Genomic DNA, 144,179 nt, shown 5'->3' with positions numbered 1-144,179 from the left:
TGATCTAAAGGGGCATCGGGCTTTATTGAGGAAAGCGGTTGTTGATTTTCCATTTTATCATTTTTAGCATATCAGACATATCTGAATCTGCTTCTTCTGGTTATTTTTGAGAATGCTTCTTTGGGCTCAAAGTTTTTGTTATTTTAACTGGTCAACGCAAGTTTGTCATCTGTGTCATTAGGATACTTCTGGACTGAATTGACAACTTTGTAGCTACCTTATTTCCCTCCATAATTGGCTTCATTGCGTGTCACCCAATTTCTATGTAGAGAAGTTCTTTGGCTTTTGAAAAAAGTGTTGATAATATATGTAAATGGCAGAAATATTTTGTTTACAAAATGTAGAAAAAAAACCTATAGCTACTTTTCACTGCAAATTCACATTTAACAGCTGAGCAAAACATTAGGCCGTATCAGTGTAGCCAATTCCGGATAACACAACCATGGTTCGGGGTTGAAAAATGTTGATTATTTTTTATACCAAACTGCCAATGTATCTGCAGGTTCAACAGATACCTAAAACTGTAATTTCCTCCTTTTGCAACAAAAATGTTGCAGTTGAATTGCATAGACAGCTCTTGGTTTTTAGGATAGTTTATGAAATCATTGCTTTTTTTGTTCGTATATAGCCTCTATCCCACCAAACTGCAAAAACTGAACTTGCAAAATTTCATTTGCTTAAAAAGTTTACTTTTCATGTAGATATTCTATGGTAGTGTGCTTATTATTCCTTCACCTTTTTTGCTATTACTGCTGTTATTATCTCAAGGTTTTGGTATATCATTTAATATATTGTTTAATCGTCTTCTGTTAGTTTTATCAGTAGAACCTTTTGACCACTTCATAATATTTAATAACCCACAGCTAGAATTGCCAGCTTTGTCTGTAATCAAGTATATTTCAATAACATAGGTTACAGGAATAAGCTATAGTTTGTAGATTATTTAGATCTCATAAGTTGGCTCAAGTAATTCATAGAATTTCATGTGTAAAACAAACTACAGGCATTGACACTTTTTAATGAAAAGCTTTGGTAGCAACATTTGATTTGCTTTGGTTTTATCATTAAATGTTTTTGAAATTATGAAATAAATCAATAACTGATAGTAAATCATAATTTCTAAAGTGAGCGCATATGAAACAGGAAATTTATGCTGAATTTATTTAAAAAGAGAAGTGACCACATTTATTCATGACTTTTGTTTTGTTTAGATCTGATGAGTTGCCTAGGTTATTTCTTTCTTGGTCATGCGTAAAAATAAAATACACGTGTATTGTAACGTGCTCGGAGAGATAGTTGCAAACAACAGTTCTAAAAGGGAGGCTACAGAAGGATATTGAAAACAGAGAAAAATATGATTAGTAAAGGCAGCGTTAAAAGAAAGAATTAGGTCTTACATGTTTCATGACAACTGGCATGGTCATTCTCTAATTCATATTAGTCAGACTCACACTGTAAGAACAAACAGTTTGGCCAAAATCCTTTTTTCATATGTTCTCATTCGTTTGGGCTCTCAGTTCATCTGTGTAAGATAGCTCTTTAAGTAGGTTGTTGACTATATTAGACATTTTGCTTCCATTTTTGGGTAGTCAACTAACACTAGAATGAGTTATGCATTTGTATATCAAACAATGTACAAACCTTTACGATATAATGGCTGAGCTCTAAAGTAACTCTCCGAATTTTTGTTACTTTATGTTTGATTTTGAAATGTTGCCAATTATGACATTGGTAATTAAAGTTGGTAATCATGGCATATTATATTTCAGTGGAAGTTTCAGATTCTGATTACTACCAACAATAACATGAGCATTGTGTTGACTGCAAGGCGACTTAAGAAAAACTTTATAGTTTTTTTAGTTACAGATACACGTATATATGAACTTTTAATGACACTCCTAAAGTTTTCATAGATTGTACACCTGATAGCTTTGAAAAAAACCTGTAATATCTTCTAGAAAATGATGTTGATGATGAATTCTTTATTGATAAAATATGATATACAACAATGAAACAAAAGCCTCATTTTGCAAGCAAAAATGAAATGAAATTGCATGGTCCAAACAAACATAGTACATATTGACCTGAATAAGATTTTATTATATTATATAGCAAAAGATAGATAATATTATATACAATTGAAATGAATGTGTTTATTTTGATGGTTCATGCTTGGCAATGTTGACTATTTGGCCAAATTTTCCATAATCAAGCTTGTATTGAGCGTTTGGCAAGAATTGTTTTGAGTGCTTGGTTTGAGAGTATCTGCAAATATCTGTGACGCTAGTCTCCTCCTGATATCCAACGGCCCTATACGCCATAAAGTGTTAGTGTCAGTCAAGTTAACACCTGACCAGGGTTATAATATTACCATCTGTTGTCATGTGAAAATGAGATGACGGGTGACTTGCAGGAAGTTGATCAGGGAGTCCCAACTATTTTCTGTTGGCTATGTGTGTGGGCAGCAAATGTGTTAGGAAAAAGTTTCATAACTTTATTTTACTAATAGCAAAAATCAGGTGTTTGCTAATTAGTTAGATACTCATCCAATTCAATAATCAAGCAAGAAAACCAGTTTTGCCTCTTGACATAAACAGTGGAACCCTTAAATTTGGCTTGCAAAAAGTTTTCAACGTAAAAAATACGTGCATTTTTTTGAATTGAGTTGTTGGTGATTTGTTCATTTCTATCACTTAATAAATTATCATACATGTAGGTGATATAGTCTCTGTCTGAAGTTGACATACTGCTTATTTGTAAATATGGATTATTTCTACATTCAACACTTTAATACGACTGCTGTACCTGCTTTGATGAGATGCCTCTGTTCTGAATATGATTAATTAAAAAATTGTGGCTGTTACCTTCAAATCTACTATTAGCTTTACTGCAAGTTAGCCAGTTTTCATGCAATAAATTTATTTTTGCCTTTCAATACAGAGAAACTTAAAAAAATAGAAAAAAATTGTTGCAATTTCTCAAGTCAATTTCATGATTAACAATTGAACAATGTACTTGGGCATCAGATTACAAAATTCTTGATAACGGAAACGAGGTTAAAAGATAAATGTTTATTAGCCTGTCTAATGTGCTCCCTCAATTATTAAGCAAACTCACATGTGTTCAAACTAAATACTTCAAATTAATAACTGAGCAACAACATAACAAATAAATCCTAAAATAATATTTTTATAGACGTTAAACTAAACTTAGTAAAATTAGCTTTGATTTGCAACCACAATTTTAAGTACAACTGGATTCTAATTTGTCATAAAATGTGTAGCCTGGTGTTTTAGAAAGTTTTTTACAAGTATTTTCAATTTGAGGTATTATGGCATTTTGATAAAAACAAAACAATGTCTGATTGTTACGGATAAATAACATGACGCTCTGAATCTTCAATTCATGTTTTATTTAAAGCGAGACACAGTCTTTTGAATACTAGTTGGTGTGTTAAATAGTTTGTTCAAACAAAAACTAATCTATTCAACTTTTTCTCAGGGCTCTACTAGGAAGAACCTTGGAAAGTTGCTTAGCAACAAATTTTCCTCAAATTGTTTCATTCATCCTGTTTGCAGGCAAATATCATGTTAATTAGAGACATGAAATCAATCAAATCAATGTAGCTCAATAAAAAAACATTTGAGCATACCGTGCAACAGTTTCATCCCCATCCTCTTCACATTAAGCAAAATATTTTTGCATGCCATATGTTATGACAACCTGCTATTCATTGTCTGACAGACTGGAAGTGAAACCTACTGACAGCTTTAACAGTGAACATCTGTGCATGGTTCTTTTCGTTTTTCGACAGCATTATTCTTTTCTTCTGTAAACTTTTTTTACGAAGTAACTTAATGTTAATGTGTTAACATTAAGTTACTTAATGTTAACACATTAATGTTAACTTAAACTTAATCTTAATGTGTTAATTTTTTGACATCTTAGTTCAATAACTCCTTCAATGTTTTGTTTAATATAATTGTGAAAGATCGTTAAATAAAATAATATTTTTTCTTAAGCATTGCAATAGTCTCCGCTGTAATTATATTAAAACTATTACATAACTCCTGATGCATTTTTTATATTCCTTTCATATATTTATTTTTTATTCAGCCCAATACTGTGGCAATGTTTTTAATGACCTGTTTACAATTAAAGGCAAGGATGAAATTTTTTGCACCTCAGTACAAGTTGCAACCAGCTTTGCAAAAAAGGTGGTTTCATAATTGGCTTTGAATGCAACAATGAAACTTTAATTCCAATACTATGAAAATCTTCTTCTGAAACGAACGCTTGTTGAGTTTAGCAAACTTACTAACCAACACTGATAGGTACTGCAAAAGTTTGTGGGAGCTGTCGTGGCTAAAAATGTGTCAAACTAGCACAATCAATGCTGCATGACTGTACTGCACCACCAGGTATAACATATCTAGTCGCTACTCTACTAAATACCTGTATGTACTAAAACATAAATTGTGGTCGCAGCTGTCGTAAAGTTGTTCAAACGCTGTAAGGTAGAAATTGACAACAAAGTTTACTCTTAAGTATTGCTTTGACTAAAGCTTATTTAAAACCTGTAGTGTCAACATTTTAACTCTATAACTTCAGAAAAAACAGGCAGCAAAAAATATGGCTGATGCAAAATAGCAACATATATTATATCGAGAAATTCAACACAGTCGAAAAACCTTTAATTTTTTGGAATTAAAGGTTTTCCTCTTTTTTATAAGTCTCACAGATTTAGCAAAGACAAATTAAAAAATAAATTGAAATGATCATAAGATGTTTTAAACTGCTTAATTAGCTTCATGCGCATCATTCGAAATTAACAACCTAAATGCAGTATTTTGTTTTAGTAATCTGATAAAAAAAAACTTACCATCATTCAGATTACTGTTAGAAACTACTATAGATCACAGCCTCAACACAGTAGCCCATTTTAGGGAATCCAAACAAAAACCAAGCCTACTAGTAAAATCACGCCAAACAAAACAAAATAGACAAACTCACAGAGAACATCAGCTAGTAATCACATATACAACCAACCTTTGGTGCATAAAGTGGAACAAAAGAATGAAAAGGAAGCTTAAGCTTACATGTCCACCTTCTCTAGTAAATAGTGACTCAGTGCAGTCCTCGGTGTAATAGGTCATCACTATTCACCCTATTTCTATGTTCTGACAGTAATATGTGCTCTGGTTTTCAAGACCTTGCAGATGGATGTCAGAAAAGTGTATCTGAAAAAAATGTCTGCATTTCCCCTTCAAATCCTTCAATAACTAAAACACGGTTCGCGAGAACAGACATTGAGTGTTTAGTTGGTTGTGAAGACCTAGGTAGCTGTGTCTCAGTCTTCAGAAATACGGAAGGTATGTGGAATACACTAAAGTAGTCAACAAGATGCTGTACTAACAACATAAGTTTTAATTGCTTGCTCAACATACTGTAAATTAATTAATCAAACAAGTTTTGAAGATCTGAGAATAAACTTCAATACTCCTTATTAGTTGTGGGTAGCTAGTGTTAATTTTATTTTATTGAATCAATTTGAATTCGCTAAAGTTTCATTCTGATTTTGAAATTTATTTACAGTTTTACTGTAAATAATTTTGCTTAGATTTTAACTGTTTTTTACAGTTTTGTTATATTCTCCTTAGGTCTGTTCTGACAAAAAAGTTATTTTCTTTGTATTTTATACAAATAATTGGCTTTCTTGAGATTTTTTAACGCTTAAAAACTATTTTTTATCAAAATTGTGTGCTTACCTTCTAAAGAATGTTTCTAAAACTCAATAAATGTTATACAATGCCTTGTTCAATTGATTGTAAACTAGAACCTTTTTATTCCACAGCTAACAAGAAAAGCCTTTTTTTGTATGTGAAATTAAAAGACTCTGAATGCGGAAAAAGTGGTGTGTAGCTTTATGAATACATCTGTGGTTTCTTCAGAGCTCATCTCATTAGAGTATATGTTTGACAGGTACCTGCTATGAGCTGTCTTCAAATAATGTCGATCAAGTTGAAAGAGGTATTGGCATCCCGACTGGCAGCCATTTCAAACTTATCCAGACTGGAGATGTAAGAACTTAATTAAAACTTTGAATACAAATGTTTAAAAGTTATTACTTATAAAAATATTTGCCAAAATTGGTCCATTTACAATAATCTTATCTAGTTAGACTGCTATTCACAATTTCTGCAAATAACGTCTCTATTTTTGGCGCATTGCATGATTTGAAAGTTAATGTGATATTTTAAAAAACATCAAAATATTGAAACGTTCCAAATATTTTGCATCAAGTTATAGCTACTTTCATTTAAAATGCTAAGTATTGACAAAAATCTATTACATACCATGCAACTCTGAGACTATTTCACCTGCTACTGATTAATGGTTGTCTTCAAAAATCTTTGTACAAGTCAATTTTTTTAGAGCTTAGATTTTTGAAAAGTTACAAACATTTTTGTCTTTAAATTAGTATTGCAACTTACTAAAAAAAATTATATTGTTATAACACAGCGATAGTTTTAGTTTTACAGCTAAACAATTAGGCCTTTATTGATTTTTCTAGACTAAAAGCTGCGGAAAAAAGATGTACAATTGCTCACAAGATGAGGTCTGCTTTCAAGGCTGTCAAAATATGATGCTGAATGATTCAGTCTGTGTCGGTATGAACTTCACTTCTAGATAATTGATTAGATATCTAAAAGGTTACCAATATTTATCTTCTTGTTTTTTAAACGTGGAATGAAACTTTGATTACCAGACTTTTAAAAATGACTCTACTGCAGTTATCAGAATTTTTGTGTAGTGACCCCACGTCTTGCGTAAAAAAACTGCATGTAATCGTTCTTGCTGATACCACATATCTATAGTTTAAAAAACCTATAAATAGACACTGAAGGGAATCATACCTATCTTGAGTGTGCTGATTCTCTCTAACCACTGTACAGTAAAATTGTTGAGTTACCCATTTTGTTACCCCTGGTAGTTTCACACACCACGGTTGTACAATAAGATAGTACTGTATGATACTGTAATGAATTTCTAATGATTTGGAGCTGATGCAAGAAAGAACTGTCAATTTGGCCAGGAGTATAGCAATGCACGGCACTACTGGGTAGATAAAACAAAGGATACTCAGAACTCTGGTATAACAATGGTGAGTTTTGTAAAACATTGTAAGAACTTGTTATAAAACATAAATAGTACCAAGAATAACACAGAACTATCACAATGTAAAGAATTATAGAAGAAGAACCAATGAATTAATAAAAAAATTATTAAAAGCGGGTTCTTATCTGATCACAAATCATTAGTTCACTATGTACACATAATTGTCCAAACTGTGACGAGAAGCGTTGAAGAGAAGAAAGGTAACTTATATAAGTCAACACATTTCAGCTTTGTGGTTTGGAAGGTGTAAAAGTTTTATGAGTTTACAGTTGCGTAGAATTTATCAAAAGTAGGAATATCACAAAGAAAATATAACATAACATAATTGGGCAAATGCTTTAACCTGATGCATCCCATTACAATTTTTACAAATATCGTTTGCCCTCACAGGTTGTCACTTGCTGCAAAATAGTGCTAAGTTTTACTCCATTTTCTCACAAATTATTTTCTGCACATATTCGAAGCCTTTACTGGCTTCTCTCCAATACCAACATCTAACTTTGGAGTAGAGTGTTTAATATTTGTTAAAATTGAATTTTGTTACTAAACACTAGATGTTCATTATAAAATTGCAACGATCAGGCTCTCATACATTTCCTGAGTATTTTTATTGGCGCAATGATTTGCCTCTGAGTAAAAATAGAGCATAAATTTTTTATTAATTATTTTCATTTTCTTAATATTTTTTTTCTTTGAAAAATAGCATAATAAAGCTATTTACGCTATAATGATTATTAAAGCTATTGAAATTACAAAATTATAAAGAAAACAGTTGCTTTGGCTACTTTACATATTTTAATGTCTACTACTACAGTTTTGATAGAATGAAGGTGCAGTTTGATGAAGGTGAAGTTGTCATACTTCTCATGGGCTACTTTTAGCTTTTTTGAAGCACATACTGGAGTCTTTAAAACTTAAGCTGGTTAATGAATTAAAGCATCGTTTGAAAGACTTTAATCTCAGGTTTAAATTAGTTCTAGAAAGCTTGCTTGCTATTAGCTTGCTCTTACATTTTAGCTTGCTGTCATACAGTCGTAATGTGAAACCATTATAGCTAACAATCTTCCATCTGAACTTTCAATGTTAAACCTTGGTTTTGTAAAGCATAACCAAAAATTATTACAATCCGGCTAAAATTAGTTCATAAATAGATTAAAAATTATTATGCAAGTTTAGCGTAAAACTAATAATTTACAAACAACAGTATAATATGGTAAATAGTGAATCCATGTTAGACTGATTATAACAACAATGAAGTTTAAACCATTAGAAAAAGTCACTTATCATGAACTTCAGCAAACCAATTTTAAACACCCATGTACACAAATAATATTATTCATTTTAACTAGTGTATTGAAATTAGTCACCGTAGCAAACTACTTTCCTTTTCATACTATCACATAAACCATTTTTATTTATTAACCTTAGGGTTCTAGCAATACCACAACTGTCATCTAGCTTATAAACAACATATAAAAGAAAAAGGATTTAAAGTCTCACTCTATTGTAAAGTTTATTTTAGTTAAATGAGATGGTATAAAAGTGGAGACAACTCACAACAAATTTGCTATTCACTACATCGCTAAATGCTATTAAGAATAATTTCTATAGACTTCATGTGAAAGTGGAAAAAATATATTATTTCTATATACTCTTGATGCTAGACAAGAAATATTTAAAAGATAACTAGAAACAGAACACTTTAGACAGATATGAGTTGTTTCATCAATAAATATAAGCGGGGAAAATTAAACTGAATAACAAGACGATACAGAACTATTAAGCTGGGCTTAATTGGCAAACAAGGTTATAAAACTTTGTGAACTTTTTAGACAGTCACCTTCCCCAAACAGAGACCTTCTAGTGGACTGAGGGTGATACTACATTTAGCTGTGAAAGGTCATCATAACGCTTTTGGTGGCTGTCATCACTGGTTCCTAACATTTGATGGTTCAAAATGTTCAAATCCTTACAATATCGAGCAGCTAGCCTACAGCGAAAAGACAGGAGCATACATTAGGGCTATGGACAGTAAGTCTGATGAACCCAAATTGGACAATCTGCATGTTCTTGTTTTACGAAGCATAAACACACTGTTATGATACAAATTATAAAATGAGGTCCCTGAATATATAAAAGCATGGTGAGGTTTGATCTGCAGATGGCACTAACATCTATCTCATCAATAAGAAAACCAATAAATAAGTTTGATCAACTAGTGAATATGTAGTATGTGATATGTAAAACATACTGAAAGTATCATAATGGCTTAAAAAATCGTTAACATCCATATGGGTTTAAAATATCATAATAGTAAAACTTTTACAGTTGATGGAACCTGTTACGGGTTGGACAAAGGAAACCGAGTTATCAACCTGGTTATTGATGCATGTGATGGGTATGAGATAACATATGCTTCTACTGGATGGAGGTCTCCACGCAGTATGATTATCATGGAAGTTGTACCTCAAGATAATACTGGTATGGTACTTGGTTTCACACTATTATTTGTGGTAAAGTGGGGCTGGAAGTAAATGTGAAAATTGATCAATTGTACAACAGTCTGCTGAATGTTAAATAGTAGAGGAATGCTATGTTTCAATTCATGAAAAATACATGTAATTTATTAGTATGGGTGTCGCACGAATAACAATAATAAAATTGATGATCTCGAACATAGACTCGCCACAGTATTTATTGACTAAACTACCAAAGAGTTTCTCATATACTAAAACATTGTTGTCTGTTATTAGGCTTTCTATAATATTTACTATAATAATAGTAATAGCAGTGACCCTATGTTCAGGTAAACAGTGACACAGCTGGATGTTGGAAAAAATTCTGTCATACAAAAATCTAACTGTTAGTGCTATTATGTGGTTATGATTAATTTTAGCTGAGCAACAAAATATTAGCAAAAATATTTTTCGTTTAGATTGTGAAACATCTAAAGATTTTTCTTTAGATGTTTTAGTGTTTAGAGGTGAAAGCAAATTATTTGTATTATACCGGCAAATTTTGCATAATTATACATGAGCTTTGTGTTTAGTATCTGGAAAGGCATCGCCAAAAACCTGCCCTCACTCGGCTGTCTTCAACTACCAGTACTATTCTTGGAATGAGGCAATAGATGTGACTTTTGACACCACTATGACCTCAGAACTAGTCAAGGAAAGTATCATCTTGAACCATAGATTTTGTTGTTACTTCATTGGCGACAATTTAATTTTGAACAGAAACATAAATGATTTTGAGACTATGCTATACAAGAATTATTAAAAGGGCAAGAATCAAGCAATCAATATTTTGAAATATAGCATTTGAAATACTGTTCTCTGTTTAGAAAACAAAAAATAGATTAAAATTAACGGAGCTTGCGATATATTTTTCCAAAAAAACTACTTGAGGTTGTCTGTGTTGTTTCATATAATGCTAACTAAAATTAGTCAAAGATCTGTATTATTTATTTAACAATAACAAAACAAATCATATCAAATCTTAAAATTTATAATTGGTGTAAAATAAACCTTAAAATTATGAAGTCTGAATATGCAAGCATTGGGAAAGATGGTTTGTTGAAATAAGATGTGGAATTGCAGTGGTGGGGAATCTCTTTGTTGTATTGAAGATAAACAATTAGTGACATAATTTGGAGTGAAATTGGAATAAATTTTTATGCCATAAATAATATACTGAAAGCTAAACTGGCAATAAAAGGCAATGGCCAACTCTGAATTAATGTATATTATGCAAAACCAGAGAATACTCAATAATATAGTAAACCTATTACAAATAGTATCAAGATGAATATACCAAAGGAGTCGGCCAGTCATAAGAAAATCTAGTATTTTTTTCACTTTTACATGTCATAGACTGGGTGCTAATTTTAAAAGCAAAACCTTTTGAAGGTGTTCATAAGTTGTGCAAAGAAAATTTTAGAAAAATTTAGAAAAGTGGTGAACTTAGTGGTGTTTGGAAAGTTTAAATTTTGTAAACCGGCTGTCACATGATTTAAAACAATTAACTTGATAATAATTTATACGGTGGAATTAAAACTTAATTCAAAAATTTTAAAATCTTTGCAACAACTAGAAATACAATATAGAAAGCAAATGATACTAAGTACAGAAAGATCAATCCTATAAGCTAGGAACAATACATCAGCAGCAATAAAAAGCGAAGATCCACATTTAGATCAAATTTGCTTTGTTATTCAATAAGAGGCTTTTAAGCTTTTTCTAAAAGTCTGATTGAAGTAATTGCAATGATTTGCTTCCAAAACCAACCAGTTAATTCCATTTCATCAAAGTTCTTTTATAATGAAACCATCAAAAGTTTAATGAAATGCAGAAACAGTAAATGAACATGTTCATCCTTTGTTTTAAGATGTAAACAGTTTAATTCAGTTTATGAACAGCATTGGCACATGGGTGACTTTTTAAAATTACACTGGTGAAATAAGAAATATTGTTGGTGGGCGAGAACAAAAAAATGTGGATATTTTTGTGCTTTTTGGACAAGAAGTCTTTCACTAATTGACTCTAATAATTTCTAGTTAAATTAACTTATCTACTTGGTAATAAAAAAATTAGAAGCAATCAATTAGTGGTTTATATGCAAGTAAGTGACAAAAAACTGCAGTATTGATGTATCTATATATAAATAAATATATATATACAAATAAATATATGTATGTATAGTTATATATATATATATATATATATATATATATATATATATATATATATATATATATATATATATATATATATACATATAAATATAAGCAGCTTAATGCAATTGCTATAAAAAAGCTACCATAAATGACAAAAGCATCAATGCCTTCATACATATATATCTCTCCATGGGACTTATTGTTTAAAAACCGATATTACTGTATTTCATTTTCAGGCAGTTACATACAACAAGTTAGCTGATGATACAAGCTTGAGAATAAAATACAATGCACTACTTGGTGTGAAGGTCCTAAATGATGGATATAGTTACTGCGGTCGATGGTAATTATAAATATTTAGCGGCTTTCAGTTGTGTATAAAAGAGAATTTCTTTGCGACCTATATAGGGAAACGTTATGTGTATATTGAAGCATGCATTTGAAAAATTTGTTTTGATAAAAACTGTTGTTAAATTGACTGTACTTTGCTGCTAACAAAAATAGTTATCTTTAATATGATATTGCTTGTTATAGATTATTTACAGTCGTATATAATTGTATTAGCACTTGATTTTAACAAAAATGGCTATGAGGCGTTAATGACATTCTTATTCTCTGTAATGGACTTCTACACTATCCTACTTTGGTGATGTTATAGTGAAACTGTATTACATTATCTCGCAATGCACTATTTCCTTGAACTGAATTACTATAGTAGATGTGATCTCAGCACGCTTAATGACATGCAAGGTTTTTTTGGGAAAAGCCTATAAAACTGATGCAGTTGTAGCTACTGGAAAATTTGAACCTAAAAAATATGATACCACAGCAAGCAGCCTCTTACATGTTCCATTTAATTTGAAATTATGTAGACAGAATGATTCAATTGAAAATGTTATGATTGTAAGTGCAGTGCCTCATTTTAGAAATCTAAATTATATTGTTTCTTTTAATGTGGAATAGCGAAGAAAGAAACTAAATCTCCCATTGATGATTCTTTTTTATTGCGGTAAAAAAGCTTTTCACCAAGGTCAAATATTTACTTGCTGTGAGTTTGCTTTGTCTTGAAAAAAGGCGATTATTTTTGCCAAAGACTTTTTTAGTTTTGTGTAGAAACGCTTAGCATACTTTAGTTGTTTTGGTCAATGTAGGCAACCTCCCTAAATTTTAATAGTTTATGCTTGTGATAATTCCTTTGGTCAAAAATAGAACTGCATACAAATGATAGCTTTTATGAGATGATGTTTTTTTGTTGTCTGAAAGCACTTATTTTCACCAAGGTTAAATATTTCTTTTCTGTGGGTGCCCTTTGCTTTAGAAAAAAGAGATTATTTTTGCCAGTATTTTTTTCTGTTTATTGTGGAAACTCTTGGCATACTTTGATTAGTTGGTTGCAGTATGCAGTCTTCTTAAATTTTATTTTGCTTGCTATGTAGCTGACCTATGAATTTCATAATGTTTGGCGTTAACACTTTTTTTTCTCTAGCATTAATCAGTCAGTCTATTATCTATCATTGATTACAAGGAACACTTTTTTACGCATAAATCTCATAGCCATTCTTTACCCTGCCTGTGCCCAAATAAATAATATATTTTTAGTTAATTAGATTTTTGAGGTGAATCTGTTGCACAAGATTTTGTACATTCTATATTTACTTTCCACAAACCTAAACTCTAATTTACTGACTTTTAAATCTATTGTGACATATCTTTAAAATTTGACATGCGGTATCATTTATTGTCATTATTTGTTATAAAAATGAGGCACTAAATTTAAAAAGCTTCCGCAATCCTGGCTAATGTGTTATTCATGGGTTATAAAGAAAATAGCCAAAACTTGCTTGATTACTTAGTGATTCGCTTATATTCTTTATCAAGGTATATAGCCATAAATGGAACTGAATGTACGCCCAAAGCTGATGTTATAATCAGCCATGATGATTCTAATGCATATGTCTACTGGTCACACCATGTTAGAGTTTACACACGTAAGTATAGTAAATCGAATAACTGTATTGTTGTTGATACGACTCTGTAGAGAATATAGAGTTTGCTATAAAAATCAACAGATGAACTGGAACTTATCAGCTAGCACAAAGTTGCATTATAACTCAGCTTTTCCCTTTTTCTGTAACAATGCATGATTTTTACCAATGTTGTTTTGACGACTACACTGATATCAATATTTTGCGTTGTATCAATGTCAACATCTACATTTATCGAGAAACTTGATAATTCACAGCTACAGAGATGTTATGATAAAAGCAGAGTAAACAGTAATTGGGAATGTCAACAATGACTTCATCTCAGTCCCTGTTTGTTCAGTCTTATGTCTTACCTGGTAATAAACCTTATCAGTACGAAATTCTTTTTATAGTACTTTAGGGATTTTATTCAAATGGTTATGCCGTGTTATCATTTCATCTGAAATACTAAAATTTTAAAAACCAGTCTACCAGTACCGATACTTTGTACTTGTTTTGGTTAAAAAAAACAATGAATATAAAGTTCCATCACAATGAAACACTGTCCCAAAAAGCTTTAGTAAAAGTTCAATAAAAAGTAGCTTCACAAAATATGTCAAAAGCCATTTGGTAATCTGAGATTAATCAGGACTGGCCTACAGCACTTTGCTAAACTTGGCAAAATAATGACTGCTGTCTATATTAGATAGTTGTCCCAACTTTTTTTGGGTCCAGTGCCTCACTAGCTACAGTGAAACTGCACATTGGACATCATCATACTTTAGTATGCAGGAATTATACTCCCATTAATTTTTTTATTTAATCAATATTTTAACTATATGCCTTTTGCTCAAAGCTGTATATAATTTAAGCAATTGATGAAATAAAACACACACACACACGCACACGCACACACACACGCACACGCACACGTACGCACGCACGCACGCACACACGAACACACGCAGTCTTGTAAACGCATGCAATTGGGGACGCGATATTTTTACCATCACTTTGAGGACAATTTTCATCTATCATTAAGAGCTTTAAAAAATAACATATTAAAACATTTTTTGTTGGGTTTACAAATGCACTGATTTTTGGAGCTGTCATCTTATCCGTTTTTCAGTTATAGCTCATGAGAATTTAACACTAACTTTGGGGACATCACATCACACACGTGTATGAATTTTTTATCTAATAAACGGGGACTTTTGCGTAGAGAAGATAACTCTGGCTTATTTTTGTTCTTTTCAACCATTTTGGAGTTGTCGGTATGTGATACTTTTCCCACACTTTCGTAAATGTGCTTGTAAAAGTTATCCATCACTTAATTTTTCCCCAAATGTCAACTTAGAAGTTTAATAGTTCTTTATTAAACCTATTTAAAGTACTAATTCTACACATGTATGGTGCGCAAAGGGTGAATCGACCTTAGACTTTTATGTTTAGTAATAAATTCAGTGTAATCAATTGCTTCACAGAATTTACGGTGATCTGTTCAAGTTAAGGTTTTGAATTGCAAACAGCCAGGCCTGGGTTGCAGGCTGATGTCTATCTAGATTTAAGACTTTTTAACATTTAACGCGAGTATGTTCAAGGTAAACATTTCAACATAGTTTTCATAGAACTCCTAAGCCCTGAATAGGCAACAAATTTAATTACTATAATCGATAAAGTATGTTGCTACATCTCATTTTATCACTACCAAAAGCAGCAATCAGAAAATTTACATCGCGCGATCACGAGTTAACTTTTTTAAACAAAAGTAAAAATAACCAGGCAAGCAAATGTGAGTAATTTTTTTTAAATCAGGAAGCCAAATAAATTTGGATACAGTTAATTTTAGTCATACTTTTTTGTTTGGTTGCACACAATGATTATCACTTTTAATCTAAACTTTTGTGCAATTCCTTTGTTTGTAAGCCATGCATGAAAAGCCAAGCATAGGCGGAGACATATTAGAATCAAGCTTTGGAAATGAAGCATTGGTATCTCCAATATACCTAATGTAAGCCTAATAACTTTTACCTTATAAAAATATAATTATGTTTAATAAAACGTGCTATCTGTACCAAAAATTTGCCTTCTATTACATTTTCTTAAAAATATATTGAGTTGCCCATCTTTGCAAAAACCATACATTTAATTGTAATCTATTCAAATATTTAATAACAAGATTGACTCAATTTTTAGTGCAGATATGACCAAAAGTATGCAAAATATTTTAACCATTAGCTTCGGAGTGTTAAATAAATACTATCACTGAACACACTGATTTGAGCTGTCTTTGTACTATTGAAATAAATTTTGTTCCATTTGAAGGCGTGTACGTCATCCAAATTATGTATGATACTAAAGTCAATGTTTTTTGAAGTAATTGGCCAGTTATTGTAACTGCAAACCGTCAAAAATAGTCTCAAGTATGTTGTCATACAATTTTTCTGATGTATGATGTAAACATAAAAGAAAAGTGTGTATGTATTAGTATACAGGTATATTAGTTATTTAGGTACAATTGACAAACTATTACAAGTGCACACGATATCATAAATTCGCTCAATTCTAGTCTAATGGGGAGTCGGTACTTTTCACCATCACAAGGGAATGTTTGGTATTTTAATCAGCAAGTTTGTAACCATTAGTTTAACAAATTAGTAGAAATTTTATCATAAAAAGATATCCCAATATTGGTTGTAGAAAAATTATCGCAGGTGTGTATGATATTTTTACCATTGATTTGGGGACACTTACTGATTATTTTATTTGATATCACAGTCAACATCATTCCTAATACCATTGCTGCTCGATGTTTCAAATTTAATGCCAAAATATCAACCTCGATGAATATGCTTCTTAAGCAGTTTCCCGAGCACGTTGAACAATTATAACAAAATAACTCAGTCAGTCATGGAATATGTCAACTCCATTGCAACAATATGTCCCCAATTTGATGGTAAAATTATTCTCACAGATGTGCATGATATTTTAACCATTGATTTGGGGACATTGACTGATTATCTTATTTGAGATCACAGTCATGATTATTCCTAATTCCATTGCTGCAAGATGTTCCCAATTTAATGCCAAAATATCAACCTCGATGAATATGCTTCTTAAGCAGTTTTCTGAGCACATTGATCAATTATAACAAAAGAAAACAGTCAGTCATAGAATATGTCAACACCATTGTAATGATATGCCCCCAATTTGATGGTAAAATTATTCTCACAGGTGTGTATGATATTTTTACCATTGATTTGGGGACATTGACTGATTATTTTATTTGAAATCACAGTCATCATCATTACTAATACCATTGCTGCAAGATGTTCCAAATTTAATGCCAAAATATCAATCCCAATAATTATGCTTCTTAAGCAATTTCCTGAGCACATTGATCAATTATAACAAAATAACACAGTCAGTCATAGAATATGTCAACACCATTGCAACCATATGTCCCCAATTTGATGGTAAAATTATTCTCACAGGTGTGTATGATATTTTAACCATTAATTTGGGGACATTGACTGATTATTTTATTTGAAATCACAGTCATCATCATTGCTAATACCATTGCTGCTCAATGTTCCAAATTTAATGCTAAAATATCAATCCCAATAAATATACTTCTTAAGCAGTTTCCTGAGCACATTGACCAATTATAACAAAAGAAAACAGTCAGTCATAGAATATGTCAACACCATTGTAATGATATGGCCCCAATTTGATGGTAAAATTATTCTCACAGGTGTGTATGATATTTTAACCATTAATTTGGGGACATTGACTGATTATTTTATTTGAAATCACAGTCATCATCATTCCTAATACCATTGCTGCTCGATGTTCCAAATTTAATCCCAAAATATCAACTCCAATGAATGTGCTTTTTAAGAAGTTTTCTGAGCACATTGACCAATTAAAACAGAAGAACACAGTCAGTCATAGACAATGTCAACACCATTGCAACAATATGTCCCCAATTTGATGGTAAAATTATTCTCACAGGTGTGTATGATAATTTAACCATTGATTTGGGGACATTGACTGATTATTTTATTTGAAATCACAGTCATCATCATTGCTAATACCATTGCTGCTCGATGTTCCAAATTTAATGCTAAAATGTCAATCCCAATAAATATGCTTCTTAAACAGTTTCCTGAGCACATTGACCAATTACAACAAAAGAACACAGTCAGTCATAGAATATGTCAACACCATTGCAACCATATGTCCCCAATTTGATGGTAAAATTATTCTCACAGGTGTGTATGATATTTTAACCATTAATTTGGGGACATTGACTGATTATTTTATTTGAAATCACAGTCATCATCACTCCTAATACCATTGCTGCTCGATGTTCCAAATTTAATGCCAAACTAGCAACTCCAATGAATATGCTTTTTAAGCAGTTTTCTGAGCACATTGACCAATTAGAACAGAAGAACACAGTCAGTCATAGACAATGTCAACACCATTGCAACAATATGCCCCCAATTTGATGGTAAAATTATTCTCACAGGTGTGTATGATATTTTAACTATATATTTGGGGACATAGAACAATTATTATGTGTGAAATCACAGTCATGAACAATCTAAAAACCGTTGCTGTAAGATGGCCGTTATTTGAGAGCCAAATATCTCAGACATGTTTACGCTATTTTAAACATTTGTATGGTCGCATTAACCAATTATGATAAAATAATGTGCAGTTTTAAGCCATGTAAATTCATCATGCCAAGATGTCTCAATTTGATCACATAACTATTATCACATATGCATATGACTTTACAATTTTTTGTAAGTTCACGTACAGTCACTAATCATTTCAAAGCATCTGGGCTGTGGAAAAATCTCTCTAATTTAATGGCACAAATATCACAGGAAGTTTTAGTTATATTTGAACCATTAGCTTGAAAAAATTGATCTATAATTGTAAGTGCACACTTATTCGCCAACCATCTTAAAGCGAATGTGTGGGAAAACTTCACCAATTTTGTGCTAAAACTAATATTGCAACTGTGAATGATTTTGCTTCCATTAGTTTGAAACATTGATCAATTATTACCAATCTACACGCAGGGATCAAGCATCTCATAGCTATTGTGACAAGATGTCCCCAAATAGATGCTAAAATACCATCACCAGTGTTTATAATTATGTAACTATTCTGGGAAGTTGGCCAATATGCAACTCCGCTCACAGTCATACAACAGCTCAAAGTATCTGTAATAAAATGTCCCTAATGCTCGCTTCGTTATCTCCACAAAGCTTGTATGATTTTTTAACCATTTGCTCGAGATATTGAGCAATTATTACAAAAGCAGTTTGAGTGATATAGCATCTCAACGCCATTGTGCTATGTTGTTGCTAATTTGAGGCTTCAAATATAACCACGAGTTTGCATGATCTTTTAACCATTGGTTTGAAATAATTGTCAAAATTTACTGGTGCATACCCAGTATTAATTCATATCAAGGATGTTACAAAAAGTTTCCTTCAGTTTGTTGTTACATTTGATGACAAAGAATAAAATATCTCTAATTTGGAAAGATGAATACCACAACAAATACTTATTATATTACAACCATTAGTTTGGAACATTACACAATGATTATAAGAGCACAATTAGTCGCCACCAATCTCAAAAAATTTGTAATAAGATGTTCCCAAATTGATGGTAAAAATATCAGTGCATGAACATTTGCTTGTATGGCCATTGGTTTAAAAACATAAAGCAAATATCCTAACTGTACATACAGTCATAAAATTTCTCAATGCTGTTTCAATAACTACGAATATTATCAAAACCGTTAATTAAAATACAACCATTACTTTTAGAATATTAATGAATAAATTAAGTATACTTTCATTCATAAAAAATTCATGAAACATTGAGAAATTGGAGGTGTGTTTGTTGTTTCAACGATTAATTTTGCAAACATTAGTTTAACCAAATAATAGAAATAGCATTGCAATAATATATCCTCATTTCGGTTTTGGAATTATTATCATGGGTGTGTATGACATTTAACCTATTAGTTTGGGATTTTTACCAATTCCTGTACAAAAATTATTAGGTGTATTAAAAAATATTTATTTTCTTTCAAATATTTGCATGATAGAAACTATTGAGCCTATAGTTGGCACACATACACAAGACAACAACACTAATGCAATACAAATATAATATAATTTGTGTACAACTAAAAGACAATATTGCAACTAAAGGGGATTTGCTGTCTGCTAAGTAGGTATTTGCCAGAATTATTTATCTTCAGAATCTGTGAAACAAAATACAACCTGTCAAACACATTTCACTTGCTATGCCTGTTTGGCTTTTAATTCATTTTGAAGTTTTTAAACATAAAAATAGACAGTAACTATCAAATTCTTTAAGTATTTAATAAATTTTTAAGTATAAAATTTCAATGTGAAACCTTCGACAATATTTTACTAAGTCAGTGTTGTTTATGATAATAATCATCTATGTGAGCAACATCCAATAATATGAAATATTTTGAAAAGGTGATTTGTCTTTACCGTTAACTGTTGTTCACTTTACTTTTTCGATTAAAAACGCATGGCATAACTCTTTGGCAACTGTGCAGTAAGTTGATGGATTGTGAAAGCTGTTTAGATTGGCAAATATGTACGCATGTCTTTAAAAAAATGGGCATAGTGGAAACAATGTAATATAAAATAAAAGTGAGCATGACTATCTGATGTTGCAAATAAAGTTTAAAATCTTGTGCCTAGGTAGATTTTCGACAAATTATTTGCAGTGTCTGTGAGATTTACAAGCTACCATTTCATTAACAACATGTCTCACTCACTGAATCTGCTTGGTTTTTAGCTAACCATAAAGCCGCGCGCAGAATAGATTATTATAGAACTGCGTAGACAGAAAATGCTAAGTTCATTTAATATTTGTAAAGCGTTTATGCTATTGAGCACAAACTTTATAAGAGTTTAGGATCTTCTTTGTCTTTGATTTCGTGTACAAGCAGAAACTGTTATAATCTTGTCATTGTGCATGAGCAGCGCTTAACTTTACTGATTGCAGTATTGAATAAGTCTCTTTGTTCCCTAAGTTTAATTGATCCTTGTTCAATATTACATAATCATAAGCAGAACAAGACATGTTCAATGTATGACAGGCAAAGTTTCAACAGTCATAAACATGTTGGCTCAGAAAACTCTTAAACAGAGCAGAAAGTTTATCAATGCTGTGAGACTTTTTCAAAGCAATTATTAATAAAAAGGGGTGGCAATATACATGTATGAGCTACGCAAAGTAAAGTGAGATGAGTTTTCCAATCTTTAAAACTATAGGTAAGCTTTTCAACAAAGGTAGTGAATGGCCAGCTATAGAATAATTCTAAAAAAAATGTTTAGTTCAAATTAGCAATCACAATAGAACAATAAGTAGGTTATTGCACTATTGCTATTGATATCTAAAATTATTTTGTTACAATGCAATTTCTAAAAAGACTTGTGTAGTTTTTCAAACAAAATTACAAGTTGACAAAACAGGAGTTTTGGCTTGTGACCTTCCTTGAGTAAAAGACCAAAAGTAATAACTTTGTCAGCAGTAATAACAAACAGTTGACAAGGATCTTCAGGCAATTTTGCAAGTGTGCTTTTGCGAATTTTCAACAAGGGATCTACCAGTTGGTAATTATTGGTGCTCAACACAAGTTTTTGTTTAACTTCGTGTCTAAATTATCAGAAATACTTTTGCAAATTGGTATCATTCCTGCAGACTTTTTTATTATTGTGAATTTTATAAGCAATTATCAGCCTCTCTTGCTTCATATAAAATTAGCATTGTAATTAAAACCGTTAAATATTTTTAAGTGTAGTATGTTATGGAGAGCATATCTTTAAAGAAAAAATTTCTTCTCTGGATGAGAGACTGTGTAAAAGTCGCAAACCATATGATCTTATTATTGCCTGCAAGTAACCGTATTGCATAATTTCCTTTGTTCTATTAATAGATCTTGTTGCTGTTTGATGTTGCATCATGATTACCTGGACCCTTGCTGCTTAATGTTTAGCAGAAAATAAGTGGAAAGTAATAATATTTACTTGGTTCAGGAGATTCTCTACCAACACTAAAAGTATACCAAAACGACGGATATTAAACAAAAATTATTACAAAAACAACAACACTAGAAAACAACTTTGCAATAAACACTCACTATTAAAGTTCTTGCTGTGCAAGCCGGTACATCAACCGAACTATCTAATGTGATGCAAAAGAAAAAAACTTTGGAAGTGTGATATTCCAACCATCAACTTTGAGAATCATGCATTTTGGGTTTAAAAGATTTTTTCCAATTGCAAGTTAAATTAAAAACTAAAGCAAATCAGTAAATACATGACTTCAAACCTTCTATAGTTAGGGTGATATAATTCTATTGTCTATCATAATTTTCTTCTGGTATAAGTTGCTCATGGTTAAATTGCATTAAAATTGTCAAAATACTAAATTTCTCTTGAGAAATTGAAAAAGGTTTTATAAGAAATACCCTTCATATTTGTTTTAAAATGTAACTGTTCAACTCTTTGTAAATTCGATAGTCCAATTAAAGAATTAATTTGTGTTCCATATTACGTTTTGTTTTTCATAATGTTATCAAATAAATCATTTGACAATATTGCCCTATGTCAGTATAGCGTATGATAATTATAGTAGTCTATGGGAACAACATCAATTTAGATGAAATATTTTAAAAATATGATTTGTCTTGATTGTTAGCTTTTGTTCATTTTATTTTTTCTATTTAAGATGCATGTGATAACTCTTCAGAAACTATGCAGTGATTTGATGCACTGCGAAAGCTGTTTAGATAGGCAAATATGTACGCATTTCCTTAAAAAATGGGCTTAGTGAAAATCATGTGATCTGAAATGAACGTGAGCACGACTATCATTAATCCAAAACAAATGTAATATTTCCTGTTTGAGGCTAGCTAGGTGATGTTGCAAATAAAGTTTAAAACCTGGCACCTGGGTAGATTCTTAAAAACTATTTGCAGTGTCTGGGGATTTTGAAGCCACCATAGCATTTACAACATGTCTCACTTGCTGAGTCTGCTTGCATTTTAGCTAACCATAAAGCTTTGCGCAGAATAGAATACTGTAGAGCAAAGTAGACAGAAAATACTAAATTCATCAAATATTTGTAAATTGTATATGCTAGCAAGAGCAAACTTTATGAGAGTAAACATTTGATTTGTCTTTGATTGGTGTATAAAGCATCAAACGTTATAATCTTGTTATTGTATATGACCATCAGTACTGAATAAGTTTCTTTGTTCTCCAGATTTAACTCCTGATTCTTCGATATTACATAATCATAAGCAATACACTACAGGCTCAAGGTATGACAGGCAAAGATTGAGAAGCGATAACATGTTGGGTCAGACAAATCGCAAACAGCATCAAATATTCACTAATGCCGTGAGACTTTTTCAAAGTAATTATGGAAAAAAGAGCAACTATCAGTAACACAAAGTACAATTAGATGGGTTTTCCAAGCATTGAAACTGTAGATAAAATTTACAACCAAAGTTGTCAATGACCAGTTATAAAATAATTCTCATAAAACTGATTAGTTCAAATTAGCAATCACAATAACAATAGAACAATAAGTAAATTATTGCACTATTGATATCTAAAATTAGTTTGCTACACTGCAATCTATAAAAAATCTTGCGAATGTCAAATAGGATGTTTCCATTGGAAATATTTGACAACATTGATCTATGTCTGTATAGTTCATGATAACAGTGATCTTTGTGTGCAACATCAATTCATATGTAATATTTTGAAAATATGATCCGGCTTGATTATTACAGGTGGTTCACTTTATTTTCTCTATTTAAAACATATAACATTACTCTTTGGCGCCTGAGCAGTAATTTGATGCATTTTGAAAGCTATTTATATTGGCAAATAAGTACGCATTTTCTTAAAAAGATTGGCATAGTAAAAACAATGCGATTTAAAGTGAATGTGAACATGAGTATCATTAATACAAAACAAATACAATTTGTTCTGTTTGAGGCTAACTGGGTGATATTGCAAATGAAGTTCAAAATCTCGCGCCTAGGTAAATTATTGACAAATTATTTGCAGTGTCTGTGAAATTTACAAGCTACTATTTTATTAAAAACATGTCTCACTCGCTGCATCTGCTTGGTTTTTAATTAACAATAAAGCCTAGTGCCAATAGAATATTATAGAATGGAGTAAATGGAAAATAATAAACTCATTGAATATTTGTAAATTGTATAGCACAAATTTTATGGAAGTAAACATCTTATTTGTCTTTGATTTGGTGTGTAAAGCATCCAATGTTATAATCTTGTTATTACAGATGACCAGCAGTACTGAATAAGTTTCTTTGTTCTCTATATTTAACTTGTGGTTCTGCGATGTTACATAATCATAAGCAAGACACTACAGGCTAAATGTATGACAGGCAAAGGTTGAGAAGCAATAACATGTTGGCTCAAACAAATCTCAAATAGCACGAAAATTTTACCAATGCTGTGAGAGTTTTTTAAAGTAACTATTAGAAAAACAAGCAACTATGACCAACAAAAAGTTAAGTGAGTCGGTTTTTCAAACATTAAAACTGTAGGTAAGCTTTCCAACAGAAGTAGTCAATGGCCCGCTATAGAATAATTCTTATAAAACTGTTTACTTCAAATTAGAAATCACAATAACAACAGCACCATAATTAATTTATTGCCCTATCGCTATTGATATCTAAAATTAGTTTGTTACAATGCAATCTATAAAAAATAATTGCAAAGTTTTTGGAACAAAATTAAAAATAGCAAAATAACAAACGTTTACCTGTAAACTTTTTTAATTAAAACAGCGCAAGTAATAACTTTGTCAAGAATAATTAAAAAAACAGTTAACAAGAAATTGCTAGCAGTTTTGCCAGTGTGATTTTGAAAATCTTTGACCAGGGATCTACTATTTGGTATTTTTTGGTGATCAACAGAAGTTTTACTTTCATTTTGTGTTTTAATTATAAAAAATGTTTTTCTTTATATTGGTCTAACTTCTTTAGATTTTTTATTGTTGTGAATTTTTACAAATAGGTAGCAGCCTCTCTTGCTTTATATAAAACAAGCAGATTGCCCGATTTTGCACGGGTAATAAAAATGACGGTTTCAAATGAAGGTGTTTTCTTTTATTTCTGCGTACTGCATTTATTTCTGTGTACTTTTTATATATTTGTGTAATTTATACTGTGCCTGTTTCAGTTCTACTACAGCTCTCTACTGATTGCAATATTCTTGCTTATCATATCAATCAAGCTTATGAGAGAGTCATGTAAGTTATGCATTGTTATGTTAAAACAAAGCATACTTATTATAAATGAACATACAATAAAAGACAAAAAGACACTGATATTTATATATAGATTTTCAGTATGCATTGCTTATTTGTTGAGACGTTAGCTAAGCGCATTTGGCTTTGTATCGTATAACAAACAAAGTTTCATGCATTCACTGAACCGTATTAGGCTCTTACATATATACACTACTGAAATCCAGCTAAAATTATATATGATGAATACTACAATAAAATTAAAAAAAATTTAATCTGTTGCATTCCCATGAACGAAGTAAAAATAAACATTAAAAAAATCATTCATGTTGACGATTATTTGCGGTCAGTATTTCACACCCATTTAACACCCCAAAAAATCTTTTTATTGTTTGCGAGTATGCAAAAACACTTTGCTTTTTTGTATACTTAATTTTTTGCCAATTTCATGTGCTTGGTGGACAATTTCATGTGCAATCTCATGTGCACACTTTCACAATTATGCTATTAAAAGTTATGCATGACTTCATTTCTACTTCAAACTCAGTTCAACAGTTCTATAGTTGTCTATGAAATCTTTGTTGAGTAATAAATATACATATTATGACACTTTTTTAATTTACTTTTAGGAACTATTAATGATGATACACATGTATGATGTACAAAGGATAACTCAGCGTTAGGCCATTAGCGATTGACATAAACAGACAACAAATTTAATTACGTTACTGAATTAATTTTGTTGCTGTATTTCATTTTATACTGCTAGCAATGCCAGTCATCAACATATTTACATTGCGTCAGCATGAGTTAACTATTATAAAAAAAGTAAAAAGAACAAGTGAGGTGATGACAAGCACTTTTTCAAAAATCCAAAAGCCAAAAAGAATTAAATATATTCATTAAATGTTGACACTGCTGCTTAGTTTTACACATTGATAACCGCAATTGATTAAACTAGAAACGTGTATAATTCCATTGTTTTCAAGCCATACATGAAAAGCAAGCATAGGGACATAAGAGTTAAATTACAATCAAGCTTTAGATAAAAAGATTGGTATTGTTAACATACTAAAAATAAACTTGATGAAATATATATATTTTCTAAAACAACTATAAGTATTTTCAATGAGGAGCAATAAATGTATGGCAGAATTTTCCATCTAGCTGTTTCATTCTCTAAAGATATACTACCTTGTCAAACAGCAACAAAAGTTTTTTAGTGGAGCTGATAAAAGAATACTACATAGTAAAAAAGTTCAATGATGGATCGTTGGTCTGAGAAAGAAAAAACAGAAAATTTCATTGAATTCTAACAACATACAGATCTCAGATTACAAATTTGCAGAGACACTTGAAATTGGTTTAATAATGTTTGTTTTAAATGTTTTGAACCAAAATTATCAGACATTCAAGTTAACTTTTAAAATATATTTTAAACCAGAATTTTGACCATTATTATTCATAGATATAGGAAAAATGTAAGCGAGTTAGAGAAAGCATTGGAGGCTACATGTTTTATTTTAATATTTTATTCAGTTTAAAAATATCAAGGAAGGATGATGTAGTAAAGTTCTTGCAAAGACATACAATGGATCAAGATTTGAAGTCAATAAAGTACATGTACAGAGATCTTATGCTTAAGACTATGTGAAATTAACCTGAGATTTTATGCAGCTATAACTTATGTAAGAAATGTACATAATGAATTCAAACAAATCTTTTGAATAATAAAGCGCAATTTTTTTTAATTGCGTATAAACTACAACCATACTAAAAATAAAAGCTAGTAAGTAAAAAAGGATGCATATGTGAGAATATTTGAAAAAGTACAAGAGCTCTCAAGGATTATTAAAGGCCTGAACTATTGAAGGAAGCTAACGAGACACACTTTCAAATGTCTGCTGAGCGTGTATAACTGCTGACCAAATACATTATATTGTAAAAAAAACTCTGCAAATGCTAAACTACAAAATACATTTGTAATGCAGAAGAGCAAATATAGCCTTTAGCTAAACATAAGTTCAAAAATAGTGTAAACGCTCAATTTGCTTCCGAAGCTACATTTTAAAAAAAACTCACAAATATTGTGACTTTTCACTCACAAATATTGTGAGTTTTCATCTCTTGTAATTTCATTCTTGTAGCAACTCGCAAATATTGTGAGTTTTTACAAGGTAGAAATTAGCTCCCCAATAAAATATAATGTCCCCAATTGTTAGGTAAAAAGTTTCTATGAGAAGAAAACTCCGAAAATATTTGCCTACTCACAAATGGAAACAGGTCAAATGTGTGTAAGAATTTAACAAACTTTATGGGGACTTACATATTTTTTCACACACCCACACTCACAGATGTTCTCGTACAAATGCAGGCATTTGGGGACAGTGCTCAGATTTTGTCGGGAGTTGGATTAAACTATATATTTTTTAGTTTTTTATAAGAAAAAAGGGTTTAAAAGATTGGGGACGTCCCCAATTTCCGAACGTCCCCAATTTGTCTGTTAAATTCTGGTGTGAGTCCCCAATTGCATGCATTTACAAGTTCACCTGCGCATACACATGTGCACGCACATGCGCACACACATGGGCACACACATGTGCACAAATGCGCACACACACGCTCACACACATGCACATATGAACTTGTGCCCACACCCACACATGTACACACACCCACACATGTATACGCACACCCACACAAACTCACCTATCCACCCATTCACCCACCCACAGACACACACACACACGCACGCACGCACGCACGCACGCACACACACACACCCACCCACCCATCCACCCACACACATACCTAAATCTATATATATATACATCATACATACATGTATATATATATATATATATATATATATACATATATATATATATATGTATATATATATATATACGCACAAAGGTGCACACACACTTGTGTACACATGCATGTGCACATGCATACACGCATGCACCCATGCACCCATGTGGACACACCTATACACATGCACACACACACATATATGCGCACACACATGCACATAAAAACTTGCATGCACACACAGGCACACATGTGCACACATGCACAGAAACATGCGTGCACACACACACACACGAACACATATGCGCACACATACCTACACAAACACACCCAAACACATCCACACAAACATGTGCTTGCACACACACATACATGCATGCATGCACACACACATGCACACATATACACGGACACACACACATGCACACAATCGTGTGAGCATACAACAGGCATGCACACACACACACGCACACGCACACGCACACGCACACGCACACGCACACGCACACTCACACACACATGTACTGACTATCTACAAAATAATCAGATCCTGACTGACTTGACAAAATTCTATATTCGCAAAAAGTTCATTGTAAACTACATTATGTTACACTTTCAAATTTGGTTTAAATGGTAAGCTAATTTAGGACTTTTCACAAACAGCAGGTGATATGGAGTCTTTATTTACACAGCGTGAGACACTTAAGCTTGTTTTAGTTGAGGGTATTTGTGACAATGAGTTGGAGGCAGGTGTACACAGCATTGAGATCTACATGGGAAAGTGTTACTGGAACCAAACTGAACCAACTAACTTCATAGTCAACTCTCATAACTCTCCTTCAAGACTTCACATCGAGGAAGTAAGAAAGGAGAAGAAAGTTGATGGAGGTAAATAGTGTGAATCTACAGAAACATTTGAATATCTGGCTGTTAGTGGTTCGATGTAGTTCTATATACAAATACTACTAATAATTATAGCGCAAATAAGTACTTTGAACGTACAAGGGCGTTAACTATGTACGTATACTTCACCAAGTGATATTTTTAAATTGACGAAGTGATTCAAAAAAAAATTTACAATACATAATAATTTCATCGTACATTGCGTAATGAATATGACAAAATAACACAAGTAGACTTTACATTTAGAAATTTCTAATAGTTGAGTGAACTTCCTTCATATAATATAACAGGATTTAGCAATGCAATTTGTTTTGCCATATCAAGGTAGATATTGGCAAATCTTTTATTATGAGCAATTTTGTATTTACTCTGCTTTCTATCAAAGGCAATTTATTCCCTCTTGTTACAGTTTACAGCCAGGAACATTCTGTATATAGAAGTCTCACAGGCTACCTTGCTAGATACCACTACTACAATCTTGATGATGATACTAATAATGGACCCTTTCTTTTCGTGTCTTTCCACAAACAGTTTCATGAGACAACTTTAAGGTTAACAGCAAGTGGGACTCATTCAGCAGACACAATTTCTACCTACGAAGCGTGCAACAAGTGGTAGGAGCACAAATAATCACCAGTTTTTTTAATCATATCTAAATTACATACATTTTGTAAATGGAAACTATTAAATTACATGCCAAATCTACGCTTTTCTTGATTTAGTTAAGTTTTGGTAAACTGTCTGCTTTAGAGAAACAAAGTTCAAAAATGATATTCATGCCTAAAAAAAGCTTTAAGAGGTTTATTGAATTTAACGTACAAATGATGCAACGAAATTTTTACCTAGCAAAATTAATTAGAACATTATTAAAGCCTTTTCTGATAATAGGTTTTTACCAACAAAAGTGGCAATAACAATTCAGTTATGTTTAAACAGTTTAGTTGTTTGCAACAAGCTCTAATCTCATCATAAATGATCATTAATTAAATTTTTCATCAATCAAACCTCTTTAAACTGGAATAAGAAAATAACATTAAACACAGTTCATAAGTTCAATTTGTGCATAAAAAGAACGGCAAACTGAGATTCATACAAGAATTGTACAAGGAAAGTACAATACTAAATTATTTTGAATGAGTTTTTTCTATTTTTTTTTTGAAAAGAGATATTTACAAAAAATATTTCATTAAATTTTTACTATATTTGTCAGTCAAAAGTCCAGAAGCTTGATCATGTCTAGTATTGGTTTGCAATTAAAACCGGCAGTAAGTCAACTTTGTATAAATACTAACTATAATAAGTATTTCAAGATCCGTTGAACTTAACTAAAGGGTTTGGCACTCTGAAGTCATTTAGAAGTTTAGCAAATCTAAAGGCCTAAATTTTTTTCTACTGTTTTGAATAAGAGTGTGCTAAAACTGGCCAATATTTGGCAAATCTTTGCAGGTACTTCTTGATTGACAACTCACCATGCGAGCATCCTGGAAATATAGCAGGTGTCAGTCATTGGGGTGAATTCTCCCGCTCGTATCAGCCAATGCAAGGTATGTTGTTTATTAATTAAGCACTTTAAATGGTGCCACCAGCTTTATATGCTAAGTTTTTTCACGCACATTATATGTTGCAGCTGCTCATGAAAAGTTGGGGCTGTAACTCAATGCCGCCTCTAACATACCTGGTTTTAGTTCCTAGTTCTTGCTTCCTTCCTCTTCTGCTCTTGCAGTTAAGATGCCGCAATCCTCTCCTCGCTGTCGCAAACCGGACATCCTGCTTTCCGCATCACATCTCTCTTTCTCTCCTTTCTCTTTATCTCTTTTCTCTAGCCCTGTCTATTATCCACTCTATTGTTCTCTGCTAACTATTACCTTTTCCTTAAGCCCTGACTATTGTTCCTCTTCGATTTCTTCTACTTCACATACTCCTGAAGAGTAGGTACATCTTGTCGGATGTCTCTGTTTCTTATCTCGGGTTGTTCAGCAAAACAAACTCTCCGCTGCCTGACTGGTGACTTTCTCTCCTTTTTATCTCTATCTATCCTTCTGATTTCTTGTTGTCTCTTTTTGATGCTGGTCTTGATAACAGGCCAGCCAGAAACATCTTATCTCCTATTGTGTGGAAAATATTATACCTGTATCTCACCATCCTCATCTTAAATCTTTGAATCCTTAATGGCAAGTCTGACAGATCTTTATTTCCCAACAGCAGAACCATTGGCTTATGATCAGTCTCAACTTCAAAGTCTCTTCCCACCAAGTAGAAATCGAATTTGTCACATGCCCACACTACGGCCAGTGCCTCCTTTTCTATTTGCCAGTACTTTTGCTCTGCTTCACTTATTTTTCTTGAGGCATAGGCCACTGGTTGCCATCTCCCTTCTCCATTCATCTGCAGCAAAGCTGCTCCCAATATATGTTTACTGGCATCTGCTGTTATCCTGTGTTTACTACTATTATCAAATAAAGTCAAGACTGGTGCTGTAGAGATGTTCTCCTTATTCTTTTCGAAACCCTTCTGCTGTTCCTCATTCCAACACCATGCTGCATTGCTTTTGTCTAATAGTCTCAATGGTCTTTCCACTTCTGCTAACAAGGGGCTAAACCTTCCTAAATAGTTCACCATCGCCAAGAACCTTCTCAAACTCTTTCTGTCTATAGGTGCTGGCATCTCCTCGATTGCTTTTTCTTTCTCTCGATCTATCCGAATTCCTTCTTTGTTTAGGATATGACCTAAAAACTTGACTTCATCAACTCCAAACTGAAATTTATTTCTGTTAAGTGTCAACCCTGCTCTATAAAGCTTGTCTAGCACTTTGTGAAGCCTTGTGTTCTTCTTCGTTCTTTCCTACTACCAGAATGTCATCCATCATACAAACAACTCCTTGTTGTTGTCCTATTATCTTACTTGGCGTTGGAAAAATTCTGGAGCTGCCAAAATACCGAACGGCATTTGCTGAAACATATACCTAACAAATGGTGTAATGAATGTAGTAAGCTCACTTGACTCTTCCGCTAATTCTGTCTGCCAAAAATCTGAATTAGCATCCATTTTGCTAAAAAAGACGCTGTCCTCTAGCTCAGCTATTGTTTTTTCCAATGTAGGCTGTGGGAAATTTTCTCTGAGCACACTCTTGTCTAGTTGCATCGGATCAACACAAATTCGGACCTTTCCATTACTCTTTAGTGCAACTATCATTCCTGAACACCACTTTGTTGGTTTCTCTATTTTCTTTAATACTCCTAATTTTTTCATCCTTGCTATTTCCTGTTTCGTTGCTTCCTTCAGACCTATAGACAACCTCCTTGGCATTTGAAGACACACCGGTGTCAAATTTTCCTTTAAGTTTACCCGGAACAAGTCTGGTAGTGTTCCAAGCTCTTTGAACAAATTTGGGTATTTCTTTGCCATCTTGTCCTCTATCTTAGTCACTTTTTGAGTTGTCTTAATTAGCCCTAACTTTATTATTTGCGGTTTCCCTAACAGATTACTATTGTTTCCCTTCATAACACTGTTTCTCGCTATTATTCTTTGTCCTCTCTTTGATATCAACTCAATTTTCGACTCGCCTACTGTCTCTAACCTTTTACCATCTGCCCCTTTCCGTACTCGTTTAGTTGGTTCAATCTTGCAGTTTATCCTCCTTGCTGTTGCTTCACTCATAACTGTTACATCAGCTCCTGTGTCTATCTCAAAGTTTTTTTATATTTGTAACTAGTTTTCAAGCTGATTAGGAAGTCATTGGCTGCTTTAAATCTTTTTTATTTTTTTCAAGTCATAATGAATCTTCTGAATATTCCGATGCATCATTTTCAACCATGCTTATTTTCTTATCCGTTAGCCGGTTAGGACAGCTTCTTGCCATGTGTCTGGTTACCGAGCAAGCATAGCATGTGATAGGTGACCTTTCATCATTTTTTTAGAGTGCCTGCTTCCCTGGTTAGGTTTTGTCCTCTGTAGCATCTATTATACCCAGTTCCTCTATTTCTGAAGCAATCTTTTGATATGGGTCCGAATCTATTGCGTGTATAGCATTGTACTCCTGATCTCCCTGTACCGATATTACCTTTCTTTCTTGCTCCTCCATCAGCTCTATCTCCTATCCTTTGTATTAACTCATCATCTTCTTATTCTTCTATTACTTGACCTATCGTTTCTTTTTTTCTTGTTGTTATTATCCCCGCTGCTATTGTGGCCGACTCGTACTGACTGCACCTAGCTCTTGCCTTCTCTAGAGTAATATTCTTCTTAAGTAACAACTCTTTTCTCATTTTGTCATCATTCATACCCATTATCAAAACCTTCAGTATTAGATCTTACTCTAACTCCTCTAGTCTGCCTTGTTTTGCTGCCCTTTCTATTCTTTCTATAAACTTGCATAAATCTTCACAATTATCCTGTTTCATAGTAAATAATCTGTGTCTCGTTGCTATTATATTTTCTTTTTCAGAAAAAATAATCGTCAAATTTTTCTTTGATGGCGTCGTATTGCATGGCATCGACCTCTATCTCCCATGTTTCAAAAATATCATACCCTTTCTCTCCCATGCAGTCTAACAGAAACGCTGCCTTCTTTTGTCCTAAATCGTAATCTTCTGATTCTACTTTTCTTGTGACTCTGGTGTATTCCTTTCTTTTCAATCCCGCCAACACAATCGCTATCTCAAATCTCTTAATAAATCTCCTCCATCCTTCCAATTTGGCTCCTGTTTCTAGTCTCAGTTCGGGTGTCTTAACCCCCTTTTCAAAAATAATATTATTGTGCCTGTCACTCATTTTCCAGGTTATTATCCTCAATCATTCACTATTGTATAACTTATAATTTTTATTTCTTTCTTCAACTATTATCCTTGCAAATTCTCTCTATTATCATTAATTATTTGCTATTGCCTAATATTTTGATTATTATCGCTACTATTATCATTGACTTTCTGATTCTCCTTGCAGTCGCCACTTTTGGCCCCATCTAACGTACCTGGTTTTAGTTCTTAGTTCTTGCTTCCTTCCTTTTCCGTTCTCGCAGTTAAAATGCCGCAATCCTCTCTTTGCTGTCGCAAACCGGACATCCGGTTTTTCGCATCACAGTGCCAGGTGTCAAAATAATACTGCCTTGATTGGCTGTTTTAGGGAAAAGAAAAAACGCCAATTATTAAAAGCTCTTTAGGAATTTCATTGGTTCCAAAACATTTTTGCTGATATACAGCCCTTTTATGTGATTTTCAACCCTACTATTTGAACAGCTAATGATATTAGCAGCTGTTGTATTAACACTTACAACATTTTAGTTTGATTTTTATCTGAAACAAAATTGTCATTGATAAATGTGCTATCCTGCAGTAGATCTTCACTCAATAAATAATCCATACTAGATATACATGTACTTATCTAAGCACAAATGGCTTTGTTGGAAATCAGCAAACATGATCAATTTATGGTTTTGCTGCAAATTTAGCACGTTATTGGTGTGTTTGCTGTTATTTCCTTACATCAATAGTACAATACATTTGTACAAGAATAAACTTATATATATATATATATATATATATTGCATCAGAAATTTGGGTATTAACATCATCTGCTTAGCCTTTTTAGAATGCACTTTTGCAGACAGCTAAAAGTTGTAGGTAAAGTTTTTTACATCTGAATATTTTTTGAATCATTTTAGTTTTTATTTTTAATTTCATTTTAGCTTTCAGTTTAGTTTTCAGTTTGGTTTTTCAAGTTCTAATTTGTAGAAAAGCACACTTCTTTTTGTTCTTAAACTTAATTTGCGATCTTTCTAATGCAAAAAATAATTTCTACATATATTAGTATCACAAGTTTTACTTTAAAAGGAATTTGCCGTGTATTTGAACTGTTTGCTTTCTTTAGAAATCTTACTTTATGTTATATTTTTAGGTACATATTTTTGCTAAGTGATACAAAGAATACTGCTTGTGAATGTTTGTTACAGAATAGTTTTGATAAATACTAATACAACCTGTAGATTTTCACCTTACCATATTACATTTTAATAATATAATTATGTTAATTGATATGACATCTATATCAGAGCTTCAATAGTCTCTACTTGCTGTTCTCAAACTTAGTAATGTAATTAACTAATCTGTGTGTTGACTGTTTTAAAGCCATCAAACAGTAGTACAAGGTTAAAATTGTGAAGTATTAGTTTGTCAATATAAAGATGTGACCTTAATTAAAAATTATTGCCAAATGTTGGTGAATTCATACCTCAAAAGGGTTTGGACAAAACCCCTTTGAGACGCAGGTCTACCTGCTAGTACTATGAGTTCTGTAGCTAACTTTAAGACAATCCAAAAAAGACCTGGCTGGTGATCGTGAACATTGAATGAGTAATTTATCTCATTTCTGTCTCTTGTGGTAGTAACTTCAATTATAGCCATTTCCTTACAAACGACTGGTATTTAAGGTAAATCGAATAATATTTAGTCAATTACGCATGAGTTAATGTAAGTGAGCATCTAAATTTCTGTTTTAGGTTGATCAGTTTTTTAAAAACTGTTTATTACTTTGCCATTGGTAGATTTAGCAATTTAAATAATCAGAATGTTTTTTTATGTTAAAACTGCTAATAAACAACCAAAACAACCATATAAAATCATTAGTAACATTTCCTTTGAAGCAAGAATATTGATATACACCTAGTCACAAAGTGTGATAATGAAATATATGTTAATTCCAGATTCTGTTATATGATAAATGGCTGACTAGATGCAAAAAGTGACACATATATTATAGTTTAAGTTTGAAAATAAAGGATTTTTTAATTTAGGAAAGTTTTATTATTAGGATGAACATTGTGGTAGCCAATAATTGGGTGCATAGCTGAGTAGAAAAAGACGAAGGAAAACTCTGGGCTAATGCCAGTATCGAGCCGAGCATCAACTCGGCGGATGACACGACTGTCGCAAAAAGCTACCGGTTGGTCAAATGCTCTGTTACTGAGTCCACCCTATGACCAAGAAGCAAGGCTTGCTAGTAATCGAAGGCAAAAGTGGTGCCGACTAGTATTGGCACAGCGTCTCCCAACCAACCAAGTTTCAACAAAAAACATTAAGACCAGCCATTCAGGAGTATTCTGCTAAGTCTGACTCTAGCCCAAAAAAGCTCTAGAGAGTGAAGGAGGAAAAGTGATATGAAAGAGTTCTGTTCCATGACCCTCCAGTCATAGCCATTCAGAACTATTATGAGGCTTTAGTTTAGCTGGAACCCTGATAGCTTGAAACTAGTTTGGTCGCGAAAACATGACCTAGGCTCGAGTGAGTCACACCGGGTGGCGCTGCCAAGTGTGCACTCAAAAACAAGTCTGAATGGCCCCAGCCGATGCATAGCCAAATCTTGCTTTAAAATTGGCAAGGCTAATTTACCTCACACCCATTTTTTTAGACTCAAGCAACATACAATAAATCTGTTTCAGTAGATTCTAGAGATCTCAGCAACAAGAATGTTTACTCTTGAGGCAAGGGTGGTACCAAACCGATCAATGCACACGATCTGGACCAATCTTATTTCACCAGCCACTTCTTCCCTGGGAATCTAACTTGGTGATTCATCCAATTCCTGATCAATACCGAATGCACTTTCAAAATGCTGAGTAAGCAAGTGTCTGACAAGCTCAATCAAAGTGTGATGGACTTACTCAAGTAGAGTGAGAGACACCGTTGTATAGTGGATAGAACTATCATAAAGCCAGTATTTGTCAGAGTAGTAAGGTTATGTTTACTGTCAACTGAATGCGTAGGATGCCTGTAAGAGACTGATACAACATAGCTAGCGCAAAAATACCTAGCATAAGTAATCTCATAATATGAGGATTAACTGACTCAGCTACTGTAGGGCTGGTAAAGTCCTCAGCACTCAGTAGGAGCAAACACTGTGACATCTTCCTCCTTTAGTTGTTGTTACAAATCAAACTGCTTTAAAAATATCACAAGTCAGACACTCATAGGAAAATACCATATCTGCAAAACACTTTAAAATAACTGAAGTTGATTGTAACAAACGCAATTGTACAAAAACTGATTATTGGTAACAATTGAATCTTTTTACCAAACCACACAAAACACAGCACAACTTTTGTAAGTATAAAATCACAAAAATTTGGTAGTTGTTGCTTACAATAATTTGTCTGATCAAAAGAAGCCTAAACGATTGGATGGTTTGGACACTCATCCAAACCTAGTGACAACTGAGGAAAAGCGTGAACTCATTTGATTAGGATTGGTTGCACCTGTCGATGCAGAAGTGGCGGTGCCACTCTGGTCAACAAATTTAGAAACAACAGCTAGCCGACCTTGCTAAGCAGGCTGGACCATAACCAAGATTTTATCAGAATTAGTGTTTTCTACAAGTCTCTGTTGTTTCTCAATGTTATCATTCTTCGAGATTTTATTATAAGCAAGAAACAAGCGGTTAGGTCTCAGAGCCCTTATGTTATGCCTAAAACTTTGCCATCTGCTAATCTGATGTAGTAACTTTGAGGCATTTCTGTATTATGGACAATAACACCTTCTGTCCACCTTCTATGGCCTAGTTTACACCAAACCCTCATTCCTACGCAATACTCAGTAGGAAGGGTATCTGTGTTGTTTTAAAATATAGCTTGTGATTGTTTTTTAACAAAGGGATTGTGTACTTCCCCTAGATGTAGTTCATGGGGCTTTAGTTGGTGAGGTAGGCAATGTAATTGTCCTCTTAAACTTTGGACCTGTAACAAAAATGCTGGGGATGGAAGTTGGTCACCCAATGGAGTTGACCGTAACATGGCTAAAACATTGCTCAACGCTTGACCGGATATCAACACCTCTTTGAGACGGTTTTTAATGGTTTGATTCATGTGTTCGGCCAACCCACCAGAGAGTAAATGGTAGGGAGAGAAAGTTATGTACATGTATTTAACGTCATTATTCTCGACAAAACAATTAAATTCATAAGCCGTGAAATATGACGCATTGTCACTGACCAAAGTTTCAGGTCAACCAAAGTCGAACTGTCTTTTTAGTAAATCTATGACTATAAAGACCGATAAGTTTTTAATTTCACTTTGAGTATCGATCTACTGTTACAAAATAATTGTTGCCATCTAGGTGGAAAGTATCCATACTAACTAACTGCATAAGGCATTCTGGGATAGCATATGATCCATATGGTATACTGACTGTTTGACCTCATCTACTCCTGACAAGCAGAACACGATTCTACCAAATATATAATCTGACCTAAATAGCCTGGCCAATAAACTGCACTTTTTGCTCACTCAGTGCATTTACTAACTCCCATGTGACCAGCATGTATTAGGTCCAACACCTTTTTCCTCATTGCTATAGGAATAACAATCTAGGCTTGGCGCAGTAGCAGGTCATCACACATTGTGAGATCAGAGTTTCCATTCCAGTAAGGTTTTAGTGGTTCGAGGAAAGCATGTTTAGTCATTGGCCAGCCATGCTCTATGTATGACGCTAGTATCTGCATTGTGGAATCTAGTTCGGTTGCCTGACTCAAATTTTCCTTGAACTGAGGTGATGTGATAATGCTTGTAGTTATTGAATCAAGCTGATCATGACCTAGTGATTCAAGTTTATTAGCCTCAGCTCCGTAGCTAGGGAGAAATGTGCATGACGATGTATCAGCCAAAATTATGTCTCTACCTGGTTTATGAATGAAAGTGTAATCGTATCCTTGATTGCATAGTCTCATACAGCATCAATCTAGGGCTAAGCTCATTTAAACCCTTTTTCATAATTCCAATTAGTGGAAGATGATCTGTTTCTACTATGACATGCTGGCTGTATAAATATTGATGAAACCTCCTCATCCTATATTGAACTGTGAGGTATTCCTTCTCAATTTGTGCATACTTTTTCTGAGTTTCCGAAAGGGAGCAACTGGTTTATTCTATTGGTTGGCCTGCATGCATTATTATTGCTCCGATGCCAAAATGTCTGGCATCAAATAATAGAGTAACTAGAATCTCTGGGTCAAACATTTCTAGCGTTGGGTTAAATGATACAAGGAATTTGAGTTTCTTGAATGTCTGCTAAGCTGATTTGCTCCAGGACCATTCTACACCCTTTTTAGTTAGCTTACACATTTGAACAAAACTTAGCTAGATATGTGGCCATTTGTAAAAGCCTACTGACATCAATTTTACACGCTTGTTTTGGTATTTTTGTAGTTGCCTCCACCTTACGGACATTGGTCCTGATAGTACCATCGTCTATAATGTGACCTAGATATTTCAAATCAGACTGCCTAAAATTGTCTATTGACCCCTTCAATTTCAGATTTCAATCCCTGCATTTCTGCAAAACCAACTTTAAGATTTTATGGTGTTTGGTCTCAGTTGCTGCATGAATAAACAAATCATCTATATAGCATTTTAATCCTTCAATGTCTTCAAGTAATCCCGACATGGTTCGACAGAATATCTCAGGACTAGAGGATATCCCATGAGGCAACCTAAGAAATCGATATCTGCCACATGAAGTGGCAAATTGTGTCAACAAACTGCTAGCTTCATCTAATGAAGCCTGCAAAAATCCTGAGGTGGCATCTAGCGTAGTGAATATTCGAGATTGAAAGTATTGCAAAGATTTTACTAGCTGTTGGTAATGCAAAATGTTCACGATTTTAGATTTTCGTTTAACTGTGTAGGCTCTAGACAAATCCTGAGTGACCCGTCAGGTTTCCGTATGTTTACTATAGGGTGCCCCTAGTCAGTAGCCTGTCTTACTTTAGCTATTGTGCCCTCACCTTCCATATCTTGTAACATGAACTTTAGCTTATCTCTTAGTCTAAAGGGAACCCTCCTAGCATTTTGTATAACATGCAGAGCATTCTCTTTTTGCTGGGACCGATAGAAAGGAGTTCACAAGATTCCCTGCTCTCTACAAGCTTGAATTAGTCTCGATTGTGATAGTACTAGAGGTGGTGGTGCAAGTATATTTGGAAGACCTATTCTTTGTAGCAAATAACATGTGTACAGAGCTAGAATAAGCTCAACATCTACTAAAGCTGCTGATGGGCTACTAAAATGTGTTCAGCAGAGTTGAAGGAAATGTGGACAGGACCTCTAAAGTGGAACACTAAGTTTTATTGAAAAAGGGAAACTGACCTATATGTCAACCCCAACCATCTTGGCATAAAAAAATATGCTGAAGCAGAATGACAGGCTCAGGATTTCCCTGAAAAAGGCACACCAAGTCTGTTAGAAAGGTTTTGAGTTTTTTGAAGGTATTGGATTTGAAGAAGGATAGAATTGGTGTTTCTGTGTTGATTACTGCCAAGTCGATGAAAGCCTTGATGCCCTTTCCTATTCAGTTCCTTATGGCTACACACCTTGATGAAGATTTTGGGAGTGCTTATTTATTCACGAGGTTTGATGCTTGTACAGAAAGTAAAAAGACACAACAATTTCTTTCACAAAATCTTCAAGATTTTACAAATCGACTTGACCTCGCATACAATTTTATTTTTGGAATGGGGGACAGTACATTAGATACTGCATGTCAGTTGTTTCGGAATATATGTAAGTTGAAAGTTATCATCACCTTAGTCGTTCCACCATAGACTCAATTATGTTTTCTAAATGACCTGGTTGATTCTCTTTTAATTCTTTTTATTATTTTAAACTAGATTGAAACCACCAAACAATATAGAAAGGGTGGCACAATAGTTTTGCTTTTTCTTGTCATGAAGTTAATAAAACGGTCAGCACTATCAGATACATTATCGTAATGTAACAAATCTGTCATCTGGGGTTGAAAAACAAGTCTAAATAGAAGTTTTCGTTTGATGTGTCTTATTGACAGACAGACTGTTCTTAGATTTGTAATCAACAACTTTTTTTATATAAATAGCAACATTAACTTTCATTTGCCAATGAACCATTCGCAGTTGACAATTGACTGACCCGTATTCTCACATGTAAAATAAAGATTCTTCCAAAAGTGGCACGCTAGCTAAAATATTTTCAAGTGTTTAACTGGTTAGAAAGGATTACAGTTTTTTCTCTTGGTTGGTGTTTCAAGTTTTTAATATACAATACACAATATTACAAAACATGTTTTTTTTTAACATTTTCTGTAGAGTTCCAAATTTTTCATTTTAAAATGTGTGCTACGACATTTTTTGGGCATTGCATTTTTTCTGCTTTAAATAAATTTTTTATGTTGCACGATAAATTTGACTGTCATATACAAATTTGAACCAATTAAATATATTTTAGAAAACAACAGGAACCAGTTAAACTATTTTAGGAACAAGTAACTTCTGATTATGTTTTGGTATTTTATAGTCAGCGGTGCTTGCAATGGAATAAGTTCTGGAACCCGAAACATCACTTATGCCGTCACAGCTTGCGTAGGAAATAGTGCATCAGATGCCAAAACTGGATCGGGAGCATCTTTTCACATTTTTGTGGAAGAGTTAAGAGTCGATTTGGTAAAAACATGTCATTCGAATCCAGTTCAGTGTGATGGGCCATAAGAAAGTTTTTCTCAAGCAGATTTCTAAATGCATCGTTTTATGTCGGCTCTGAGCAGACCAAACATAAAAAAACTATCAGATGTTCAATCATTTTATCTTTACCATTATTATCTGTCAGTTTAATTGTCTATAGTAAAAATATCTGCAACCTGGAGGAAAATATATTAATCAACACACATGTGTTTTGCATTCTACTACTTTTTTAAATATCATTTGGTATTTTTAAGGCACTTATATTGTATCACTTTGTACCCTTAGATATTTTTTTTTTGTAAAACTGCTTTCACATTCAACTAAAACAGCATATAGATTATTCAATTTGTTTTTAGTTTTGCACAGCGTAAACTTATCAAATAATCATCCCATGTCCAAACAGTAAAAGTCATTAATCATCACATAACCACAACCGGTACATCAGGTTATTATATTTTCTAGCAGTCTATAAGCTTTACTATGAAGTAGGTCTTGTAATGTATTTCTGTTAACACAGATTGTCTGTTGCACCTTTGAGTTAGAAACATGTTTTCTCAAGCATGGGATTGTGGTAAAAACCTTTTATTGAGATAAAGTTAATTACTTATCAGCTGACACTCGCTAAGCTTCTCTAGCAATTTCTTTACAAGATTATTGTATATTCTAATATTCATGGCTGCACATTTGTTATAATTTTCTCTCATATTTATTACAGTCGTTAGCATGTTCAATTTGTATTTTCTTATTACTATGTATTCAGTACACAAATATATATATATTGTTTTGCACCAAGCATGCTAACTGAACCCTGGTTGGGTGTACATTACATACTACCTTCAATAGTTCATCCTCAGCATTCATGTGTTATTTGTTTATCTTAACTTAGATTTTCATAAGCATCAAAAGTGAAAGTCACCTTTAGTCACTCAAAGAGTCACATTCTCACTTCAAGTTGAAAATGTAAAATTTAAGGTGAAAGTCTAAAATGTATGCAAATTAGACTACATATAAGAAGCAACATCCACTGATGTTTGGTCCTAAAATTAGCACTGTATCTATTAGTCTTGGAGGTCAGAGAGATATACGCCTTATTTGCATTGATCCTATAATTAGTGCGCCAGTAGTAATCAGTTGTATTAATCTTGGCTTTAGATTTGAACTGCATGAATCTTTTGCTTTGAAAATAAAAAGTATTCTGGCGTTTAGCTGTCCAAACTAAACCAATCTTGAACTTTAACATAGAGACTGGGCAGAATCTGATAGCTTTAAAGCTCATAATCTTAGCAATCAATTGCATTGCTAAAATGCACAGTTTTTGCTAATAATTCTGAAAAAAACAAATTGTTTAAAAAAGTCCTATTCTGACGGACATCATGCATTAAATTCATGTAAAAATTAATTTTGTCAAGTGCAGTTTTAAAAGTCAGTCAAGTTTTTCATTATTTTACTGCAGTTTTTCATTGACTCCCATTGTCTAATTATCAGAGTAGTTAGTAACTTTTCCAAACTTTGACAACTTCATTTCAAGTATTAATTAATGTAAAATTTTGTTCAAGTATTGCAATTAAAAGTATTGTTGATAATCATTTTTTCATAAATTGCAAAGGTATAGCAGTGCAACAAGCAATAGCTATAATATCGCTGGCTTGTTGAGAGGTAGCCTCATATCTTGAGCAATATCTAACTGTTGCATATAGATTTATAGTTGCTTTCATGTCAACCAGAGTCATACAACTTGTAGTTGCTATGCCGACCTTTACTAATGCATTATTACATTGTTTACTTATATCTATGCCAAAAACTTGAAAAAAGTTGGATAAGGTCATCCATTGATACTGTGAACTATATTGGGAACTTCATTTTTAATATCCTTGTCAAGACCAATTTGATCTGTCACACTAATTTAGTAGCAGTCAATGAATGCGATAAAAGTATCACAAAATTTTATGGTAATAGTTTGAATTCTTGTTAACTGTAGCGAACGCGTAGCCACTCTAAATGTTTAATACCCGAAACTGATCTATAGTGACACCCGCCACAGCATTCTCATTAATTTGCCTTGTAATAGCGCTCAGAGACCTACTATCAGATGGCACAGAGACAGTACATTAGTGAAAGTATGACTAGTGCACTTTCACTAGTGTGGAAGTGCAATGACACACTAGCGTGTTCTCTCCCATCTCTTACCCTCTTTCCCTTCTTTCCCACTTTCTCCTCCTCTCTCCCCTCTTTTGCCCTCTATTGCCCTTTCTCCCCTCTCTTGCCCTCTATCAGCCTCTATCCACCTCTATACCCCTCTCCTCCCCATCTCCCCCTCTCTTTTCCTCTACCCCCTCTCTTCCCCTCTTTGGACCTCTTTACCCTCTTTCTCCCCTGTTCATCATTTTTCCCCTTTTTTTTGCCCTTTCCCCATTTTTCCTCTCTTTACTCCTTTTCCCCCCTCTTTCTCCCTCTTTCCCCTTCTTTCCTCTTTCCTCTTCTTTCCTTTTCTTTCCCCTCTTCCGCTCGTTTCCTTTTTTTTACACTTTGTTCTCTCTCTTTCCTCATTCCCCCTCTTTTCCTTTTCTCTCCCTATCTATCCCTCTCTTTTCCCATTTTTCCCCTTTGCCCCTTATTTGCTCATATTCCCTCTTTCTCCCTGTTTGCCCCTCTTCACCTTCTCTCCTTCTTTCCTCCTCTTACCCTCTTTGTTTCCTTATTAATAATGAATGACTCGCTTACATTAATAACAATCCATTGTCTCAATGTCCAACTCTAAAGCTTTCGGTTTTTTCCTATTTAAACTTTGAAAGCAACTCTATCAAAATATTTAACATCAGTTTTAGGATAACAGTAATTCAATATTTAATACGGTCTTAACATTATGATTTTCATACATAAAAAAGTTTCAAGTTATGGACCAAAGGTAACATTTAGTGAGCAAAAATTTTACACAGTACATTTGTGCATTTGTTCAAGTGCAGTGTGTAAAAGATCTGCCTGGCCAAATACTTGTTTGGCCGCTTTTTGAATCCAAAGTTTTGAACCAAAGGTTACAATTATTGTGGGCAAAACTTTTACACAATGTATTAGTAATAAATGCAGCTTGTGAAAGTTTTGCTCTGTCAAACAAGGTGTTTAGACGCTGATATTGACTAGCTCAGCAATGCAGAAAAAGATTTGAGGTAAAAAAGCATTTTGGAAGATATTGGGTAACTACAAAATGTTTGCTTCATTGAAAGCAGCAATCAGACCACAGCTATCTGAGCAAACAATGGAAATACTTTTGTTTAGAAAAGGGTTAAGTTTTGTTTTTCTATGCAATATAAGTGTGGTTCATTTATGTCACTCCTTCATGAACATATATTTGAAGCATTTATTAGATTTTCATTTTATAAGTTATAAAAGTGCAAAATTATAGCATCTTTTTGATAGCATGATTGCAGTAATTTGATCATACAATTGATCGATGATCAAAACTCCTTGTCTATTGCACATGAAAAACTAGCTTTGGATTCAAACTGTAGCAAAAATATCAAGGAGCACAGTTCATTTTTATGCAACATTGGTAAATATAAATATAAAACAAAAATATGTCTCCAAATTTAGAATGAATTAAAGTTTGAAGGTGTTAACAAATTGCAAAGAAGGACAGGCTATCGTATCAATGCAGGCCAATTGCAAGCAATAAATATTAACTGGTAGTGATATTTTCAATTTTATCAATGCATATCTATTAAAAATATTTAACCATTTGGAGGAAAGTTAGCAGGTGTGTTGCCAAAAATTTAATATCATTCCACCGAAAAAAGAGATCAAAGTATAGGCGGCATTCGCTTTTCTCGTAATAGGGTTAAAGATATTTTTGGAACATTCTGACTGGTCATTTGAAAAATACACCGCTAGCCTCTATTTAAACGCTGCTCCCATTTGACCGCTGCTATAGCATAAGGGTTAAAATAGGGCTCCATCGCGTTCAATTGAAACTTTTATGGTAATTTTTTGCTACCACTACCGATTTTGTTAATTTGTAATTTTTAAATGTGTCGTTTAAATTCTAAATGTGCAGTTACACCTCTACTTTTGATTTTTCATATTTTCCTGATGCTAAATCGGTAAAGGTTATTATTTTTCACATGAACAATTGTATTATCTTGAGTAGGAATAGCTTCTACATTCTCTCTCAATTTGGGCAAACAAAGTACCGGACAAAGACAGTCCGATATCTCATGTTTGCATTTGTACCGATATTGAACGGCACCATGTCATCGTAATCACAGTTTTAATGGTTACTTTCGGCTGCAACAGTAATCTTTATTACACATAAACTCGCGCACCCACATGCACACGTACATGCACATGTACACATGTACACACACCCACACACTTACACAGACACACATGCATTTGCGCACACACCCAAACACATGCACGCAAACACGCGCACACACACACGTGCGCATGCACGCACACACACATGTACGCATGCACGCACACATACACACACGAACACACACATACACGCAAACACACTCTCACACATATGAACAAACTCGTGAACCCACGTGAACACACATGCACATCTAGGATATTATTTTTATGCTCATTTCATTTCGTGTTACTTGTATCATTATGAAATAATATTTAATGGCAGTCGTAGCAAAACAAATTTAATTTAGCTATTATTTGCTAATCATTCACATTTACGTTAAAAATTTTTTTATATTTGTTCTATTTTCTTTGTTAATTTATTTCACCTGCACAAAATTTTTTTTCTCATGATAAGAACTTTAAAAGTTACAGTTGTTTAATAGAGTTTGAAAGCCTTTACAGTTGTTTTATTTTTTCACCTAATGGCTTAAACTACACAGAACACTTTTTTCATAGTATGAAGTTTGAAAGTTCGAATGATAACTGTTGTTATATGTTAAATATATATGTATTTTCTGTGCGAAGACTTTTATTACACCGGTGACACGGGACATTCAACTGATATAATTGTTAAGTAAAAATATATTTTCAGGTTCAGAATGAAATAAAAAACCTGAAAGTTCTAGCCGATTGCAATGCAGACTTCAAAATCATTGTAGGCTATATTCAAGCACTTACATATCAACTGGTAGATACATGTATCAGTTTTCTTGTGTATACTTATTTAAATATCTACAATTTGCGAGGTGAGTTAACAAATTTCTTCTACCTAAAATGCTGCCCTACTTGTAGAAGAGTGAAAAAAATACTCAACATTCAACTAGCCCGTGAAATGGTTATATTTGTTTTCTCAGTACTCTGACGAAGTGTTTGAAAACTACAGCGCCACTCTTTATTTGAATGCCATTACTACTGTAGTGTCACGTTAAGAAAATGGAAGTGATATGGAATTGAAATAAATTTGTTAACAAAAACATTTGAACGCTACTATTATTTGAATATACGGTTAATTCATGTATTTTGATATTTTTTCACACCATTGCACTAAATTATTTTTTGCTTAGTTTAAACCAATGTGCTATTTCCTTGACAGAATTTTGATCCCCATGCTTTAATTCACATCACTAGTCAGTTTGAGTAATGAAAAAGTTCCCTGGCAAATCATGGCAAGCTCAAACAAAAATTAGGAATGTTTCTTAGAATTGTAGCTAATTTTAAAATAAGAATATTAAAAGTAAAAGTTGCTGAAAAAATATATACGTTTTCAGTTATGCTGACAATAGTGTATGAGTATGTATTAATGATATACATGCATATTAAACAAACAGACTACATAGGTATTCATTATTTATGAGCTGCTCCTTACTAAAAAAATGTTTCTCATGAAGAAAAATACAACTTATAAGACTGTGAACTGATGGAAGACCTAATTTTTTGTGTAGTTCTATTATTTTTTAAAAACAATGTACTATTTATAACTAGCAACCTGCTTTTTAGAATTGTATGGTTATTGAATGTTTTTACGTCATTTCAACTCGGACTGGACAGAAGAAAAAACTGGGACGAGAAATAACTTTCTTTTCCGGCATGAACATAATGAAATACGCATCATAATTTTTGTTTCTGAGCCTTTGAGAACGCTTGCAAACTTGCACAGCTATGTTGGGCTTCGTGTTGGGGGTATATACCCCATCCGAAGAATCAACCTTCTCCAACAATGATGTCATTCATCAAGGATCTTGCTACATTGGTATACAACCATATTTAAAAAAATTAAAATTGAATTTATTTAATTAAATTATTCATTATATTTTAATTTGGTTTAAAACAGTAAGCAAAAGCAAACACTCTTACTAATAGGTCAACAAATGAAAGCTGACCTGAGTCAGGTAAAGGTCATGAAATCCTTATTGACCTTCACTTACTTCATTTCATATTCACTTGCATTATTAAATTATTGCTTACACTTTATTATCTAATACAACTTATTCAGGATTTGGGATAAAAGTTGAGTAGCTATTTTCATAGCTAAAAATTTTCTCAGTTAAATGAATTTCTCTTATTAATAACAAAATCAACAAACTACGTAAAGACTTTTTTTGGTTGATCAGTAGAAAAAAACCCAAATTAATTCGCTTAGAACAGTGAACTCACACTTGTTTCCCATACTCACCATAAAATATTTATTGTTCAGATGAACAGCAAAAGATTACTTGTTTACTTAAAACACAGAAATAAGTGACAAAACTGTCCTAATGCAATTGTTCTAGCGCAATTACATGTAAAAATATTGGTATTGTAGAGAAAATTTTGCTCATTAAAGGAAAACATTTTAGCTTTTCCAAGCAAAATATTGCCTGAATATTTTCACAAGTAGTTTAAGCTGATTAAAGCAAAAGTATTGCACTTTAACATTCAGATAGCAAAATATTTTATCTACTATATAAACGGCAATCGTTGTGTGTGTGTGTGATTGATTGTCAGCCTTATAGAGTACCGTACTTTTCCGACTATTACCCGCTATTAGGTATTTAGGGCGCGTTAATGGGAATCGACGGTTAATACACGCATCTATACATAACCTGCCTATTCATCGGTTTTACACAAAATCACGTCACCTTCGGTTAGCGCGTGCCTCTTTACGGCGCCCAACGACATTGGTGCGTTCGGAACAGCTAAATTGCGGCCGCGTGAAAAAGCTCCGTTCTGAGTTCGGCAGCCTATACAGCTATACAAATGTACTAATCATTAAATAAAATAAATTAATGAATAGTAATTTACATGCGATTAATATTTACTGCCAACGTGTACCGAGAAGGTCACACGAACGTTGATTTCTTGCGGTCACGAGAAAACGCAGTTCTCACCCACTACATTTCTACATAAAAAAGGTAGGTATTTCTTAATCAATGTTGTATTGTCTATGAGTTGCCACACTTCCACTACATAAACCTTTCACTTGCGTCCGTGTACAAATTTAGCTATCGGCCTACTGCCAGCCATTTTGCCGATATTGCTTAATATGTATACGATATTTTTTCAATTTCAAACTCCAGCTATACTGTTTGTTTTGGTTATATATTTCATTTTGCCAACATGTTAACAAGCACTGCTATACAAAAAATCGTTGTATCTATATTTTGTGCATTTTAATTATCTGTCATGTGTCATCAACATAAGTAGTTATTTGTTTTTTAACTCGGACGCATTTAATGAACTCGCACAAAAAATCTTCGTTTTTAAGTTAGAAATTCTCGAAATAAGATTTAAAATTAAATTTTAGGCTAATTTTATAGAGAAATCTTTGGACAACACTGTCACTACTATAAAAGTCTTAAAGACCGTTGGTTATGTTATCAACGAATAATAAATTTCAGTTACTAGCAATTGCTGGTAAAATTGCAAAATGTGTCTACGGCTGTCGACCATAGAAAACGCATAAATGAGTCTACTTCAGTGAAAGGGTTGGAAACGTTGGATTTGCCACTGTTTGTGATAGTAAACATGTTCACTTCGTTCTGAGTTACTTTTATTCTTTTCCAGCTATGGGTACTACAGCTACTACAGAACTTGCACGGGTACTGCTACTGCGTTTTACCTACTAAATTTCTACATCGAAAAGGTTAGTATTGTTGTATGTTATTGCTATTTACTATGTTATTGCTATTGCTATTTTAATTATATGTGTAATCACAAAAATATGAATCACCTATGTCATCAACATAAGTAATTGTTTTCTAACTCGATGGCATTTTCAAAACTTACACAAAAATGGTTGTTTTTAACCACTTTGGCTACAATTGCATAATCCAATTTCGCATTCAGGTACAATTAAATCATGATGCTCTACAGATTTTGACATGGGTCAACAAAAGTCATTTTAACCGTAGAAGCACTCACATTTTTACATAGAACACCTATACTTTTGGAAAGCAAAGAAAATTCTGTATCTGATCGTATTATCTTTATTTCAAAAATTAAAAATGATAAATATTGAAAGTAGCATGAAATAGCGGTTTTATTAAAATTCGTGTTCTACGAACATTTTTGACTAATAAGGGTAGCATGAAAATGTATAAAACTATATATAATAACAAACAATTAAAACATACTGTGTATACAATGCAATATACAGTCTCTTCCATAGCTGTTAACTTATCTTCGTCACCACTCTACTGGAAGTCTGCCATTTCTATCGCTGAATTGAAGCCTATAGCATCAACTACTAACTACTACGTTGTTACTAACTGATCTAGATGTTGAACTTTGAACCCAAATTACTCGAAATTCTTTCATTTGACCATAGCTGTTTGACCAGTCCATGTCTGCAAACATGTCTGAAGGTCATGCTTAGCTTTGTAGATAGAGTGTAACTGTAAGCAGGCTCTAAATATAGATGGATGAGTAATGCAACTACGCAAAGCCTAAAAACTGGCTAATGAACTTGAGAAGAATATACTCGAAGCCGCTATAGCGGTGCATGCACCCGAAGTGGTTAAGTTGGAAATTCTCAAACAAAGATTTAAAATTAAATTTTAGGCTAATTTTATAGAGAAATCTTTGGCCAACACTGTCACTTCATACAAGTTTTAAAAATTGTTGGTTATATTATCAACGAATAATAAAATTCAGTTACTAGCAATTGCTGGGAAAGTCGCAAAAATGCGTCTCTGACGGTCGACCATAGAAAACGCATGAGGGAGTCTACTTCAGTGTAAGGGTTGAAAACGTTGGATTTGCCACTGTTTGTGATAATAAACATGTTCATTTCCTTCCGCAGCTGAGTTACTTTTACTTTTTTTTCTAGCTACAAGAACTACAGAAACTACAGAACTCGCACGGGCACTCCGAGCCTGGCGATAGGCAGCGGTGAGAAGAAAGCGAGCAGCGTATATTACAAAAAGCACACCATCTCATTCAATGTTAGAAATGCTTGAAGCAGTACGATGCCTTCCAAAAAGCCTATTGCCCAAATGCAAAAACAGATTGATTCCCGTAAAGAGAGATCGAATTTGCGAAGCAGCAGCAAGACAAGCAGAAACTGCGGAGCAAACGCAGCTACGCCCACAACGAAACGGAATTGCTGCTGCAGCTGCTAGAAGAGCAGAAACCGCCGAACAAACACGGGTACATCGAGAGCAGACCAGAATAGATGCTGCAGCCGCTAGAAGTGCAGAGACTACTAGACCGACCCCAGCAGTAACTCAAACGGCTCAGAGCAGCCCCTACATCGGCCAGACGTGCAGAAACCTCCGAGCGGATGCAGCGGCGACAAGAACGTGATGCACTAGCTACAACAGCTGCTCACCGAGCTGAATTTTCGGAGCGGATGAAACGGCAACAACAGCGAGATGCACTAACTACAGCAGCTGCTACCAAGCGTCGTGTATGGACAGAAAACTTCGCGCTTGACTACAGTCATGCAACACAGTATAGGGTTGAATTTTTTTTATGGGACGAATGTCCAAAAATGCTCCAGATGTAACGTCTTACGTTGAAAAGGTGAGAGGCCATATATGTAGTTTATATAGTAGATTTTATTGATAATAAATTTTATCAACAACCGCATTACTGCTGCATAGTTTGTATATACCATGTCAAAACACAGGCTATAGACGAAGAACTGGTGAGTCATGATTAGTGTTTCAAGCATGCAGAAGTCTCAATTCAATAAAAGCTGGCGATAGCTAAGCAGTGCAACAGCAAAATATTTTCTAGAATTTCTTAAAATATGTAAAACTTTTCAATACTGCCAGTTTGAAGAGCGTCAGTTTGCCTAGCAATGTCAATTTCATTATCAGTTCTGTGTACAAAATTAGGACAATGCCGATTTGAGTAGTTCGAGACTGATGCATTGTAGACTAGCTGTAAAACACATTGCATATCTCCCATGGGCTCTCCAACATTGACATGTACAACTGCACATGTGTATGCAGTCAGATCAGCACAAAAATTTCAGTAGATTGCATATTTGGAGTTGTTTTACGGTATGAAAGACAACTCACAATAAAACTATTGCTTTACGTAAATCTGTTCCCCAACACGGGTAATGCAGCTAGTAAATTATAAAATTCAAAACAAATTATTAAGCTGAAAACTCGTATTTCATAAACTTTGCAATCATTATAAGTAACATTGACATAACTTTGGCTACTGCAGTCACTACTATTAAAGTTAGCGTATATTTAAAATAATAATTTGTATAGTTGCAGTTGTAAGCCTCATAAAACCGCTTACAAATGCTGCACTTACAAATAGTATGGCTTTACACTTTTGCAATAGTGTACTTGTGGAAAGCTAACATACATGTAATTATGTGAAATCTGATAAAATAGGCTAAATGTGTTTTAAACAATGAGTGTTTCATATTTTAGCCTATTTGATAGAGGAAGTAGGAGGAGAAAACCCGTACCTAGATATTCAAGAGAACCATGCTGATAAATAATAAAAATTTTGTATGGTTTTTCTGCTTTTAAATCAAAAGCTAATGAGCAACAGCGCCTCAGCAGAACAATTATTTGAACAATCATTATTGTTAAAAGATGGATAATCAATGCTTTCCCTCTTAAAATATTTTTTTACATTCATATTTCACATAACTTACATTTATTTTTGTACATTTTGTCAACAGAAGCCACGATTTAAAGCAGATGCGTTATTATGTAGCTGTTAGGACGTTCATCAACACTACCTGGTTGTAGATCAATAGTTTCTTAGTTTCTTCATGACTCCGACCAAAAATAAAAACTTGCTCCAAATTGTATTTTTAATAAGTTCATGTTAATTTAGCAAAACTGATTTTTTTTTCACAAGTTTAAATTATGTAATGCTTTAAATAGTCAAACTTTGATGAACGGCGAAAGAACTGGAGAAAATTATGTAGTTAGTCTAAACCGATAGACTATACCCACGAAGGTTATCACAATGTCTACACAATGCTAGTATACCTGAGTGGTCTGTATTCAAATTGCATCCCAACCACAGGTTGGGATGCAAACTTGGCAAGTGATCTCTGAATCTACTTACACAGCAGTACGAACTAATTGATTCAGCCGTATTTATTGACAGTTGTTTAGTGAAGGTGTGCAATTCGTATTTAATATATGAGAAATAATTTAGTTACTCTCGTGATTGGGTACAAACCCAACCAACACAGTCAGCTACACACTGACTGAGTTGTTTGTGTATATAAAGTTAATACATGTATGTGCATTCTCAAAATGTTTCTGCACAAGCCTTGGTGCGAGGTCTTCATCAGTGTCTGAATGCTTTTAGGCCATGACACCAAACTTTTTATTTGTAACTAATGCAATATGTTTATGCTAAAAGGTCTTATCAACTTTCTCTACTGGTAGTCCATAAATTACTCGTCCAGTCAACCGCCTTTTGTTAAGATAGGCAAGATATCAGAGCCACACGAGCTTTTATTATAAGAATAAAAATAAACTAATGCTTAATACGTACTCTGATACAAGATAGAATTTTTTTATACTTAGTCACATATCTTTTGAGGGTATCATGACAAGAAAAAAACCTAAAAGGCTGCATGAAATAAATAGTTGCATCATTGCTTTGTGATGTGGTTAATTTGCTTCAGTCTTTTTAAAACTAGCCACTTCATAAGTATAGTATTGCCAAATTCTTCGCTTTTTATGCAAAACGTATTTGACTGAAATTTACTTCAAAGATAATTAGTTGCTTAAATCTAGTTTTATTTTCTTAGCCAAAATTTGAAAAAAACAAACAAAATTGTGGCAGTTCAACGTGAACACTCTGTGATCTGTTTACATAAAAAGCTGAAACAAGTTAGGGAATAGTTAAAAAAATACTGTAAATATGTTGAGCTTTAAAATCAAAACATAGAAGCTTTACATTCATATGCTATTTAGCAGCTTAATAGGCGCTGTAAATAAGAGGGGAAAAGGAGATAGGAAAAGAGGAAAACTTGGTAAACACTTGTTTCTGTATACAGAGCAAGAGAGGCTAAAAACTTGCGTATACAAATAGACCAGTGAAAGCTAGTTAGTGCTTTTATTCTAATCAGTTAACCATGAGCATTCTTCAGAACATGGTAAAAAAAGCATCACAGTAGGTGATTTAAACCATAACTGCAACGAACAGCGTTTTTTGTCTTTTCATATGTAAATCAGACATGCTGATTCTGATTTTGTACTCAAAATAGCAATTGGTCCACTGGTTTTCAAAGTCATTGTTGTTTTTGAAGGCTTTTTACAGCGATTCAATATCGGTGTCAAAAATGACACTTCAAGCCTTGCTCATAAATATGTGACGTAACCTAGCTTTTTAGGGACGGAAATTAGAGATGTTTAGTTTGACTTTGAATTATATATCTATACAAGCTGACTACTGAAAATTGACGTAGCAGATGTCAAATCATCGAAGGTCAAAATAATTTCTTATAATTTCTATTCGAACCGCTCAAAAAAACGCTTTATACAGATAACACTTGCAATGGCAGGAATCTAAGTACCCATGGAGGAAGGTAAGCATGGTTTTGTAGCTGTACCTTTTGTTAAGATGGAAGACATTGAAGTTGTGAATGTAAGTAATATTATTTTTATTCCATAAAATTTAATGTCTAGTTTGTCGAAAAGAATTGATGAAAAAATGTGATATTTGTTATAAAGTACAAAGCAAGTATATTATTCATTCCATTTGACTTTGTTGGACTGTATACATACACATGAAAATATTGGCTTGTTCATCATCATGTTATGTTGTCAATAAACTTGTTGAGTTTTATCCTCCTGGCTAAGCTTTCTCCAATTTTTCACTTTGAAACTCAGCTGTATGTAAAGACCAGCTGCTGTCAATTCAACCTCATGTCACTAAAACATTATCTTCCTTACCATGTTTATGTATCAAGATCGGTTGAAGAATGGTGAGGCTGTGAGAGATGCTAGGCTTGGCCTAAAGAAAATATGAATGTCTGCTGCAGAGATAATCCTATATGGTACACACAAAAAAGGGGAGGGCCAGAGAGTTCCTGTATTACATCACGCCCAAACATTGCTGAACTTGTGATGCATGGCCCCTTAAAAAACATGTTGCACAACTACTGCACATACCATGATGAGTTTTGACTTACACTACATAATGAGATTTTCTGCATGACATGTCTGCTGTGTTCAGCGAATTCCTTCCTCATCCTATAACTTTTTAACTTTAAGCAGCCCATTATGTAGCTCTATGTACTGAATTTTTACAAGGATATTGTGGAGGACTTGACAAACACTAGCCATATTTTTGGCTTTAGACAACGATATTCCTTGTGATAGCTTTAGGTGTGCTTCCTTTATCTAGTTATGTAATACTCTTGTTCTTCAGACCCTGTTATGAAATACTGTGTTTCTGGGCCTGCTTCACAGGCCTGCCAGCATACTCTTATATATTATTATCTAGGCCTGCCTCACAGGCCTGCCACAACACATTTGGTGTTACATAATTATTATGTAAGTGGGTGGAGTAAAATCGTATATAAGGAGAAGGCACAGGCCAACTCATTGGGATTTTTTGTGTGAATTCGATGCTGTTAACACTGTGTTGCATATGTGCTTATATACATTAAATAGACTACATTTATTCTTACGAACTGACTACGTTTGATGCCTGCCTGGTTGGCTTAGTAAGGATCCTTCTGCCAGAACTGATCTGGCTTCAAGTACGAACTGCTTTGGGCGACACCTAAGGAAGGCTAGGGGTTGGCTGCGTTATGACCGGACCTGATCAGAAATGCGATAGCATTGGAGATCAGGCCCTCCAGTAAGCTAGCCGGGACCTAGACTAGCCAAGATAGGGTCTCAGAGAACAGGCCGTGTTAGCATTCCAAGTGAGCCTGAACTGAGGGCAACCAGCCGCGGCCTGACCAGACCACTAGGTGTGTTAGGCAGGGCGACGAGGGGAAGGCCCAGTGTTCAGACTGCACCGCCTTGTTTGGAAAGTAAAGCTGGCTCAGCTACCGGGGCCAGACCTTTACAATATTATACATATCTTATTTCTAACGTTTACCTACAGCCAGCAAGATAGTTTGAAAATCACACATAATCTTAACTTACCATGCGTGTACTAGGTTTTTTTATAAAGCCCTAATCAGTTGCGTAGACAAACATTTTATCTGTACAACTTTCAATCAATGTACCATTGATGATTAGCCTGATTCACAATTGAGGTTAACCTTTGTCCTTTTCTTACAGTACCACAAAGACCAGATGCAGAATCACTTCAAGTAGGTCCAAACCTCATGCAAGAAAAAATCAACAGGCTGATTAATGAGCATAACAGATTGTGTGCCCACGTCTCTTTAATGTTTTGGGCATACTAAAGCTTGAGATGAAGTGAGAGGCAGCCACTACCTGCCTGCATCTATGGCTATGTCAGAGCACTTTTTCCAAGTACAGAAAACGAAAAAATTTATGCTGATTGGCAACATACACTTTTTGTTCATAGCAATCAGCAAGACAATTGATACAGTATAAACAGTAAAAAAACTCAGTTATTATTGTGTTGTGCTTGAGTGTTTATCTATATAGAAATATAAATATAAGTACATGTATATTAAGAAATAGGAAAATTTAGTGTTTTGACATCGAATATCACAAATGGCATTTCTTGAAAGATCAAAAGTTGAATAATGCAAAATTGAATAAGGAAAAGACCTTCCTAGACTTGTTTATAACAAACATCAGTAGTGATGCATATTGTTTATAAGTACTAAATATGTGGGTCTTATTGAGTCGGATACTTAAATGTTCACAGGGTATTTACAGGAGAATTATGGGTCGATTTCTAACCAAGTTTTCTCTACTCCCCCTTTTCTTTTACCATTCTTACTGCTGACTATCTCTTCTACCTCGTCTTCAACTATTCTGTAAAAATAGGGCTTGGTGGCGACCATCATTGGTAAATGTTTTGATTCAATCTCTTTCAAGCCGTATGACGAACCTGTTGATGCTACGGTTGCGGATCCATAACAACATACACTGGGTTTGATCATGGAATAAGGTTCTTTTCCAGCATCTCGCAGAGATAATCAATGTGATCTACAATACAATTCTCCTGCCATACAGCCCACGACCAAAGTGATATTGGAAAAACAAAGGGTACTCCTGGTTGAGAAATGCAATATTAGCAGTCAAATGGCACTGCAGTGCAATAGGAAAACTGCAATGGTGGCTGCAATGGTATCTGTAATGTACTGGGTGTTATTACATAGAACAAACAGCAATAATGAAAGGAAAATATGATATGTTTATATCTTTCTCCTGCAATAGGAGAAATGCAATATTAGAAGTAAAATGGCACGCTGCTGTGTAATATACACAGGCTGGGGGGCTGTATATCATAGGTCATAGCAACCAATATCAAGAAGTTGTGATATTTATCTAGATTTCTGTATTTAAAACTATAAAATTATGCTGACTTTTAAAATCTAAACAGATTTTTGCTGTTTGTCATAGAAATAGATGTATATTTATAAGACAATGTAGGCCTATTACTCATTTTTGCTGAGATTAAAAATGGCTTGGCAGTACTGCGATATTGGGCACAGCCGCAGTATCATCAACAAAATCTTCAGAAAAATAATAACAGTAACATATTGCACACCATCAGTCACTATATACATCGATCTTGTAAATTTGAAGGATTATTCTTATAACTAAATCTTATAATAATCTCATAAAATCGAATAATTATTCTCAAAATTAAATATTGTAATAATCTTATAAGAATCGTTAAAAATATCATTGTCATTTCCTTTACTTTCACTGCTTTAGACATCAGTAGGAATACCAAAGTACCCATTATAAGTGTCCAAAATGTCAGCTTACGGTAGAATCGGCAAAAAAAGAAACAATTACTTTTCAGTACTTATACGTTTATTACAAAAACCTTCGGCAATTGGACAATGCCATAGACTGGTGAAATGTGCATTTTTTTCTCGTAAAATGTGAATGGCCTAATAGTTCTATTATATATTGCACGGCTTTGTTGGCATTTTGTTTGCCAGTCTTATTTTGATAAATAAGGCTTTTCAGGTTTTAATGGCAATTTTACGCCAAATTAATCTGTCTAGTTCTGTATTAACTGATCAGATAGGTAAGTTTTAGAATATTGTCTCAACTTTTCAATGATTTGGTAACATATTTTAAAATGTTTTTATGTGTTTTGTATCATTATTATACTTAAACGACTCTACACAAAAACGGTTAAATATTTCGATGAGATTTCGGTACAAGGGTTTGGGTACGGCAGTAGACAGATATTTCTTTGGGAGTGGTGTGCGCATATGCATTTATCATAAAGCTCCCAAACAATCACTTCGCATCTGTTTAGTCGTGGAAAAATTAGAACAATAATTGTGAAAAAGCGCAACAATTCGGTTGATAATTTGACTGGGTTTATATATACCCACTGTAAAACCAATCGTGTTGTGATCACTGAAGCAGCTTTGAGAAACCTAGAAGGACATGGACCAAAAAACATATCCCGCTTATTTATTACGGACATTTTTTAAACAGCGGTGGCAAGTCTGCCAACCTTACTTACTATATGTAGCATCTTGTCTCTAATAAACAGCAGTTGGTACTCGCTTCGTAACCTTACTCCTCTGAACGACAACTAACAGCGTTTTATCAATTTTCATTTTGACATCTCTGTTACAGTTTTTGATATGTAACATAACAGTTAGTTGTACTCTATAAACAAAACCAGATCTCAATTTTTGATAAGTTGCCCTCTGCAAAAGCCGCAAATCACGAAAAGGTTTGACTGAGACATGCCATAACAGTAATGTTTGTGTGTCAAACTTTGGTTAGAGTTTATAGATTTGGTGTACTCTTGTGTCTGTTCTATTTGTCTATCGAGTGATGAGAGTAAATTTATCATAGTCTATAAGCAGCCTCCGAAGCCCACTGAATGCAGTGCTGACCGACTTACCGTAGAGGTAATTACAACTTCAGCACAAACCTTAATATCATTTCACTATAGGTGAAGCCTTCCATCTTTCGGGCATTCCTGTTTATCTCGGCATAAAAAGATTCTAGCCGAAAGTAGCTAGTCTACCAGCGTTAGATATGGCATTAATCACGCCCTTTCTTTCAAAAATCAGTCTTAGTTTTACTGTCGTTAAGCGATCTACAAAACAAGAAAATATTTGATTATTGCAAGGCCAAGGCTTCAATTTTACTTCTGGCTTAAGCTGAGTTATACCCTGCCAGTAATGGTAACATAAACTATATATACACACTATATATATATATATATATATATATATATATATATATATATATATATATATATATAATCCCACTAACCTATGTTGTATTGTCACCAGATTTTCCAACTAGGCAACTTCTACCATGACATTGCAGTGCTGCTTCCGTTGTATCAATATCAGAGTTTCTTTTTGCACTGTTGGTATCAAGGTAATGCTGAGCTGCCTCTCTTCTATCTATCTTTTCAATGTCTTTACTGGATATTTTTGAAAAAAAAAACATTTGGTCAGAGGTCAGTTTATGAGAGGTCAGCAGACATATATTGTTAATAAAATGGAAAGCCCAAATATAGCCAAAGATAAAATGCAAATATTTAATTTTTATAATATTACCAACTCCCCTGTTATACGGTGTTGATGTTGAGTGATACTTAATACATCCAAAAGTTGAAACGCTTTTGGTGACACTTGAAACGAATTCGGTCATTGAGCTTACCGCGACTGCCAACGGATTGTCTGGCTACTTATTTCTCTTTGGATGTGGTTGTCGTGTGGTTAGGCGTGGTCGTTGTAGAATCCTTGCAAATTATAATGCAAACTTATGCAAAGACATGCATAAAACTGATAGAAAATGATGAAGTAAGTGCATAAGGTTTTGTGAGAACTTTGTATTATATCACCTTGTCACATTATTGTAATTTACCCCCTTCCCCTGAGATGCTTCTATATGAATTTTTTGTAATAATGGTGATAGTGAGTCATTAAACAGTCATAATTATAGATTCAAACTATAACAATTTACCTTCACAGCTGTGATAGAAAAAGTTAAAGTTGCATGAGTAAAAGGAGTTCAACACATGCATCTGCAAACAAAGTTATCTATGCTACTGTATATGCTATTGATCCTATCTTGATCCTGGCAATCATGTAAATCCTTAGTTAAATTGGCAATATGGAGGCAGCTGTTTTGACTAAGTTGAGCGCAAGCAGACAGGACATAAAGTTTATAGACAGAATGGTTCACTCATGAGTATGAGGAATTAAATAATCGTACAGTAGAAAGTAACAACATTACCACAGCAGAGATAGACAGTTGTTATACTTTTGTACTCAGGTTGAAGTGACCTACTTCGGAGTGAGTGCTCTCCTCTTCTCTAATCTGTTCTCTCTTTCAGTAGGCAATATAGGTTGTTGCTTTCTTGGTGACGGTACTGATGCACCAGATGGAAGTTGAATGGTTGGTACAGCATCATCATTAAATGTGAGCCTAAAATATTTTAAAAAGATTGTTTTTCATTTAAATTTTGTAAGCAGTCTATATTCATGATGTGATGGTGAACAACCACAGAAATTTAAACCGTGTTAACTTATTTGGGCTGCTGACTTGACAATACTGCTATTGATACAGCTAAATTCTATCAATTCATTGTATCCAGTATCTTTTATATGGTTCTTATTCATGACAATTCTACAAGAAAAAGTTGGCTCTGGAACAGTCAGTTGGATTCTTCTCATTGCGATCCGTTTGGGTTTGCTAGCTACCTAGTACCAGATCGGTTAAATTGGTTGAATTAATATGATAATATTATGCACATGTACTGAGGAATAAAAAATCCTCTATAAGTTTGAACAAAGGTATACAACTTTTTATTCTTATGTGGTGTAAGATCTTTAGTACAGAGAACACATAAATTTTGTCTCTGATTACATTTTATCCTTCATTATACTATACTCACGGGACACCAGGTATCATAATATATTGATTATAGTTGATGAATGAGTCTGTAGAAAAACTCGTCTATGTTACTGTTCTATGTCAAATTGACTGTTACTAGTCCTTTTGAACTTTTTAACTTTGGTCAAAATGAGACAAAATGAGTCCATTGAATTTAAAGGGAAGAACTCACAGGCCACACCTTCAAATGATCAAGAGCTTCACAGTGGGCAGCTGCACATCTTCTGCTCATCTTATTCTGGAAACAATGGTAAAATTGCCTTTTTAGCAATGGTACCTTAATACTAACACAAACATTTCCCAATAAAATAATAAATCTAACTCAAACAGGAGGTTTATATGCAGGCTAGTGGCACAGTGGTGGTTGTTGTTTCATCAAATCACAATAAGGCTCTACTATACAACTACAATGTACTTACTTCAGGCTGGTATCGGGATGAGTACAAAATATACCACTCAGCAATATACTACTCAAATTCCACAATACACCTCTCTCAAGTTAACAATATACTACTCCAAGTCACCAAAACACCACTCTCACCTCGACAATACAAATTACACCCCTTTAAGTTGACAATATCACAATCGAAGTCAATAATACACCTCTAAATCAACAAAATACTACTGTAAGTCAACAATATATTACTCAAATTTGACAATATACTACTCTTATTCAACAACTAAAATGATGCATGATGTATTATCAATAAAGGAGGGTTATTTATTATTTTCTCAGCCAAGTACTCGCAGCGTAGGGATGAGAAAGGAATATGTTCGCGGTTGTAGGGAGTTGGAGCAGAACAAAGACTTTTCTGATGGAAACTAGTTGTTACACGGAAATTTGGTACTGTTTAGTGCAGTTGTATAACTGTAGGTTGCATAAGCAACAGATCACATCAGACACAGGTAATGCCTTCAAAGGAAACTTTACAAATATATAATTGTGTTCCAGGACTATTTGAAAGACTGTTGACCAATCACACGGTAAATAAGATAATGCGATGGAATGACTATTGAGATGGGTGTCTTAAAACCGATTGTTTTTAAAATCATCCTTCAAGATAATCTCAGTCTATTTTAAAAAGTAAATAAGCTATTTAACATTGCTTGTAGCTTGTTACATAATGTTTAATGGGCTGGATGTCAAAAAAATGAGCTCACAAAGTCGCAATTTTATTAAAAGCTGGCGTTGTTAATTGGTCAATTGTAAGCTAGGTTACGCCACTAAATTAACGATATACGCTAAATAGCCACGCGTTCTAAATGATATCGTTTTGGAGGAAAAATGCAAATTAATCTCAAAACTGTTTGAAATTTTTTTCAAGGCAATAAATATATAAAATAGTGTAACTATAGTGATCGGCATAGTTGATTTGTTATTTGACAAACTTCTGCTCAGGATGGTAGCAGTTACGGTTTAAATGCTTTTTGGATTTTCAAGACACCCATGTATAGGCATGGAGTGAAATAACATTTTCAATCCTCTTTTTATATGGTAACCAATCAACCAGGAACACTACCAAACCCCACCAAGCTGTAGTTTAAACCGACTGCACTAGATTGGACAGTAAAACATGCTCAAATCATCTGGTACAAATAGTATTAAAGAAGTAAGCTTAACACTTCTTCTTTCATGGAATAAATAAGCCTCAACATTTAACTCACTCAATTTGATATTTTTAGCATTTTTAGCATAATAAAACTTACACCATTCTAACAAAGACTTCAAATAATAAATTTATGTATTTTCTATTCAAGTTTTATGGAAACTAAATGCAGGTTCATTAACAACACAATTTCTTCTTGTCGCTGTACACTAAAGGATCTAATCTAGAAATCATTAAAGAGTAAGTGCCTTGTTTTTAATGGCATCTTTTATGATCACATGCTTTGTAAATACTGGGATTTTCCAAAACTAACAGTTATATATAAAGCAATCAGGCGTATCCATTGCCTATTGTTCTTATTTAGGAAGCCAGTCGTAAACACAACAAGCAATAACTCAAGCGATTCATGCTATCTTTGATGTTTGAGAAAGTCACACCTACCAGCAAAAATGACATTCAAAAATTTAAGTCACAGTGTTTTTCAGAAACATACTTCACTGAAGGAATAAGAGAAATTTTGCCATTATTCAGCATGTGAAAAACTGTTGTTGAGTGTTGTTTTACTAACAGTAATCAGGGTAAGATAATTTTCAAATGGTTAAGATTGACAAAAAAGATTATGCTGTCACTTGTCATACTTTTTATGTGGGTTGGTTTTTAAACTATTCATGTTATACTCAAAATTTTAGTAAAGACTTGAATGTTTTTAAGATTTATTAATAAAAAAATTTGTGTCTGTAACAAAAAGCTCGAGAATAGGTTTATATCAGTTTTTTTACAAATCATGACAAAAATTAAATATATTTTTATATAAAAATTTATCGGAATGTGTTTCTCTGTCAGTAACTGTGATCAACTAATGTTGACAGTCAACGTTAAACAAGAATTGAAACAAATCTCAGAGTCCAATACTCTCACAAGGAGTTTGAACGCTCAATCCAAGTTACCTCTTAGCTAAGAAAACTAGTTGTTCAAAAACTGAAAATGGTTAAAAATATACAGATTTGTTTAAAGCTGTTAAACAGAATCAGACCTTGCAATAAGTGGTCATAGTATAGCATTAAGCTCTTTATATTGACTAAAATAATAAATATGAACAGAAACTGAGCTAAATTGAGTACATTATTGAATGTTATTAAAAATTAAACTAATATTATTATTTAAGTTTAATATTAATACTTAATATTATATTGAAGTCATTGACCGTATATACTATAATATGTTTTGTTTATGCCTTCTAGTATGTGTGCATGTTACACATCGGAATAAAAATTACCTTTAAAAATATTACAACTCACAATTTTCAGCTTATCAGACTAGCACTCTGACACTTGCACAAATCAACTATCAAAAATAACTTTGTTATGACAGATTATTCCCAGGACTCTGTCAGTATATTTTACTGTGAGATATCCTCATGTGTGCTGATGATACATGGTGGAACGCCATGTACGTTAATATTACAAAAAGCAAAGTGAGAGTTGATTGGTGCAGATGTTAGAATGTTGCCCAGACATGCTGAAAGTGAGGAGTTGTCATCTCAGCCTCTAACCACGGTTTAAGGCTGACAAAAAATAAACAAGAGTCTCACTTTAGGAAAACTTATAGAAAACTACTAGTATACTGGCAGTTTTGTGCGTCGTGGGAATTCGGAATTTGTAATAACTAAACATACAATAATTTTAAATTGAAAATCTAGTGGTTGGTCTATTGGTGCAGTTGTTAGAGTCTTCTATAACATATTATTTGGCTGTTCCATATGTTGCAATGTATTTGCGTAACTTCCAACTGCGCCTTCAGATGTATCATTGGATCAATGAACAGTCTCTTATCATAGTAAAGCTTAGCTAGGTATGGCAATTTATAAGAAAATTACACGACAATCAGATGAATTAATCTAAAGATGAGTCAACATTTGCTTGACTAAAAATCAAACAGTCTCTTTAAGTAAAAAACACTGTAAAATAGTAAAAGTATTAGGTACGTAAGGTAAGGCGAGGGCAACACTTGAACTTAAACAATAATATTAAAATTTTTATAATAATCATAAAGGCACCCATTTTATGTTATAAACATTAACTTTAACTTCTTTCAAAAAGCCTAGATTTTTAAGTTTTAATGGAGATGTCATTTTGTATTGCACGGCCTTTCACTCTCTTCTTTCATTATTCATCATCATCTGTTACTCGATAATTATGTTTTGATGTTATTTATTGATGATTCTAATTACCGATATATTTAGCCATTTAAACACTAACAAAGCTCTTGCTTCTGTAAAAATAACTGAAACTTTGTTTTAAGTTTGTTAAATAATATTATAAAAGTAATAACTTTGTGAATTATTATCATTATCTTGAGAAATGGCTCTGTTACAAATATCAGTTTAATATTACATGTAGAAGACATTTCTGTCATCAGCAATGCCTTTATTTGGCAATTTAACTGTTCTTTACAAGCCCGATCTTTCAGACCACCGTGTCTAAATGAAATCAAGCTAAATATTCGACTGATCATTTTCTCAAGGATTAAATATGATATCTGTTTTCCTTGCTGGAAGCAGGTACTGTTTGTTCATAAAAAAACAACATTAAACAAATAATGATTTCATGGTTTTTATTGGACATTTTATAAAACAGCAGCTTTATTAAAATATTGTTTAAGATAACATGTAGATGACATTTTTGTCACCACCAGTGTTAGTTTTTGAAACTGAATTGTTCTTTACACGTCAGAACCTTTAAGCCACTGTCTCTAATCTAAATGTGGTTCCTGTTCCAGGATGCCTGAATAAAATATCATTTATTATTAATAATATTATTATCCCTCTTTATTACAGAACTGCAAAAAAATTTACTGCTTGCTTTACAAATATTACTTCAAAGGTCGCATGAACGACAATCACTTAAAGAAAAAAAATTTTTTATGCTAGAAAAGTTAAGTTTAAGACAAAGTTACCACCAGTGCAGTGAGAATTTAGACCAGCTATGGCCAAATTTTAGATCTAGATTTGGATCTTTCTTGCATTTTTAGTGGATCTTTCAAGTTGGCTGTCAAAAAAGTTTTTGAAGTATTTATTTTAAAATTTGGTTTATTTTTTTTGTACATATTTCTGGTCATTTATTTGGTTCACCTGTGAGCTTAGAAAGTACCCAATAACTACTATAGTTTAGCTAAAAGACTACTTAATTGCTTTGCCTCTACTTACATATGTGGATCATTGTTTTCAGAACCAAATTTTGTGAAAAGTGAGCATACATTAGAACACGACTTACAAATACTCATCTTCATGAGCTTTAAAGAGTTGCTGTAAGTAGTAGAAAACCGCATTTTATTGTGAAATCAAAGCCCACAAATAATTTTTCTCACTGATAGACTTTGTAACAGCACATTCATTTACTGATGTTTAGTCAAATTATGAATATCAACAAATCTTTTAAAAATGGTATTTGATACTTTAATTCTTGATACACACAAAATGTTGCTGGTTTTTGTTTGATGAAAAATGCACATCTTCAGCTCACTGTGGATCTTTAATTGGTCAGAATTGACCATAGCGAATCATTGCCAAAATTATTTGGCCATCCCTGATCTAGACTAAAGTTTGGTTCAGGAATTTAATGAATAAGATTATAGAATAAAAAATAAAGTAATTATTTCATCATTTTCGTATAGAAAAACCATTTTTGGCAACGGTGGTGACGATATCTCCATGTGGCAGTGTGATGAAGTGCGCTGAATTTTTTACCTGCACTGAGGAGCGCTTACTTGAACATTATTGAGGAAATCTTTTGCAGTGAACGTTTCCGTGACATCGAATAATACTGTAGTCTCATTACAGAAACCTCCGCAAAAGTTTTGCGAAGCGAAATGGCATCAACATTGTTTCAATTTGTACAGTTCTGTAAATCGGATTAAAATAAGCTTTGAATTCATTCTAATTATGGAAATCCAGTAAATAAATCATTCATGAGCCCTCTTATTTTCAAATAATAGAATATTAGTAAAACATCAAGACAGCCATGTGTGCCAGCTGAGAGTACAAAGCATGAACTCATCACTGATTCAGTTTTAAATCATAATAGTATTGCCCAAAGCATTATTGTCACAAGGTTGACAAGATTAATGACATTGATTCATCATTAGAATATGGGTAAATTTATTAATGTACACATACCGTCTCAGCAAAATATTAGGCAGCCTGGATAACTTCTCAATAAGGATGCTTCTTACTGTCTTGATGAAGTTTCCTGCCAGCTTGTTAAACAGCTATATACAAAAAAAGATTCTACAAAATTCTTAAATAAACATGATCATTTACTATGAGTTGCACAATCATTAAAAACGCGTCATGAGTCTTACACTGGTCATGTACAGAGTTTGTTCAAATCAATTCTACACTGCTAGCAGTGTACCTTGCTATATGTTTACAAACAACACAAAGTGATAGTCTTACATAATACAATTGTCGCCTCTAGTAAACTGCAACTTTAAAAATGGGTTACAAATGGAGTGCGTGCAAAGCAAATGTGAGTAATAGGAAAACTATATGTACATCTACTTGTGGTAAACATGTAGAGGTAACTCTAGACTTTGTGTCCGTTATCACTATTTTCCATTTGGATTAACATAATGTAACTATGAACTAATACAAATATATATTCCTTCTGAAGTCAATATTTCTTATAGTCAGTAATCTTATCAATGTGCTGCAACCACATTTGCTTTTTAGTTTCTCTCACCAAATTTCATTTTTTATCAAATTAATAGAAACACACCCATTGCAATAATTACTAATTTAATTTGTGAGAACACGGCTGTGTTATGGTATGAGTTAGATTTTTACTAGAGTTGTAAAAATTGTGATAGATGATGTTTTATCCATAACAATATTCAAGTGGAAGAAAATAATTTGAGATTAGGTTTAGCAGGCTATTTAATAAGCAAAATTAATTCTTACTTTTTGTGTAAGCAATATAATATTGATTTCATTAAACAAGCAGAATAAAAATAGAAAATAGATAAAGAATTTTGGAACAAGGGAAGTTATGTAAAATTTAATTGCCAACTTAAACCAAATCTCAAATTGTTAGTGGAAATTTTCAAAAATAAAATTAATTTTCTCAAGCATCCGAGTTTAAAAGAAGTCAAAAACCTTTTTTATGACCCACCAAACTTACAAGCTTGTCATGTATGTCACATCAACAATGAGCTGTAATCCCAACTTTTTTATTATCTGATAATCGGCAATGCTGTAGTTATTGCCCTATTTTTAAGCTCTAAACATGCTCAATTGTTAAAAAAAAAGTTAATGCTTTTTCTTACTTCAAATTTGCTTTGTAATGGGTTTCAGTCTAAAATAGTGTCTTGCTAGAATAGAAAGAATAATAGAATAGAAACGCATATAATTCCACTTCACTATTACCAATAAATAAATTTACAGGTTATGTATGTGTCAACTTGATTCACTCGATTTGGTCTTTCAGACATCGCTGTTAAAAGATTAAAAATATAAAAATCTTCATACCAATTTTTTTTGTAAAATTTGCTATTTAGGTCCTTACCTCTAATAAACGTAACCTGAAAAAAAAAACACTTAAAGAGCGACCATAATATTTCCTTAGCCATGGACAGACGGCATATTGTCACTCAGACGAAAACAAGTAAGAATGATGTGAAACATTGAGCTTTCTTTATTGTGAACCAGTCCTTCTTTCAGAGCCATTGTTTACCTTTTTTATATTTCTGAAAATCTATTGTGTGTACAAATTAGGAATTTTAGTTTTCAAAGTACTAGCTCATGAAATTGCTCAGCCATATCTTTTTAGTTTAGACAGCTGAAGGTTCATTTGTTTGGCTTTAATTCTAATACTGTCATTATTTTTCCGATTTTTGTAGTTAATCTTTGCAGCTACATTTATAATTAAAAAGATATCAAAAAAACTACAATATAGTTCAAGCTATATAAAAAAAGTTAGACAGGAAAGCTTCTAAATAAATGCAAGAAGTGTTAACTCTTAAAATTAATAGCTCATTCAAACAATAATTTTGCTATAAAAAAGGATGCCTTGCATTTGAATGAAATTTTCATTGCATTAGTTAATGTGGAAGAAATCTTTAGATATGTTCACAACCGTTTATAATACAATCAGCGTGATAAAAATAGTGGTGAAATTCAACAGTTAAAGTATAGCAACCGCGTTTTGCGTTGATAGTACATCAGATAGTACTATCAGAATGTGTGAGGGTGTGCTGTCCTCACACTTATGAGTGAGCGAGAGCATTAAGCGAGATATTATATTTGAGTCAGATACAGTGTATACATAGGAATCACATGTAAGATAACTGCTGATATAAAGCTAAAATGGTTCTTTTATACCAAAACTGTGACAGTATGATTGACGTCAAAGTATAAACTTTACCAAACCCAACTTGGTATATGTGACGCACAACATTAAACAAACTACAGTATACATTGTATGTTTCTAGACACTGATGACACGACCAAAGTTCACAGGAAATTATATCATTAAGTATGATGAAATGTATCAAGAATAAACTTTGAAAGCAGAGACAGGATGATATTGTTGGTTTTAGACATTGTTCAAAGTAATTAATGTCAGCAATAACTGTCGATATTAATAAAACAGTAAGCGATGCATAGGTTGCATTGCAAATTTAGGCCGGGTGTCATAAAGATGACAGCAAAACTTTTATTTATAAAATAAATAAAAATTATGTATCCTAAATACCATTTTGAAATAACTTTGTGAGACATATTATTAAGAAATATAGTTTTTTTTTGTAAAGAGGAGCGCCAGTAACTTTACTCCCATGTCAAATGCAATCAATATAAACTTCACCAAAAGTTGTTGGTTTTTATTCAACCAATTACTGTTAGTTCTCTGTGCCACGTCAGTACGCATGTTTTAAAATGAACATTTAGATGCCTATGAAAACTCATCAGATTTTCCTTCCTTTTAAATACATCAAGGGTAAACCCAAAAATTGAAATATTATTGCAATTTATTTGTGTCCCGTGTCACAAGACATTATTGATGGCAGACTTAGTTAATGATTGTTCTTTCTTAATTTAAAATTCCTTATAAACAATTTCACAGTTTAAATACAGCAGTTTTGTTATTGTAGCTTTTATGGTAAAACTTCACCTCTAGAAAACAAATTTCATGAAATATAAGAATATTACAAGATTAACATTGCTGGTTGTGGATTAAAGTGCAAAAGTCTGGCTTTATTGATTTGTCTTTATTTCCTAAAAATTCTTTCTAAACACGAATTTAACTTTTTAACTTAAATTTGCCAAATGCAGGCATGCTTAGCAAAGGTCAAGCAGTTTGTCATTTACATCACAGCTAAACCTTTTCTTCATTTTATTAAACTATTTTGATAACAAAATGTGATCACTGATAGTTTGTACTCAAAGCATTTGGAGCACGGGCTGTTCAGAGCAATTGCGTCGGCCAAATGAGTGCCACTCGCTGTTAGCCTTAGAATCGTCTCATCAAACTGTTCATGATACGACACAATGATCAGGGGTCCATTATCACTATCATCATCAAGATTGTAGAAGTGATATCTAGCAAGATAGAGGGTGAGACTTCTATAGACCGAATGTCTGTGGATGTATACTAGACCAAGAGAGAATAAAATAACTTTATTAGAAATCAAGATAAATATACAATCATTAATCATGAAAGATTTGCGAATAAGAATGACTAGACTGCTATGATGATTGCAAAACAAATTTCAATATTGTATTTTGTTTTCATCGCTGATTGGACTTTACTCAAAATAACAGTTTTTCCAATACAAAAGTTTAATAGTGTCATTTTGTTATACATAATACGCAACTCACAAAAGAACGTTTGAGTATAAATAAGATTCTTTTAACTAGTTCCTAGGTGTGAAACCTTTAACAAATTCACAGTGTGTACCTCCATCTACTTTCTACCCTTTCTTACTTCCTTGATGTGAAGTCTTGAAGGAGAATTATGAGAGTTGACTATGAAGTTAGTTGGTTCAGTTTGGTTCCAGTAGCACTTTCCCATGTAGATCTCAATGCTGTATAGACCTGCCTCCAACCCATTGTCACAAATCTCCTCAACTAGAAATAAAGATAAAATGATTTTGCCAAATAGCAAATTACTTCTTATTACCTGTTTCTAGTGAATATGTCTTAATCTACCACTGAATTGTAATACAATTGATGAACACAATTGATGAGCCGCTTGCAACTATAAAGCACTTTGTAAAGTCAATCATGACCTGACCTTTTATTAATTCAGTTAATAAAATTGGTTCATCAAATATTGTAAAGGATTCTACCGACCTTTACTCAGACATGGTCTTGAGTGCAAAAACTTCTACATAAAATGCAAGAAAAGTGTTAATGGTTTTGTTCATTTTGTTCCAAGGAATTCTTATTGGTGGCGTAGCTACAACTACTCTGCTTTGCTAGGGCGAGCGTTCCTTATATATATATATATGTATTTTTCCTGTACCACATGGTAGAACTGGCCAGAAATCATATAAGAAAAACCATTTTTATGATCACTAACACGTTGACTTAGTTACTTTCAAACTAAAAAAGTTGAAAAGCATTAGCAATGTAAACCTGTAATAAAGACAGAAACAATATACAAAAAACAATGTGGTATGTATAATAGTGATTATATGCGGTTATATAAGAATATAATGTCAGAAATAAGTTCATCCACAATATCTTCAGGTTTTGTTCATTTTATTCCAAGGAATTTCCATTGGTGGCACAGCTACAACTACTCTACTTTGCTAAGGCGAGCATTCCATATATATATGAATTTTTCCTGTACCACATATTAGAACCGGCCAGAAACCAAATAAGAAAAACAATTAATATGATCAATAACACATTGGCTTAGTTACGGTAAAACTATAGGAGTTAAAAAAGTAATAGAGATATAAACCTTTAAATCTATAATAAAGACAGAAGCAACATACAAAAAATTATGCAAGATTTATAATAGTGATTATATGTGGTTTTATAAGAATATAATGTCAGAACTAAGTTCATGGCCTGGCGTCCGTCACAATATCTCCAGATTTTGTGCATTTTCTATTTATCATAACGATTCAAAATTTATGACATGGCTAATGCATCATTAAAGATGGCACTCAAAAGAAGGCACCGACCCAAAAAAATCAACATTTAAAAAGTGTGTCAGAACAACTTTAATAAAAATTATGCATTATAACAGAAAGTATGATAAGGCTGAGGTATTGAATAATGTTGTGTTAATTTAAAAGTTGTATTTCTTCTGTTGACTTTCATAACAAACTCTACAATGTTCACACAGTCTCATCAATAATAATACAGCTATTTGATTCAGTATACTCACCAGTGTAAACTCTAACATGATGTGACCAGTAATCATATGCATTAGAATCATCATGGCTGATTATAACATCAGCTTTGGGTGTACACTCAGTTCCATTAATAGCAATATACCTTTATGAAAAGTACAGGATAATCAGTTAGTATTCAGGCAAGAACTTTCTAAAGCAATACTTGAAACCCATGAATAATATTTTAGTCATATATTACATAGGAGTGTTAAGTTTGAAGCACCATTACAGCAAGTTGTGATAATTTTTACTACTTCAAAAAGTTCATTTGTATAACAAAAAAGTTAGAAATATTGCAGTTTGGATTTTTTTACTATAAGTGATACATTTTTGCGCTTTTTCTGTTACCAAAATTACTAGCAGCTTTAAGTAAGGGTTAATATATGTAATTGCGTACTGGTTCATAGTCACTTATAAATGGCTGTTGAATTAGCTATTTAAAGAGTTTATCAGCAATTTCAATCAGCGGAAATAGCAAAGGGCATAGTCAAACTAAAAATAATGTATGCATTTGTACCGAGTCAATTAAAAGTAAAATTAACCTTACACTTTAAAAATAGTGGATAGGTGACAAAATGGTAGGATACTTAAATTGAATAATACCAAATACTTCAAATAGCTCTAAGAAGGTTTGCAGACTTTATCCTAAAAGCTAAAGTTATCATCAAAAAACCAAATACTTGATAATCAATCAAAGGATACACACAGCAAGTGATAAGTTAAACTTGGTAGAAGGCACTGGCGCCCCAAGAACACATAATTGTTTTTAGTAGGTTTGATATATTTCTTATGTGATTGTACTTTTGAACAATGAAGTAGTAAAAATGCACTGATATTGCACGTTCCCGCATGAGGGTTTCAAATCAATCATGAGCACAATATCTTTCAATCTGAGCCAGAATGATTATGATGACCGGTATTAGTGTTTGTGTCATGCTTTCAAACTTAATTCTTTGTGATAGTTACAACAATTTCAATTTGCTTTGTTTTTCGTGAATTGTTACTATTTTACTGTTGGTGCTGAAATGGTCAGCATCACAACACTGTAATATTACTGCCTTTTCTAAGTTCAAGAGTAACAAGGCAATTATCACCACATAACCATAAGCCACATAACTGATTATGTATAATTTTACACTCACCATCTACCGCAGTAACTGTATCCAATATTTGTAACCTTTACACTAAGAAGTGCACTGTTTTTTATCCTCAGGCTTGTATCATCAGCCAACTTGGTGTATAAAACTGCTTGCAGAATGTAAAACAATTATAACAATGTTCTAGAACAATGAGGTTAGTTTTGAGATATAGTAATGGTAGCCTTGAGTCGTCAGATAACAAGTTACGTAGCAAATGTTGAAAAATAGTAAAAAGAATTATTGAGAACAGTTAAAACCTTACTCTTCTGTTAAGCCTGTAAAAATTTAGTTTCATTAAGTTGTCTGTATTCAAGGCAAAACCACATACACGTAAGTGAACATGCAAGTCTGGCTCTAGGCTTTTTATCAGCCACCTTTAAATGATATAGAAAGATTTTTGCAAACATTATTCTCTACAGCAGAACTAAAACCTAGCGCTAAACTAGAGGTAAGACTTGATGTCACCATACAACGCCAAATTAAAAACCTCCTACCATATCAATATTTTAGTTGTTTGCAGATAGATTACATGTTCTGTTTCGTTGTAGGCGCAGCTGTGTTTGTTCTGCAGTTTCTGCACTTCTAGCAGCTGCAATAGCAATTCTGTTTCGTTGTAGGCGCAGCTGTGTTTGTTCTGCAGTTTCTGCACTTCTAGCAGCTGCAATAGCAGTTCTGTTTCGTTGTAGGCGCAGCTGTGTTTGCTCTGCAGTTTCTGCTCGTCTAGCTGCTGCTTTGCGAATTCGGTCTCTTTCTCTACGGGAATCAATCTGTTCTTGCGTTTGGGCAGTAAGCTTTTTGGGAGGCATTGTACTGCTTCAAGCGTTTCTAAAAGTAAATAAGATGGTGTGCTTTTTTGTAATATGCGCTGCTCGCTTTCTTCTCACCGACGCCTATCGCAATACTCGGAGTGCCCGTGCAAGTTCTGTAGTAGCTGTAGTTCTGTAGTACTCGTAGCTGGAAAAAAAGTAAAAGTAAGTCAGCTACGGAAGGTAATGAACATGTTTACTACCATGAACAGTGGCAAATCCAACGTTTTCAAGTAGTGGATGTGTGGCAATTCATAGACAATACAACATTGAATGAGAAGTGTTTACCTTTTTGAAGTAGAAATTTAGTAGGTAAAATGCAGTAGCAATACCCGCGCAAGTTCTGTAGTTCTCGTAGCTGGAAAAAAAGTAAAAGTAACTTAGGTCCGGAAGGAAATGAACATGTTTACTATCACAAACAGTGGCAAATCCAACGTTTTTAGGTAGTGGATGTGTGGCAATTCATGGACAATACAACATTGAATGAGAAGTGTTTACCTTTTTGAAGTAGAAATTTAGTAGGTAAAACGCAGTAGCAGTACCCGTGCAAGTTCTGTAGGAGCTGTAGTTCTGCAGTACTCGTAGCTGGAAAATAAGTAAAAATAACTCAGCTGCGGAAGGAAATGAACATGTTTACTATCACAAACAGTGGCAAATCCAACGTTTTTAACCCTTTCAGTGAAGTAGACTCATTTATGCGTGTTCTAAGGTCGACCGCCGTAGACGCATATTTGCGACTTTCCCAGCAATTTTATTATTCGTTGATAACATAACCAACGATCTTTAGGACTTTTATGGTGACAGTGTTGTCCTAAGATGTCTCTATAAAATTAGCCTAAAATTTAATGTTAAATCTTTGTTTGAGAATTTCCAACTTAAAAACGAACCTTTTTTGTGCGAGTTCATTAATTGCGTCCGAGTTAACAAAACAAATAACTATTTATGTTGATAGCCGATTCTGATTTTTGTGATTACACAGATAATTAAAATGCACAATGTATAGATACAACAAATTGTTTGCATAGCAGTGCTTGTTAACATGTTGGCAAAATCTACGATATTGTTATAGCTCCTTTTACTGGTTTTATAACTAAGGCAATGCTATAACAACAGTATACCAAACTTAGCGTAGCTATCTCAATCAATCACGATTACTGATAAATGCAATAATTCAAAGTACCTTGAGTTCAAATTTCCTATAATTCAAATAGCGTTATTGAGTTGATCTTGATCCCAGTGCGTCCACCGCGTTGGAAGTCCGAACTCCAAAAGAATACCTTTTTGTCCTCCGAATCTCCCACGTCAGGTTAGTTAGAGACGCCCTGCCAGCGTGTAACAATCTTATTGGATCTTTCCTTAAACCTGGAAGTTCTAGCCTGAGACGCAATAGTAGAAAAGATGTTGAGTTAGAATGACGATGTCGTTTGGTAGAATATCAAGATTCTAGACTACCTCCGCTTTTTAATTTTAGCTATAGTACGCAGTTCATGACCTTCCCAGTACACGTTGGCAGTAAATATTAATTAGATGTAATTTACTACTCATTAATTTATTTATGGTGTAGTAAATTTTATTTAATTCACTGCTAATATTCACTACTAATTTAATTTTACTACTTACTCATATTAAATAAGTTTGCTTCAAACGACCGAATCGAAAAAGGAAAGACCGCTCTATAATCTATCGCATCACCAATATTCGGAAGTTATCGGTAACTCAACATATCGAGAAAACAACTCCTAAAGATACAATATTATCATATCGGTATTTATCGTTCATCCCTACGATGAATAGGTTATGTATAGTAGAGGCGTGTACTAACCGGAGATTCTCGTTAATGCGCCCTAGATACTTAGTAACGGCTAATAGTCGGAAGAGTACGGTACTCTATAAGGCGGACAATCAATCAAACACGCAGACAGACAACGATTGCCGTTTATATAGTAGATTGTTTCCTCAACCCGCTTAACCCGTATGGGTGGTAGTTTCTGCTCTAACTCGGGTCTCCTACCAGAGACCTGAGAGTTTGAGCACTCGCCTCAAGATCTTAGCTGTTCCCAATAGCTCACTTTTCTGCAACTTACCTGAGTTGATTGCTGTTGGTATCTGGGCAAGCCACATTTTATGTGCCTGTGTTATTGCACCCAGTGCCCCAATGACTACTGGGATTACAGTTGTTCTTACATTCCAGCATTTTTCAATTTCTTCTCCAAGAGAGAGATATTTCTCTACCTTTTCTTTTTCTTTGCTGGGTATATTGTAGTCATTGGGTACTGTTATATCTATTATAGTAGCCCTCTTGCTCTCCTTGTCTACCACCACTATATCTGGTTGGTTTGCTAGGACATGCTAGGACACGTATATAAGACATGTTATATATATATATATAAATATATATATATATATATATATATATGCTTACCACCGGAAAGTATCTAAGGTTGGTGATCTTCACCAGACATATATGTGGCTGAACAAAAGAGACTTAACGGCCAATACAGAGTCGCTACTCATGGCAGCCCAGGAGCAATTGCTCCCAACAAGGCAACTCCAAACAAAAATCTATCACACTAGAGACAATCCTAGATGCAGACTGTGCAAAAATGCGCCTGACACCATCCAACACATCATCAGTGGATGCAAGCAGCTAGCAGGAAACGCATACACTGAGCGGCATAATCATGTTGCAGACGTCGTGTATAGAAGTCTATGTGATGAGTATGGCCTTAATAAACCAAAACACTGGTGGAAAGCTCCTGGTAAGGTCAATGAAAATGACCGCACTAAGATCCTCTGAGACTTCTACATCCAGACTGACAAGCATGACCTAGCAAACCAACCAGATATAGTGGTGGTGGACAAAGAGAACAAGAGGGCTACTATAATAGATATAGCAGTACCTAATGACTACAATATAGCCAGCAAAGAAAGAGAAAAGGTAAAGAAATATCTCCCTCTTGGAAAAGAGATTGAAAATGCTGGGATGTAAGAACAACTGTAATTCTAGTAGTCATTGGGGCACTGGGCGCAATAACACCAGCGCATAAAATGTGGTTTGCCAAGATACCGACAGCAATCAACTTAGGTGAGTTGCAGAAAAGTGCGCTATTGGGGACAGCTAAGATCTTGAGGCTAGTGCTCAAACTCCCAGGTCTCTGGTAGGAGACTCGAGTTAGAGCAGAAATTCCCACTCATAGTGGGTTAATCGGGGTGAGGAAACAATTTTTTATTATTACTTTATATATATACATATATATATATTTATATATAGTAACTAAAAACAGGTGCAAAAGCATATAAAAAGAGAACTCTACACTAAAAATCTAAAAGATAATTAGTGGATTATGAAATATTTGAAAAAATTGATGAGTGCATCGCTCGCATCTGATGAGTGCATCGCATGAAACAAATTTGTAGCGATTTATTGTATTTTGTAGCAATTACTAAAAGTTCACTTTCTTCTTAATATTTTTAAAAATATATATATACATACATACATACATACATTCATACATACATACGTACATACGTACGTACATACGTACGTACATACGTACATACATACGTACGTACATATGTACGTACATATGTACGTACATATGTACGTACATATGTACGTACGTACGTACATACATACGTATGTACATACGTACGTATGTACATACGTACGTACATACATACGTACGTACGTACATACGTATGTACGTACATACGTACGTACATACGTACGTACATACGTACGTACGTACATACGTACGTACGTACATACGTACGTACGTACATACATACGTACGTACATACGTACATACGTACATACGTACATACGTACATACATACATATATACATACATATATATATATGTACATATAGATAAATATTCATACTTTGATATATATGTAATGAAAAAGTCTTTGAACATAAAATTTGTTTGTATTTAACATATACCAACATTTGCCATTATAACTCTTAAATTACATATCATGAGGTAAGTTTTATGTGTATTTGAAATCAATAGAGAGAGGAAATAAAACAACTGTAAAGGTTTTCAAATTTTGTCAAACAACTGTAACTTTCAAACTTTATAACTTTAGAGAAGTGTTTTGTTGAAACCAATTTAGAGAAAGAATAAACATATACCTGGGCTTAAATGTAAATGTGAAATCGTTGGGTAAATTGGGTAAATCTACTGTTTTCTACGATTACAACAAAAACTCATTTGGTATACAGTTACGTGTAGGGATTTTAATTTATTTCATTGTTTGCATTCAAAAATCGACATGCCAATTTTCGCATGCCAGTGTTGGCATACGAAAGTATCGTAGGCTATAGAAGTACATAGAGTGATATAAAAATCTATCGTAATTATTTAATGCAGTCACTTTCTGGTAAAGATTATATAAACATCATAATTAAACATTAGTAACAAAAACAATGTGTTAACCTTAGTAATCATAGGTACCTACAATGAATTTAGTGCAAATCCTGGTTACGATTTGCAAGATAATATAATATTACGATGCACCATGTGGAAAGTTTTTACCTTTGGGACGGACATATAGTATGATCACTAGTATTTTATATACATGTAACACTCATATTTTAGTGAACTTCAAACTTCTAACTAAAAATTTATCTGTTATAAATTTGCGAATCGGATTTTATTATAAAGGATAACGCTGAACTAGCCATGGCGAGTGATGTATACCTTTTAGTGATGTATATAATGGTTACAAAAATTGCTAAACTTTAATTTCGAGATATTTTATTGTTGATATCGCATGTCAAAAAGAATTCGCAAAAAAGAACCAAAAAAGAACCAAAAAGCATCGCATTTTCTAGAGTTAGGGAAAAAATAATTTATAATCTAGGCATTATAACACGCGAGCGCAATGCTCAATTAATACGTCATTTAGCATGTGCATACGCTGTATGGTATACGATAATGCCTTTGATCAATACGCCTTGTATAGCCCAGGGGATGAGTAGAGTGGATTAATAGCTCTGTAGAGTGCATTAAACTTACAGTGGCAATCTCCGTAAGCTCAAACTCATCAGTGTATCAAAATTTAAAATCCAAGAGTTTAATAGCTATTATAAGTGTGTCGCGGATGTGTCAAGGGTGTTTCACGGGTGTGTCGCAGGTGTGTCGCTGGTCTGTCATAGGCGTTTTGCAGGTGTATGGTGGGAGTACCGCGAGAATATCGAGGGCGTATCGCGGGTGTATCGTGGGTGCATCGCGGTAAAATTGCGAGTGTATCACGAGTGTATCGTGGGTGTAATGCAGGCGTACCACAGGCGTACTGCAGGTTTTATTGCAGGAAGATTGATGGCGTATCGCAGGCCTATTGCAGGCATAGTGCAGGCGTAATGCAGGTTTATAGCAGGTGCGTTGCAAGTGTGTCACTTGTGTGTGACAGGTGTGTTGCAAGTGTGTTGCAGGTGTCTTGCAGGCGTGTTGCAGGTGTATCACAAGTGTATCGCAAGTGTATCACAGGTGTATCAAAAGTTTATCGCAGGTTTTTTGCAGGTGTATTTCAAGTGTATCGTCAGTGTGTAGTCGGTGCATCGCAGGTGTATTGCAGGTGTGTCGCAGGGGTATTACAGGAGTATCACTGGTGTATCACCAATGTATCGCGAGCATGTCACAGGTGTATCATGGGCATATCACGGGTGTATCGTGGACAAATTGCGGGCAAATCGCAGGTGTATCACGGGAGTATTGCGGGCTTATCGCAGGCTTATCGCGGCATAGTGCACGCGTGTTGCGGAAGACTCGCAGGCGTATCACAGGCTTATCGCAGGCAAATCGCGGCATATCGTGGTGTATCGCAACTGTTTTGCAGGTGTATCACAGGTCTATCGCAGAGGAACGCAGCTGTATTGCAAGTGTATCGTAAGTGTATTGCACGTAAATTTCAGGAGTATTGCAAGTGTAACGTAGATGTTTTTGCCGGTGTATCGCATGTGTGTCGCCGGTATATCACAGGTGTAACCCAGGTGTATCACATATGTATCGCAGGTGAATCGCATGTAAATTGCAGGTGTATCGCAAGTGTATTCTAGGTGTAATGCAGGTGTATCGAAGGTGTATGAAAGTTGTATTGCAGGTGCCTCGCATTTGTATTGCAGGTGTATTGCAGGTGTATCCCAGATGCATCGCAGGAGTACCTGAGGTGTACAGTATGTGTAACTCAGGCGTACCAAAAATGTACTGCAGGTGTACTACAGGTGTATTGCAAGTGTATCGCAAGTGTATCGCATGCGTATCGCGGGTGTATCACAGTTGTACCCAGATGTACAGCAGGTGCATCGTTGGTGTACAGTTGGTGTATCATCGATGTATCACAGGTGTACTGTCAGTGTATCGCCGGTGTATCGTCAGTGTATCATTGGTGTATTGTTGGTGTATTGGAGTGTATCGTCGGTGTATTTTCAGTGTATGGTTGGTGTTTTATCAGGGAATTATAAGTGCATCATAAGTTTATTGTAGGTGTATCGCAGGAGTATCACAGGTGTATTACAGATGTATCGCAGTTGTATCATAGGTGTATCATAGGTGTATCGTAGTGTAACATATGTGTATCACATGTGTATCGCTTGTGTATTGCAGAACTACTGCAGGTGTACCACAAGTCTACCCCAGCTGTATCCCAATTGTATTGCAGGTATATGGTAGGTGTTTCAATGGTGTGTCGCAGGTGTACAGCAGGAGTACCTTAGGTGTATCGCAGGTGTACCACATGTGTACCACAGCTGGCTCCTAATTGTATCCCAGGTGTATCTTTGGTGTATCGTTGGTGTATCGTCGGTGTTTCGTCGGTGTGTCTTCGATGTATCGTAGGTGTATCGTCGGTGTATTGTCGGTGTATCGATGCGTATGGCAGGTGTACTCCAGGTATTCCGCAGGTGTATTGCAAGTGTATCACAGATATATAACCGGTGTACTGCAGGTGTACAGCAGCTGTATCATTTGTGCATCGTCATTGCATCATCGGTGTATCGTCGGTGTATTGCAAATGTATTGTAGTTTTATGGTAGTGTAGGTGTTGTGTAGGTGTATCGTAGTGTCTCGTAGGTGTATCACGGGCGTATCGTAGGTGTATTGTAGCGTGTTGTAGATAACTTGTGGATGTATTGCAGATGTACTTAAGGTGTATTGCAAATGTTTTGAAAATGCATCGCAGGTGTACATCAGGTGTATCGTCCATGTATCGTCGGGGCATCGTCGGTGTATCGTTAGTGTATCGTCGGTGTATCATCGGTGTTTTGCCGGTGTATCGTCAGTGCATCACAGGTGTATCGTATATGTATCTTGGGTGTTTTGCATGTGTATTGCAGGTATAGCACAGGTGTATCGCAAAGGTGACGCAGGTGTATCACAGATGTATTGCAAGTGTATTGTTAGTGTGTTGCATGATTGTCACAGGTGTGTCACGGCTGTGTTGCAAGTATACTGGAAGTGTATCGCATGCAAATCAAAAGTGTATCGTAGGTGTATCGCAGGTGTATCATTGGTGTATCGCAAGTGTATTGCAAGTGTATAGCAAACGTATTTCACGTGTATCACAGGTGTGTCGCATGTGTGTCACAAGTGTTGTCAGTGCATCGCCACTGTATGGTCGGTGTATCATAGATATATCATAGTTGTATCTTAAGTAAATCGCAGGCGAATCGTAGTGTATCGTAGGTGTATGACAGGTGTATCCCAGGTGTGTCACATGTGTATCACTGGTGAATTGCTGGTGTATTGCAGGTGCATCACAGGTTTATCACGAGTGTATTGCAGTAGTATTGCAGGTGTTTCGCAGGTGTATCGTCGATGTATTGTCGGTGTAAAGCTGGTGTATCGGAAGTGAATCATGAGTGTATTGTGAGTGTATCATTGGTGTATTGTCGGTGTATAATCGGTGTCTCGTCGGTGTATCATCAGCACATCGTCGGTGTTTTGTCGGTGTATCGTCAGTGTATTGTTGATGTACCATTGGTGTATCCTCAATGCGTGCACCGACGATACACACAGATGATTTGCTGCGATGATACGCTGACACGATATGCACCGACGTTATGCACTGATGATACGCACCCACCAAACACTGATACACCGATACATATATACACTGATTCACCGATGCAGCGATACACCGATTCACCAATACACAGAAATACCGATACACAAACAGTCTTTAAGAAATATACATGTATCCAGATAAATGTAAATCTAGACGTCAATTATATATAGGCATGTATATGTACATGTTACATGTATATGTTACAGATATCATGTATCTAGATATATGTATATATATATATATATATATATATATATATATATATATATATATATATACTGATGAAGAAGAATGTGGCAGTTCACTAGATGAGAGTGCTCAATATTAAAATAGCGCATTTATGTAAAATATATTAAGAACTGAATACTTTTAAAACGGTTTACTACTTAAAGTTTCATGGCTGTTACCATACATCAGGTAATACTAAAATTTTAGTTTTACCTGATGATTGGTAACAAACATGATCCTTTAAGTAGTAAACCGTTTTAAAAGGTCTCAGTTCTTAATATATTTTATATATATGTATATATAGAAGTATATATTTGTAGATATATGTATATATAAAACAAGTTATAGCGTGACTTAGTTGTCACCACAATCAGACTAGCTATATATATAGATATATGTATGTATGTTTCTTTGTATGTTTCTATGTATGTACATGTATGTTTAAATCTATGTAGGTATGTATGAACATATGTATGTATAGATATATGTATGTGTATATGTATAAACGTATGTATATATGTGTGTAATTATGTATTTGTGTATGTATGTATGCATGTGTGTATGTACATATGTACAGCATGTACGCATGTACACATGTACACATGTATGTATGTACGCATGCATGTATGTGTATAAGTAAGTATGTATGTATGTACGTATGTACGTACGTATGTATTTATGTATGTATGTATGTATGTACGTATGTTTGTATGTATGTATATATGCATGTATGTTTGTATGTACGTATGCATGTATTAATGTATGTATGTAAGTATGTAGGTATGTATGTAGGCATATATGTATATATGTATGTATGTTTGTATGTATGCATGTATGTTTGTATGTACGTATGTATGTATTAATGTATGTATGTAAGTATGTAGGTATGTATGTAGTCATATATGTATATATGTATGTATGTTTGTATGTATGCATGCATGTATGTATGTATGTATGTATGTATGTATGTATGTATGTATGTATGTATGTATGTATGTATGTATGTATGTATGTATGTATGTATGTATGTATGTATGTACGTATGCATGTATGTATGTATGTATGCATTTATGTACGTATGTACGCACACATGTATATATGTATGTACATATATATTTATGTATGTATATATACATGTATGTATGTAGGTATATATGTATATATGTATGTATGTAGGTATTTATGTATATACGTGTGTACATATGTATGTAAGTATGTACGTAAGTACATATGTATGTATGTTTGTATGTACTTATGTATGTATATATGCATGTACGTACATATGTCCACATGTATGTATATATGTATGTACGTATGTATTTGTTTATGTATGTATGTATCTATAGATACATACATTTTTTGTATGAATAAACATATTAAAATACAGGTAACATGTAAAAGTAAAAGTAAAGTAAAAACTTCACAAGAGACACCTAAAACTAACCATTTTCTGAACATTAATGGTTTAATGAAATTTATAATTTCTCATCTTCTCAGTTTTCATAAGTTTGATATGACTACTGGTTGGTATTCCACTACCTCTCTCAACCTGATCAATATATGTTGATGATAACTCATAGCAGGTACTTATTAACAATTCATTTTCACTAGATGACCACTGAAATATTGACCAGATGTGTTTACAACATAGCTCAAAATTTGCCAGGCACTTACAGCATCTCAAATTTACTAACCTACTTACTCTTTTTATAAGTTGTGACAGACTAAGTTCTGGCCATTAATCAATTCAGCAAGACATCGTGAGGCTTTTAATTTTACTAAATATAGCTTACGCAAGGATGAATCATTCGATAATTGTAAGAATAGTTTTTCTAACATTCACAAATTTGAAAAAAATGAGTTGTTCTTCCAATGAGTAAAAAGCAAGTATCATCAAAACTAAACAAAAGAAAAAACTAACAATTTTTCAAAATGATCAACAGACCATGCAACAAATTTAGCATTAATATTCTTATTCGGGTTCAATAAATAGAACAGAGCTGTATTATTAAACTAAAAATAGCAATTATAATGTATTAATAATACGATAGCTTTAGGTTTATTCTCAGACTTTCAAACTTGCTTAAAACATTTCCAATCACTTGTGTTGCTAAATATGCAGAGTTCACAATCAAGACTTATGTTGTTAATACTACATCTCGTTAACTTGCGCAATAAATTTCACATACCTTCAGTATCTCTGAAAACAGAAACACAGGTACTTAAGTCTTGACAACCATGTAGACACTCCATGTCTGTTCTCGCAAACCGTGTTTTAGTAATTGAAAGATTTGAAGGGGAGATGCACGCACCTTCCTTATTTCCACCTTTCCGACAGCCCTCTGCAAGGTCTTGAAAACAAGAGAACATGTTAATGGTAGATTTGAACAACTGATCAATATTTTTATCAATGATTTAAATAACCAAACTATATAATTAATGTTTTTTACTAAATGCTACTTTAAATATGAAAGCAAAAAAGTTTGATGTTTTACCAGTAACATAGTGCACCAAATATAGTTGTGTGTTATTTTATATACATGTAAAAAGTAACAATACATGCCAATGTTTTGGTTCCATCTTTACCACACTTTATGTTATTTAAAATAAGTCAACCAAGTTATCTGTGAACTTTTCTACTTTGATTTGTTTAGAAGTACTAGGAATAAGTTTAACTTTGCTTTGGTTATTCTTTGCCTATTAGAGTTTTGTACAGGAGATATGAGTATCACATTCATATTTGAATATCATTCCCGTCACATTTAATGATCAATACTTGTTAGTTGTGACAACAAGTGGACACAAAAAATGGCTATCATTGAGTTGTCAGTGCCGTATTGACAGTAGAAATGAAGCAAAATCTATGATGCATAATTGATGACTTTTCTTTCGGTTTACATCAATATTTAGTGTTTGCAAGCTATGATATACATAAGCTTTCTGTATATAAACCGAGTTCACTGAGTTTAAAAATGCTAGTACTCAATTGCTTGTAAGCCTACGACCAGTCAATAGAGTATCCACATTGTCCCTTAAACCGATATGTAGATAGTAACCTTCAGTTTGTCAATCAGTCTTTGGCTGAGTCATCCCTCCTCTCATACATACTCAAATATTTGAAATTTTCGTTCCAAAATAGAGTGTTACATAAAAGTTGTGTTCCAGGTCTTTTTACTTTAGTTAAAAACCACTTGTTAACACAAAGCTACATATCAGTTACATGTCTTTAAGATATATGAAAGAACTATTTTTGAATCGACTTTTACTATGGATTTTTATAATGGGATAGTGCAGGAGGAAGCTTTTATTAGTGTTTTGATAGATCAATGTGGGCTTTGAAGCACCAAAGTCATGTTTTAGAGAAATCAAGCATGTTTTAACTTCCAATGACTAATATTTTCAGTAATATACAGACAGTAAAAACTATCATCAAATTCAGCTACATTGTTTTATGAAGTCTAAATACATGTATGTATAGCCTTTGATTTATCTCCTTGATCAAACTGGAGCATCTGAAAGTATCAACAAGTAAAACCCAAATTTTGACAGACAATCTTCAAGACAATATCTCTTAATTACTGAGAAACAAATGTAATTAGAGAGTCTTTGGCACTTTGAATGCGCTTGTGATGAATGACCTTCCTTTATTTTTTAACTTCGATTGAAACAACTGAATGCTGAATGTGAGTGACATTTTTGATGGCCACAAATTTTTATCATATTTATATTTCAAACATTTTCTATTGTATGTTTGTATGCAATATATTGCATTGTATTATTGCTATGATAGCATTATGAAGGTCAATTACAAGTTTTTTTTAAATACAAAGCAAATAAAAACCTTCATTGATACAACATGGCTTTCTCGTACCTGTAATTAATTGTGTTTCTTTTAATAAAGAAAATGGTCCTTTTTCAAGATTAGTTTTACTGTAGGGTACCATACATATCCCTTTGAGTCCTTATGTCCCCCTCAGAGGACAGTCATAAACTATACAGTATCATCAACAAAAATGAATTATAGAAACTAAGAACCAGATTTCCTATTTAAGGGACAAATTGTGAGTTGTTATCTCACAATTTTATATTTGCTACCTCCTTCAGTAAAGAACTACAACAAAAACAAAATGGCTGCTTCCTGTTCTGATCCATGTGCTTCAACTTCTTCAGGTAAATTCTTCAATTAATTAAGTTTTTCTATTGTTTAAAAAGTTTTGATTAGTTATTGTTGTTGTGAACATATTCCTCTATCACAAGCTCAAAAAAGCTTTTCAAAAACGTTTTTGCTACTGTTTTTATTGAAAATAATTTTTCAATGTCCCTCACAAGGGACATTGGGTTTTGATGCCTATGAATTAGATCAACTATAAATTTAAAGTTATGGTGAATGTTTTTTTCTAATAGCTTTTTCATCTCATTTAATGGTTTTTATTTTATGCTAGCTAAAAAGTCTTTCACATTCCCACTAAATATTTTGCTGAATAGCTATAATTAAAAATACTGAAATAAAATAAATTTCGATTATCTTTACTATTAGGATTAATGTTAAACCTAAAGCATTTTTGTTTTTATTCATTTTAGGACTACCAAGGAAAAGACCATCAGGAAATTTAACTGACATTGATGCCATTAATGTATTAAAACGACTTGACAACTCTGACCTAGACTTATGTTCAGATGACAGTGATGCAGATGTAGATTATGACCCTAACAGTGCATCCCTATTGAGTCATTCCGAAGAATCAGATGATGATGTTGAGCCACCACCATCAAAAAGGAGCAAAAAACTTCAAAAAAAGCATGCTCATTCCGCAAAAGTGATAGTTTTGTCAGCAAGTTCAAAGTATTACATCAAACTGCTGAGATGGATGATTGTGAAAACCCAGTAGAAGCCATTGGCAAGTATTTTTCTAGTAAAATATTTGAGTCAATGGCGGATTTAACCAATCGCTATCATACTCAGCATTCAGGTAAATCTCTGAAGGTTACGCCTGCTGAGATCAAAACATTTTTTGGGATCAGCCTGTTAATCGGATGCACCGGCATGAAGCGCCTCAGGATGTATTGGGAGAAGAAAACCAAAGTGCCTATTGTTGCAAATGCGATGACTAAAAATCGTTTTTTTAAGATACAGAACAACTTGAAAGTTGTAGATAATGTGCTCATAAGTGAAAAAGCTAAAAAAGAGGACACGTTGTGGAAAGTTACACCATTAGTGGAGCATATCAGAAAGATCTGCACTGAATTATCACGAGAAAGTTTCTTAAGCATTGACGAGCAGATGATTTCGTTCACAGGCAGGTGTCCCGCACGGCAGTATTTTCCAAGGAAACCAAACCCCACAGGTTTAAAAGCTTTGTTTTGGCGGGTTCAAGTAGACTAGTTTATGATTTTGAAATTTATAAAGGAGAAGGAACATTTGCTAAATTCAAGTTAAAGGATGGATCAGGAGGGCAAGGAGTAGGAGCGGTGCTTCATTTAACAAACGATTTAGGGCCGGGCAAGCATGTGTTCTGTGACAGGTTTTTTACAACAATTTTACTGATTGAGCATTTAGCTAAGCGAAGTATCTCTCTTACTGGAACGATAAGTGCTAAATATGTGCCAGTGCAGTTCTCTTCTGACAAGGTCATGAAATCAAAAGGAAGGGGTACAATGGAGCAATTTGTTACAGTGAGTAGAGGGAATGAACCAATTAGCATCGTAAAATGGTTCGACACAAAAAGCATTTTAATGGCGTCTTCTTTGCATGGATTGCATTCTGTTGAAGATTGTAAAAGATGGTTTAAGCAAAAAAAGCAATTCATTACTGTACCCAGACCAGCGGTTTTTCAAAAATACAATTTATCGATGGGTGGTGTTGATCTTTGTGACCAAGCCATTTCTTACCACAGAGTAACAGCAAGATCAAAACGATGGCCCATTCGAGTGATAAATCATCTTCTAGACTTAGCAGTTAACAACTGCTGGCTTACTCAGAGACAATCTAACTCGTCAAACAAACTCATGCAGTTATTTGACTATCGTTTCATTATGGGAGAACAAATAATAGCATCAGCAGCAAAGGAAGCTGATAGTGATTACACGATAGATGACGAGCTACAAACTACCAGAAAATAGTTCCACTTCCAATGGCGTACAATCGGGAAAAGGGAGCAAAACATTTACCAGAAGCAGTGAAACTGAATAATAGTGCTCGTTGTAGACGAGAAGGTTGCTTGAACAAAACTAGCATACGCTGCACAAAATGCAATGTTTTTTGTGTATCAATGCAAGCAGAAATTGCTTCATGTTATTTAATAAAAGTACCTGCTAGCTTTGCTTACAATTCTAAATGGTTGATTGCTGCTTTAGGCCTTTATGCTTAGTTTTAATGTTGCATCTATAACAAGTGTTTTAGACCACTTTTATAGTCACCAAGTTCCAGTGTCCTCTACAGGGGACAGTCAGTAGTGCTGCCGATAATATACATTTAGAAAGAAAACTTGGTTTTATGTGGTATTCTGTCCAATTTTGTCATAGAAACATAATTGCAAGTTTAAAATATACACTCAAAATCTGTTGGGTCTCAAAGGGATATAACTAAAAATAAGATTGTTATATTGAATAACCCACTTTTCTGGGCAATACTGTGCAAGATAAATTAACAATTATCTATCTTTCTTATTTGGCTTTCTGATTATCTACCTTTCTCACCAGTGGTAGAGTGAGTAAACATGCATGACTCATCTCAGACCACAAAGTTTTTAGCTAAAAAAGCGGGTTGATTCATCATTGACTGAAATTTTCCTTTTTTCACAATTATTGTGCAAATAAGAAATGAAACAGTTTTACACTTTATTACAATTTATCAAAGATAGACGTATTGACTGAAAAGGTTTGACCTTGGCAGCAAGAGAATATGAAGCCATTCACACTGCTAGCTCAAAATTTGAGACGGACTGACACATACAAATAGTTGCCCATTTAAATATTTTTGCTAGATGTTTCATGTACATGTAACAGATTGGCAGCACATTTCATGGTAAATTGTTAACTACTTACTGTTTATAATTAAAATTAAAACATAAAAATTTATGTCAAGTATGTTTCTTTATTACTTTTGGCCAATTAAATAGTATGTATTATATTTATTATCCATGAGCCTTTTTAATTGACAAATGAAGAATAATTAATGTTTGTTTGAGGAAGTCAATGATCCTCGTTGAATATGTGGAAAATTTTTTTGTAGTTCTTTATATATGAAAGTAGCGTCATGTGAGATTGATGTCAATGCACTCACCAATTCGTTATTAATATACATATTAATTTACCTTGTTATCGATGTTAACGTCTCAGAATATGAATAGAAAAAAATAAATATGAAAAAACAAATAGAATAACAAATATGGATACCAATTTCTTTTACTTTCGAGTCACAGTAGCAGTAATTTTAAATGTGAAAATTTTTGCAAAATCACATAATTTTTGAGGTGCTGATAATGAATGAAATTAATGTGATCAAAAAAACTTTGATTAATGTCAAGCTCCAAACCGTGGCATTCAGTTCTTTAAAGATGTGGTTGCGTCAAATTTGAGTTGATCTTAAGAGAAAGCATTTTTTTATCTATCAGTTGATATGTTGTTTGTTGTGTTAGGCAATCTCATTGCCAAGATATTTGAAGATTAAAATCAAAAAATTCTGATCGCGGTAAAAATGCTCAGGCCAAAAAAACATGCCCAGACTTGCCCAAAATGATGTCACGCGTGATTTATCTGTCAATATATTTCGTATTCACATCGGCTATTTGCGATAAAAGTCTAGTCCTACGCGGCTCTATTGGCATATATTTTGTATTTGCTCATGTTGGTTAGAATAAAATTTTAAACCCCGCTACAGATACATTATTATGAATGTTTCAAAGGCCTCAAATAACGAAAATTGAAAATTGGTTTTACTCACTATCTCCAAATTCTGTGTAAGCATTTGAGTACCGATTACCAATTCTACCGGTCTACGGTAATTCTGTCAAGCAAACTATGTAGAATAAGGTCTTTTTATCAGCGCAGTTTTGCCACTACCTACACTAACAGCCTCTCAAAAGCCCCGCCCACATTATGCCCATCGCCTATCCTTGGGGTGGGGCTGTATATCATTGCCCACACCAAAAACTAGTTTCTTACTAACATGAGTAAAATAAGCAAGCCGCGTCTTTAAAAAGATTATACATAGGGATAAAGTTTTAAGAATGAAAAATCTGCTGCAAACTGGATTTCAACTCACATTTTCCAGCTCTGCGGACATCTATATACCATATCCAATTCACTACAATATTCTGCAAATCATTTTTTGTATTATCTTCAACAATATAATTTTATTATATAATTTTTACAAGCAAAAAGATTTTCATCTCGGCATAAAGCTTTTATAAAAAATATCGAGTCATGGCCACTTACATAGTTTTAGCTGATAAAATAAGACAAATTCATCTAATGCAGAAACTCAAACAAAACATCATGGTTTATGCAACACACATTCAAGTCTCTCTTTCCCATTTATGGCAATTTCCACACTGACAAAGCTGCTTCGGCGGGTGGGACCACATAAACGTCCTGCAATCAGTAAAACAAATGCAATAAATATATGTCATTCATAGATATGTCATTCTAAAGCGTATCTACTGAAAGCTTTCAAATTGGGAGTTTAATAGATTGCGAGTGTAATTTTAAAAACGAATAAATGTTTAACAAAGGCACAAGTACGCCAAGCCAACGATTCAAAGCTTTGGTTCTGGAAGTTAAAGATTTGCATTGATCAATCGATTTTCTTCACTTTCTACAAGTGAAAAGTGAATGTCTAAAGTCAAATCATAAATCTAATTTACTAAATAAAACTGCCACAGAAAATTTGAAGCAAATGTAGCTAGGTGAACCGATAAAAAAATATAAAACGATGATTAGTGATTGCAAAAAGTTATAATTTTATTAATTAATACATGTATTAATGAGTACTAAGATATTACCTTTAGTATATTCATCAATTTAAGCCATTGTATTGCTAGAAGTTAAAGATTAAAAAGAAGCCATCAAGAACTCACTGTACATACGTATCTCGCACGCGCAGGAAATTACATTTTAGCCTCAAACAGGGAAATATAATCTGAATGTATAAACTCAACAGGAAACTCTATAGGAGACTCAAAGTAAAAAAAAATTGATCTCCATTTTCTAATCTTCCTCTGTAGAACTTTAACTACCTGATGCCAAGAAAACTCGGAGTCACCTTCGCAGTAACTTCACAGCAATTTTTACAATTATGTTGTTCGCCAATAAAACATGTCGATCGAGTAATTCATTAAAGTAGCGATGTTAATTAATTTAGTAAATATCGATGTCTATGCGATTTAATAATAGAGTAAAATCCCTAAATTTGAGATCACAGACAACGTGTTTTACGAGTGATAACATTTATTACACCTTGTATAAAAATTTCGTGCTGATGATTGGCTAAGGAAGCGACCTCATATTTATTGCTCGTGGTTTCTTTTCAGATGTATTGCTTGTGACGTCACGAAAGAAGCACCCCTGGAACGTGAGCTTTTTAAAAGAGGGCCTCATTCAAACTCATATATCTCTGGACAAGGTTGGTCTACAAAGACAAAAATAGCATCAAATTGTAGCTGATGTTTTAGCCTTTTATGTGTCTTAATTTCATTAAATCAAATTTTTTGACACAACCACATCTTTAAACTGTGATTCCAATCAACTGAAGTGATCGGGCAATGATTCAGAATATTTGTGCAAATAATATATTTCTGTGATTGATAAGAAAAAAATGGAACGATAAATGAACAAAATTATTATAAATTCAGAAACAATCTAATTCACTCTTTACTTCTACTAATAGATTTGGTAGTTGGTTGAAGAATAAAAAAGTATGCACTGCTCTATAGTAGGGGAAAACGAATCTGATACCTAACTTCTGCCAACTGAAGGAAAGATAATTTAAAACATAAATCTACAAAATATTTATATAACAACTATATAATGCATAAAAACATAATATTATGCATTCTATCAGTTATCAGGAGTAAACTAGTCAGATACGAAACTGCATTTCCATTTGTTTGTCAGCAGAAAGAAATGCACCGAATCTAAAACTGAAATTTATCTACTCTTGAGCATAAATAACTCAATTCTGACTTGTGCTATACTTTTGTTAATCTGTCTGTATGTCCAGTAATAGCAATGATGTTTCAGGAATGAAAACCCACTGTGCACTGTACTTGCACTTTAAACCCCCAGGTATGCAGACCAGAAGTCATCCAAGACACTACACTGCCCAACCGCCTATACTAATGGATAAACTATTCACGTACTCATTACACATGTCAACCTTTCATGGCTTCATGCTAAACATTTTAGCTAGCATTATGCTAGCATTTTGACACATGTTTCAGCCAGAAAAAATGATTCAACTCAGAGGGGCAGCAAGACTACCACAATCAGTATAAAACTGTTTAAGAGACCGCAGCTAGTACTTCATGAATAGCACAAAAATAAACTCAGTAGGTGCATGGAAATAAACACAATGTACAAAAATAAACAGCTACCTTCATTTAGAAGTTAGAATGATAAAGTGTTTATATGTTGATTAAAATTAAACTTCCTGCACAAAAACTTTTTTACTACAGATGCAACACCAACAGTTCACCTAGTACTGAAATAAAAATGCATTATGACACAATTTCTTGACAAATTTGGTACCAAAGATTATAGCCTTTTGCACAAGGTCATCAAGTATAATAATGTATGAATGTATTGAATGCATTGTTACCAGTCTATTTATATATGACCCTTTCTAAACATAAATTCTAACAAGGTTATCTAAGATATGATTACAATTAAAACTATTTTAGATACTTATGTTGAAAGATTCAGAATGTGTGGAATTTGTTAAAATGCACTATGGTATGGTTGCCAACATCTCTAGATTTAACACGACCTTCCTGAAAAAGCTTGTTTGACCCTATTCAAACTCTATAACGTAAATACTTCATCATCAAAAACAGTCTTGAAATAACACTACTGATCAAAATAAATGTATTGTACCATATTGCACATATACTTTAGTACCTACCCTTTATATGATCAGAGATTGTATATGGTGCTTTATAAAAGATCAAGACTCATTCTAATTTGAACTGATTACCTAATGAGGGACGACAAAAGCGAAAAAGAGAGTTCTGCACCTACCAAGAGTGCTGTCTGTTACAGCTGCGATGATAATCTATAGGCACAAGTACAGTCCCTGCCAACTCTTCATTATTGTAGGATGTTTCTAACTGACGGGATGTTGGAAATGGTACTGGTTAAAGCCATTGTCCAAAATCGATACAGATACTATTTTTAATTTATGCTTGTTTTACAGAACATGTTGCTTATCTATTTTTATTGTCCTCTGATATCCTCTATTGAAAAACGGTTGTTCCCAAAGCTCACTTACATTGTGAACCAATATTTACAGTTGATTGATCTATATGAAATTCAAAAAATTACCATAGTCCACTCCAAAGACCTGAACAAAGAGTCAGTCATAGGTTGTTCTTGTCACCTTTCTGATGGGATTTTATTTGATTACAGCCAAAGCAGGTTAATCTTGGCTAAAATTATCAATTATCGTGAATGAAAAAATTAGTATTGCTCGTGACAATCAGTGAAACAGTAAACTTTTCACTTATATGTAAAAATTAGGTAGTAATAGAAAACTAACATATAAATAAAAGGTAAAAGTAGTCACAAAATGAATGAAACTGGGAACAGTATAAAAGAAAAGAGGTCATTTCCAAAAGCAAAAAACCTTTAGCCGTATCTTGATGCAATAATCCAAAGCAAGAGTTGCTTGTGCTAGCCATATTATCAGTGGCATCAGTTGAAAACCAGTGTATCACAGAACTTTAACATGGTAAAAAGGTTTATTTTGACTGTTTATCATGGTTTTTATTTGTTTATGCGAATAATAAAATCTTTTAGATCAAGCTCCTACTCAAGCTGTAGACTTTCTTCAAACTAACAAAGCAAAGATTGCCAAACCTGTCAACCTAGATGATCAGGCTGCATTTCAGCAAGATGCTGCTTAGGTTTGACAGCATCCGCAAGGTAATCATTTTATAATGCTTCGAAGTAAAAGCTCGCAAGTGTCTGTTATACTATGCTTAAAATTGAGGTTATCACAAAATACCAATCGAAAAGTTATCTACTCTTGGTGACAGAAAAGTTGATTCAAATTATTGTGAATCAGTAATCGTAAGTAGAATTAATATCAGTTAGGAAATGCCTAGCGGTTCATTTGTCAAAACTGCTTGTCACAATATACTAAAATCTGTTCCCTACAGCTAACAAACAAACAATAATGCAAAAAAGTGATGTGATTGTTGTTAAATGTATGCATGCATGTAAGTTTTTTTATAAAAAAACACAATATAGATAAAACCACGCTAAATATGTTTTTTGAAACAATCAGAATCAGTTGGTTGTGTACGTAGGTAGCTTGGTATAATTGTCAAAACTTCTAGATTATACTTGAATTAGTTATGATAGCTTTTTCTACGTTTTACAAAGTTAAAGAACATCAGTATGTCTCTTTTATTAAACAATTTAACAGAGACACTAACAATCAGTATAAAAAACATTAAATACTGCAGAGTTACTTTATTACTTTCCCATTATGACATCAAAATGTGTTTATTTTGGGTTTATCTAAAAATTAGATTATAATTCAATATGTTGAGCAATATCTAATAATGACTCATTCCAGTAGTGGTCCTTGCTCAAAGAGAGAAGCTTTAAAATAAAACCTATCATCTACCAATAATGCTGTCTGTCATGGCTGAGGCTAGAGTCTTCAGGCCCAAAAACAGTACCTGCCTACTCTTCATTGTTCTGTTGTGTGTCTTACATGCCCAATCTAAAAAATGTTACCGACAAATTTGTTGCCTAGAACTAATATATTTATTTCATTCACGTTGGCTTTACAAAGTGTGTTGATTAGCGGTTTTATATCCTTTAAATATTTCAATAAAAAGTGGTGCACCTGCTACCAAAGGTTACTCAAAATTATTGCAATTTACTCACATTTCACTGTTACACATGGACTCCAAAGGTATCAAATGAATACTCTAGTCAACTCATGAAATATAAACAAAGCACAAATTATAAGTCATTCCTGTCTCCCTTCTTACTGAATTGATGTAATATTACAGCTTGGTTACAGGTTAAGCTGATGGTGCCCACCCTTAACTGTTAGGAATGGGTAAAGTAATAAGCAGTTACTACTTTTGATGGTAAGTAAAAACAATATAGCTCCTGGTAATATATGAAACTCTTGCAATAATAATAATACTATGAAAATAATTTTTAAAGTAGCTATAGTTACATTACTGTAAAAAACTACTAAAAGTTGAAACCTTTACGCAAACAGAATTTAGGACTCTTGAAACACTTTGGAAAGAAGGATATTGTATATACGTGTACCTGCTATCTCATAACCATGAAGACCGATACAACGTGCATCATAGACTAAAATGTCAGAAACAAAATGGCCACTAACAGTTCTAACCTATAGGGTGAATCCAGGTGTCTTGTTGTAACAAAGTGATATACCTAGCAAAGACTTTGACTAAGACTGCCAGAAGTTGTTCCGTGGCCACATTAAAAGGCAAGGATAAATAAAGTTATTCTCTTTGCTAGCTGCTACCAAAGAAGCCAATTTCGGACATGCTATTGCATGCTAGTTTAACTTTCTGTACTCCCAAAAGAGAAACCGTAGTAATGCCAAAACTACTGTTCTTTTAAACCTTTTGCATGCATTTTCATAAAAAAGGGCTCAAATCAATTCGCATCATGTCAGTTCAAATGTCGTCTGACCTAAATAGGTTTATTCTGTATACTCCTATACCCAATTAAAAATCAGTTAAGGAACAAACAGAACAGCGGCAATCTTATCTTGGATAATTCAAAATAGAGTGTAAGGACACTTAATAATGGAGATGGCTCAAATTTATCAGAGTGAACTGATAACAAATAACATTTGGAGAAACCGGAATGATATTCATGTGAGCGGTGAGCAATGTGAGTGGTGTTAAATGCCTTTATTCACAGACCACTTTGGCTAAACAAGCTAGCTAGATGTTCATAAAACCACAATATAGTTAGTCAATATACAATTGTCTGTTGTGACAACAAGTGAACACAAAAGTAGGCTATCATTGAGTTTCAGTGCCTTATTAACAGCAGAAATGTGACAAAATCTATGATGCATAGTTGATTACTTATCTTCCGGTTTACATCGATATTTGATGTTAACTAAGTATAAAAATACTGATAGTCAACTTCCTGAAAGCCTACAACCGGTCAAAAGAGTATTCACATGTCCTTGGAACCGATATGTAGCTAATAACCGTCAGTTTTTCAATCAGTTTTTGGCTGACTAATCCTTGTAAATCTGCCTAATCCTTGTAAATCTGCCTAATCTCTTGTAAATATTTAAATTATAAATAGCTTTAAAAAGCTCAAGTATGTTTCAATTTCCATTGGCTAGCTTTGTCAGTGATAAAGAAGCAGTGAAAATCATCATCAAATTTAGCAACAATGTATTATGAAGCTTAAACATGTAAAGCCTTCCTTCAATTTCTTAAACAGAAAACAAAAAAATTTCATTTGACAGAAGAGGGGTTTCTTTTCAAGACGATATCTCTCAATTATTGAGAAATGAAAACCAATAGGGAGTATTGACATTTCGAATGGTTTTATGATTAAACAGCTTCCTGTTACCACTATCTTTGAGTAAAACAACTGAATGCGGAAGACAAGTAACATCCTTGACAGCCACAAACATTTAACATATTTATATTTCAGGCATTTTGTATTGTACATTTGTATACTGTAACGTATAGTGTATTGTACCATTGATATGGCAGCATTACGAAGAGCAATTATACTTTTACTTTATTATATAAAGCCAATAACATACTCATTGTTGTATCATGGTTGTCTCGCACCTGCAATTAATCATCTTAGAAATCAAGAAAACAAGGCCTTTTCAAATTTAGTTTTACTGTAATTACTACACATATTACTTGAAATATCGATTGTTTTTAAATGCCTCAGTTTTGTGGTCAATACAGTGCAAAGGAGCCTAACAATTATCTCTCTTTCTCATTCGGCTTTTTGATTATCTACCTGTTTCACCAGTGCAACAAGCAGTAAAAACGCATTGCTTATCTCAGACCACGAATGTTTTTTTTAACATGTTTTTAGGTAAAAAGCGAGTTAATTCATCTTCAACTGATATTTTCTTTTAATCATAATCATTGTGCAAATAAACAAATGAAATTCTATTACACTTTAAAAAAATTTATCCAAAATAGATGTTCTGACTAAAAATCTTTGACCTTGACAGTGAGAGACACAAAAATCATGCTCGCCGCTAAGTCGAAATTTGAGACAGACTAACTCATACAAAGATTTTCCCAATTAAATGTTCTTGTTGTGTGTTTTATGTAACGTGCAACATGGTTTTAACATGTCGGTAGAATGTTTCGTAGCTGAATATTACCTACCACTTGTTTATAATATTGACTTAAACATTCAATGTTATACCAAGTATGTTTCCTTGTTACCATTGTTCAATTTAAATAGCAACTATCATATTTTTTATCCATAATCCTTTGTAATTTCCAAATGAGAACTAATTGATGTATATTTAAAAAAATACATGGCCTTCATTGAAATTTTTATTGCAGTTTTTCCTATATGAATGTATGGGATTTATTAAAGAGAACTCACTGATTCATTATTAATATAAATGTAAAAGGATCTGGTAATTAACGTTAGTCTCAGAACATGAATATAAATAGAATAAATACAAATACACGACTACAAATAGAATAATCAATATAGATGTCAATTCTTTTACTTTCAAGTCACAATAGCAGTATTTTTCAATGCGCCAATTTTTGTGCAATCCAAAATTTTTTAGGTGCTATTAATGAGTTACACAAGGTTTTGGTCAACATTGACCTCCAACATTTGGCATTCAGCTTAATAAACTGTGTCTCTTTTACCCAACAGAGTTGATTAAGCAATGGGTCAAAATAATTGTGCAAATGATATATATCTGTGATTTACAAGAAGAAAGCGCACCAATCAATAGATAAAAGAATATAGATTTGGAAACAGTCCAAATTATCTGTTTATTTCTAGCAATATATTTGGTAGTTGGTTAAAGAATAAATAAGTATGCCGTGCTCTATATTAAGGTGCTCTAATCTGATGCTTATTATCTCAAAATTAAAGGAAGGTCATATATAATAAAAAATATACACAAGGTTCATATAAACACTATAAGAAGCATACAAATTTAATACTTCGCATTTTCTTTGTTATCTGGAGTCAGATACAAAACTGCATTCGCATTTATTTGTCAGCAGGAAGAAATGCACCAAATCTAAAACTGAAATTTATCTACTTTTGAGCTGCAATAAATCAATTCTGATTTGTGCTATAAGTAATCTATCTACATATAAATCTCGGTGTTTGTCTTTTGTTTGTCTTGGTATGTGCGTGAGTGTGTCCAGTTATAGAAATAATGCTTTAGAAATGAAAAATTTGTTGTACACTAGATTTGAACTTGAAACCCCAGTTCTGCAGACCAGATTTTACCCATTACACTACATCAACCAATTGCCTATACTATTGAATAAACCTTGTACATATTCTTTACACAGGTCCATATTTCATGGCTTCACACTAAACCTTATAGCTAGCGTTATCCTAGCATTCCGCTAGCAGTTTTAGCCAGCAAAAAATGCTTACATGAGTATGGACAACAAGATTATGGCAATCAGTATAAAACTGTAGTAGGCACTGCAGCCAGTACAGTATGAATTGCGCATAAATAAACTCAGTAGGTACATAGAAATAAAAATAGTGTAAGGAAATAAACAGTTACTTTCTTATATACTGATTACAAGTAAATTTTCTGCAAAAAATTGTTTTGATTACTTGTTCAATGTTGCGGATTTATGTAGTACTAATGCATGTATAACAAATGCACTATGAAACAATTTCCTGACTCATTTGTTACCAACGACTATAACCTTTTGCCTAAGGTCATCAAGTATATTGATGTATAAATGTTCTGTACGCGTGGTTACCAGTATGTATATATATATATATATATAAATATATATATAATATATTAAGAACTGAAAACTTTTAAAACTGTTTCCTACTTAAAGTTTCATGGTTGTTACCATTCATCAGGTAAAACTAAAATGATCAGAAGCTCATGCGACTGTACGCAAAAACACATCGAGTAGCCTAAAGATTAAAGCCAGCTATATATAATACTACAATTTTAATTGTTCATGTCACAACACTGCAAATTAAGTGCTTATTAGAGTTCTTGCACTTTGACACAAGCTCGTTTCATGAGTTTAAATTTGCAAAGTCAGGTTTGTATAGAATGAAGTACTTCTCCGAAATGCACAAATTACATCGTTTACTGGTCTCATTGTAACTACTCACTTTCTTCAATACTCTCCACTTGATGTTGTACTGGATTGACCAATCTTCACGCTGCCATATATAACTACTTAGCTCTGTTGATGTTCGTTTTGATGGATTGTTGAAGCTGCTACGATGGTTGTAGTATCTTTTTTTAAATGGGCCCTCTGTCAAGCTAACACACACAGCTAACAGCTAACACGCACACACACACACACATATATATATAAAAAAAAAAAAATTGTTTCCTCACCCCGGATACCCCGTATGGGTGGTAAATTCTGCTCTAACTCGGGTCTCCTACCAGAGACCTGGGAGTTTGAGCACTCGTCTCAAGATCTTAGCTGTTCCCAATAGCGCACTCTTCTGCAACTCACCTGAGTTGATTGTTGTTGGTATTTGGGCAAGCCACATTTTATGCGCCGGTGTTATTGCGCCCAGTGCCCCAATGACTACTGGGATTACGGTTGTTCTTACCTTCCAGCATTTTTCAATTTCTTCTCCAAGAGGGAGATATTTTTCTACCTTTTCTTTTTCTTTGCTGGCTATATTGTAGTCATTGGGTACTGCTATATCTATTATAGTAGCCCTCTTGTTCTCCTTGTCTACCACCACTATATCTGGTTGGTTTGCTAGGACATGCTTGTCAGTTTGGATGTAGAAGTCCCAGAGGATCTTAGCGCGGTCATTTTCATTGACTTTACCAGGAGCTTCCCACCAGTGTTGTGGTTTATTAAGGCCATACTCATCACATAGACTTCTATACACAATACCTGCAACATGATTATGCCGCTCAGTGTATGCGTTCCCTGCTAGCTGTCTGCATCCACTGATGATGTGTTGGATGGTCTCAGGTGCATCTTTGCACAGTCTGCATCTAGGATCATCTCTAGTGTGATAGATTTTCGTTTGGAGTTGCCTTGTTGGGAGCACTTGCTCCTGGGCTGCCATGAGTAGCGACTCTGTATTGGCCGTTAGGTTTCCTTTGTTCAGCCACATATATGTCTGGTGAAGATCGCCAACCTTAGATATTTGTTGGTGGTAAGCACCATGAAGAGGTTTCGTATGCCAGTCAATTTCCTCATCATCAGGGCGTAGGTCCGTTGTGAGAGCAGCCGATTGAAATTCAGCTAGCAAATTATCTGAGATGACCATGAAGGCTGCATATGCTTTGATGCTTCGCTCCTCCTCTTTCACTGTCTGCTGTACACTTTTGAGTCCCCTACCGCCATCTTTCCTATCAAGATACAATCTAATAGTATCAGATTTTGGGTGGAGTGCTCCATGCATGGTCAGCAGTTTACGAGTTGCTATATCTGTTTCTTTGATGGCTTCCTCAGTCCACTTTATTATGCCTGCTGGATATCTTATTACTGGCAGTGCGTAGGTATTTACTGCCATGATTTGGTTCTTGGCATTGAGCTGGCTCCGTAAGACCTGCCGAAGGCGTTTCTTGTATTCGCTAATGGCTTTGTGACGTACCTCGGCTTCGTGGTTGATGTTGCTTTGCATAATCCCCAAGTACTTGTACCCTTCTTCTATATCTTTGATGGTACCATTTGGCATTCTTAGGCCATCTGTGAGCATAGAATGGCCTTTCTTAAGAATTAGCCTTCCACATTTCTCAATACCGAAGGTCATTCCGATGTCCTTGCTGTATACCTGAGTGAGGTGTATTAGCGAATCAATGTCCCTTTCTTTGTTAGTGTAGAGCTTGATGTCATCCATGTAGAAGAGGTGGTTTATCTTGGTGCCACTCTTAAACTGGTACCCATATTGAGTCTCCTCCAGCATATTGCTTAGAGGGTTTAGGCATATGCAGAAGAGCAGCGGTGATAAGGAGTCACCTTGATAGATGCCTCGCTTAATTTGTACACTCGCCAACTTTTTGCCATTAGCCTCCAGTTCCGTCTTCCATTTGGTCATTGACATCTTGATAAATGCCACAAGAGCAGGGTGAACATTGTACATACTGAGGCACTCAAGTATCCAACTATGGGGAATTGAGTCATGGGCCTTTCTGTAGTCAATCCAAGCCATGGCAAGATTGGTTTGCCTTCTCCTGCTGTCTTGACAGATCGTCCGATCCACCAGTAACTGATGTTTAGCTCCTCGGGTGTTGCGCCCAATTCCTTTCTGAGCACTGGTCATATAGTGACTCATGTGCTCTTCCAGTTTGTCTGCAACTATTCCTGAGAGCAGTTTCCAAGTGGTGGGCAAGCACGTTATTGGTCGATTGTTTTTGGGAATCGGCCCCTGCTTTGGATCTTTTATCAGAAGCACAGTTCGTCCTTTGGTCAGCCATTCTGGATGGTCACCTTGTTCTATTAGGTATTCCATCTGCTTAGCCATTCTAGTGTGAAGTGATGTCAATTTCTTTAACCAGAAGGCTTGAATCATGTCATGGCCAGGTGCTGCCCAGTTCTTCATACGCTGCACTCTGCACTTGATGTCTTCTTTGCTGATAGTGAGTCCTTGCTGAGCCACAGTGTGTTGATGGTTCTCTTTAAGCCTCTTCAGCCAATTTGCAGTGGTGTTATGAGTGGTCTCATTCTCCCAGATGTCCTTCCAGAACTTTGAAGTGCTAGATCGGGGAGGCTCAGACATTGGCCTCTGCAGTTCACCTTTGAACTGGGAATACACTCTAGATGGATTATTGATGGACAGTTTGTTCATTCTCTTGTTATCTCACTCTTTGGTGTACCGCTTCAGTCATGCCGAGAGTGCTACTAGCCGCTGTTTGGCAGATTCTAGAACTTCTATTGTGACTTCCCTTTTTGGACGCTCCAAACTGTGGTTAGATCTCTCACTGAGCCTACTAACTTTCTAGCGCAAGTCCTTGATCTTATTTTGTAGCCTCAGCTGCCAGGATGGAATGGCTTGAAGCCTTGTTGGCATTGGCTTAATATCCATCTCCTCTAAGATGACGGTTGCTGTACTGTAGATTAAGGCATTAGTCTCACTGATTGATTCAGTTGAGATCGACTCCAGTGCCATGTTAATGTCTTCTAACAGCTTCTTAGGTATGGCCTTGCTAACTCTTCGTAGTGGTACCCTGCTTCCATAATCATTAGCAGCTGACATCTTGTTGATGATATTTTCCGCAAGCTCCTTTACCCTTGGGTCAAGGTCCAAGTGCATGTCCTCTTCAGCCCAAAGAGTCAACGCATGATCGTGTATCCATGACAGTGTGTGTTGATATGCACTCCTCGTTGGTTGAGGTTACTTGGGTGAACTTTTCCCTAATTTCATCTACCTCAAGTTGTGATATGAGGTGCCGCTTGATTATGTTACTCCTCTGAGCTACAAGTTGCTTAGCGGTTAGTGGCAATTCAGGGCGCATGTTTATCCACAGTTGACGCATCCTTCCCATGTAGCCCCACTTTTGAGGTTCACTCATAAAGTAGCACTGCATGAGGTCCGTGTTATCAGTCCGAGTCCATATATATATATATATATATATATATATATATATATATATAGAACTATATTTCCCAACTAGGAGGCTTCTATCAATATATAATCCATGTTAGGAGGCTCTGAAAAATTAGGAGGCGTCCAGGGAGCCTCCTAATTCTAGCAGTGTTTATAGTGCTTAACAACCCTATAGAAGTATTTTAAACATGATTCCCATAATCGCCTTATATATCTATATTCATATATATGGAAAAGAGGAGACAACTCCAACAAAAATGTGTAATTTTCTATCAATAAATTATAAACCCTAGGAGGCTCTTATATATGGAACTAGGAGGCATATATCAATTTTAAAACATTCTTACTTTTAACTGTTTTGGTTTCGTTTCAGTTAATAGCACAATCTATTTAAAAACATATTGCAATAAGTTTATGACTAAGCATCAGCAAATACAAAGAATTAGCAGCTATGTCGGATACAGTCAGTTTTGGTAATATTCATGATAGCTTTATTAGATTTGAGAAATAAAGTTGTATATTAACAAACTACAATACATTACAATTTATTTGCTGACCCTCTTTATAGTTTTCGAGACTGCCATTTAAGCACTCCCTTTTTTTGCAAGGTTTCTCATTGATCTGCTCTTTTTTGTGAAAATTCACAATAATTGCACATTATGGTTTCAACTGATGTTTAAGCATGGCTGTAGTAAAAGTTTAAATAAGTCTATAATCAGTACAATTCATATTTTCGATGCCGTTGCATCCAGCCACAAAATAAATCTTTTTTTGAAACTTTGCATCCAAACGCAATACCTGAGAGATGGTTTTTTAGTTGAAGAATTGATTTTTTAAATTTATTGAAGTAAAGTGGCAAAAGTATAACCACAGTATATAACAGCTAGCGAGATGTGGCTGTTATAATGTTACTGTGGCTGTTAGGACTATTAGTTCTTCACCCATGTAGTCTACTAGAGCTTGGTAGCAGCAGAATGACTACATGTAAGGGAGCAAGTCACATTCGGTAAGTTGTTCATGCTATTTTAGTCAATTTACAGTTTATTTACTTGAAACATACAGTTGTAGAAAAGCAGTATAAATTTTATTTAATATTGAAATAGGACTAGCGTGAAAAAAGTATGTTTCAATTATTATAATTTTTAAGGAATGTAGCACAGAACACATTTGATATATTTTTTACATCCGTTTATGTCATCCAACTGCTGATATTGTTCTGCATAGAAAAGTCAAGAAAGGTCAGCATTATATTACCAAAAAGGAAAAAATCAAAACTTTTTGTAAAGTCCTAATTTTTGACTTTATTATTGTTACACGAATGTTCAGTTTTGTAACATCAACACAGACATGCCAGCTGACAATTAATAGTTATTTTAGTGAATCAGTTAATTCTCCAACTTTAATCTATTTTCAGTTATTATTATTATAATTTTTGATGTTTTTCATAATGATAAGTAACGTTATTAATGTGGTTCTACCAACAGTCAAAACTGTTATTAGAATAACATGATCATAAAGTAATTGTATTATTGTTATCATGAATAGTGAGAGTTTGCGTATTTCAGTTATGATTTTGTAAGTAATAGTAGTACATGCATAGGCATAAGCAAGTAAGTGGGTATATGCAGCCTTTGAATTTTGAAACTTTTAGTATTTAGTTTGAATCTTGTGTAGTAATTGTGTACTAATTAAGAGCTTAGCTGTTTTATAGAGCTTCAGTAGTAGGAGGCAGACATTCAAGTTTGCCAAAAAAAACCTAACCAGTGAACTAAAATGTGTATTTTGCATTCATTTTGGTTTGTATATCTGTTTATGCTACTTGAATTATCTTTTCATTTTTGTAGAAACTTGGTAAGCATTATTGTCAAGATGGCATATTTATCAGATGGCAGAGAGTATTAGACAAAGTTGGATGTTCTTTTCTAGAATAGGTATGTTGCTAATTACACGTTGGTTTGCATAAAAAATATGTCAAAATAATCAAGGTTTCATCTACCGAAATTTATAATATTTTTTAACATATACATAATTATAGATTACAAACTATAAAACATTATATCAGTAAGGTGGTATTTTGAAATGTAGTAAAGTTTGACGTTTTGGCAAAGTCACTATGATAAGCAAAACTTTAAATTCACCAACACAAAATATACTGTACAAAGTTTTACTGTAACTAGCAAATGTATACCTGACGTAAGAATGTAACAGCATGCCCAAAAGTAGTTTTTCTTTGTATAGTTGCAAATAATCAATGACGCTTTAGTTATAGATAACTGCTGGATAAGAAGCATTGATGGCCCACACCAAAGACTGATTTGCAGACATCAAATTAAAGGTATGCGATATTGCAATAAGTTGCTGTAAAATAGCACATTATACATGCGAGCCAAAAATTAGTGTAATAATTTGATATAGCCATAGCTTCAGTAAAAATAGTTGTTAATTTTTACAGGCATTGTATTATTTAAACGCTTACATAAACCATTATGCCACTTTTGTGTTCTATTCATCTATTATTGGCAGATTACATAATATAAATAGCGCAAACCAATCAAAGGAATGTAGCATAGCAAAGAGATTTAGTATTGCTCTTCTTAGTCTTTATGAGTCATGGTTGCAATTGCTGAGCAATTGCATAATTATATAAAATGAATAGTTTTCCATGGTTACTCATTACCACTTTTAGTTACTCAGTCAACACTGAGAGTAATTATCAGATTTGAGATATCATGTTTAGAGGCAGGAGATTGACAAATATTTTGTTGGTTTTTACTCTTACCCTACCGTATGCGAATTTATGCTAAATCTATCAGCAACTGCCGTATGCACATTTTTGCGAATTTTCCAACAATTGCGTGGTCACCTAATTTTATTATCCATTAAAAACATAACGGATGATTTTAAAACTTTGATGGTATTGTCAGTGTGGTTCGAATATTTCTTTAATAGATTAGTCTAAGATAACCAAGCAGTTTCAAATTTTTTTTTGAGAATTTCCAAAATAAAAATGGACATTTTTTGTGTAAGTTTTGTTAAGTATCGCGCAAGTCAGAAAACATATAATTACTTACATGTATGTTGATGACACTATAGTCAATTCAAATTCAGATTTTTGTGATTACACAGATAATTAAATTAGCAGCAGTGACTCTGATGATAGTGAAAATAATAGTTTTTTAAGTGTAAGGGACATTGTAGAGCATCGTTTTAGCTTCGTAGCGATTGTAGCTTCACATAGCTTTAGCAATGCACAAAGTGAAGGTACATTGATTTTTGCATAGCACTATATGTTAACATTTTAGCAAAATAAAATATATTACAAAAAGTTTATAGATAAACTTTGAAGTTGAAACAAAATAGTATACATGCTTCATGTACATATCATGAAGCTAAATTGGCAATTTTCGGTGAAATGGCTGGCGGTAGGCCGGTAGCTTAGTTTGTACATGGGTGGCAGTAAAAGGGTAAAGCTATAAAAGAATTAGAGATACAAGTGTATGTATTTCCTTTTGAATGATTTAGTGAACTTTGATGATTCAAGACAATGAGTTTGGCGAATGATATATATATATAAGATGCTGCTGAAGTTGCGCAATTCAACTCATGGCTTTTAATTATTACCTCAAAATGTTGAAAACACGCGATAGGAAGGGCCAGAACACTACTAAAACTCATAGTTACTCAATCCTGAAATACAGTAGGTTTTATACAAATTGCTGTACAATAACAAAACTGCAAAACTATTGGTTAAAATATAAATAGCAATATATATTATTATTTTTGGCCTTCGGTATTGGGCAGCATGTATGCAGTTTGTTTGCTGATGTTAACAAAAGTTTTACTAATAAGCTACATAATTTGCTCAATTATTTGTGTCAACTTTAAAATTTAAAACAAATGTAGTGTTAGCACTTTTAGAATATACTACAAACAACGCAGAGGAACTTTTTGTGGCATATGACTTGAATTTAAAAGTTCTCTGAAAATGCAACTTGTATTTGCCCATTTTAATACTTTAAAATGTCAAAGGGAGCTCATAATGAAAGCAACTTTAATATAATTTCAAGATGCTCAAAGCGGTACGGATGTTATGTTGACAAACATTAAAAGGTCACTCTGTACTATGGCTAGTAAGTATTTACATGTATTTAGATTTTGCATGGATGCTTTCAATTAGGTAGTGTATGAAATCTATTTACATTAGCTAAATTACCAGCATGTGCAATACCCAGCTTTGTTTCCTATCCATCCCAAACATTTTGCCAATGCTTATAATAATTCATTGCTCTTTTCAAATCTGATTTCTGAACCAAAGGTAGTTTTAGCAGTATAAGAACATATACTTCTCTTCCTATGGGTCTACTCACTTTTCTGTAGCAGCAAAGGCCATTGTTTTTAAAAGGTCTGTAAGAATTGTATTACTCCATTGGTGCTCGTAGCAAATATAATTTCAGTACAATTTGCATCAATAAAGTTATTATTACTTGTTTGTAAAGTATTTGGAGCAAAACAATATTTTATGTGCACAGCAAACATTTTTGCTGCAAGCTTACCAAAACAAAATAAAACGTTTATTTTTATGTTACATTTTAATTAAAAATCATGTTCTATTCAGTTATTGCTGTCAGTACTATGCAGTTATTGCTGTCAATGTTCTTTGTGCATTCTTGGCACACTTTTATGTTAAACTTCCAATGCATTAAACACTTTAGAAATAAAGTGTCCAAACAAGGATGCATAACATGAGATTTGTCACTGGCCTGTTTTGACCTATATCTAGCACTCTTTAGCCAAATGTGTCTAGCTTTACTAAAATATTTGGTAGTGAAATTGTACATAAATTCATTGCCTGCATACACATCAATCATGATGCCTATGCTCTTATTATGTGTGTTCTACTATTGCCTGCTTAGCTAATTCACTTTCTACTTCTCAATAGCTTCAGCCTCCGAATGAAAGCTATTGTTGTTATTCCTATTCTTTGTAACTTTATAATGAAGGAGGTTGTGGTTGGGCAGCTCATTTGCTTTTCACTCTATTAGAAATATTGCAGCACAAGTATAACTGCAGTAATAAAATCTTCACAGAATTGCATAATGTGGTCTTATTCTCCAAGGTCTTCTCACTAGCAGAAATGACCTATGTACCTATGCAATTGTGGTTTGTGCTTAAAGTGACTCATTCTCCTAATGTGGCATGGCTTGCTATCTTCTTGCATGCTAGTCAATTGATTAAATAGATTGTAAGAAACAAGCCAACCTCTCATTCCTACACATCCTAAAGACTTATCACATAAGTTCAACCTTCTAGCAAGATTGTAGCCGCTAAACATTTTGCTTTTTTCACGCGTCTAGCCATTTAGGGTTTTGCAGCAGCAGAAGAACAGACTAATCATGTCACAATTGGTATATTTGTTTGTCACAATTGTTTTATATTACTTTTGCCAATTTTGTCATTAAATTAATTGTACCATATTATGGTGAAAAGGCATCATGAAAAAGTATTTTACTTCGCCTCAATACCAATGCAAAAGGTTAGACCGGTAGTGGCCATTTTTGACCTTTAGGGCGAGCCACTTTAAATACTATATCTAAGCAACTTACTCATGTCATCAAATTGCGACGGCAAACAGCAATGCATAGGTTTTCGCAGCTAATTTGGATTTGGATTTTACTGCCTTAATTGCAAGATCGTAATATTGTCAAGTTAAAAAGGTCAAGAAACCCCAACTTTATAATGCTAAAAGAATGAAATTATTACTAATTTTCATAAAATGATAACTTTGTAATTATACACAAGGGTAGCTTTGTGAGATTAACCGACACACATTAAAATAGTTATGGTAACATATAGCACAGTAGCCAGCAATTGATGAATATCTGTGACTCTGTCGATGCTCCTAACTTTTGTAACTTTTTAAAAAGCATTAAAATAATTATGGATGCTTTTTATTCTGATTAGTAGTGTTAGCTGATTGATAGCACCAAACAGGCAGAATTATTAGTAGCCTATACTATACTGCCCTGAGCAAGCAAAACGCTGTATCTTGATATTTGTAAATTGTTCAGCACAAGCACAAACGCGTTTTGGTCAAGCCTGGCATCAGTATTAGCAGTATTTTAGTTGTTTTTTTTTATTTATTATGGTGAGATATCCAACAATCTTTACTGAATTTTTTTTTCGTGAAACTTTAAAATCAAAGGAGTTATTTCACTTAGGGCATTTTGTTTGCTTAAATTGACAATTTACTAAGCTGGCACTAGGCAATCAAAACGCCCTATCACTGCAGATAGGGCCTTTTGATTGCTTAATTGTACTGGTTTCTCATTGTTAGTTTGCCACAAGACCATTTGCCATGACTGGATTATCAAAGGATTACAAGTTTAAATTCTGATATTAACCCGCAATTAGTCAACAAAATGATATATGTTGCAATTCCTATTACTCATCCAGTCAACACATGGATTAAAACCCTGTAATAGCCATATTTAGCTCAAAAGTTAAGAGATGATCAAAGATCTAGGTATCCTTCAAACCAGATGTCATGAAATGAAAGGAATAAGTAAAATAGTAGTTTAAAAAAGATCAAACGCTTTTATTAGAAATAATTTAAAGCAAACAACTGAGTGCAATAATGTCAGTATTTAAAAAAAGCAAAACCTTCCAATGGACATGTAATTAAAACAAATTTTTCATCAAATCTCTGAGTCGAATCTTTAAATCGAGACTTTTGTCACTTAGATATCGTCTTGTCATAATAAATATATTATGATAAAAAATATAGCAATAAGATTGAGCACTTAGAAGTGCACTAGTTTGTATGAGCTGCCTTGAAACAACCAAATATATATGCTTCAGTTTCGCTTCCCTTTGTTTATATACTCTTTGATTACATAATGCTGCTCATAATGTCCAACTTTGTGTATGTTCAGGCCAATCAAAACGCTGTATCTGCAGATAGAGTGCTTTGATTGCCACTTTATGTGTGGTAAATGTGGATAGGGCGTTTTGCACATTGTGAAAAGTGTTATTTCTGGTGGTCTCAGATATATGAAATTTCGAGACATGTTAGATCTCAACCTAAATTACATATAAGCACAAAAAAAAGAATTTTGAAAAACTCTTCAGATAGGGCGTTTTGCTTGCTTAGGGCAGTATAAAGTTATGATAATGTATTATTTTCATTGTAATTAACAAGTTGATGCATTTTAGTCGTAATTTGATACGGATTTAAACTAGAGGCTGAGTCATAAGTAAGTGACTGGAGTAAATGAAATCCTTTAAATTGTTGAAGCTTTAAAATCTATGTTTCAATTTTGTAGAAGAATATCGCATGAGATGAAATATTACAGCTTCATAGAATTTTAGTAATGGGAGGTAGGGACACGGGTTTGCTGAAAAACCTAAAAACAACAGGCATCTTTTGCATCACTTTTTAATCTGCATAACATCTGTTTGGGCTATTAAAATTGTTTTGCTTATTTTGGTAGAAACCTGGTCACCGCATCCAAGCACTATATCCACCAGATGGAAAATGGTACGAAGCACAGCTGGACGCTTTCTTGAAGGGGGTATGTTGCTGATTAACGGTTAGTTTCCACAAGAGCGTGCCACATTAATAAAAGTTTTATTTCAAAAAGTTTATAAGAAATAATATTACTATAAAATCTATGTTTGAATGCCATGGCACTGCATTTTTTAACCCTTCCAATTATAGTGGCAAAAATTGTCGATTGTTCTTCATAATATATGTTCAATCTTTATTAACTTCAACTCTATCTAAAACCTTTTTGTTATAGATTTTATTTTTCCAACACGTTAAAAAATATTACTATTCAAAAAACTTAATGCATTCCTACTTCGTGCATTGCTAATGCTATGTGAAGCTACGATCCCTTCGAATCTCAAAAAACAATGCTCTACCATGTTCCTTACTCTTACAAAAACTATTACTTTGACCACCATTGGAGTCACTATTGGAGCTGCTACTTTAATTATATGTGTAATCACTAAAATCTTAATCCGTCAGTCATCAACAATCATCAATAATGTTATCAACATAAGTAATTATCTGTTTTCAATTCTGGATGTACTTGCGAAAGCTATAATAGCACTAAATATTTCGAAAATCAGAAAGAACAAATGTTTCTTTTTATGTTGAAAAGTCCTAAACAAAAATTTAAAATTGCTTCGTGAGTTTAGGGTAATTTTACAGGGAAACTTTTGGACAACACTGTCAATACCGTAAAAAGTCTTAAAGACTGTTAGTTATGTTGTCAACGAATAATAAAATTAAGTTACTACGCAATTGCCAGGAAATTCGCAACATGCACATATGCCGGTCGTCTATTGATTTCGCCTAAATGCGCATGCAGCGGTGAAAGGGTTAATAAAATATTATGTAATCTCTAATTGAATCCCCATTCATTTAAACGCCCCTCTACTAGACCTGTACTATAATAGATGACGGTTAAAGATAGAACGCCGCCGTTCAAGTGAACGTTACTTCTTTTGAAAAAAAACACATAAAAAACTATATAACACACAAACTAAGCTGTGATTCAGTGATAACATATACACTGGGCGTTGAGCTTGCAAAATGCCATCGTTAACTGCTTATTCTAATGCTGTAGCATGTGCAAGAAATTTTAGCCTCAAATAGTAGTACAGATTTCATCATATTTGCTAAACCCTTTTTTCATATATGCCGAACTATCAAGGCCGCTTAAACAATAAAATTATTATCAGCCTGATAGAGTTATTAATTATTTCCACGGTGCTGCTTTCAAAGCTTTAACGAAAACACTGTAAAGCTTAGAAGTTAGAAAACTCGCTTCAATATGCATTGACAAAAGTATTAATTGCTATTGTTGTAACTGAGTCATTGTTAGTAAAAATTTGTCAACATTTTTCTATCCATCCTGTCCAAAATCGGATCCAAAGATCAAAGAATGTTGAAGTCGCAGTCAGCTGGATGTGGTTGTCAATTAAAGGGTGACACTCTAGTTTTCAACACTTCTAGAATAGCACTCGAATGAACATGGCCTTCAAATTAAGATTCTACCTTATGTCAATTTAGCTGTATTTCAGAATGTTATAATATTGGAGTTTTGGGTCAAGGTTAAAATAGCAAGCATAACTTTGCAAATATTGACGCAACAAGATTTTAGTTTTAAATAAGGCTCTGCTTTCATATATTTGCAAATCACTAATGCATGAATTTAAAAAAAGAACCCAAGGGTATATTTCTCTTTGTGTAGTAGCATCTAATCAAAAATGCATTGATTTTAAATAAGTGCAGAGTGACATACATGGATTATCACGCTGAAGAGTGATTTTCAGACATCAGATTAAATGTGGGTGATGCTATGATAAGTGACTTTAAACTAACACAATGTACTAGGGAACCAAGCGTGATTATTTTGCTGTAGCTCAAATGCAGTAGAAAAAGTAAAGGTGTCTAACTTTTCAAGTAATTCAGTCAAATTCGTTGCCTACATAAATGCTGACACTAGTCTTTGTGTTCTGCTGCTGTCAGGTTACAAAACATAGCTCTCCTAGTCAGAGGCATTTAGGTATCTAGAGCAATCTAGGCATTAGTGGTTTCAATGAACACCTGAACAATGGTGTTTAACCACATTGCTTGACCCCATAGGTCAAGTATTAGCCTAATTAATGACTCAATAAATAGCTACCCAGTCAGGTCACACTAAGCTTAGCAGCAATCGTTCTGAACACTGGCCATTGAGACTGCTCAATGAATGTTAATCCTGATAATTTCTCTAATAATTTGAAGCAAATAGAAATCCAAACTGCTCTATCGCATGCATGCAAGTGGCACACCATTTAGTTTCATAATTAGCTACTAAAGTAGTATATAGAAGTGGTCATCAAAGTACCTTCTACAGTATATGTGTGTTTTGAATAACAATACATTGGTTAAGTATTATATTACTAAATGATAAATGACACTAACGAGCATTAATGTCCTTATTGTTCACTTGTATCTTAGAAACCATCAATTCTGTTTTGACTTGCAGCACGTAAACCAGCTTATTTAACTTTTGAATGGAGCTGAGCAATGATATGTGATTCATCAAAGCCATAGCTTATCAGATTTTTATAAATGATAATTCACATTATTTACTATTTCAGTCAGCAGAAAACGGTAAAGTGCAGAGGAAATAGCAGAATTTGACAAGTACTGGACTGAAAAATCAGGCAAACTGCTAACAAGATCAGTGTTGGATGCTAAACACTCAACGCTGCCTAACAGAAGTGTTACAGTGATTCGGGCTCGAGCCAACAACTTGCTAAAGAAGGCTGCGAGAAAAAATGCCAGCTGAATTTTTTATGTTGTTGAACCTTCTTATTATCATTGCGTTGTATTTGTCAATAAATGTGCTCTTTTTGAAGACTAAAAGAGACCAACTCCGCAGTAATGCACTTGTATAGTTATTTTGTGTCAAGCAGTCTTAGCTATTATTTTATGTACAGAAAATGTGCATAAAACAATGACTATGATAGATAATACAATACCGACAATAGATATTATCTGTTGTACTGCACTGTACACTATGATGTATTATTCAAGAAACAAGCTCTAAGATAAATTATAATAATTCTTTTAAAGAAAAACTAAATATAAGGAAATATGCCGCAGCAGCCAGTCTACTGACAACTTACTGTCAAACCGACAAGCCCAAAAAATTACTTAGAACGCTGTGCTTGACTGAAAACAATCAGAAATTCACTACACAATGAGAAATATATCTTTTTGGGTCATTTTCCAAATTTAAGTGAATGTGTCTGAGTAGAATGTTCTATCAATTTCTTGACAGTTCAGGGCATTATTATTACTGGTAAAATGTGAATAATAGCACTCAGTATTACTATTGATCAATAAAACCACCCAAAGTCAAGAGATCTAAAGTTAGAAAAAATTTGGTACTGTGCTGGGTCCAGCCCGACTGATCATTGCTAACAATAAATTGCAGTAAGAAAGAAGTTTTGAAAAGCGAAAATGCCCTCAAGATAGAATGTTATTGTATTTTTATTGGCTCTCTATGTGACATTAAGTTTTTCCCTCGGTTCTACATAGGCACAATGGGCTTGTTTGGAATCTACCCAATTTATGGTGCTGTGGTATTGCGCAGGTTTTGCAACCTGACACTCCATTGCCGAGTGGGGAAATGTTTTTACTTAACGTTCTAAGAGTGGCTTAAGATGAATAGAAAGACATTGCTGTTATTGTATGTTAGATTGAGTAACTAAGTATGTTGTGCAAGTAATTCATATTATTACTGTAGATAATATGCACAGCAAGCAAAAATGTGTGTGTTTCATTTTAGCAATCACAGTAACTGAGTTGCGTCCATGCATTGTTACCAACTAATTTTTTTTAAGTTTTTGTATGCAGTGCAGCAGCGATATGTGACTGAATAAGAAACTATAACATAGACCATATTTACAAATATTGAGTTACATTATTCGTTTATATTAGTGAGCAGAAAGTTATGCAGCCTAAAAGAAAATTGAGAGTTCAAAAAGCCATGATCGGAAGATTGAGGCAAACTACCAAAAATGCCAGAGCTGTATACTGTTAAAAGAAATTGGTGTTTGAAAATTATAATGATGACTTATGCCCGAGCCCACAACCTACTCAAGAAGCTGCAAAATTAAACTGGCAGCAGGGTCTTCTTGTTTTTGAGGCTTTTGTAATATCGCATTAAACTGGACGTCTGAATAAATTTACTCCGTTTGGTGACTAAGCAGCGACCATTCTATGGTACTTGACTAGTTGAATTTTTTAGTATCAAGCATGGTGGCTGTTGTTGTTTTAAATACAAATTTATTGATTCCTACGTTAAAGTTTAACATACTATACAATATGTAGGTTCTAACAACAATTATTGTTGTTTTATACAGATTGTTGTTTTATTGTACAGATTATAGCAGACTCTTAGTTGATCTATAAGTGATAGCAACATCTCAAATTATATGTAAGCCATGGCACCTCTGCATTGATATGTAAGTTATAGCAACCTCCTAAATGATATATAAATAACAGCAGCTTCCTAATTACTATATAATTCATTGCAGCCTCCTAACTGATATATAAATAGTAGCTACCAACTATATAAAATTCAAATTATAGTAAACTCTTTTGTGATCTATAAGTCATAGCAACATCCTAAATTCTATGTAACCCATAGCAACCACTGCAATGATATGTAAGTTATAGCAACTTCCTAAATGATATATAAATAGCAGCAGCCACCTAGTTCATATATAATTCATAGCAGTCTCCTAACTGATATATAAATAGTACTGTAGCTACCAACTATATAAAATTCAAATTATAGCAAACTCTCAGGCGATCTATAAGTGATAGCAGCATACTAAATTATATGTAACCCATAGCAGCCTCTGCAATGATATGTAAGTTATAGAAACCTCTTAAATGATATATAAATAGCAGCAGCCTCCTAATTAATATATAATTCATTGCAGCCTCCTAACTGATATATAAATAGTAGCTACCAACTATATGAAATTCAAATTATAGTAAACTCTTATGTGATCTATAAGTCATAGCAGCATCCTAAATTCTATGTAACTCATAGCAACCTCTGCAATGATATGTAAGTTATCGCAACCTCCTAAATGATGTAAAAATAGCAGCAGCCTCCTAATTTATATATAATTCATTGCAGCCTACTAAATGATATATAGATAATATCTATCAACTATGGAAAATTCAAATTATAGCAAGGTCTTAGGTGATCTATAAGTGATAGCAACATCTTAAATTATATGTAACCCATAGCAGCCTCTGCAATGATATGTAAGTTATAGCAACCTCCTAATTGATATATGAATAGCAGCAGCCTCCTAATTAATATATAATTCATAGCAGCCTCTTAACTGATATATAAATAGTACTGTAGCTACCAACTATATGAAATTCAAATTATAGCAGACTCTTAGTTGATCTATAAGTGATAGCAACATCCCAAATTATGTGTAACACATGGCACCTCTGCAATTATATGTGAGTTATAGCAACCTCTTAAATGATATATAAATAGCACCAGCTTTCTAAGTAATATATAATTCATTGCAGCCTCCTAACTGATATATAAATAGTAGCTACCAACTATATGAAATTCAAATTGTAGTAAACTCTTATGTGATCTATAAGTCATAGCAACATCCTAAATGCTATGTAACTCATAGCAACCTCTGCAATGATATGTAAGATATAGCAACCTCCTAAATGATATATAAATATCAGCAGCCTCCTAATTAATATATAATCCATAGCAGCCTCCTAACTGATATATAAATAATAGCTATCAACTATGGAAAATTCAAATTATAGCAAGGTCTTAGGTGATCTATAAGTGACAGCATCATCCTAAATCATATGTAACTCATACCAGCCTCTGCAATGATATGTAAGTTATAGCAACCTCCTAAATGATATATAAATATCAGCAGCCTCCTAATTAATATATAATTCATAGCAGCCTACTAACTGATATACAAATAACTGCTATCAACTATGGAAAATTCAAATTATAGCAAGGTCTTAGGTGATCTATAAGTCATAGCAACATCCTAAATTCTATGTAACCCATAGCAACCTCTGCAATAATATGTAAGTTATAGCAACCTCCTAAATGATATATAAATAGCAGCAGCCTCCTAATTAATATATAATTCATAGCAGCCTACTAACTGATATATAAATAATTGCTATCAACTATGGAAAATTCAAATTATAGCAAGGTCTTAGGTGATCTATAAGTGATAGCAACATCCTAAATTATATGTAACTCATAGCAGCATCTGCAATGATATGTAAGTTCTAGCAACCTCCTAAACAATATATAAATATCAGCAGCCTCCTAATTAATATATAATTCATAGCAGCCTCCTAACTGATATATAAATAATAGCTATAAACTATAAAAATTCAAATTATAGCAAGGTGTTAGGTGATCTATAAGTGATAGCATCATCCTAAATTATATGTAACTTATAGCAGCCTCTGCAATGATATGTAAGTTATAGCAACCTCCTAAATGATATATAAATATCAGCAGCCTCCTAATTAATATGTAATTCATAGCAGTCTCCTAACTGATATAGAAATAATAGCTATCAACGATGGAAAATTCAAAATATAGCAAGGTCTTAGGTGATCTATAAGTGATAGCATCATCCTAAATTATATGAAACTCATAGCAGCCTCTGCAATGATATGTAAGTTATAGCAACCTCCTAAATGATATATAAATATCAGCAGCCTCCTAATTAATATATAATCCATTGCACCCTCCTAACTGATATATAAATAATAGCTATCAACTATGGAAAATTCAAATTATAGCAAGGTCTTAGGTGATCTATAAGTGATAGCATCATCCTAAATTATTTGTAACTCATCGCAGCCTCTGCAATGATATGTAAGTTATAGCAACCTCCTAAATGATATATAAATATCAGCAGCCTCCTAATTAATATATAATCCATAGCAGCCTCCTAACTGATATATAAATAATAGCTATCAACTATGGAAAATTCAAAATATAGCAAGGTCTTAGGTGATCTATAAGTGATAGCATCATCCTAAGTTATATGTAACTTATAGCAGCCTCTGCAATGATATGTAAGTTATAGCAACCTCCTAAATGATATATAAATATCAGCAGCCTCCTAATTAATATATAATCCATAGCAGCCTCCTAACTGATATATAAATAATAGCTATCAACTATGGAAAATTCAAATTATAGCAAGGTCTTAGGTGATCTACAAGTGATAGCAACATCCTAAATTATATGTAACTCATAGCAGCCTCTGCAATGATATGTAAGTTATAGCAACCTCCTAAATGATATATAAATATCAGCTGCCTCCTAATTAATATATAATCCATAGCAGCCTCCTAACTGATATATAGATAATTGCTACCAACTATGTGAAATTCAAATTATATCAATTTCTCAAATGATCTATAAGTTATAGCAACATACTTTATTATATGTAAATCAGAGCAGCTTCTAAAAAAAACAAGTTATAGCAAACTCCTAAATGATATAAGTTACGGCATCTTACTAAAGGTAAGCTATGCCATGCTATGTAATGTTTCTATTGTAACTATTACATAAGTTACAATGGTAACATTCTAATTTATGTGTAATTTTTTTGCAATCTGATAACTGGTAATCATTATTTTTGCTTACTCATTGAGGTATGAATTATTTTACCTTCAAATTGATATGTAATTTACAACAACCATCTAGACATTCTCCAAGTTTTGACAGTTTTTCTAGTGTGCATATATACAAAGTATGATAAGGCGATGAATATATATTGTATGATACCATATTCTCCTAAAATTTCCATTAAAATATATAATAATTAGGAGGTGAATAAATATATATATATCTACAATGTAGATAAATTAGACCATATAGGAGGCTTACCCATATATATTTGCGTTAACTCCTAATCCCTTATATTCCGCAACCTCCTAACTGGTATATATTTATTCAACTCCTAACTCGGAAATATGGGTATATATATGTATATATATACATATATATACATATATATGTATATATATATGTATATATATATATATTTATAGTAGATATATTTATAGTATTTATTTAGTTAGTAGATATGCATATATAACAAAAATCTGTGCCATGAGTAAATGGCTGTTATCTATCAGGATATCTCTAAAGTGCGGTGGCAGCTGCAGGAGCTTTACAAAATTATGCTGGAGTTCTGTTTTTATTTATGTATATCTTTATGCTGACCTTTGATGCTGCTTTGACTAATTGATTTAAAGTAATTTATAGGCAACAACAGTTGGCTCTTACCAAATCAGAATGACGGACGTAGTAGCCTTACCAAGGGTACAATAAATGAAACTCCTAAATACTTCACAGTAGCGATTCGTGCCTCCAGACCAGCCAATCCAGTTTTTCACGTATTTTAGAGTGTAGAGAGATACCAAATCAAAGAATGAATTAACAAAGATGAGTGTGGCTAATAAAAATATATGGTTTTAGTAAATATGAAAGGTACTATAAATATATAAGTAACAATTATATATTGCTCCAGACCTGAGGTTACCTCTTTACAAACCAATTACGTTTTAGCAGTTGCCTTTTGTACAGCTGTACTTTTATAACTTGAAAATAAAGAAAGGTCAACAATTATCTTACCTTATTGATTAGACTATTTATAAGCAATACTTTAAACTGAGCTTTTGACAAAGCTGAGTGAGGTCAATTAAAACTTTCAGAAATAGACAATGGGAGTCAATAAAAAACTGCAGCTCATAGGCAATTGATTTATGCTCAGTGTCAAGAACAAATTCTAATTCTGGTTCAGCTAAAAAAGCTAAAATACAGAAATCCATTTATTTTAAGGAAATAGTTAAAGTTAATGTCCAAGGCAATTATAAAACTGGGATCAGCAAAACTGATCACTACTTGTGTGTCAGCCAATAACAGCAGTGCAAGAATTTGCAACTGACAGATGCACCAACAATATTTTTAGTTAAGAACTTTATCCTCCCCGGGGAAAATTGGGAACACTTGTGAGTAAAACCTGGTTGCTCTATATGCCACAAGCACCCGCGATAGCACTACAGGGCTATCAGCGGTGAAATGTGAACCTACGTGTTGAGTACCGCAGGTAGTTGCCAATGGTCAACGCAAGAGTTCATTGCTGTTCAACTTTTGCAAAGAGCCACCGAAAAAGCCTAACTAAAATGCACTGTACATGCGAAGGTCGGCACATTTGAGACAGCATGGCTAGCGACCATTTTTACGCAAGCACCAGCGATGCAGCTTTGTATGAACATTAGCCGCCGAGCCTAGCAAAGCATTAAGGTTTCGCATTCCTTATGGGAACCAGGCTTTACAGTTGTGTTGTATTTTATGTGCAATCAAACACTAAAATACATTCCTCATGAATGCTTCATGAATGCTTCCTCACTTCATCATGAAAAAAGTGATCTGTCCCCAAGACTAGTGAGACTGGGGCTAGCTAGCAAACTACTCATTTAAAAGAAGCAGCAACTCTGGAACAAAATGGCAGCGGATGCGGATTCAGATAAGAAGCTGTTGAGTGTCTGTCAAATGATGAGATTAGATAAAATGATAGGGAAGCCTATCAATAGAACTTTTCTTTAGTAGTAATCCTGCACTTTCACAATGGAAAAAGTCTCAGACCGTGTAGAAAACCAAAATCTTACCGCCAAACAGGCAAAAGTATGAACATTCAACTTTGGAAAAATGGGTCTTTAGCGCGTCAACAATGAGAAAACTTTTTGACAATGTTATTCTCCTACAGGCAAGATTTTCTACATGCGGCATATGAGGCTATGATATCTATGGCCCCCGTACTCATAAATACAGTTCTAAAGTTGGTGCCGAACATTAGCTAGTGTTGCCCCCTTGATGTATTCTCATATAAATAATGTTGTTCAATTTTTATCTAAAGGTATGGCTTTGATGGTTCAGATGAACAAACAGCGGATAAATGCTGAGGATGTTGATTAACATATTTTCCTCGAGGTATCAGCTATTTTTACTATAAACAACCAAACTGACAGGTAATAAAGGTAAAGATAAAATGATCAAGCATCTGCTAGTTTTTTATGTTTTAATGAAATTTTTTATGAAATGAATTTCTCAAAGTTTAGAGAAGTTACAAACTACTCTGATAATAAGGCAATGGGAGTCAATGACAAACTGCAGTAAGAAATGAAAAACTTGACTGCCTTCTAGAACTTCATTCAGTTTTTGAGAAGGTTTACGTCAGAAGATCCATAATTCTTGACAATATTATTTTTTATGAATCTGATGCATGATGGCAGTCAGAATAGTAGTTTTTGACCCAATTTGTTTTTTTCAGAATTGCTAGCAAAAAACTGTGCATCTTAGCAACGCGATTTATTGCTAAGATTATGAGCAATAGAGCTATTATATTTTGCCTGGTCTCAAATTTCAAGGGTAAGGTCGGTTTAGTTTGGACAACTAAATTGCATAATACTATCTATTTTTAAAGTAACAGTTTAGGTATAGGTCAAATTTAAAGCCAAGATTAATACAACTGATTACTACTAGTGCACCAGTTATGGGGTCAGTGCAAATAAGGCCGTGGTGTCTCAGACCCCAAGACTAGTAATTACAGTGCTCCTTTTAGTGCCAAACATAAGTTGATGTTGCTTTTTATAGGTAGTCTAATTTGCATAAATTTTAGACTTTCACCTTAAACTTCAATTTCCACCTTAAAGTAAAAATGTGACACTTCAAGTGACTAAAAGTGACTTTCACTTTTGATGCTTATGAATACCTACATTGTAAGTTAAGACAAACAAACAAAAGATGAATGCTGAGGATGAACTATTAGACACGGTATTCATTGTACCTACAGTGAGAGCCCCATTAGCATGCCTGGTGCAAACATACATGTATTTGTGAACTAAATATAAATGGCAAACAGAAACTGAAATGGAACGTGTTAATTATTGTAATAAACAAGCGTGAAAATTATAACAAATGTGCACTCACAATATTAAAATGTTTAATGATATCATATAAACTAAAATTATTGATCATTGATTAAAATTTTTTCCTCGAGGTCTCAGATATTTATACTATAGACCAATAAACGGATCTACAGCAAAATTAAAAATAAAATGATAAAAAACTTGATAGTTTTTATGATTGGTCTGTTCAAGGAGTAGACATAAGACACTGCAGTTAGAAATCTGTTTGGGAAAACAGTCTTATGGTCCATCACACTGAACTGGGTCAGAATGACATGTTTTTACCAAGTCCACCCTTAACTCTTCTACAAATATATGAAAAGAGGCTCCTGATCCAGTCTTGGCATCTGCCTTGAAATATTCAAGGCAACCTCTGACGCCGTAGGTAATGTTATGATTTCCAGAACTTATTCCATTGCAGACACCACTGACTAGAACAACAAAAACAAATTGTTAGAAGTTCCTTGTTCATCTGATGCATATAATGAGTTCAAATGTTTTCTGATGAGTTTTAAAATAGATCTACTGGTTCAAACTTGTATGTGACAGAGTTTCATAAATTAAACGTAATGCTTAAGACAGCAAAAATGTGACTCCTGTAAAACGTTGTAATGCAAGTTTTATGATAAAAAATCTGCACTGAGCGGAAAATTTTCAAAAGAAAATTTTGGTTTTATATTTTGTGTCGCCCGTACTGGAAATGTAGAATATCAATTGAACACAAAACAGTATGATGACCATTTAAAAACTCAACAAAAAATTTAGTAGGTGTTTTCGTAAATAAAACTTCATTTTAAAATGTTTTACATATATGTTTCTGTAAATTCCTTATTGCAAATGGCGCACTTGCAATAAAGTTAATAGTTATGCTTTATAAAACCAATTGGTGAAAAAATGTTAAAAAGAACAAGATGTGGTTGTAAAAAAGACTTTTGATGCAAAAGCCTATTTAAACAACTTTTTCAACCACAAATAATAACTCTATGCTGCATTAAAACAATTAATCTGCTGATGTTCACCATTTCCTTACTAATTATGCAACACGGTAAAGCACACTTGATGTGCTAGTTTGTACATGCTTTTGTTGTTCTAACATAGTTAAAAACAATTTTCAAAAACCAAAAAGCACCCTGTAGGTGGTTCAGGCAACATGATTACAGCTATGATACAGCAACTAAATATTATAATAATTTCAATTTCCATCCCTTCTACAACAACTAGCCACAGTATCTAATGTACAGAGTCTCTTCTAAACAACATTTTTTGAAGAGAGGCTAAATTGATTAGTAAATGGTTACAGATAATCACCTTTTTAATAAAGGTTTCAGTTTTATATTTACAAACCTACCATATTTCACTTACTAATTTTCATATTTTCATAATTGGAATTGTATGACTATAATTTTCCACTCACTTCAACTTGACAACCATAGGACATATTTTATTTAAATTGATTTAGGTGTATATAATGTTTACAAACATTTGATGAATAAAACTCTGTTGGTGAATCTTGTTATTAGATCTAGCAAAGACACAAGATAAACACACTTAATGAAAACTACTGTAATTGACCTACTAGATGATAGTAAGTGCTGACCAATTAAAATTTTAACCTGTTCTACATTTTACTGTCAAAATGGTTTGCTAGAAAAAAAATAATCAAGTTTTTTCTACCAAAACCCTGTTGAGATAATGTTTCACAAAATCTGGGCAATAAATTTGGAATTCAGGTACCATATTTATACAGAGAAACTAATACCTCACCAATTTAGCTTATTAATACTGTTAAAGGGCTTTATAACTGATCATCAGCGAATGTTCAGCAAATTTTGAATCTCTTAAAAAGAATTAAATTATGGGTTTATTGAAGCGTTGAAGAAGATGTCATATTAACTTTTATAATTAAAGTTAGTTTGATTAGATAAAAATCTTCGCTGTAGTATTTATCAAAAGTATTTTTAAACAAAACTTCCTACAGGTATTCTATGTATTACCTCTACAAAGCAGTTTTCTTAAAACAGATAAGAGAAGGTAAACGTGCTAAATGAAAGACATGTCAGGAGTTAATTGAAAAGTTATTAATAGGAAATATATATTGTGTTACTAAAATATGTAGAAATAGCTTGAACTAGTGCAAAGATTGTGAGTTGGTCATAAAAACTAAAAGAAATGTAATGTTTTTACAGCCACAAAATTAGCTGTTTGAATCCTGACAAAAATTAGTATGATCTAGCAAATATCCAATTTTAAATAAAAAAGGTAATGATTTTTACACTTATGTAAGGATGCAGCATAAAAAGGTTAACTACGAGGTGTTAATGCACAAGTCATGATGTAATACGTAATAATATATTATAATAAAATAGTATCTCGTCATGTGTGTAAGCAAGGGGCCTAAAGTAAATTGAAAAGTTATCACTATAAAATAGATCTTGTGTTACTAAAATATGGAAAAGTCACTTGAACTAGTGCAAAGATTGTAAGTTGGTCATAAAAACTAAAAGAAATATAATCTTCTGTAGTCTCGAACTTAGCTGTTTTAAAACTGACAAAAATTATCTTGTAGAAAGTTTGACTTATTCATGGTTATCATTGACAATATTATCTTAAACAAATATAATAAAATGTTTTATATGTTGACGTAAAGGCTTTTATAGTCACTAGATGTTTAGGCACTAAGTTGAAACAAAATCGTATAAACGGGCTAGTGAACTGGTGAAAATGCGATCAAAACAATCAAGTTTTAAAATAAATTTACTCAGTTTTCATTGATTTTTTTTCACCAAAACAGCCAAAGGAGGCAATATTCTTTAAACAATGCACGGTGTTAATTCATACCCATACGAAATTTGCAAAGAAGCTTGGTAACACCATATTTAACCCTGAGTTAATAAATGGCATACCTTGCATTGGCTGATACGAGCAAGAGGTTTTCATCAACAAACTGCTACCGTCTATACGACCAGGATTTGTGCAGTCTGATTCGTCAATCAAGAAGTGCCTGTAAAAGTTATTGACTCCCATCAATAATTGGGAAAGGATCATCATGTCTTCAGATTTGCTAAATCTCTAAATGAAACTGAGCTCTTCAGTTGTGTTCAACATGTTATGTAATAGTTACTATAATTAATGCATAGATGAGTTAACCTATCATTGATTAAGTTGAAGGGACATGTAAATACAAGATTTGATCAAGCAACTTTGAAGTTGCCTAAAATGTACAGTACTATTGAACATAATTACTTTGTAGGAATAAATTTCTAAGATTGGTTATTGAATAGAAAACAGATAAGTTAAAATTAATCAGTTGTACGCTTCTTGTTGTACGTCTATAATGTGTCTTGTTGTACGTCTATAATGTGTCTTGTTGTACGTTTATAATGTGTCTTGTTGTACGTTTATAATGTGTCTTGTTGTACGTCTATAATGTGTCTTGTTGTACGTCTATAATGTGTCTTGTTGTACGTCTATAATGTGTCTTGTTGTACGTCTATAATGTGTCTTGTTGTACGTCTATAATGTGTCTTGTTGTACGTCTATAATGTGTCTTGTTGTACGTCTATAATGTGTCTTGTTGTACGTCTATAATGTGTCTTGTTGTACGTCTATAATGTGTCTTGTTGTACGTCTATAATGTGTCTTGTTGTACGTCTATAATGTGTCTTGTTGTACGTCTATAATGTGTCTTGTTGTACGTCTATAATGTGTCTTGTTGTACGTCTATAATGTGTCTTGTTGTACGTCTATAATGTGAAAATTTTTCTGGGATTTTTATCTAAACAAAATTTCAACTTTTGAACTTTGCTTCATCAAAACAAAATAACTTAAGCAAATGTAGGCTGGGTGTCATAAGAATAACAGCAGAATTTTTAATTGTAAAAATAAATAAAAACCATGTATCCAATAATTCAATTTAAAAAAAACTTTTTTGAAACATATTATTAAGGACTATAGGTTTCTTTAAAAGAGGAGCACCAGTGACCTTACTCCGATGCCTACTACTTTACTACTTGTCAAATGCAATCAGTAAAAACTTCAACAAAAATGTGTTTGTTTTTATTCAATCAAATACGGTTAGTGCTTTGTGCCATGTCTGTATACACGTTCTAAAATAAACTTTTTAAATTTTTGTAAAAGTTCATTATATTTTGCCTCTGTTTAATCACCTCAAGGATAAACCTAAAAGCTGAAATAATAATGTGGTTTATTTGTGTCCAGTTTCACTGGACATCAGTTCGGGCAGACTAAGTTAATGATCATTCAAAGTTCATTTAAAGATTGTTATAAACAATTCGACTGTTTAGATATAACAGTTTTGTTATAGCGGCTTTCATGGTAAAACTTCAATTTTTAGAAAAAAACCGTTTCAAAATACCACATTAACATTCGTTGGGAGTTGGGGAATAAAATGCAAAAAGTATATTTAATAAACTTCTTAATATTTCTTACTAAACACGAATTTAACCTTACAACCTATATTTGCAAAATGAAAGCATGTTTAGCAAAGATCAAGCAGCTTGTCATTTACATCACAGCTAAACCCTTTCTTGCATTTCAATAAATTATTTTAGTGACAAAATATGATCAAGCGGTTAATGATAATCTGTGCTCCTATCATCTGGAGCACACGCTGCGCCGAGCAGTTGCGTCTGCTGAATGAGTCCCGCTCGCTGTTAGCCTTAACGTCGTCTCATCAAACTGTTTGTGATATGACACCATGAGAAGGGGTCCATTATCACTATCATCATCAAGATTGTCGTAGTGGTATCTAGCGAGGTAGCCTGTAAGACTTCTATAGACCGAATGTCTAGGGTGGTATACTGGGTCAAAAGAGAATAAAATACCTTTGATGAAAATCAAGATATATATAAAAATGTTCATCATAAAAGATTTGCAAATAAGAATGACTAAAGTGATGTTGCAAAACATTATTATCTGCATTGTTAGCTGATTAGATTTCACTCAAATGTCATTTTTTCCAACAGTAAAACGTAATTGTGTCATTTCGTTATACACCCTTTCTAAATTACAAATAAAGTTTGAGCAATAAAAAATTTTCTTTTTAATAAGTTATCAGGTGAGAAACCTTCAGTAGATTCACACTGTTTACCTCCATCAACTTTCTTCTCCTTTCTTACTTCCTCGATGTGTAGTCTTGAAGGAGAGTTATGAGACTTGACTATGAAGTTAGTTGGTTCAGTTTGGTTCCAGTAGCACTTTCCCATGTAGATCTCAATGCTGTGTTCACCTGCCTCCAGCTCATTGTCACAAATACCCTCAACTGAAAATAAGGTTAAGATGCTTATACCATAAAGTAAATTACTTCTTATTACCGGATACTAGCAAGTATGTCTTAATTTACCACCAAATTGTAATACAACTGATGAAAACAATTGATGAACTGCTTGCAAACAGAAAGCACTTTGTTAAGTCAATCGTGACATAAATTTTTTTGTTAATTCAGTGATTACTCGATTTCCAAGGTATTGTAAAGAATTCTGCCAGACTTTACTCAGGCACGATCTAAGGTGCAAAGATTTCTGCATAAAATGCAAAAAAGTGTTAATGGTTTAGCTCATTATATTCAAATGAATTCCTATTCTTCGTATACATTATATGTATTTTTTTGGTGCTGTATAAAGGAATCGGTCAAAAACCGTAATAATTAATATTAGGAAAAACAATTAATATGATCACATTGGCTTAGTCACAACCAAACTATAAGCATTAGCAATTAATAACACTATAAACGTATAATAAAGACAGAAACAATATACAAAAGCAAAGCAAAATGTATAAGAGTGGCTTTATGTGGATATATAAAAATAAAATGTCAGAACTAAGTTCATGGCCTGGGGTCAGCCACAATATTTTCAGATTTGGTGCATTTTCTATTTATCATAACAATTCAATATTTATGAAACAGCTAATGCATCATTAAAACGGCTCTTAAAAGAAAGCATTGACCCAATAATATACTCAACATTTAAAAAGTATGTCAGAACAACCTTACTGAAAATCATGCAGTCTCACAGGAAGTATGGTAAAGCTGAGTTTTAGAACAATGTTGTGATAATTGAAAAGTTGTATTTCCCCTGTAGATTTTTTTAGCAAACTTTAAAATGTTTAAAAAGTCTCATCAGTAATAATACAGCTATTTGATTCAGTATACTCACGAGTGTAAACTCTAACATGTTGTTTCCAGTAGTCATATGCATTAGCATCATCATGGCTGATTATAACATCAGCTTTGGGTGTACACTCAGTTCCATTTATGGCTATGTACCTTGAGGAAGTATACAAGAGAATCAGTCAGTAATCAAGCAAAAACTTATTATAGCCTTAACTATAAACCATGAAATTTTTTTAGCCATGTTGACATAGGAGTGTTAGAAGTGTTTGAAGCGCCATTACAGCATGTTGTGATAATATCTACTACTTCAATGTTTAATTATTTAACTAAGATTTTGACAATATTGCGATTTTGCTTTGTCGACTATGAGTGACAAACTTTTACACCTTTTTGTCACCAAAATTACTACAACCTTTGAGTAAGGGTTAATACAATTGGTTATTTGTTTACAGTCACTAAGAAATGGCTGTTGAATTAGCTATGTAATGGGTATGTCAGCACTTTCTATGAGCAAAAATAGCAAAAGGCAACATTAAAATAGAAATATGTATGCATTTGTACCGAGTCAATTAAAAGTAAAGTTAACCTTACACCTGATAAATAGTGGCTGAGTGAGGAAATGGTAAGAAACTTAAATCAAAGAATGCTGAGTACTGCTAATAGCTCTTAGAAAGTTTGCAAGTTTGGTTACGCCAAAAAGCAAAAATTCTGCTCACAAAACTAAATACTTGATAATCAAGCGAAGGATACCCACAGCAGGTAATTTTTTAAATTTGGAAGAAGTCACTGCCACCCAAAAAACACAGAATTTTTTTACTAGGTTTGGTCTTTTTTTACATGATTTTACTTTTGAACAATGAAGTAATTAATGTGCAGTGGCATTGTACTTTTACACACGAGGTTTTCAGATTAATCACTTGCTCAATTTATGTCAATTTAAGCCAAAATGATTATGGTGACTGCTACTTGTATTGATGCCATGTTTTGAACTTTATTTTTTGTGATAGTTGCAACAATTCTAATTGTTTTGGCTGTTTTCAAGTTTTGATGATTTTATTGCTGGTGCCAAAATGGTAAGCATCGCAATACTTTAAAAGTACTTTTTTTTCTAAGTTCAAGAGTAACAAGTCAATTATCACTACATAACCATAAGCCATTTAAATGATTCTGTATAATATTGCACTCACCATCTACCGCAGTAACTGTATCCTCTGTTCGTGACCTTTACACCAAGTAGTGCATTGTATTTTATCCTCAAGCTAGTATCATCAGCCAACTTGGTGTAGGTAACCTACTACAGAAAGAAATACAATAATAACAATGTTCTAGAGCAATGAGGCTAGTCTATAAAAATAGTAATGGAAGCCTTGAATTGTCAGATAACAAGTTAGATAAAAAAATTTGAAAAATAATGAAAAGAATTCTTGTGAACAGTTAAAAACCCACTCATCTACTAGGACTATAAAAATAAAGTTTCTCAAAGTAGTCTGTATCCAAGGCAAGTCCATTTACACATAAGTGAACTTGCAATTCTGGCTCTAAGCCTTTTATCGGGCATATGTACATTGTGTAGAACGATTTTAGCAAATTATATTATCTGCAGCAAAACTAAAATCTAGCAGGTAAAACCTAAACTAGAGTTAAAATTTAATGTCACTATTTAAAGCCAAATTTAAAACTTCCACTACATCAATATCGTCCTTGTTCGCCGATAGAAAGCATGTTTTATTTTATGTAAATAAATTATTGTAAAACAAGATCAACTGCAAATGTTGCTAAACAAATAAGTTAGTTAACTTTTAAGTGATAAAGCTCAATTTTTAAAAATCATGCTAGTAAAAGATCTAAAGTAATATCTACTTATCTAAAGTAATACTTACCTTAACCAATTCTGTTTTTGTGGTGGTGTCAAAAGTCACGTCTATTGCTTCATTCCAAAAATGGTATTTGTAGTTAAAAACCACGGAGTGAGGGCAGCTTTTTGGAGATGCTTTGGCTGATACTAAACACATAATTTAGTTTATATTTATGCAGAAAAGATCATCACATAATAGGTAAAACTAAACTTTTTACATATCAAAAAAGCTGCACATTTTTTTTGCTTTTCGGGAAACGGTAAAAGATATATTTGAAAACATGCTGTTTAAAAGCTATAGTTATGCATGGCTACATTGTTATGTTTTTATAGAAAAAAAGTCCAATATTACACATTTAAATTAAGACAATATGAAAGACTTAGTAATTTTCTAGGCAGGCAACTAAATGACCCTATTCATAGAACTCAAGTGTAATCGATCCTCTGCCAGAAGTCATTATTAGACAGTGTACTTACTTTACAGAAGACTGGTTACGACTCGTATGTAATTTACAATTGCTACCACCTAGTTTATTACTACCTGCGCTTTTTAGAACATTGGATGTTTCCTGGTAGATGTAGCTTATTTGATTACTTTTGTGGCACCATATGTAGAAGGCATTTTTCCTATAAAATGACTATGGACTGCCCAATAAAATCAGGTTTTAGAGCCTCCTACTAAGATTTGACTGAAAATATATTTCAACGTCCAATTTTACAACAAAGCTTTTTTTATATAATCTCCTAATTTTATTCTATTATATACGGTACAATATGAAGAATATTAACTTAAAAATGAAATTAAAATAAATACATTGTTGATTAATGAGGTTATAATAATAAATCATCCAGAAGTCTCATTCAGAATTATTGATGTTGTTCTCTGAATGAAGATAAAATATAAAACCCAAAATGTTATCAAATTATTGTGAAATATCTTTTTTTACAGTTTAAATATAATTCAAAAACATTTCAATCTTCAACAACCAGTTTTACCGTTATTAACTCCTGAAAGACAACGCCACGCTGTGCCTTAAACTTTGCTGAGATTCTAATAGGCTCTCTTATAAAAAAATTATATTTATATTACTACTCCATCCAAACAATTTTTTAATTAAATAGGAAATTTGACATTTGCAGCAATTTTTAGCATGATAATTGATCTTGAAACCCAGGCGTTGAAAAAGATGTAGATTTTAAACATGACACTTTAGTACGAGTATGATTATCACACCATCATCACTAAATTAAATCAATACCGGTCTCCATATCCCGCAATAAAAAAGGCTATCTATTGCATTTGCAAAATAGAACATGCAGATAATTGTATAAGAGATCTTTGTGAATTACTCTTTGTTGGCTTTACTAACAGACAGGCTTTACGCCTTTTTCAATATAATAACACCGATGAGGGTTTGTACGAGCAGGAACGATTTTAACAGCTGTTACTATTTAGTCTAGATTTAACTAAATTTCTGTTTGCAATTTCTGTTGTAAACAAATACATAGACTGGCAGTAAATTTCCATGTAAAATAAAAATTTTAAATAATATACTGTAAAATATGTGCTTGTCCTACACTAATGAAAAGCTTGATGTGCTTTTAAAATACTCTTTTCACTTGTTATTTTCATGATAAATAATGGTAGATAGTAAGTAGTACGCTAGATAGTAAATAATGATAGAGCAAACAATAAAAAAACGCAAATTAATTTCATCTCATAAATATATTTTCTTTTCTTTCCAAATAATTATGTTTTAATTAATTTTTTAAACAGTATGAATATAAATGTTGTATCATTTCTAAATTATATTTTTCCTACTTGAAATTGATTAGTGTTTTCAAGTATAATATCTAAAAAGATTTCATATTTTTAATATATCATCTATTACATTTGATGTTTTTTTGATTTTAAGTTACCATTTACATTTACTATTTAAATATTAAATAACATAGTATTTATAAATAAGAAATAATAGTATCAATACAAGTTATATTATTATTAATTAATATAAATAGCTTGACACCTCAGTGAAATGTCATCTAGGCTCAGATTCAACTGCTGTTAGTAAATGTTTATTGTTCATATTTCATAAAATATCCATTCTAAGTATTTCAAATGTTAGTTATCAACATTTTCACAAGTCAAAAAAAGGGTTACTAATGTTTGGTTAGTAGAATTAGTAAAACAAAATTTTAAATATCATTTATTAAATATAGATTGATTTTTCACTGCACCATTTGTATTTTGATGCAATTTTATTTGAAATAAATATCTTTATATTTAATAATAAATATGGTCTTAATTTATAATACATCAACAAAAAAATAGTGTTTTCTTATAGCAGTTCAGGAATAAAGTATTATATTAGCTTTGCCGGCTATCTGGTAGAATACGCTACTTGGGCAACTAACATGTGCCATTTCAAATAGGCTCTTAAAAAAATGCCACCTAAGTGGAAAAATGGCAAAAGTTATCAAAAGCAACGCAAGGAACAGAAATGGTAAGCCAAAATCAACAGTAAGTGGTGTCGTAATTATTATAATAATATTATTGAGGAAAAGAGAAGCCGAGAAATCAAGTATGTAAAACACCAAGATAGTGTACTATATTCCTGCAAGTCGGAAAACCGGGTGTCACATCATGTTATGCTAGCAAGTTCATTAGTGTCTTATGACTATCATATGGTCCTTTTGTCACAATCATTTGCATCTCGATGAACTATCATAAAATTGTCAATATATCATAGACCAATAAGCCAATTTAAATTTTCTTTGAAGTTTTAGATAAATAAGGTGATGTATTATGACATACCAAAACTTGGTAAAGCTTGAAAACTTCAAAAAGTGTATCCAGTTTTACCCAAGATTCTCATATATATATGATAATATATGAATACTACTAGCTTTATTACCCGTCTACTGGAACAGATTCACGTGCAGCATAAGGTTTATTGAGAGTTGTCTTTCATACTGTAAAACAACTCCAAATATGCAGTCTACTGAAATTGTTGTCCTGATCAAAGAATGCATGCACATATACATGTCAATGTTGGGGAGAACAATGGAAATCTGCAATGAGTCTTACGGCTAGATGCGGGTAAAATTTAGCAAATATTCTAGATTCATGTGTCTAGATTCATGCATCCGTTCACCCTTGTCTATATTAGCAGTTGACGATCGCGCACTTCGGCCGCTGAGCCCCCACCTTGGCTGACCAGTCTTTACCCGCCAAGCAGTTGACAATCGCGTTCTTGCACTCGCCTGGCAATCAATCGGTTCGCACTCGCAATCAATCGCCTTGCAATCAATCGGCCCGCACCCGCCTCACAATCAATTGCCTTGAACTCTCCTCACAACCAATCGCCTCGCAATCGATCGCCTCGCAATCACCTCCCACTCACCTCACAACAATCGCCTTGCAATCAATCACCTCGCACTCGCCTTGCAATCAATCACCTTGCACTCGCAACCAATCGTTTCGCAACCAATCGCCTAGCACTCAATCGCTTTGGAATCAATTGCCTCGCACTCGCCAACTCTTTCATCCGACAAGCCGCGCCTGGAGACTCTCTCTGTACTCGGGGCAAAAAATGTCTCCCACGCATCCCCGAGTGACGCCACGGCCCCAAGCCTAGCTGTGCTACCCGCCGTTTCCCGGGTAGTAAAAAAAGTCTTTGCACAGAAAATTGATTTGTATTTAACATATAACAACATTTGCCATTCTAACTTTCGAACTACATATCATGAAATAAGTGTTGTGTGTAGTTGAAATAAATTAAGAGAGAAAATAAAACAACTGTAAAGATTTTCAAACCAATGTAAATTTAAAATTTCATAACTTTCAGTGACCTATATCTTTTGATAACTTATAATGGAACCTCAGTTCTCAAACATAATTAGTTCCAAAAGGTAGTTCAAAAACTGAGTTGTTCGAGATCTGAAACAATTTTTCCCATTAAAATAAAATAATGTAAATTTTAATCTGCTCCAGGGCGATAAAACAACTTCGGTGAAGTATTTTTTCAACATTTTACACCATAAGCTGTATTTGTACCTGGGTAATAAAAAAGTCTTAGTACAGAAAATCTCTTTGTATTTAACATACATAACAACATTTGCCATCTTAACATTCAAACTACATAGGTAACATGAGAAAACATGATAGGTAAGGTATCATGAGAAAAGTGTTTTGTGTAGTTGAAATAAAGAGAAAATAAAAACAACTGCAAAGTTTATCAAACTTTGTCAAACAACTGTAACTTTCAAACTTCATATCATGAGAAAAATGTTTCGCGCAGGTGAAATAAAAAAAAAAAAAAAAACGACTATAAAAAGGTTTAGATGTAACAGTGAAATAATTAGCAAGTAATAGCTAAATTAAGTCTGTTTTGCTACGATTACAATATGAGATGATTCGGTAATGATACAATTAATATGAACTGAGAAAACAAAATAAAATTTGTGAATATGTTGAATTAATAATAACAATTCTTGCATAGAAGTGTGTGTATAAAAAAAGTTACTGTTTCACCAACAGCTATCCATCAAAACTCTGAATACGACGATACTGGTACGACGATATGTTATATAAAAATAAAATATTGTAGTGCCTTTGTCTGGTCGGAGGTGAGAGAATCTAGAAGCTATTCCCGCTCGAGATAATACAATTGTCCACGAGAAAAGTAGTGACTTTACCAGAGATTTAGCAATTAAACCTTAAGAAAAGCCAGAAATAGAGATTCACAAAAACGGCGTCGTGTTTCATAGAGTTAATAAAATTTAATCGCCAAATTCTAATATCGAGAGAGTTTATTGTCGATATCGTTTTTTCGAAAGCCAATTAGGCTTAATACGTCGAGGACAAAAAAGCATTGCGTGTCATGAAGCTAAAAGAAAGCCATCGAGTTGAAATTATTACGCCATTTTGTGTGAAAACGGCGAACGATGAATATGTATGAAGGCGTGTACTAACCGGAAATTCCCATTAATGCGCCCTAGATTCCTAGTAGCGGGTAATCGTCCGAAAAGTACAGTACTCTATAAGGCGGACACACACACAACGATTGCCGTTTATATAGTAGATTGCACAGTTAGTATATACTGCTACTAACTAATAGTATTATATATGCTATTAGTAATAGTATATACTATTACTATAGATACCATGCTATAGCACAATATGTACTAACTGTGCTATAGTATACTAGCTTTGCTACCCGGTATTGCCATGTAATAAAAAAGTCTTCGGTCAGAAAATTGATTTGTATTTAACGCATAACAACATTTGCTATTCTAACTTTTAAACTTCATATCATGAGAAAAAAGTTTTTTTGCAGGTCAAATGAATTAAAAAAACAAAACGGCTAATACAAGGTTTAGATGTAAATGGAAAATAATTAGCGAGTAATAATTAAATTAAGTCGGCTTTGCAAATTGGCAGATCAGAATAATGAAATGTACAAATGAATACATATCATAAGCTAAAATAGAAAACTGAGTAACATACCAGTATTTTCTTGAGGTACAACTTCCATGTTAATCATACTGCATGGAGATTTCCATCCGGTATAGCCATTGGTCGACTCATACCCATCACATGCATCAATAACCAAATTGACCTTGCGGTTTCCTTTGTTCAACCCATAACAGGTTCCATCGACTGTAAAAGTCTTACCTTATTGGCACATAGCACCCTTATACAGAGGCATGACTGGTGACTATAATAACACGTATATGGCGTATATATAGTGTATACATTTAGAATATATAGCATAAAATAAAGTGTATATGTATAAAATACCTATCTTGCATATATCCGTAATAATTAAACCCATTTCGTCATTGCATATCTGTCAGTTTGTTTATGCAAATTATATGTGGCTCCACATAGTTTTAGCGTTTCTATCCAAACTGCAGATGCGTATGTTTGGTGCCTTTTGACATGTTGCTAAAATATTTGATTTTTAATATGTCTAGTTCTTGGAAAAATTTCAAAAATATTTTGTAGGTGACTGAGTTTTTAACTGATCAAGTTTTTATTAAAAATTTGTAAAAGGACCGGATATAAACGAATGAACCAAATATCCTATTTTTTCTCTTTTAAAAATGTGAACAGTGTTTTCGTCAAGGACAAAAATGGTAATTGCTATTTTTAGTCATTCACTCCATTGAAATATATTTTTGAAAATAATATATTTTAAATATCAAAAAAATGGAAAAATTTCTTTATCAACACATTTCTTGTACTTCACATTTTTCATAGGTAGTTCAGCCTACGATTATCATGTTTCAATACCAACACACTTTCTCTACATGGACGAAACACAAGTTTTGCAGCCACCTCCGTGAACAGGTACCCAGACTGTCGCCTGGTTTGAAACTACCAGTTTCATTGTTCTTCTTGGTATCGGAAATCAACTTTGTGTTTGTCCTAATGACTGTGGTGTTCATATATATTGAACAAAAGCAAACTATTGAGACTGCTTTAGGAAAATATAGCATCGATGCTCCTTTAGCGCGAAGCTCCCTGTAATCTGCCAGCCAATCCTACTAACATATCAATACCATAGAAAAAGCCTTGACTTTGACATATGTGATGTATAGCAAATATAGTTTGTATGATAGGTATAGCGCATATGATATACATTCACTGTATAAACGGTTTGCAAGTATAGGTAGTGTATATAAATTGCATATAACATATTTAATATATACAGTATATATAGTGTATATATTTTGTATACAGTATGAATACTGCATTCACTACATATAATGTTTTTATAGTACATCTATTATATATAACATAAATTGTAAATATAGCATAGAATGTGTGTAAATAGTCTACATATAGTGTATAAACTATTTAGATAGAATATGTAGTATACATATTGTATATAATTTAAATGATGTATATAGTCGCATACATAATAACATGATTTATGAGTGAGAAAGAAAAATGCTAAGCTAGGTGTACCTGAAAATCTCCTTCTTGCAATAGCATTCTTCAGATGGTGACAAGTGTATATGAATATATATTAGCCCTATTAAACCGACACTCATTTATGGGTATTCGTTTATAGTTGGTACCTTTTTTAGAAATAGCACCATCTTAACACAGCTTGCAACAGTGCAGTTTGCCTTACTTTATAAAGAGATGAAATACCAAATTATCCTATTTGGTTTGGTCAGACTTACTATCCATAGCACTTCGATAGTCTCCTGTCTTTTCACTGTAGTCTAGCTGCTCAATATTGTTAGGATTTGAACACCTCGAGTCATCAAAGGTTAGGAACCAGTGATGGCAGCCACCGAGATTGTCAATATGACCTCCAACATTCAAATGTAGTATCACTCTCAGTCCACTAGAACTTCTCTGTTTAGGGTAAGTAACCGTCTACAAAAGATTGCTATGTTCAATTACTTTCTGGAAAATTATGCAAAGATTAGTATTTTCGTAGTGGTTTGTATACTAACTTTCGTGTAGCATGGATTATTAATTTTGTTCAATTTAGAGTTTTGGGTTATATTGAAGAAAAAAACTCATAAGTTTTGAATATACTTTTGCTAGTACATATTCAATTTTTCATTACATAGTTCTGAGGTCTGAAATCAAAGACAACAAAATGATTAAATCCTATGTATAAATTTAATTACACAAATGAGCTAAAGTAAATAGAATCAATAACCCTTTGCAGTCAGATGACCCATGTAATCACGTAGATTTGTCCCCTTTTTTACGTCAAATGCTCAACTATGGCTAATTGTATTTAGCTACATGTAAATAATGGTTAATCCCACGTTGTAGTCCAAGTATTAAAAATCTTTAAGGTTTGTAAACTGCTACACATTTACGCAGTATGAAAACTACTATAATATAGTGTAAGGCGTTATAAGGTAAAAATCCTGACAATTAAATACTGAACCAATGACTCATTATCATAACATACCAAAACTTTTAGCAATTTTTTGATATGTATAGATTTGTATTTATATGTATTGATATGCATTGATATGCATTGATATGGATTGATTTGTATTTGTATGTACTGACATGTATTGATATGTATTGATATGTATTGATATGTATTGATATGCTCACTATCTTCATCTAATCTTTTAAAGTTTCTTCTCACAACCAAATACGAGTGAAGCGATTGTTTGAGAGTTTTATGATAAATGCATGTGTGCACACAACTCACAAAAATTATTCATGAACGGCCGTTTCAAACCCTTGTGCCCAAATCTTATCAACCAAATTAACCATTTTTTTATGGAGTCGTTTAAGTATAATAACAATACAAAACACATATAAACCTATTTAAATATGTTACTAAGTATTTGAAATTTGTTGAAATTATCCTAAAACTAACCCAATTGATCGGATTATACATAAATAGACAGATTATTTTCGCCTAAAATTGCCATTAAAACTTGAAAGTAATTTTTTAATCAAAATTAAGACTGGCCAACGAAACGCTGATAAGGCCGTGTGACAGACATTAGAACCAATAAGTCATGCGCACTTCACAATAAAAATGTGGACATTTCACCAGTCTATGGCATTGTCCAATGGCTGAAAGTTTCTGTAAATAATGTAGAAGTACTGAAAAGTAATCGTTTCTTTTCTGTCGATTTCAAGGTAACTGACATGTTGGACACATATAATGAGTACTTTGGTATTCCAACTGATGTCCAAAGCGGTGAAAGTAAAGAAAATAATGATGATATTTTTCTAATGGTTTTTATAAGATTATTTTAAGATTTAATTATAAGAATAATCATTCAAACTTAGGAGATCAAAGTATATAGTGACCGATGGTGTGCAATATGTTACTGTTATTATTTTTCTAAATATTTTGTTGATAAAACTACGGCTGTGCCCAATATTGCAGTACTGCCAAGCCGTTTTTAATATCTGCAAAATTAAGTTATAGGCCTACACTTTCTTATAAATATACAGCTATTTCTATGACAGCCAACTAAAATCTGTTTAGATTTTTAAATTCAGCATAAGTTTTTGCATATAAATACAAAAATCTAAATAAATATCACAACTTCTTGATATTGGTTGCTATGACATTTTAAAATGTAAACACAATTGTGTATTGGTTTTCGTTTTTCAAACTTTACCACCAGTTTTCTCAAAACGATGTTTTTGCACTAATGGTAAACATGCATTCAGTTTATTGACCATAAAATCTGCTGCATTTCAGCGGGAATCAATTTTCTTTTGCAAAATAACTGAGAATTTTCTCCTTCTGCTAGTGTAGATAACTCTAAATCTTACACACCCGACTCAATCATGGTTTCTGTGATCATCACCCATTTTTTCCCTTTGGTTACAGATCGCTGTCAAAACCATTCTGCATTCAACACAACCAACTTTCAAACTGTGTATATTACCCAGCAGCTTGCCATTTTACTTCTAAGATTGCATTTCTCTTATTGCAAGGGAGAGATATAAACATATAATATTTTTCTTTCATTATTGCTGTTTGTCGTACATAGTAACACCCAGTACATTACAGCTACCATTGCAGTTATCTTATTGCACTGCAGTGCCATATGACTGCAAATATGGCATTCCTCAACCAGCACTACCCTTTCTTTTTTCCAATATCACTTTGGTTGTGAGCTGTATGACAGGTAATTTATAGTTATATTCAAGACTAAAGTTGTCAGTAAATAAGCCATTGCAAATCAATGAATGATGACTGGATATTTTTAGCAGAGTTTGATAATAATTATGTAGTTTGAAAAAAATCACAGCCTTTATTGATTTTATTGACAGTGTCCTACCAATCATTACGCAAGAAAACACTTGCTATTTATATGTCGTTTATCCTTGCTGATTTTCATAAGTCTTTAACCGGCTTTCTTTCAATTGATCTGCCTGACAGCTGACTACTTGCATAAGGATATCCCAATAACAACTTTAGCCTTTTGCCCTTGTAAAATCTTTTCCATTTTAACTTTTTTCCTAATGACCAAAAACTGCTCCTTCGTATTTCTAACTATGAAAGATTATCTTTTATATTTTGCATCCATAATTGCAAAAAGTTTTCAAAAAGTGTTTTTCTGTTTTACAATACTATTGATTGTGTCATGATATTATTTGACATTTTGATGAAATGATTTGAAAATATGTTTCTAACCATTGCTAAGTTATGTCACACCTTTTATGCAGTAATGTTTCATTTTGCAAAACTCACCATCACTGCACCAGAGTCTCGGTCATCGCCATATACAGATGACCAGTAGTACCAGGCATTACTATACTCTTGGCCAAGTTGACAGTTGTTTCTTTCATCAGCTCAAAATCATTAGAAATAGATAATAATATCAAACAGGATGTAAAGGTCTGATGTAAAGGTTTTTACCTCAGATGAACTTTAAACGTATAGACTAGCAGGATGTTATTAGATCTTAGATGTATTTAATAATTTGAAGTGTCATGGACTTGCTATAATTGTTGTTTTTAATAGGTTATTTGGTAAACATTGCAATAATAAATGGTACAGAGTTTAATTCAACATTTAACCAGCTGTTCACTTTAAGTTCTTATTATAATGAATTTTATTAAATAGTTATTATCGACTAGAAATCAACAGAACACCGAAGGCGCTAGTGATTCTTTTCACAGTCTATTTGTTATATTTATTTAAATGAACAACATGAAAACTTCATACATATATTAATTCAGTAAAAACATTTAAAAGAAAAGCATAATTATGACACTACCAAGCTTCCAAAAATACCATGAAAGTGTAGTTTACAATATATAGCAGTTGTTTTACACTCGTGTAAACTTTGGTATTACTTAGATTTTAAATTACATGTATAATTTAATTGTATTTTAAAGTACAATACCTAAACTTAAAAGCTAATGCAATTCCTTATAATAATACTTATATTAGTATAAAAACTACTTAGAATAATAATTATAAGCATAATCAATAATTTACTCGTATAATAATATGATAATATAAGTAATAGTTAAGTCAGAGTTAAAATTATCAGTCTTTAGATGTCTAAGCTATTATTGGTAAAACTAATTCCATACCAACGCAGACAGAATCATTCAGCGTCACACTCCCACAGCCTTGAAAGCAGACCTCATCCTTTGAGCAATTGTACATCTTGATACCACAGCTCTCAGCCTGTAAATTTCAGCAAGAGACAAATTTTCCAACTGAAAGAGTCAAAACTGCCTTGTCTCACAACAAGAAAACCTTTCTGAAACAATAATATGAGGTAGTTACAAAAAACATATATATACACACTTATATATATATATAAGTAGAGCAGAAACTATCACCCATATAGGTTATCAAGAGTGAGGAAACAAATTATATATACATACAATATATATATATATATATTATATCCATACTTCTCAGAGTATGTCGTTGTATGTATGTCGGTTTTCCAGCTGTAGATCTTAAAATCTTGGTTTATCACAATCAGATGGATTTGAACTCACGACGGCTTTCTCATTGACCAAGGTTTCATCCGGATGTTCTACCACTGAAATATAGCGCCATAGCGATTATTTACTTTTTCATATAAAATATACATCCTGCGCATGCTAACTATTTTAGCCTTAAGTTTTTCACCAAAGATTTTGAGATTTGTTTGTCTCGGAGCTTGAACATAATTTTGGTTTTCGACTACACTAAAGCATGCGCATTGCAATTAGCAAAGCATTTTACGCTTAGTAAATTCTTTACAAAAAGGGAGAAACCATGTGGGATAGCGCCTCCTCTACCGAAAAAATTTGCTAAGGAGTTAACCCTTCAAGTCAAGTTACCCTAAATTGTCTTGGAGGATGAGTCCCTTTTAAAGATGTAAAGTAAACAGGCCATTGCTGTTTATATTTTTTTTCCTACGATTTTTTATGTAACTATCTGTTATATATTTTTTACCATTGTATTTTAACCTTTAATGCTTTGGATGTTTTAAAACCCCAACAGACGAAATGTTTCCATTTGCTTTCTTTTTCCATCATCATAAATATAAAACATTTTATTAAAACTAAACACGATCTATATATATACCTGTTTCTATTTATAGAATGCAGTAAACAGTACATCTTATGATGTAAAATGTTGAACAAACTTTACCAACGTATATTTCCGAATTTACCCAAGTTTTTCCTCATCTTGGAACGAATTAAAATCTACATAATTTTATTTTAATGGGAATAATTGTTTCGGATCTCGAAAAACTGATTTATAGCAACACTAGAACAACTTAACACCTAACATAACCTAATCGGTAACACATAGCAACCTTTTGGAACGATTATGTTCGATAACCGAGGTTCCACCGTACGTTACTAAAAGCTATACGTTGCTGAAAGTTATGAACTTTTAAATTTACAGTTGCTTAAAAACCTTTACAGTTGTTTTAATTATTTTTAATTTAGTTGTCATGCACAAAACCTTTTCCTTGTGATATTAAGTTTGAAAGTTACAGTCGTTTGAAAAAGTTTAAAAACCTTAACAGTTGTTTTTATTTTCTCTCTTCATTTATTTCAATTACACAAAACACTTCTGATGATATGCAGTTTGAAAATTAGAGCGGCAAATGTTGTTGTATGTTAAATAAAAATAAATTATACTTAATTATGCTAAATTATAGTTATATGAAAATAAAATAGACTTTTTATTACCTTACTTATTAAATAATTTTTCATTGTAATCATAACTAAAAAGAATATATTTAGCCATTACTTGCTAATTATCTTACATTTAAACACATTTATCGTTTGATTATTTTTCCTAATTTATTTCAACAAAAACACTTCATTCATGATATGAAATTTAAAAGTTGTTGTTGTTTGACAAAGCTTTAAAACCTTTACGGCTGTTTTCTTTTTCCTCCTAATTCATTTGAACTGCTTAAATTTATTTTCTTTTGATCTGAAGATTTAAAGTTGAAAGGGTAAATGTTGTATACGGTATGTTAGATAAAAATAAATTTTCTGCCTAAAGACTTTTTTATTACTCGTGCAACGCCGGATAGTACAGCTCATAGTTGATGGCAGTCGATTAGCTTTCCAACACATTAATGTAATGCAACTCCAGTATGACTATCTATCTTATCTATGAGTAACTGATTGCATTAACTCACTCACTTAACACTATCTATTCAGTGCCTTTGCAAGTCCTGTATGCATGGAATTGCTTTAAATAATAAGCATGTATTAGAGTAATAAACTATAATCATCATTTCTTTATGATTGACTAGCACAAAAAGGGCCGTGGCCTAAACGATCCTTGTTGGCACCGAAAACACTTGTGTTGTTGTTATCACTTTAAGGGGAAATAACTCTATGGTTTCGATGATATGTAAAAATGCGATATTGTAGTGTCTTTGTCTGGTCAAAGGTGAAAGAATTTAGAGGCTTTTCTACTCGAGATAATATAATTGTCCACGTGAAAATAGTAACCTTTACAGCAATGTAGCATTTAAATTTTACGAAAAGCCAGAAATAGAGGTTCACAAAACGCAAAAAAAAGCATCGTGTTTCATAGAGTTAATAGTATTTAATTGCCAAGTTCTGATATCAAAAGAGTCTATTGTTGATATCATTTTGCTGAAAACAAATTAGCCCTAATACGGCGAGGACAAGAAAAGCATCACATTTTATAAAGCTAACAAAGGTCAAAAAGTTGTAATTATTACATAATTTTATGAGAAAACGATGTACACGTTGTGTATATAGAGTGAAAATTGCATGGGCTTCCGGAGTCTAGTAGTTAAAGCGTTGATTTAGCGATCTGCGTTTGTGATCTTTGTAAGTTTGAGCCCAGCATATAGTAGAATGTTAAGTTCAAAAATTGTAATAACTGTAGCTAGACATACCGAAAACAGACAATAGAAAACATACTTTGAGAAATATGTATGTAGACATAATATATATGTATGCATATAAATATATATAGGCGTATTTGTATATATATATAAATTTCACAGTTAGTTTATATATAAATATATACATATATGTATGTTAAAGTAAAGTAAAATTTCACATGAGACATGTAGAACTAACTATTTTTAGATAATGAAATGTTTAAAAAAAAGTACCATTTCTCACGTTCCCAGTCTGGACAAGTTTGATATGACTGCCTGTTGGTATTCCCATATCTTTCTCAGCCTGATCAATATCTGTTGATGACAACTCATAGCACGTACCTGTTAAGGATATATTTTCGTTAGCTGACCCTTGAAATAATGGCCAGATGTGTTTATGAAATAGCATAACATTTGCCATACATTCACACCTTTTCGAATTTGCTAACAAAGTTACTCCAATTATCAGTAGTGACAGCCAAAATTCTGGCTTTTAATCAATTTGGCAAGACATTTTGAGGATTTTCATCTTACTAAAAAATAGTTTGCATGAGGGCGAAGCATTTGATGTTTATTAAAACAATCTTTCGAATATGCACAGTTTCGAGCAAAAATGAGTCGCTCTGCCAATGAGAAAAAGCAAGTATGATCAAAACTAAACAAAGAAATACCAACCAATATTTTAAAATGATTAACAATTCATGCAAAAGAATTAGTAGTAATACTCTTAAATGGGTCAAATAACTAGAACAGA

General features: G+C 33.3%; 1 pseudogene; it reads left to right on the top strand.

Moving 5' to 3' along the window:
* Positions 1-86,942: 86,942 nt before the first annotated feature.
* On the top strand, positions 86,943-88,328 carry LOC137397358 (piggyBac transposable element-derived protein 3-like; annotated as a pseudogene).
* Positions 88,329-144,179: the final 55,851 nt, after the last annotated feature.

Source organism: Watersipora subatra, chromosome 5 (assembly GCF_963576615.1).
Source record: "Watersipora subatra chromosome 5, tzWatSuba1.1, whole genome shotgun sequence".
In the NCBI taxonomy this organism is placed as follows: Eukaryota; Metazoa; Bryozoa; class Gymnolaemata; order Cheilostomatida; family Watersiporidae; genus Watersipora; species Watersipora subatra.
The sequence above is the reverse complement of the archived record's forward strand: the minus strand, read 5'-3'. Positions and strand labels throughout refer to the sequence as shown.